This window comes from Macrotis lagotis, chromosome X, assembly GCF_037893015.1.
Source record: "Macrotis lagotis isolate mMagLag1 chromosome X, bilby.v1.9.chrom.fasta, whole genome shotgun sequence".
In the NCBI taxonomy this organism is placed as follows: Eukaryota; Metazoa; Chordata; class Mammalia; order Peramelemorphia; family Peramelidae; genus Macrotis; species Macrotis lagotis.
The window spans coordinates 268,123,787-268,245,682 of NC_133666.1; the positions used below are offsets into that span (position 1 = coordinate 268,123,787).

The 121,896-nt window shown below is 36.4% G+C and overlaps 1 protein-coding gene across 8 annotated transcripts; it reads right to left on the bottom strand.

Annotated features, from left to right (window-relative positions):
* Positions 1-12,384: 12,384 nt before the first annotated feature.
* On the bottom strand, positions 12,385-120,623 carry IL31RA (interleukin 31 receptor A). 8 transcript variants are annotated; one of them, XM_074208769.1, is made up of 19 exons: positions 119,924-119,980; positions 119,472-119,650; positions 89,546-89,639; positions 78,958-79,003; positions 71,136-71,214; positions 68,583-68,700; positions 56,780-56,937; positions 51,639-51,790; positions 42,288-42,459; positions 39,474-39,556; positions 37,356-37,572; positions 32,930-33,112; positions 30,679-30,780; positions 27,837-27,983; positions 26,690-26,830; positions 25,293-25,386; positions 22,837-22,915; positions 19,646-20,151; positions 12,385-18,078 (listed from the first exon to the last, which is right to left on the bottom strand). In XM_074208769.1, the coding sequence occupies exons 5-19, from the start codon at positions 71,182-71,184 to the stop codon at positions 18,072-18,074; spliced, it is 2,208 nt and encodes a 735-aa protein (XP_074064870.1). In that variant the 5' UTR covers positions 71,185-71,214; positions 78,958-79,003; positions 89,546-89,639; positions 119,472-119,650; positions 119,924-119,980; the 3' UTR covers positions 12,385-18,071. The 8 variants fall into 8 exon arrangements, with proteins under 8 accessions (XP_074064870.1, XP_074064869.1, XP_074064868.1 ...); XM_074208768.1 differs by lacking the exons at positions 78,958-79,003; positions 119,924-119,980 and adding an exon at positions 120,543-120,623; XM_074208767.1 differs by lacking the exon at positions 78,958-79,003.
* Between the last annotated feature and the right edge of the window lie 1,273 nt (positions 120,624-121,896).

A 121,896-nucleotide genomic window follows, 5' to 3' on the forward strand; every position in this document is an offset into this window, starting at 1 on the left:
GAAGCTGTAGGTTCTCCCCTCCTTTCAGTCTTTTCAATTATTGTTAAGGGTATTGTAAAAGACCATCAGTCTCTGAGGTCATTTACAATTCTAAATCTAAGAGTCTGTGGCACATGCAAATTTCTATAAGAAGCTGTTATTAGCCTTGATGATGTGCATAGGAACCAGAGGCTCAGTTTGACTCTGGGACTGATCACCAGATACAACCCTGGGGCTAAAACTACAGAATCAAGTGGGATCCAGAGGGATTTAAAAAAAATTCCTGAAACATAAGGCCATCTGAGGCCTTCTAGACATATGAATAATGATTACCTTCATTTAAAAATAAATCCTGTACCAAGGATATCTCACTGGGCATCACATTCTCATATTGCCCTCAAGTTTTCACCATTACCTCCTTCAGATGATTTCCATTTCAAGGAAAAACTTCATTTTATATTAATTTTGTCACATTTAGCCTTAGAGTCAACTTTCATACATCTCCAGAATATGAGTTATATCCCTAATCTGCAGAGATAGCCCCACATCTTGGGATGTATTATAATTATAAATTGCTAGCCAGTATTTCTGCCACTTGGTTGGGGATCCACAGTGAAATCTGAACTCTCTGCCCCTGCTGCCTTCTCCTCTCTCCCCTCACCTGTCTCACCACCCCCAATTGTTTCTGCCCTCTGAGGATCTACTGCTAGTTCAGATACCCACTACCCTGCTGGAACCCTGGGCTCTGGTCCACTTTCCAGATACTTAGGGAGCAACTGAAGGAAACTTCACCAGCTCAACCCTGAGCCAATATTTGTATTCATTCCTCCTTTGCCTCAGCATCCATCCAGTGTCTGTCTGTTGCATCTTTCAGCAGGTCTCTAAGTAGAGGAAAAAACTTTCCAATAACTGTTCTAGCTCATCAATGAATACTTTTCTGATCCTTCCATAAGAATATCACAGATATGAGCTAAACCTAAATTTTAAGGTGATTTTCCATGGGACTCCAGAGTGGGGATGTGTAGAGTCAGAAAGGGTAAGAATAGAGTCTGACCTCTCTCTTTAAAGGCCAGATTCCCTCATGACTGAGCCTGGACATGAGGCTCATGAGGAAAGGGGGTTAATGTGCCCCATACACCATGACTGGACTTAATTTAAAATGAGAGACGTGTGCTCTGCAAACCCTCCCATTTCTGTGACCCTGGAATAATGTGTGTGTGTGTGTGTGTGTGTGTGTGTGTGTGTGTGTGTTCAATTTTCTTCTTGTATACACTGAAAAGTCCCTTTTAGAAAATCCCAACCTTGTCTCAGTTGAAATGAAGAAGAGCAGTGTATACCAGGAGAGGTAGTAGGCTAGTAGGAAGATACCTGGACCTGGACATGGACACAAACCCAAGGGCCCACAGCACTAATACTAGCTGTGCAACCATGAGCAAGTCACTTCATGTCTCCTCCTCCTCCTCCTCTCATCTGGGGATGCACAGAGACCTAGGCTTAGAGTCAGGAAGACTTGGGTTCAAATGTGACTTTAGACACTTAGTAACTCTGTACCCTGGGTAAAGTCCCTTTACCTCTGTCTACCTTGACTGTAAAATAATCATAATAATAGTACCTACCTCTCAGGTTTGTGGTGAAGCTACTATTAGAGAATATGAGTAAAGTGCTTATCTGGATTTGGTTTTTTGTTTTTTGCAAGGTAATGCAGTTAAGTGACTTACTCAAGGTCACACAGATAAGTATTAAGTGTCTGATACTGGATTTGAACCCAGGTCCTCCTTTCTCCAGGACTGGTGCTCTATCCACTGCACAACCTAGCTGCTCCTGTTTATCTAGTATTAAATAAATGCATCCCTCCTTCTTTTCATCTTCATCTGCAAAATTAACACTTATCCTATCTCCTTCACAAGTGGTTTGTACTTACTCAGACCAAGAAAGTACAAATTAAAGTGTTGGAATCATCTCCATGTGGTGCTACCAACAAATATGAGCACCTGGAGCTTCTATAGAAAAATTAAAAATTCAGGATGGGAAGAATAAGGGTGATATTCTCTCACAGAAGCAACAAGAAAAATGAAAGAAACAGTCCTTTCTCTCTAAGAAAATACATTTTCCTGTTAATGACTTTCAACATGGACAGATTCCTTTCTAAAACTTAAATATTTCAATTCATCCATCCCCATCATTTATATGAATATTCCTTCCATTGGTGCCAATTACAACCCTTCAATATCTTCTCCTCTGGTATGATTTTTGTCCAATTTCCACCATAAATCCTACCTAATAGATGTTCTCATTTAAGAAGCCTTTCCTTCAGGCTTGTTATATTGTGTGGGTTGCATTCTGTCCATTGTGTTGTGTGTGACTCAGACTGCCCATCCATTAGCACTGACTTTCCTGAAATAAATGGCCCAACTTCTTTCCCAACCATACATTTTTTGAATGTTACCCTTTATACTAATGACTTTGGTTACAGAGGTCATCATTGGAAACATATTGCAGCCTGTATGCTCCCTGAATGTGACTAGCTCTCCACTGACTTTGGGGCAATCTCCAAGTTTCTTTCTTTGAATATTGTGGTACTATGTGACCACCATATAGCATCACTAAGGGAACCTTTGTGCTAAAATGATGGGCTTTTGTGCCAGAGAACAGGCTGGGATTATTAAAAAGGATGGTGCAGTCTCCCAAATGCCACTCAGCCCACATTTTCCCTCCTATTAAATCCAAAATCCTATTCTTCATCCATCACAAAGCCTATTTCAGATCCATGAATTACTCTATGACATCATAGTCTAGACAAGAGTACTTTTTTCCTCAACCATTTGGTTTTTCCTGAATGGATACATGAGCAAACCTCTTTAGATAAATCATGACTCTCAAGGAAAATGACCTCTAATGCTCTGGGGTACTTGGCCAACAGTTCATTATCACCTGTTTATGAGAGCACCTGGAGAATCTCACCACTGAGGCTGTGCAAGATTTTCTCCAGTACAATAGCAAACATCTTGGGTCTGAAGATATCTCTTTTGTTGCTGATGCTTGTCCTTTGTTTTCAAAGAGGACCAAGGACACCATGGGGTGATGTCTTGACTCATACATGAATTGGATTTAAGGGATGCAAAGTTTGTGCCTCTCTTGTAGCTCGTTCAGTTTTTTCACATTCTTATCTGCATCTGTGACCCCATTTGAAGTTTTCTTGGTAAAGAGACTGGAATGGTTTGCCATTTCCTTCTCCAATTCATTTTACAGATGAGGGAAGTGAGACAAAGAGGTTTAAGTGACTTACCTAGAGTCACACAGGTAGACAGTGTCTGAAATGTGAACTCAGGTCTTATTGATTCCAGACCTGGCATCCTATATACTGAGCTATCTAGCTGCCCTTTCTTGATATTAGGTAATGTTGAAAAAGTTTTCTAATGGTGGAGAAGGGTTGAGTTGGAGTTGGAGAAGTACAGAAGGACAGAAGGACAGAAGGACAGAAGGACAGAAAGAAATAAGCACTCATTAAGACTCATGTCTGCCTCTAAGACTTAAGAGAACAAATCTAATCTTTTTTCTCTTGTAATGTCTTGACTTAAAGATGATGGGCTTTCCATCATGGACAGTCTATTGGGTAGGCTAACCTTGGTTTTTGTTGTTTTTGGGGTGTGGGAGGAATTTGCAGTCAGAAAGTAGAATCTTGAACTCTGTACTTTTCAGTCAAATCTGAAATTGTAGAATGTGATTTTCTATAGATAATAATTTGTAAAAGCCTTGCAGTTTCCTTCCCACATTTTCATCAAGGATATTCTATTTGTCTGTAGATCACTCTCATAAAGAATTTATGAAAATGAGAAATATATGAGGTACATACAGGCACATGAGGAATTTATGCCCTCTTGATTGTTTTTGTTTCAGTGGTAACATCATTTTTGGATTTTGCTATCTCCCCTCCAGAAGATGACTTATAAAATGACCACCTAATATTTTCAAGATTTTACTGCCTTCAGAAAGACCATCCTTGGTGTAGATTTAAATTGGTTCAGACATTTTTCCTCGCCTTGTCTTCGTAAGTGTCATTTCTAGTTTCTCATATTATACATAGAAAAGTGAGGTGTTATGATGCTAATGTGAGCCTAAAATCAGAAAGACTTGAATTCAAATACAATTTAAAGACATTTACTAGCTGTGTGACCCTGAAAAAGTCACTTAATTTCTGTTTGATTCATTTTCCTCAACCATAAAATGGAAATTATAACACCTGCCTCATAGGTGGGTGAAGATCTTGTGAAGATCAAATGAGATAGTCTATAAAACAGAGTGTCTTATACATTAGCTTCTGTATATCTGCTTATTTACTTCCCTTCTCCTTTACTGATTATGAAAATGCACCAATTTAGAAGTGTTGGTACATTCATTTTGTTTTCACTCTATTTGTTATTCTCCTGTCAGCTTCATTTATGAATACTCTTGAGATGATATGACTTACTTGGATTCCACTCATTTTTGCTATTTTAAGAAGCAATCCTGCTCATAAATCCCAATCTCTATTGTGTTTTATAAATAAATTTGTGTTAAAAACCAGGGTTGCTCCCTAGTTGCCTTGCCTTGCTGCTTGGTAAAAAAAAGTAGGTGTCATTGTTCTTTCTGGGCCTTTTTGGCACTCTTGTGGAAACTGCTTTATAACTGTTAATTTTCTTCAGGATGTTGTGATAATCATCCTCTTGTGAAGATCAGCTTCTAGTTATCATTTTCTACATATTCATATCCGGATTTTTGAATCATACATTATCCATTGTTATTATTGTTTAGTCCCATTTGGAGTTTTCTTGGCAAAGATACAGGAGCAGGTTGCCATTTTATTCTCCTGCTCATTTTACAGATGAGGGAACTAATACAAACAGGGTTGAGTGACTTGCCCAGCATCACATCACTAGGGAGTGTCTGAGGTCAAATATGCAGTCCAAAAGTACTTGTCAGCTTTGTACTGGTTTTATACCTCCTTTCAATGTTATTATTTATTATTCAGAGTCTATTCCTATAATAAAAAATTCCTCTTCATATTTCAATATCATTATTTTCCTTACATCAACAATTCTCAGAGAGTGATCTGGGTAGTCCTTAGGGGTCCCTGAAAGTCCATGAGGTCAAAGCTATTTTCATAATATTGCTAAGATATTTCATGTTCTAGTATGATAAACATCAAAAAACCACATAACTCACATAAGGGAAAAGGTCTCCTCACAAGGAGTCCTGAAAATTTAAAAGTTTGAGAACTACTACTCTATCTGACTTTTCTAGTTTCAGCTTCAAACTCATATTCAAGTTAAAAATTGTTTGACAACACTATGTCAATGAAAACAAAAACTTGATAAACAATTTGTGTTGTTGTTCATCCTGCATACTCAAAGATGATCAATGACATCATGATGCTGGGGTCCAGGTAGAGTGTGTTCAACCGTGACTGATCAGCAAGTTCAGAATGCTCTACTACCGGCCTGGCACAAATATTCCATTGAATACTTGGGATGTAGATAATAAGAAATAAAGAATGTAACACATACACAAATAATTAAACTTAAAATAACATAAGTAATAACAATGAAAAATCAAACCTTACTTAAATACAGTCAATAATATGGTCAATAAAACAGTATATACAATTAGCTACAAGTAGCAATGATTACCATCAATGCAATATGACTTTAGCAATAGATGTCATACATTATTACCAGTTGCACCAACATCTTGGCAGTCAAAAAGCACCATGCATTTGAAAGTCTGTAGCCTATAGTGGGTTAATCATGACAACAAAGGAAAATCCCAGGGTGATTTTCAGAGGGCATCATCAGAATCCATAATGAAAAGAAATAATTTTAATGAAGAAAAATTTTAAATGAATTAATTATGTAAATATATACATAAATGGAAATAATTAATAAAAATTTCTAAATGGGGATTGTTTAAAAATGAAATGAAAATTAGAAGAAAAATTTCATTTTTCAGGGCTCTTCTATTTTTCTAATCGGCTGGAATGGAAGTATATTTTGTTCAAATTTTCAGAAACTTCAAAAATAAATTATCCTAGTATGAGTATCCTGACTCACTTAACTCTCACTTAAATCTTTTAGTGTATAAATAGTGTATAATGAAAACTCAAAATGTTCTTTGAAATTTGGAATAACTCATTATGCAATATTTCTTCTGGCCACCAGATGGAGAGCAGAAAAAAGTTGCAAATTACTTGTCAGCTATCAACTTTTTTATACTATTCTCTACAGAAGAAATTTATATGAGCACAGTACTGCCCTCTTCTGGTGGAGAAATAGGGGGATCTCTTTTTCACTGATCTTTTGGTTTGGGCCCCTGGGAGAGTCAAAAGGAAGAAACAGAGAAGTAAAATTCTCCCCAAGTCACAGAAATTTACAGGTCAATATCTCCCTTTTAAAAAAAATTTCTCCTTTTGGCATTGTTGAACAAATCATATTTGGAATTAAATCAATTGAATGAAGTGTCCTTTATTTATCATTATCCTTCTTTCTTAATTGGATTAAGACTTTGACTTTTTCTCTCATTAGTTAGTATTACATAAACCCCTATTTGAATTCCCACAGCACCAGTAAAATTGGGACTCCCCCAAGCCTTAAAATTATCCATTTAGGTCAAAGGATGTGCAAAGGCAATTGTCAGATGAAGAAATCAAAATTATCTATGGTCAAATGAAAAACTTCTCTAAATCATTACAGATTAGAGAAATGCAAATTAAAGCATTTTTGAGGAACCACCTCACTTCTCTCAGACTGGCCAATATGACCAGAAAGGACAATGATCAATATTGGAAGGGATGTGAGAAATCTGGGTCACTAATACATTGTTGATGGAGATGTAAGCTCATACAAACTTTCTAGAGAGCAATTTGGAATTATGCCCAAAGGGCAACAAAAAAGAAATGACACTTACTGGATCTATACCCTGAAGGGATCATGAAAAAGGGGTAAAAACATCAATTGTACAAAAATATTCATAGCATCCCTGTTTGTGGTAGCAAAAACTTGGAAAATGGGTGAAAGTCCATCAACTGAGGAATGGCTGAACAAACTGTGGTATATGTATGTGATGGAACACTATTGTTCTATTAGAAATCAGGAACCTGGAAGGATTTGCATGAACTGATGCTGAGCAAGATGAGCAGAACCAGAAGAACACTGTACACCCCAATGGGGGTGATCAACCTTGATAAACTTGTTCATTTCAGCAGTACAACAAAGACAATTTTACAAGACTTGTGATGGAAAATACCATCCGTATCCAGAGAAGAAACTGCAGTTTAAATGAAAACCAAAGTTTATTGTCTTAAATCTTTTAAAGTTTTCTTATATATTATGTCATTTTTTTCTTTCCAATATTTTCTTCGATTTGGAATTTATATTTAGCATGGTTATAAATATAGAGCTTATATCAGATCATTTTCTGCCAGGGTGGGGAGAGGGAAGAGAGGGAGAGAGAAAAATTATAAAGCTCAAAACCCAGAAAAAAAAATGATTGGTAAAAACTATTGTTGCATGTAGTTGGAAAAACAAATAAATAAAATATTCAATTTTTAAAAAAACAAACAAAAAACTCATCACTTAAAGAAATTATCAGGATGGCTGGGTGGTGCAGTGGATAGTGCACCAACCCTGAAATCAGGAGAACCTGAGTTCAAATGTGAACTCACACACTTAGTGATTACCTAGCTGTGTAACCTTGGACAAAAGTTTCTTAACTCTATTGCTTTGCAAAAACCAAAAAAAAAAATTTAATTTTTTTAAGTATCCAAAATATAGAGTCTTGAGGCTTCTGATTAATCTAGAAAGACTTTGGCCCCTTTCTCAATCCCAAATCATATTTTCCACTGTTTTTCTCTGGCTTTCTCTATACCTACCTTCACAATGAAATCACTGACAATAAAAAAATATACATTTGGGCAGGTAGGTGTTACACAAACCAGTCATGAGGACCTGAGTTCAAATCCAACCTCAGACATTTAATACTTAACTGTGTGACCTTGGGCAAGTCACTTAACCCCATTGCCTTGCAACTCCCCCCCCCAAAAAAAAATATATATATATACATGTGAAAAATCTCCACCTTTTCAATCTTTGTAGTAGATATTAGTACATAAATTGCATCTTTTGCTTATATTCATCATGACCTCTGCAATGCAAGGTAACAAAAAACATAAAATAATGTTTCATTTTACCTTTGGGCATAAGCTATGCTAGGTCAGTCCAGTGACTCAGATTTGAAATCTAAATATAATGAAATATTTGAGGACAACAAAATTTAATAAAAATTTTATTGACTTACAAGTTTTAATTACTCATTGGCAATTCAAATGAACCATGCATGCCTTTGCAAAGTGGGAGAGAGAAGCAAGAAAGAGGAGAGATCTGCTCACCAATCCCTTCCTTGACCCAAGTTGGATTCTAAAAACAACCTACAGTACAGTACAAATTTCATTAAACCTTCACGGCATCATCTCTCCAGATTTTGGATTTTTTTTATGTCTCAGGCAACAAAGACAAGTCCATGGTTCAATCTCTGGTCCTCAGGACCAACTGAATACCAAGAATGACGCCTTACCTAGCCTAGATGAAACAGATGTTGTTCCTATGGAAGAGCTCACAACAAACCACTCTGCTCAGTCTTCTGTTTGTCTCTCCCAGGAGAACCTATGAGCCAACCTGGCACTAAGCTTTGAATTCCTCTTGTCTTCTGATTTCATTTACTGCAAGAATGTCCCTGTTGCTGTAGTTCCATTCTTCTGATTGATCTCTCAGGGTCCTTCTGCAAAGCTACCCCAGGTTTAAGGCATATTTTCAGTCAGCTTCCACTAAGCCCAGAACTCATGACTAACCATCGATATTTATTTTATCAGAAAAACGAATCAGTGGACTTTATTGTTCAATACTTCAGTCATTCAACTCTGGGACCCCATTTAGAGTTTTCTTGGCAAAAAATACTAAAGTGATTTGCCATTCCCTTCTTCAGCTCATTTTACACATAAGGAAACTGAAATAAACAGGTTTAAGTGACTTGCCCAGGGTCACACCACTAGTAAGTGTCTGAGGTCACATTTGAACTTAGGTCTTCCTGACTCCAGACTCAGCACTCTACTATGGCGCACCTAGCTGCCAGGGCATCCAGTTGGTCAGAGTCAACAACATAGGCTTACATAAGACAGGTACATTTCCAGCACCCATTGCCTAAATAGCTGGTTTCTCCCCACTCAAGTCCCCTGGGAATGGATGCATTGGTCTTGGCCAATGCCTCACTTCCAATTGAGAGCATCATATATATATATAATATATCACTCCTCAGTTCAGGATCATAGAAAAGAATCTATAGCAGCATCATTGTAGGTTTCAGATAGATTATCCTGGATTTCTTTTGTTACCTTCATACACAAATGCACACAAATCAAGAGAGAAGTGCAAAGAGTTAACTCTTGTTTTTTTTAGGTTTTTGCAAGGTAAATGGGGTTAAGTGGCTTGCCCAATGCCACACAGCTAGGTAATTATTAAGTGTCTGAGGCCGGATTTGAACTCAGGTACTCCTGACTCCAGGGCCAGTGCTCTATCCACTGTGCACCTAGCCACCCCAAAGAGTTAATTCTTGAATGGATGTTGCATCTTCAATCGCCCAGCTACACCTGGTCTATAAGAGACTTTTACAACATTATATGGCAGTACTACCCTGAGAGAGCTTGATTGGCTACTTAAAGAGTTGATATAATATCCATTTCCCCCATCCTTTTCTACATATTTACATAGTCTTAATCTCATCATCCTAATATGTTATATGTTATCTCCCCTTTCTTTTCTTTCCTTCCCCATTATATTTCTCCTTTCTCTTATTTCCTTCTTTGCCTAAAACCATAAAAGGGGGAGGGGGGAACCAGGGACAAGGAGGGGTATTTAAGCCCTTGTTTCCTGTGAAATAAAGAGAGAACTTGCCATCTTTGTCTCTCCACTCTTCAGTGTTTGCCTGAATGAAATAATAGGTAAGGAGTAAAGTATAATTTAGCCAGCAGGCACCTAACATTGGTCTAGTCCCTTACTCACCCTCCCTGGCTGAAGGTATAAATAGAATTGTTGCCATGGCCTGAGCATCCAAGTTGCTTTCTCTGTACACATCAAACCTCCTAGTTCTGACTACCAGTTTCAGTCCCTGAAATCATGATCCAACTTGAATCTCACAGGAGAATTCTTGAGATTGACTGAGAAGATAAAAATCTCACTTCTAGACCTATGTATAAAACCAGTTCAATCAAGAGGGAATCTCTGGCAGTAGGTGAGTTTCTCCCTTTTCTCCTTTTTCCACTCTTCTAGAGAATTATGTGAGTTCAGGAAATTTTGTAGCTCTGGAGATCCCATCAGTTTATTCCCCATTAACAATCAAAAATCCTCCCTAACTTTTAGGATAGGTAAAGCAAAAACACTTGATACAACATTCTACTACTGTGTCATCTTTCTACTAATTCTCCCCCTATCTACCTAGATGCCAAAGAAAGGGAAGATTCCAACTGTCTCCCAGCTGCCATGTGGGCTTCCTCTTCAAGCTCAATTACCATTTCTCTGCTACCTCCCTACAACTGCTCCAGATTTTGTAATATTTATGAAGACATTGCTGAGAAATGTCCATCCCAACTTTGCAACCTATAGCACTTCTAACCAGGACCTCTGGCTCTCCTGAATTCACAAGGTTTAGGAGACAAACTTATTTTGGAATATCTGTTTATTTAATATCAGGAAAAAATGAACACAACTCAAGACACATGCTAAGAGAAACAAACCAACTCCATTTTGTATCATTGTGTGCAGTTAGCTGGAGCTAAATTTCAGTTTCCAGAGGTAAGCTTAGTTTTACTGTAAGTCACATGAATTCAGGAAAATCATTCATTATTGTGCCACTGTGTATTTCAGAATGTAGGTGGACACAACCTATTTGAAGGGAAAAAAATCTCTAACTCTAAAAATATTAATGCTAAAAATAGTAACTGTTATTATTTTTATTAAATTCCACTTTTGAAACGAAATATATGTATTTTCTCTCCCTTCCATTTTGCCTCCTCATTGGGAAAAAACAAAACCAATGAAACAAATAAAAATAGTAAAACAAAATAAATCATCACATTGGTAATGCTCAAAAATATGTCTTATTCTAGTACTTAATACGTGTCTTTGCTGTCATGAGGTGCCTAGCATTCATCATCATCACTTCTCTAAAACTGAATGGCCATTAGGTTAGAATTCATAAATCTTTCAAAATTATTCATTTTTACAATATTATTATTATAGTCTAATTTGTTCTCTTGATTCTGCCTATTTTATTCTATATCAGTTAATATATGCCTCACTTATTCCATAATTTTTTGATATGCTCTCATTTTCTTTATTGAAATTCTATATTCTTTCTTTGAATTGTTCTTATATCCACCAATTCCTTAGAATTATTTTGTCCCAATTAATTCTTATTATATCACTGTCAGCAAAGTATATATTTTGTATTTCTTTATTTTCTTCCTTTGTTTTTAATGTTCTAATACATAACTAATTTTGATAATGATTGCATATTTGAGCAATATTTCTGTTCCCACTCAATAATTACCAGAGATCTATCATCTTTGGATGGATGGAACCTTAACTCCTTAACTTCTTTGTGCTTTATATTTTTCTTTTTTTAGTTTTGGGTAGTCCTAAAAGTTTGAGATCTCTTATAATTACAATTTTATTGTCTAATTTCTCCCTGTAGTTTGATGAACTACCAGAGTATGTATGTATATTAAGTACTGAAGCTAGCTCCTTATCTATTGGAGCCTTTATGCCTAATGTGGTTCCCTTCTTAACTCTTTTATTTAGACTGTGTGTATTCTTTTTTTTTTAGGTTTTTTGCAAGGCAAACGGGGTTAAGTGGCTTGCCCAAGGCCACACAGCTAGGTCATTATTAAGTATCTGAGACCGGATTTGAACCCAGGTACTCCTGACTCCAGGGCTGGTGCTTTATCCACTGCGCCACCTAGCTGCCCCCGACTATGTGTATTCTTATTGTTTTCTTATCTGAAATAATTGTTGTTGCTCCTCTAGACTTGTAAACAAGTTTATAGATTCTTCTTTCTGTCATCCTTTTTCATTTTATGAGTGAGTTCACTCCATTTTCATTGTTATGATTATTAATTATTCATCTAGCTTGTCTTCTTTTACTTTTTCCTCACTTTACCTTTCACTTTGCAAAGAAAGTAGTGTTAAGATAAGGCATATGCTTAATACTACTGAACACTTCTGATCAATAATTGAAGCCATCCGTTTCCATTCTTTTGTTCTTTTCTCTTGTTTTGTTTATGACTACTATCCACCCTATCCTATCATTCCTCTTAAATGTCCTCCCCTTTCCCTATCCTGACCTATTTCCCTATGAGATTATTGTATTTCTACAACAGTCTCTTTGAATATATGTGTATATGTAAGTGTGTATACAACCTTCTTTTATCTGGTTCAGATGAACCTTAAGGTCTTGGGATAACCATTTCCCCCATCCTTTTCTACATATTTACATAGTCTTAATCTCATCATCCTATTATGTTATATGTTATCTCCCCTTTCTTTTCTTTCCTTCCCCATTATATTTCTCTTTTATTTCCTTCTTTGCCTAAGATCATAAAAAAATAGAAGAGAATCTCCCCAGGCCCTCTGCTTCCCTTGTTTAATTCTCTCTATAACCCTTGAAAACAATAAGCTTCTGAAAAAATACTTGGTTTCCTCCTAATATTATTATATTGTTGTATAATCTGTAGCTAGTTCTGATTTATCTATAATATGGTAGCCATTGTCTTGTATTCTGGAGGTAGTTCTATTCTATATTACTGAAAAACGCCAACCTGAGAAATTGTCCTGAGAAGCCAAGAATCCAGGCATTATACCATACCATGGTCAAATTTATCTGCAATCTTGTATTGAATTCTTATTACCACCTTTAAGGAAGGACACTAATAAGCTAGAGAGCACTCAGTAGATGCTTTGAAACCATATCATATAAAAAATGATTGATGGAACTAGGTATAATTACAAAAGAATAGACTTGGAGAAGGACATGATAGTGGTCTAGATAGGCATTTTGTTCCTGCTGTTTGGCTCCAAAGGACAGAATTAGTTGAAATATGACAGTTAAAATTTAGACTTGATGGATGGCAAGACTTTCTGCCATTTAGTTATTATTTAGTTATTTAGTGTGACAGGATGCCATGGAGATGGGGGTTCCCCTTCAATGGATACATTCAAGGAAAAATTGAATGACTCCTTGTATGGTCTGTATATTGTCTTTATTTCCCCATTAGAGTGTAAGCTTCTTGTGGTTAGGGATTGCTTCATTCTTGATATTTGTATCCCAAGATGCAAGGACAGTTCTTGATACATAATAGGTGCTTTGATGAATTGATATTGGAGAAGGACTGTTTATTGAAGTCCCTTCCAACTTTAAAATTCTAGAATTCTAGGATTCCCCACTATTCATTAAAGGACTTAAATACTCAATTTCTTTAGCATCACTTTGAACATCCAAATGTTGTTTTTGTTTTTCATTCTTCAGTCATTTCTGACTCTCTGTGATTCCACTTGAGATTTTCTTTGAAGAGATACTGGAGTGGTTTACCATTCCTTCTCCAGATCATTTTGGGATAAATGGTTAAGTGGCTTGCCCAGGATCACACAGCTATTAAGTGTCTGAATTCAGATTTGAACTAATGAAGATGAGTCTTCCTAACCTCAGGCACAGAACTCTATCCACTGTGCTACCTGACTGCCCCATTTTTTAGGTGTTGAAAATAATAAAAAGAAAACAGTCATCTTTTAAAGTCTATAATAATTTTATTTAAAAAGCCATAAGGCAAAGACTAAATAAATGTCTTTCATGAATACTAATATTACAATAGCAGAATACCTGATATAGTATGTATATGTATTTACCTGAAAGACTTACAAAGAGAAAAGTACTCTCACTAAAATGTTCGGACTTCTAGATTATTAATCAAATCATTAATTCTGTCCATATTTGTTGTAGTTAATATATCACAATTATGGTTCCATTAGGCTTTATCCAATAACATTACAGGAGGAATCCTGAACAAAGGTGACAATTACTCCATAATTAATTATGAATCTGCAACAAGCAATGACCCCAAATGTTTGAAAACACTAATTTGATCTTACTTGAATGACCATCTTCCTTTGTTGAATTCTATCTAGGGCTGATTTTAGTTCTACTCACTGTCTATCCCTTTCTTCCCTGCTTTTCTTTATGTGATCTAGATTCCTGGAACAAAGAATTAATGAGATAGAGAGCAAGAATTTCATTCACTGTTTACTTGTTCCTAAGCCCAAACTTAAAACTTCAACTTAGGGGAGTGACTTTATGATTTCCAGTGCAAATCAAAGGCCTTAGCAAAATTCTAATAGACACAAAATAGTGACTAGGTAATTGATTCTACTTTATAACACTTTGTCTTTGAACTCCTAGAAACTAAAGAGTAAATATACCAGTAAAATAAACTAATTTGGAATCATAAAACTGTTAGAGAAGGGAATTTAGAAATGTAAGCCTTTGGTGGGTAGGGATCATCTCTACAGATAAAGTTGGTATGACCTAGATTTAACATGCCCCTTGCCAAGGACACATATAATGAATTGGGCAGAATCAGGTCTAAAACTCAAATATTATCTCTCCAAGTCCAATACTCTTTCTACTATGCCAGAAGCTTCTCCTCTCTTATAGGATATCACTCTGTTCTGGAAATCTTTTTTCCTCTGTCACTTGGTCAACTTAATCAACTTCCATAGGTTCAATTAGCATTTTCATGGAGTTTTTTCATATTCATCACTAGTATCTCTCTTGAGTTCCAGGACCATATCACCAACTGCCTATTGAACATTTCTAACTAGAAGTCCCATTGGCATCTTACAAACTCATTATTTCCAAAACACAATTCATTATCTTTCCCCATAATTCACACTTCTCCCAAAATTGCTCATTCCTGTTGAGGATACTACCATCATTCCAGTCACTCATGTTCACAATCTCAGTATTATTCTAACTTTTCACTTTTCTTCATCCTACATATCTAAAATGCCAAATCTTGGTATGTCTATTTCCCACAACACCTTTCATCCCCTCTTTTCTACTCTCTACTCTACTGTAATCTCTACTTGCCATAATTCAAGTTCTCATCACTTCTTGTCTAGATTACTCCACTGGCCTAATTGGTTTCCCTGTCTACTTTCTATGTCTCACACTTAATACTCCATCTCTCCTTTTTGGGTCTTTGCACCTCCTCCTTGGTTTCTCTGCCTCAATTCCAAAACTACTTTCTATTTCACACAAAAAAATCAGATCTAAATAACTGGACAAATGTCAACTGCTCATGGTTAGGCCAAGCCAATATAATAAAAATGACAATTCTACCTAAATTAAATTACTTATTTAGTGCCATTCCAATCAAAATTCCAAAAATTTACTTTAGTGAATTAGAAAATATAGTAACTAAATTCATATGGAGGAACAAAAGGTCAAGAATATCAAGAAAATTAATGAAAAATGCAAAAGAAAGCAACCTAGCCATACCAGATCTAAAATTATATTATAAAGCATCAGCTATCAAAACTGGCTAATATTAGCTAAGAAGTAGAGTAGTGGATCAGTGGAATAGATTAGGTGCAAAAGAAACAGCAGGAAATGATTCTAGTAATCTACTGTTTGATAAACCCAGAGTCCATCTTCTGGGTTAAGAACTCACTATGATAAAAATTGCTGGGGAAAACTGGAAGATAGTATGGCAGAAGCTAGAATTAGACCAACATCTCATACCCTATACCAAGATAAGGTCAAAATGGGTGCAGGATTTGGACATAAAAGACAATATTATAAGCAAATAAGGAGAATAAGGAAATAGTTAAACTTGTCAGATCTATGAAAAGGGAAACAGTTCATGACTAAAGAAGAGATAGAGAATAATATAAAAAACAAACTAGATAAATTTGATTACACTAAATTTAAAAAGTTTTGTACAAACAAAACCACTGTAGCCAAGATCAAAAGGAATGTAGTAAATTGAGAGGCAATTTTTATAACTAATGTTTCTAACAAAGGACTCATTTCTAAAATATACAGAGAACTGAGTCAAATTTATTTTAAAAGAAGCCATTTGACAAGTGGTCAAAGGATATGCAAAGGCAATTCTCAGATGAGGAAATCAAAGCGATTTATAGTCATATAAAAGTTGCTCTAAATCATTACTGATTAGAGAAATGCAGACTAAAGCATCTCTGAGATACCATCTTACACCTCTCAGATAGGCTAATATGACCAGAGAGGATAGGATAATGATCAATGTTGGAAGGAATGTGGGGAATCTGGGACACTAATACATTGTTAGTGGAGCTGTGAACTGATCCAATCTTTCTGAAGAGAAATTTGGAATTATGCCAAAGGTCAATAAAAATGTGCATACCTTTTGATCCAGAAATACCACTACTGGGTCTACTGAAGAGATCATGAAAAAGGGAAAAACCACACAGGTACAAAAATATTCATAGCAACTTTTTTTTGTAATAGTAAAGAATTGGAAATTAAGGGGATGCCCATTAATTGGGGAATGACTGAATAAATTGTGGTATGTGTAGGTGATAGAACACTATTGTTCTATTAGAAATCAGGAGGGATGGGATTTCAGAAAAGCCTTGAAAGACTTGCATGAACTGACACTGAGCAAGATGAGCAGAACCAGAAGAATATTGTACACACTAAACAACAACACGGGATGATGATTAAACCTAATGGGCTTGCTCATTCCTTCAGTGCAATAATCAGAGATAATTTTAGGGGATCTGTGATAGAGAATCCCATCTGTATCCAGAGAAGGAACTGTGAAGTTTCAACAAAGATCAAAGCTTATTATGTTCAATTTTTAAACGTTATCTTATACATATAATAATTTTTCTGTCTCTAATATTTTCTATCTTCTTTTGGATCTGATTCTTCTCTTATAACATGTTCAATTTCAATCTATGTTTAGCATGGTTACAAATGTAAAGCCTATATCAGATTGCCTTCTGTTGGGGGAGAAAGGAAGAAAGGGAGGGAAGGAGAAAAACTGTAAAACTCAAAAGAATGCAAAAAAAATGATTGGTGGAACAACATTGTATTTAATTGAAAAACAAAACATTTATATAATTTTTAAAAAATTACTTTCTACAGGAGACCTTTCCTCTTCTCCCAGAACTTAGTCTAACCTAAGGACAATATACTTTCATGTATTTTATTTTGTATTTCATATATATATAGATAGATAGATAGATAGATAGATATTAATATATATAGATAGATGTTGACATAGCAATGTGTTTATATACACATATGTATGTGTGTATATACATTTGTATATCCACAGATGGTAGCTCTAGAGATAGTTGTAGAGAGATGTTGGGCACATATTGCCTCCCTTATTAGAATATGAAAGCAAAAATTACCAAAGAATTTATTACATAATGATAGTTTGATACATGCTTATCAATTAACTGCTATTTATGTTAATAAACAATACATGTACTCATGAATCATGTGTTAAAAATTATTTATGTCAGCTTTTAAATAATAGCCTATGAGTAATAACTCTGTTTTAAAAACCAAACTGAGAAAATTCACTGAAGAATCAACTCTGATTCCACTGAGTCTCTTACTCTCTTGTCACTCAAAAGTCTGCAGCTCCTAGAAAGCCAGTGATTTTGCACTTTGAGATGTCCAATACAAAGAAAACACCAGTAACATAAGGTTGAGCCTTAAGCTCTAGATGGCCATTTGAAAGTGAGACCATTGTCAGCATGGCAACAGGCAGTCTGTAGATCTCCTGGCTCGCTAACCCAGGTCTCCTCCTGGCTGATGGGCATTTCTTTTCATTCAAGGACACATGAGAATCCCAAAGCCTAGAAACAAGGTTTTCCTATAGGAAGGAAACTGTCACTCCAAAGACACTGTCTTGGACCATCATCCAGGGCAAATATGAGGATGGACTCCTGAGTCTTCTATCAAGTTCTTTTTTAAAAAGAAAGGAAAAAAAAAGTTAATGCTATAAAAAAATTAAAAGATAGAAAAAGAGTATGCGAAGGAAGAGGAAGACAGAAATAAGAAGAGAGAGACAAGGAAGAATAAACAAAAACTCAGGAAGGAAAGGGAATAGGCATTTATTAGGCCACTATTCTATGTTATCGGACAGCTAGGTGATGCACTGACAGAGAACTGACCTTGAAGTCAGGAGGATGGGAGTTCAGATCTGGCCTCAGATATTTATCTCTTAATAGCTGTGTGACCTTGCGCAAATCACTTAACCCTGATTGCCTTGGATCTAGGGCCATCTCCAGTTATCCTGATTCATATTTGGCCACTGGACCCAGTTGGTTCTGGAGGAAAAAGTGAGGCTGGTGACTTAGCACAGCTCCCCCGCCCCAATTCAATTCTTATGTTTGTCATGGCATTGCCTCCCTGATGTGGTCTTCTTCAAAAAAAGGACAAACATTATTCTATGTCAGAATTGTGCTAAGTATTTTATATTTATTATTTTGTTTGATCCTTACAACAACCTAGTTAAGGAAGATGCTATTCTTATTCTCATTTTACAGCTGAAGAAACTGAGGCAAATAGAAGTTATATTACTTGCCCAGAATCATAAAGTTAGCAAGTGTCTGAGACTGAATTTGAACTCAGGTCTTTCTGATTCCAGACCCAAACCCACTGGCCACCTAGCTGCTTCTTTGTAGAGTATTAGTATACTTCTCAATTGAAATAAATTGATTGCTTAATGGTTTAAAAAAGTTACTATTCCAAACGTTGGAAGGGAGATTCCAAACCACCACCCCATTCCTTTCTGTCTCCAATTAAAAAGTACCAAATCTGAAATCCAGAGAAATTTCTCATAATCCCTACTCTCTTATTAACATCAGGATTGAGTTTGCAAAGATTTCTTAGAAGAGAAACCATCTGCCTTTCTGACTCCCCATTCCCTGATACAGAACAGAGAGTTTTCATGAGACAACTTCCTGAGTGTCTCCTGGGTCAACTTATGCCACCTCCCCCCCCCCCAAATTTGTATCCAAGCCCACGAGTAAGCTCAACACTGGACAATCCCTTATAGGGGGTTCTTAATGATCTGTTTTGGGGGATTTTCACAAACAAATTTAGAGCAGGGCTGACTCATCTCCCTCTTCTGTAGGAGCAAGGGAAGGTAGTATTATCCAGCAATGTTAAATAAATGCATCTCTTTCTCAGTATGTTCCAAAGATGATATGAGCTGCGAGGCTACTCCTGAGAAAGCAGGCTCTGAATCAGGATAAGGGATCAGATTGCCCAAAAGGAAAGTCCCTAAACTATTTTTTTCCTTTATATCAACAGGGGATAGGCAGCTAGGTGGCACAGTAGATAGAGTGCTGAGTCTGGTGTCAGGAAGACCTGAGCTTAAATCCAACCTCAGATGCTTACTAGTTGTGTGACCCTGGGCAAGTCACTAGATGTCCATTCAAACACATTCATTCTAAAGGATCATTCTACTCTGTTACTTCCCCCACAAAAACAAACAAAAATGAAAATAAATCCAGACTATAGTTACATTTCATTCTTTTTCTTGTTTGGATCAGAAAATTTCTCAGAGGTGAGGAATTCTCTTGTTGTCACTGAATTTTTCAAATAAGGATTCAATTCAGCTTCTTCCCAGGGAGGCTGCTCTGGTTCCAGAATTCCAATAGCATTTGGCCTCTGGAAGAGTCTATCCTTGGCGTCCTCATGCGGCCTTTCTGAAGATTGCTCTTGTGTTCCTTTAAGTGGAGTCAAGTCTGAAGATGAAACTTCTTGGAAACCCTTTTCTGAAAAACTGTAAAAATTATAAGAAGAATTATATGGAGAACTCACATGATTCTCCTCTTTTTCATTCAAAATGTTTCCTTGCATCTTCATCAGTTCTATTCTGTGCACCTCGGTTTTGTCCAGGAAGTTCTCAAAGTCTACCACTAACTTGTCAATCAAGTCACCAGAGGAAGACAAGTAGGGCTTTGGAATCTTCTCATCAACTGCCTTCATCTTGTCATGGAATTGGACCTCTCCTAGATGCAACTTGGACTGTCAAAAAAAAAAAGAGCAACACCCCCAACCCCACCACCAAGAGTCACTTGGATGCCACAATGGACAAAGAGCTCAGTTAATGGTAAGTTCTAAAATACTCTTACATAAGAAGATCCCAGGTTCCTTTCTCATCCCACCCTCCCTTGATCCCAATTCTTCCTGATTCATTCTAAAGATTTCTACTATGGTAAACAAGTAGGTGTCATGTGATTACATATTATACCACTAAGTTTGCCAAAAGCAATGCATTGTACATTTATAGGTAATTTTTTCTAGAAAACTCACAAAGATTCTGGGAATCTTCACAAAATTCCTCCAGCCCATCTTATTGGAGAGAAAAATGAAAATGCAGAGCACTAAAGTTACTTTCAGATCATAGGATCATAGATTTAGCTTGGATGGGTCCTTGGAAACCATCCAGTTCAACACTTTCATTTTACAGATGGGAAATGAGATCCAGAGAAATGAAGTGATTTGTGTAAGGTCTCTCTCAACTACTAAATAGAATAGTCAGAATTTGATCTCAGGTCCTCTGATTTTTAAATCTAGCAAACTTTTCACTGAACTAAGAAACACAATTGTTTCTATTTTGGTCAGAAACCTTGAGGGTTTCCCCCCTCCCAGATTTTTTTTTTAGGACAATGCAAAAAAAGATTTTTCTTGACTCTTTTCTGATTCTCATCTGCCTTAGTCACTGAGATATCCTGAGAGTTTTACCCTCCCAACAATTTTTTTCTTTTGTTCTTTTTTGGGTTTTTTTTTCTTTTTCTCTGGAGGAGAAAGTGAGACTGAAAGCATTACCCTCACTCAAATACAAACCATTTGCATGTCCTGGCATCACCTCCCTAATGTCATGGTCTTCTTCCAGAACAAAGGACAAAAAACAAGAACTAAACAACAATTATGTAAACTTCTTTTTTTTTTTTTTTTAGTTTTTGCAAGGCAAGGGGGTCAAGTGGCTTGCCCAAGGCCACACAACTAGGTAATTATTAAGTGTCTGAGGCTGGATTCGAACTCAGGTATTCCTGACTCCAAGGCCAGTGCTCTATCCACTACGCCACCTAGCCGCCCCCTTATGTAAACTTCTTTTTATCAATTATTTCCCTGGAAGTGGATGGTATCTTCCTTCATATGTCCTTTGAAGTTTATTTGAGTATTTAAAATTCTCAAAATAACTTAATCATTTCCCACATTGTCTTTTGATATTTAAAAGATATAAACTAAAAGGGAACTTAGGAAAAGGGATAGCAGGCAATAGAGTTCAGCTTCTTATGATAAAGAGTATCTCCTTAATCAGAGGAGAGACAACAGCAATAAGGATGCCTTCAAATCAACTTCTTAGGATAAATTCAGTGAAAGACCAATCTCAGGCAGGAGAACACAAGGCTCCAAAGACTCTAGGTCATTCCAAGGCACTCCTGACTAGACCACCATTGGCAAAGGGTGGGGTGGGGGGGGCGGGCAAGGTTTTTCCCCTTAGTTGTTGGAAGGAACTTGGGGAAAGATCAGTGAGGGGAGGAAGCACATTTGTTAGTTTCCTAATGTTAACTAATTATTCTTCCAAACAAAGTACAAAGGTTAGTTGTTTCTACTAAACTGGAAGTGCTCTGGATACCCTGTGTTCACTTGGCAAGAAACTGGACTAATAAATATTTGAAAATTTTCAATAATAGTCTTGAAACATAATGAGTTTTTTATATGGTATTTAAACAGAAAGTTCCATTCCTACTTAATTGAGATTTTACCTAAACCTGCCCAAGAAGAAAAAAAAATTCCAGCCAACTATATGATAGAGTGCTAGATTTGAAATCAAGAAGATTGGAGTTCAAATCCTGTTTCAATGCTTTTTATTTGTGTAACCTGGGCATTCACTTAGCCTCATAGCCTCCGTTTCTTCATCTATAAAATCCTTATCTCAAATGTTTGTTGTAAGGCTCAAATGACATGATACACATAAAGCAAACCTTAATTTGTTGTTGTTCAGTTGTAGATGACTCCTGGTGAACCCATTTGGGGGGTTTTCTTAGCAAAGATACTGAGTGGTTTACCATTTCCTTCTCTAACTCCTTTTACAGAGGAGGAAACCAAGGCAAAAACAGTTAAGTGATTTTCCCAGGGTCACAGAGCTAGTAAGTGTCTGAGGCCAGGCTGTGCTATCTAAGTGCCCCAGAACATTAACTATTTTTACTCTAAAATCTTAAGACTAGAAATGATGTCAGTGGTAATCTAGTCCAGTTTTTTCACCCAGTACAGGAACTCTATTTAAAGTATCCCCTACCCAGAGGTCATCCAGCCTCTGACTTGAACAATGAGAACCCATGTTCAAATACAATTTCTCCTTATTATGTAACCTTTTGAGCCTTAACTGCCTCATCTTCAAAATGAGGAAGATGGACCACATGCTCTTTGAAGTTTGGGGGTTTTTTTCCCAATTTTTACTCCTTTAAGAAGTCATAAACCTCAGTAAAGGTCTAGCCACAAAAACCCATGCCTTCACTGAGCAATCTGGTTATCAGGAGGCTAAATGTATTTAAAATTGATTCTACTCTTCTCACTTTGATCCTCATATAAACTCTGCTCTAATCTCAACTCATTATCCCAACCTGCCTTTGCTTAGCCTCTCCTTCCCTGAAACCCAGATTACTGGAATGATTTTAGGAATAAAAATATGATCTCTCTTACTTTAAAATTGTCTCCATGCCACAGGACTACATTGCTCTTTGCAGGATTGGGGATTTCTGGACAAACTAGTCGTTTCAATCTGTCATTAAGAAAGAAAAGTTGGTAAGGTTTTGTAATTTCCCCCCTAACCATGCCAAGTTTAGGATATGTCTTGTGTTGAGATCTAGAACAAAAGGTACAAATATTTTTGTTATTACATAATTCTAAATTGCTTTCACCAAATAATTCAATCAGTTTATAGTTTCACCAGAAGTATATTATTACACCAGTTTCCCTACAATTATGTCAGAAATGAATTTATCATCCTTTTCTATTTTTGCCAATGTGATAGCTATAAGATAGTTTCAGAGTTGCTGTAATTTTCATTTATCTGATAATTAAATAATCTGAACTGTTTTTTAAAGTATCTGTTAATAATTTCTTCTTGTAATAACTGTCTATTTCCTTTACCAGTAATCATGGGCAATGGTTCCTATAAATATATCTCAATTCATTAAATTATAGATATTAGATTTTTATCAGAAATATTTAAGGCAGAGGTGACTAGGTGGCACACTGATAGAGCACCAACCCTGGAGTCAGGAGTACCTGAGTTCAAATCCGGCCTCAGACACTTTAATAATTACCTAGCTGTGTGGGCTTGGGCAAGCCATTTAACCCCCATTGCCTTGTAAAAACTAAAAACTAAAAAAAAAAAATTTAAGGCAAAGATATTCTCACCCAATCTGTATTCCCTTATTATTATTCTAGATGCATCATATTTTCTTCACAAGATTTATTTTTTCTCTAATAATTTCCTCTAGGTAATAATGATTGAGCATTTTTCTCCCACCCCCACAACTATGAAAGGCACAACTTTTTATTATCTTCATTTTTTTAAATCATGAGCTTTTAAAAACTTATTTTATTGATCATTTGTAATTTGTTATGGTTTAAGATGCTGACCAACATACAATTTTCAACGAAGTGCATCTATTTCCCTTAAATTCTTGATCTAAAGGTAAATCTTGCCAGTTGGGAGGTCCTTAGATATGACTGATTATCTGAGGTAAAAATTACTGTAGCCATTGTAGACAGGAAAACAAGAAATGGAAAATTAGAAACTTGTTCACTCAAACAAAGCAGCCAGTGTGTCTATAACTAAAGATGAGAAATCTCCTTAATTAGTATGTCATCATTCATTGTACTGGGTTAAGTACTATATGCATCCATCTAAGCAGAACTGGGCCCTCAGAACAGCAATATAGAGCAGCTGCATCAACTTTCCCATAATGGAATCTAAGGTAGGTCACGCATTAATTCTGCAATCTGAAACTATGAATACTTTTCATGTAAACAAGTTTTTCAAGTCTCAAATTGGACTTCTCATTACCCTTCATCATCCTTGAAAATATCCTCCTCTTTCTTGTTATACCCCACTCTAACTGACATTTGTATGCTAAGAAAGTGGGTCAATGCTTTCATGGAACCTTGGTATCATGAAACACTCATCGCTAGAGATTCATGGATACTCCTGGCCTTTTCTGCATGATCAGAGCAACAGATAGTGGGCTATCAAGGGTTTCCATGTTGAATTTGTTATGTCCTTCAAAAACATCCAAGCTATATACAATAAAATTTTGCCATTCATTTCATTTACAATTTTCTTTTTTTTTTTTTTAGGTTTTTGCAAGGCAAATGGGGTTAAGTGGCTTGCCTAAGGCCACACAGCTAGGCAATTACTAAGTGTCTGAGACCAGATTTGAACCCAGGTACTCCTGACTCCAAGGCCAGTGCTTTATCCACTATGCCACCTAGCCACCTCCATTTACAATTTTCTTTCTGTTCTTCTTTGTATATGGAAAAGTTCATGTTCCATTACATTATTATACTATAATTTGTTCAGTCAGTTTCCCTGGGTATTCCTAAATTTCTTTGTCACTACCAAAAGAATAACGATAAATAGTTTTGTATCTATTAGTCATTTCCCACTTTCTTTGATCTCTCTGGGGTATAGACATAAGAGTGGTACCTCTGATTCTGAGGATATGCACAGTTTAATAATTTTAATGATGAAGTTTACTATCCACCTCCTGACAGAGGGATGAGGAACTTGAAATGCAGAATGAGACATTGATATTTTGACCTAGCCAATGAAGTCATTTGTTTGGTTTTACCATATATATATGTTTAAAATTTTAGTTTTATTATGCATATTTGCTCTTTTTTAATGGAGGAGGAAGAGGAGAGAAAATAAATGCTTATTAACTGAAATATTCATGGAAGATTCATGCTTTTCAAGTACAAAATAGTAAAAATTAGAAATTATTAAAACATACCAAAAAAAAAGAAAGAAAAGAAAAAGGACTGTGGCTAAACCAATTTATCTAGTTAAGCATCTGGTGAAATTTTCAAATTGAAATAGTGACAAATTACTTATTCACACCATTCCCTCTTCTCCACACATAAATTCTTACTTGGGTTTGATGAGACCACACAGCATTATGAGGATACCAAGGAATAAAAGACCACCTCCAGTGATAGGGGCTAAAATCACAGTCTTAATGATACCTGTAAGAAAAGGAGAACAACAATGGACCAAAAGAAGGTTTCCTTGCTTCTTCAGTAAAACCAGTGCTCCCAAAAGGATTGTTTCATTGGGGATAATCCATTAATTTAATTAACATATGTTCCTTGTCAACCATCCTTCATAACATGTAACATATTATGTAACAAGTCTAACAAGTCTATCTAAGTTAAGCATAACCCCAAATCTAGGCCTAATCTGGATTGTTCTTCAATTTAATTTCATCAGGCACTCAGGACAAACACCAAAAAGGATTGCAGTTTCGCCTACATTTGAGCAAATACAAAAGAACTGGAAAAGTTTTTAACAAACCAACAAGTAGGACAATATTAAATGTATTTTTTGTTTATGGAAATGATTACATATGGTGTTTTTATGTAAAAAAATGAATTTTAATTCTTTATAGCTGGCTTTTTTAAAAAAAAGAATGTAATACATTTAATATTCTCCTACTTGTCCCTTTGCGAAACACTTTTACAATTCTTTTGTATTTGCTCAGTGTGCTCAAAAATGGAATCCTTTTCGGATTTAGATGTTCAGAATTCAAGACCTGCCTCCATTATTACTTCCTAAATATAATTGTAGGCAAATAATTTTTCCCCTTTCCAGACTTGTTATCTCATTTATAAAAAGAGAGTCAAATTAGATGATTCTAAGGTCCTTTCCAGCTCTTGATTCTATGATAAGCCAAAGTTTCTCATCTCTCCTAATGTTAGAATCTGTGTTTGTGACTTGGTGATAATGTTAAGGTTTGTTTTGGTATAGAGATTGATTTTTAGAATGGCCATTCTTGCTCAATTTATTTGTAGCAGAGTTTAGCCTTTGAGCCCATGAAACAGGAGAATGACTGTTAACTCTCAACTCAATTCTAAAATTTCCATTTCTCCTAAGTAATAATTGTTTCCACAGTAGCATGTCATTTTTCTGCACCCCATTCTGGAATATCATAATATGGGATGCAATAGAGATCATTCCATATTTTAAAAAACCAAAACCCTCATCCTTTATTTTCTTTTGGACTTTTTCTTTTATCTTTTTTTTTGAAGTTTTTGCAAGGCAATGGGGTTAAGTGGTTTGCCCAAGGCCACACAGCTGAGTAATTATTAAGTGTCTGAGGTCAGATCTGAACTCAGGTACTCCTGACTCCACCTAGCCACCTTTTTTCTTATTTTTTTTCAAAGGTAATCATCAGAGTATAAACTTAAAGAAATCTCAAGGTAAGCAGATAGAGTTGAGAAGAAATGCAATGTCCATAAAGAAAAATCACTCCCTTTGACAGTTACTCACTAATGTATAATGTCTTGAATTTGGAACTTGTTCCATTCTTGCCTCCAGCCAAGGTATTCGCCATGATGTAGACAGTGTATAGAGTGTTGCTTTCCAGGGAATCCAGTTCATATTTCAAGACACTAGAATTGACTGTCCTAGCTGTAAGAAAAGGTTTGATGAATTTTTAAAAGACAGGCTGGAGTAATTTAAAATACCATCTGGCACTCTTCCAGGGATCCTGATAATGGAACATTTTGGTGGCCAAATAAATCAGAAGCATCTGAATTCTATTCCCTACAACAGCAAATTCACAAGTCACAAAACCCCACTAGTTACTAGTTACTAGTTGGTTTTAAACCAACCTTCAGTATTGTGTGCTTCTTTCCATTACACACACACATAGGTAAGGAGAAAACAATCAATATTCTGCTCCACATACCCAAGGATCACTCTTCTCAACCAATTCACCTTTAGTTCTGTTCATCAAAAGCAAATATTTCCTTCTTAGTTCTCTTCAAAGGCACCTATAGAATCTTATATTCGGTCTCGGATTTTACTTAATCTTGTCTATGTCACAGACTGTCTACTCTAAGATGAGGTCCTTAAGGGCAAGATCCAGGCCAGTTTTCACCTTTGTATTCCCTAGAAAGTCTACCACAGCACTGGGGACATGGTTTGATATTCACCAAGCCTAAATTGAAATTAATTAGCTAAAGGAGGAGGTTTGTACATCATTTAGGACATAGACTTCCACTAAGAAAGTCCATTGCCTATCAGCTTAGGTCAATGCAATTACCATGGTCTTACCCAGCCAACAACATTTTTCTTCATTTTGAAAATGGTCCCTCTTAGCCTCTTTGCCTCATCTCTTTCTTACCTAACCTTAATGAGCATTGCCTTAGTCAAACTGCTTTAAGAGCTTTAAAAGTCCAAGGTCTCCCACTGCATTCAGGATCATCTCCAGTTATCCTGATCCATATCTGGTCACTGGACCCAGATGGCTCCAGAAGAGAAAGTGAGACTGTTGACTTTGCTCACTTGCTTTTAATGGCATCACCTCCTTGATGTCTTTTTCAAGAACAAAGACAAATAACAACCACAACAATGACAACACCTTGATTAGAATAAAAAGATTTTTTTTCAGTCAATACATATGTACACTTACCAAATTCTTTTCCATGTTCAGATTTATAAAACACCGTGTAGTTACTGATGAAGCCCCTTCTCTTCATCTTGGGAATCTCTTTCCATTTTATTATAGCTGTCTGGGCACTGATATTTTGAACCGTAACTTGTGGGCCATCTAATGGGACTTTTAAAATAAGACAGGAAGTCAGACAGTGAGTACTCATGCACCATCAGCCTGACTTTCTACTACATTTGTCACCTCCAACTTCAAGGAAAAGAAAGGTTTCTGATGAACACAACTCAGATTGGATTAAAGCTGGATGATGGTGCCAGAGGGGGTAGTCAGGAAGACTGGTTCCATCACTCAGGTTCTAGTTCCAACAGATAGCTACGAGCCATGAGGCAATCACCTACCTTCTCTTAGCTCTGTTAGATCTCTATATTTTAATTTTTATTCCTGGCAGCTTAGTTAGAGATTATGAGTATGCAGCAAGGCAACATCTATTTAAAATATTGCTAAATTTTATGGATCAAAAATACATCTGGATAATTGTAGGTAACAGCTCTGTATGTGATAAAAGTCCAGGGCTGAGTTGTCCAGGATATTTTAAGATATATGTTTTCAGGATGGCAAACCATGATAAATAGTAAGCTTCTGTAATTCTAGCCACTGGATCACATTTTTCTAGCTATCTGTAAGTGCTCTTTTTATGGAAAAATTTTCTGAAGTTTCTGGTGGCAATGACCCAGTCTTCAATTAAGCAGATAAACTTGATTTCCAAATAAATCTTTATGATTAATTCATTTTTCTGATATCTATCAATATTTTAACTGGCTAAGTTCATAAAGATATTGCCCAAGTGGAGGTTTTAGAGTCTACTCTTGAATCTTATTGAACCTAAATGACATTTCAACGGTTTTGGAGAAAAATTCCACCAGATGTGTAAGGTGTTCAATGTGTTCTTTGGTAGAATTATATTAACTTAATATCATTCATAATCAACTTGGTGTTTTTATTTGATTCATTCTTTAATCAGGAAGCCATATGATAATGGATTTAAAGTTAGGCAGGTCAGTAACAAACTTAAACTGTTTCCCTGAAAATTCTATGTTTTATATCAATTGTTCTTAACATGGTTGTGTTATTAATATGTTTTATGAAAATAATTTTCTATATGACCATCAAAAATTCTAGCATCCTTGATATATTTTGTTCTATTTTACATATTTTCAGAACATAAATAAACCATGAATGTGGGACTTATGTAAATCCTAGGGTCCTACTATTGTTATTTTATATTTAATGTTCAGCAGATTATTGTGTAGATAGCTACAATAATAGCTTTGCTTTTTAAAAAACTGAATAAATTTGTTGGGATATAGGCTCACTCAAAGCATCTTGTAGGAGATAGATGAGATGGATGATATTATATTTTATCCTTTTATCACATGATTTACACAGACATTACCCAATGAGTAATTCTGAGTTTCTAACAAAAATATAATCTTTAGGTAATTTTAGTATCAATGGCCCGGACAATGCTACTTCTGAAAACAGACCTGCAAGACTTAGCCATTTTTTAGTTGTTTTTTTTTTTTTGCAAGGCACTGGGGCTAAGAGACTTGCCCAAGATCACACAACTAGGTAATTAAATGTCTGAGGCTAGATTTGAACTCAGGTCCTCCTGACTCCAGGGCCAATGCTCTATTCACTGCACCACCTAGCTTCCCCTTGGTCATTTATGTATATATTGTCATTTGAGTTCATGTAAATGTTCCCCCTGAAGACCTTTGAATCCACTTTTGGACCTTGATCATTTCAAAGATCCAGAGGTAAAACAAGAATGGTTTCATTCAATAAGTCTAGTGGCACCTACTTCATGTCAGTTTTTAATAATTAGCAGCCGTGGGAGTAATCACCATCACCTCATTCTTCTCAGACAGTTAATGGATCACTGATAGAAATGGTCTAGAAACAAGTTATTATCCTATTACTCTTTCATGTTTAATCATATGTAAACAATTGTACAGATGGATATAATGAATACTTTTTGTATTTAAGTAAAAGTTTAGTGATGCAAATTCATTTTCTGTAGAATCAAAGAAACCCCTGGAGCAGATGAGATGATAGGAATAGCTAGTACTTCTTGAATCTGTGTGATTTTGATTTCTTCTTTTTGAGTCTTTATATTTTAATAGTTTTTCATTCTATGACATTTGGAGGTTGTTTAGGATAGCTATAGCTATTTTAAAAAGACTATTCTTAAATTCATACAGATCAGTATTATATTTGGATGTTTATAATAATGCTCTGGTTCCAGAACAAATAATTTTTAAATTTTAACTTTAAAAAGTTGGATTAATCATGTCATTACCTTACTCAAAAAGTTTCAATGGTTTATCTTTATGTACTAAAATGCAAATCCAATCTGATATTCAAGATCTTCCATAATATAGTCAGTCCCATTCACTCCTCCTCTTCCACAAATAGGCTTAGCTATACTAGACCAATTACATCTCTAGGTTTTTCTTACTTCTGATCCTTGTCTCACTCTTTTCCTTCTACCTCTAAGAGCACCACCCCTTTCAAAATCCATTCCCATACTATCTCTCTCATCTCCAACCCATCATCCACAGTCCAAATTAATCATCCTTAAACATCACACTTTTCTGTCTGACATTGAATGTTCAATCCAAGCTCATAAAGTGCAAAGCTAGGCAACAATAGAGGTGGTGAATGAGCTATGGAGGGTGCCATCCTTATGCCCTTATTGAAAGAGTCTCAGATAAAAAATAGAAAAAAATTTTAAAAAGAAAGAAAAAAGGGCTTCAGATGCCCATTGACCCCTAAAAATGCTAGATGCTGTACTGTTACATACTCCCTTCTTCAGAATAAGCCTGGATAGAATGTGGAACGCCAACTTCAGCTCCCACCACTGGATACACTGAGATGTTATAACACTGGAATGGCTTAAAGATGTCTGCAGAAAGAAAACCACATATGTTAAGCCCATAGTGACTGAATGGAGACAATACTTTCCCAGGAACTAGGATACAAAGTAGTTACCCCACTGACTGCCTTACCTTGGGCAAATCACTGAAAACGTCTTAGTCTTCATTTTCCTCCTCTGCTAACTATGGGGATTGGACTTGATGTATTTAAGGGTAGTAGTAACAGTAACGATAATAATAACAATAATAATAATAAGTTTTAAATGATTATTAAGTAGAATTACTTTTATTATTATTATTATTATTATTATTATTATTATTATTATATAGCAGCTCCTATCTTCATCTTCATCCATACTAGACAAGATCAATTATTTCACTGACTTTAGCTGGACGATCAGGTTAAATGAAGATGTCTGATGAGCACCAGATTGGCAGTAATATTCCCAGTAAAATGTTATCCTAGAAGCTAGAGGCTCTTCTCTCCCCATTGGCTGGGAGGCACAATGGAGAGAATACCAAGCCTGAATATATTATTTTGTATATAATAATATATTATTATAGTATATGTCATATATATATATATATATATATATATAAGCCATATATGAACACATTTATATACAGGTTTACAGAGCACTTTACAGATATTATCTCATTTTACACTCACAACAGTCCTGGAGGTAGTTGCTATTATTTACAATTACAGAGGAAACTGAAGCTGACCAGAGTTTAAGCAAAAGTATCTGAGGCAGGTTTGAACTTAGAACATCATGACTCCAGATTCAACATGCTACATGTACCACATGGCTGCCTAGGGAATGGATCTTCAGACTGACCCTGAAGCATCTATTGCTTCATTGTTGTTAATTAATTCATTTGATTATACTCCCAGTAAATTATAAGATCTCACTTCTTATTTTTTGTTCATTTGACTATTTGTTTTTGGAAAGGAAACATGGTCTTGGAGATAGAGAGACCACCTTGAAATTAAGAAGCAATGAATTTTGCTTCTGAAGTATATACAACATGAAGAGATCACAAATCTCTTAGTAGGAAACCAGGCAACTCTTTAACATTACCAATTACAGAGAAAATGGTAACCTGTATTGGTAATTATCTAGAGGTTCCTTATACCAATTAAATCACAAGTCTAGTCTCTATCCCTTATTATACATGAATTCATATATATATATATATACACATATATATCTAACTATATACCCATATAAACACACATAACACACTCACACATATACACAGTTTGTTTACTTTAGTGATGAGCTCTGAGGTTTTCCAGCTTGTTCCAGAAATATTTTGCCCCATTGCTGATTTTCTAATGAATTATTTTACTAATGGAAATGGGTGAAACCTTGTACCCTAGCAAAGAGGCTTCTTATTTCTTTAGTAATTTAAGGAGAGCTAAGATTTCTCAGAACAAAAGCACCCCATTCAGAACAAGAATGACCTTAAAGAGCACAGTCACATAGTAGTAGTTTTAGGAGCTCCTATCTTTGTCTTCCTCCATCCCAGACAAGATTAATTATTTCATTGACTTTAGCTGGATTATAAAGTTCAATGAAGATGTCTGATGAGCCCCAGATTAGCAGTACTATTCCCAGAAAATATTGTCCTGGAAGCTGGAGGCTCTTCTCTCCCCACTGGCAGCTAGGAGGCACAATGGAGAGAATACCAAGCCTGGAGTCAGGAAGATATAGATTCAAATCTGGTCTCAAATATTCACAAGCTGTGTGACCACTAAAAAAAAAAAAACAAAACACTGTTTGCCTTAGTTTCCCCAATTGTAAAATGCAGCTAATAATAGCACCCATCATGCAGAATTGTGATAATATTTGTAAAAATGATTAGTACATAGCAGATGTTCCTTTTCTCTCATTTCTGGTTAAGAGAGGACAGAACCTCCAAGTGAAGAGGAAATAAAATTTACTTCAAACTCTTTTCATCAGCAATCAACCAGGCAAATGAACTATCCCCAGTTTCCTAACAGCCTCAACCTTCAAGGATTAAAAAGAGGCAGCATTCACAATTATTTGTTGCTGCAGAAACTCAGTTGAAGGCAACTAAAAATGCCTTTAAACTATTTTTTGCAGACAAAATTGAAGATTATTTATAGTTATAACTATGCTCAAGGAACTGTAAAGTGAGGCTTTGATTTACCTGCCCTTACGGTCCAGTTCCTGGTCTGTGAGACAAATTCCCAGGATCTCTCCAAATTCTCCATCTCTGAATCTGGGTACCACTCTATTAGCCATCTGTCAACTTCTTCAGCTAGGGTTTGCCACTCCACCTCCAGGCAGTCCCGAGATTTGTACACTTGTATAGCTTCAATGCACTGGAGAGCTTAAACACAAGAAACCCCAAACAGTGTCAGCCCCGTGAAGCATCACTTGCTCAGCAACTAGCAGAGACACGAGACTTGAGACATAAAACAGGGAGGAAAGCCCAAATTCAGGCAACGAAACCATTAAATAGTTCAAATAGGTATTCAGTTCTCCTAATCTCTTATTTTTGTTTCCTCTTTACACACTCAAATGTATCACTTATACTCCCCATCCCTCTTTTCATTCCTTCTTCCCATCCCCTTGGTAGAACTAGGTCTTAGGAAAGTATCTAAGGATTCACACTAAGTAGAAGGGACATAAAGTTTAATGTGGGAGGGTAAATGGGTATGAAGATGTTTGGAATGAAAGTCCTTTGTAGTCTCCCTACCCTTGCTGTACTTTAATGGATAAATCAGGGGAAGCCTTAAGTTAAAGGATTAAATTTCTAATGACAGAATTCCAGGCATGAGGAGGAGGAGGAGGAGGAGGAGGAGGAGGAGGAGGAGGAGGAGGAGGAAAAATGAAATCCAAAGAGAATTTCCAGATAATGCTAAAATCATACTGGTAGATTTATGGGTAGCCACCTAACTAAGCCCTAAGGCCAGCCTTACATAAAGAATATATGGTTTCCTATCCTCAGAGAAGTTGAGACCTTATTTAGATAAGGCAGAGGCATGGCTAGACCAACCAGCAACTAGCCATCTAAGCCACATATCCATTGTGTACCTTCATAAGTTGTCTGCAGGTTCAGGAGTAGCCCCATCTCAAGAGCCAAATCGTATGTGCCTCTTTAGGAGGAAATTTGGAGCTTAAATAGTAAGGATGATTTTCTACTGAAAATATTCCAAATCCACAAGGACAGAAAAAAAAATCAGAAGTACTGAATGAAATCAGAGCCCCCCCCCCCATCACCCTGTCCCCACCATGGACTCTGAGGATCTCCCACTGGACAACATCCAGCTTGGATCTCCTACTAAAGCTGCACTTATAATCCGGGACCATGTTCCACCAACCACGACCAGGGGAAGTTTATATTCATTCTATAAAAGAAAGAGGGATTGAAATGAGAATACAAAAGCTCTTTCAGCATGGTAAACACAGTCTGCTATAGGGAAGCCTCATGTTGCCACAGCTGAGAGCCCCATTCACAGAATGTAGAACAGCCCCCTCTGCTGGCTCCTAAATGTGCTCCTGTCTCGTTGCTCCTGCTGGTCCTACCCTCACCCACTCAGTTGCCAGCACATGTACTGGAGATGAATCTCCATAAATGAGATGGAAGATCTACAGGGCCAAGATCCACATAAGGGCCACAGGATGGTAGAAAGAGGGCCCTACATCCATAAATCATGTGGAAAGAACCTCATGAATTGAGTGTGTAGATTGTACATGGTTCACCCAATTAGAGGTAGTCAGAGCTCTAGAGTTTCAGGGAACCTGATCGTTACTTTAATGATTTAGGGAATTCTTACTCATTTAGGTTTTGACCAAACCCCATGTCAGTTCCAAAGGTATAACACTGATTATTCAGCAATGATTCTAGTTGAAATGATGAAATGCATGAAGTCGCAAGCATATGATCCTACAGTTTCTGAGAAGGATAAAGGAATACTGGAGATAACCAGGATTTTGTGAACTTTGATATTTGATATCTATCAGAAGTCTATACTAGAGTTTGACAACCTCATCACCTCAAGGAGTGACCTACATGACCCAGGTCAGAAATGAATTGGGCCAAGCTACTGATATATCATTATCTAAAGGGATTTCATCCATCACCTGTGCCACACAATCAGGAAGGAAATCATGAAAGTGGAGTAAATGCTTTATAGTAAACACTAAGATTGAGGCCAGATATCAAGAGGGTATAGAGGAATGACCTCGTCTGAGAAAGGAGCATGTTCTTCTATTCCTGTTTTGACATCTCAGTAAAATCCCTTGGTAAAATTAATGTGATTTGATTGGTTAGAAGATACCTCCATAGTTTCCTTTAAGTCCCAACTAAAATCCTTTCTTTTTACTGGAGCCCTTTTAAATTCTTGTGCCTTCCTCTATTAATTATTTCCTATATCCTGTATGTAATTTGCTTTGTACATATCTATATGCATTTGTCTCCCTTATTAGATTGTAAGCTCCTTGAGGGGAAGAACTATTTTGTGCCTCCTTTTGTATCTCCAGTGTCTAACACAGTGTCTGGCACATAGCAGAAGCTTAATCAATGTTTACTTATTGATTGATAGGGGTATTAATCGCTGAAGAATATTGATGATTTCCTTTAGGAAATGTTAACTTGTTATTGACACTAGATAAAGAAATCAAGTATCCAGAAAATGGCAGAGGGACCAGGAGATCCTGAAAATAAGAGAATCCAAAAAAGAGAGTACTTGTGAAGAATCTCTCCAATGGGTTCTTGTCTGAATGAATCATCATTTCTAGCTCATTTACTGTCTGAGGAAACTTATCCTAAATTCCACTCATCCCGACAAGTCAGGTATCTTCAATATTTCTTCTCAGCAATAGTAGGGTCATATTTTTGCAGCTTCATATCATTTCTAAGTGAGAGGGGGTCATACAGAGTTCCCTCTATCTCTTGAAGGTTGGTATTAGCTCATACTATAAAAACACAACCAGGAAAATAGAGAAAGCAATTTTAAAAAAAGAAAGCCATTTGAAAAGCCCTTCCTCCATTTTTGGTAAGTGGATTAGAAACAGTTATGCAAAACCTATCATGCTCCAAAGTCCACGTAGGGGACAGCATTAAGTCAAACATAATGCTCACTCTCATAAGGAATGGGCTCTCATTGACCAGTCCCCCATTACATTAATATATTTTGATTATATTTCTTCCACTTCATTGGTTATGAATTTAAAAAAAAACTTCACAGTTAAGTCAAGTCAGGATAACAGTCATCTCCAATGTACCATGTTCATATATTAGAGGTCTGTTGGATGACAATATGTAAGGAAGGGAAGAAAGTAGGTTTTCCCAGTATATAGGAGCTTGAGTCAAGATTCTCACTGAATAAACATCACCCCACAGATCAATAGCTACTATCTCCAAAAGGAAAGACCTGGGGAATACAAGTAACAACTCTTTGAGAATCCATTGTCCCATTACACTCCCTGGTATTGAAAGAATAACACATCAAACAGAGAGAGGATGGGATTGCCAGTAACTGTACCCTTATCATTGAAAGGCATGTACCTCAGATTGCTACTAGTTATGTGACCTTGAGCAAGTTAATTAATCTCTGTTTGTCTCAGTTTTCTCACCTGTAAAAAAGGGGATAATCATAGTAGTTATCTCCCAGGGTGGTTGTGAGAATAAAATGAGATAATAATTGAAAAATGCTTAGCATAATGCTTAATATTTAGCACTATGTAAATGTTAGCTATCATTACTATTAATATTATAATATAATATATACAATATATATATATAATATCATATTATATTTTAATATAAATTTTGCTAAAATGTGTCTTCATTCCAAATGGATTCATTCAAGTCTAAAAGAAATCAATCTATTAGATTCCTAGTTCATAAACCATCTCTAGAGGCTTAAATTCTGTTTTGTTGTTATTCAGGAAGTCTGACTTTTCCTAACCCCATTTGAAGTTTTCTTGGCAAAGATACTGTAGTGGTTTGTCATTTCCTTCTCCAGCTCATTTTACAGATGAGAAAACTTGAGGCCAACAGGCTTGAGTGATTTACCCAGGGTCACACAGTTATTAAGTGTCCAAGGTCAAATTTGAACTCAGATCTTCCTAACTCCAGATATAGGTTTTTGTCCACAGTACATACTTAACTCTCCCTCTAAATCCTATATTTACTTATAAACCTTTAGGATAGCAGGCTTGTACTATTTTTTTCTAGGTTCCTACACTGAGTGGCCCCCTAAACACCACCTCCCCATCTCACTTTACTTTAGAGATAAATTCCTAAAATAAGCTCTACTGTTTAATTTTTCTGTTTCTCAGAAACACGTTTTCCTGTTTTCTAACCTTTGTGGCAGATGCCCTATGTGAGGTCATTATTGTTGCCAAGAAAACCCTAAATGGGTTCACAAAGAATAAGACATGACTAAATGACTGAACATCAACAATTATAACTCTTTGCCAACCATCCCCACCTTAATGCCTACAAATCCTTTCATTTCCATTTGTTTGAGAAAGACATTTCCCCTTTAAGCATAAATTCCCTCCATTGTGATTATTTTGGTGGTTTAAGAATTGAAATATTTTCTATTCTATGTATAACATACGTTTTTCATGAACAGCTGGTATTCTGAGTGTCGCTTCTGGAGACACACCATCGGATGTATTGTACGCCACAGACACCAGGTAGGCACCACTTCCTAGATGAAATTTAAACTGTTGACTGGTCGTGGTAATTGCTTCTTTAACAGTTGTCTCATTTTCTGGAAAGTACCAGATGTTGTAGTCACGTGTTTTCCTTACATTTGGGTCCTCTCTTGTGACCTACACACAAAAAATGCTGACATTACTAACAGAAATCCACTAAATACCATTGAAAACAGTGACAAAGAGGCACTTTGTGAAAGAGGAAATGAGAATGAAAATGAAAAATGTTTGGGACCAGTCCTATAATCAAAACATTACCCTCTGAGTCTAATCAACACAAGGTGACTAAAATATTAAAACTCCTTTTAGCATTATAAAACCCTTTGAGAATATCCTATTCATGTGAATGCTGTAACGGGTCTTGAAGGTACCCACTATGAAACCAAAAATAACTAAGAAATCTTAAGTCAGTGTTAGCAAGGCCTTCTCTCTAGCCTCCTTTCACATATCCCTCTATTCCCATCAATGGTTGATTGATTCCAAAAAAGACTGATATCACCACAAGGGTATGGGAATGAATGCTGTAAATGACCTGGGCTATCTCATTCTTGGTTAGCCTAGTCCTGCCATATTGCATAAGAGCCCATGCATAGACTGATTTCTGAGATAATGTGGGCATTCACATCCACTCTAGGGCAGGCACCAGAAGTCATTGATTAAACCAAACCCTTGAAAGATTAACTAGACTTTGTTCTAGGGAGATAGAACAAGCATTTGCTTAAAATTGAAAAGCCAATAAAAAAATGACATAAGGAATGACATCAGAGAAACTTGAGAAGATTTGTACGAATAGATGTAAAGTAAGGGTGCAGAGCCAGGAAAACAATTTATATAATAACAGCATTATATAAATAAGCAACTTACAAAAACTTAGGAACTCTAATCAATGAAATGACCAACTATAACTTCAGAGGATCAATAATGAAGCAAACTACCTCTAGAAAGATAATTAGCCCAGAGTATAGAGTCAGACATGCATTTTTTTCATATGTCCAAAATGTAGATGTGTTTGGCTTAACAATGTTTATTTATTTCAAGGATATCGCTTTTCTTTTTTTTTCAGTGTATGGGGGGGAGAAAATAAGGAGGAGGAGAGATACTAGGAGTACTACCAAAAAAAAAAATAAGGAGAGGCCCTAAAACATTTAAAAGAAAAAAGCATAGAAAAGAACAGAAGGAAGTTCAGAACACAACACAGATAAGCAGGAGTGTTTTGAAATTATAAGTTGAATTTATTCTATGCTTTTTAAAAGAATCAAACTATTATGCATAATAGAAATTCATGGTTTCATATACAATCTTTTTTTCTACTCTACTTTGCAATTGGAGGCATTTGTTAGTGCATATTTTTTTAAATTTGTAAACAATTTAGTCTCCACCATGGCCTTTTTCCTCTTTATTTTACTCCATCATTCACTAACATTACATTTTTCTGGGGCGGCTAGGTGGCGTAGATAAAGCATGGGCCCTGGAGTCAGGAGTACCTGGGTTCAAATCCAGTCTCAGACACTTAATAATTACCTAGCTGTGTGGCCTTGGGCAAGCCACTTAACCCCATTTGCCTTGCAAAAAAAAAAAACTAACATTACATTTTTCTTCACTCTTGTCCCATGGACTTTCTCTAGAAAAATGACTCACTTTGAATGCTGTTCCTTTTGGAGAGAGAGCGGACTGATATTTCCAATACCTCCAATGATCAACCAATTCACCTGTTCCTTAACCAGAGCTTCTAAACTGAAAGGTAGAGGGAGGTGACAAGTGAGCAGCGAAAGCTCTAATAAGGATGTTGCTTGAGGCAGGTGAATTGTGAGCTACACTGTTGAATGAAATGAAGTGGCTTCTTCAACATCATGGGTACTACCCTTGAAGATGACTTAAGTAGAAGTAGATAGAATTCCTTCTGGTTAGAATGACGTTTGTGAGCCTTGGTGGATTTCAGGAGCCTTTTAGGTAAGGGAATATGAAAAAGATTATCCAATAGGCTGGGGAAACCTAATATGGGACATAAACATCATTACCTTCCATAACAGCTGCACTGTCCTCCCTCCATTGGGCTGGACTGGCCCAAGAACTCTCCACAAGTCCAAGCTGGAATTTGGAGCTGTGGAAAATGAACCAAGTGTGAGAAGAAAGGCTTTCCCAAATACACCCTTGCTTTCCCAACCTACTTACTGAACAGTAAATTAATGAACAGAAAAGCTAGAAAGAACCACCAGGTTGCTTCTAGGAGGATACCATTTGGAAACTTTTGTTGTGTCTGTGCATTCAAAGAAGTGTGACCATGCATGTGAACAAGATTGCTACAAAATAGGATTCCCCCATAAAGGAGAAAGAGTTCATTCCATTTTTTGACAGCACTATCTTAAAGGAATATTTTCCCTTCCATCAAGCTTAATTTGCAACTTCTATCCTTTGTGGTCAAACCTTCTTTCATGTAATAATTCTTCAAATCCCTACTACATTCTCCATAAGCTTTCCCTCAGACCAAAATGCTTCATTTCCTTCAACTAGTGTTCATAATGGCATGAACTCAAGGGCCATGAAGATCTTGACTATCCTCCACTGATTGTACTACAAGATATCATTGTCCCTCCTTCAATGTGATGCCCAGCTTGTGGTAAGAAGATTAATGTCTGAGGTTATGGTTTTGGATAGGATCCTGTCAGTTGTGTGGTTATTCAGTGGTTAGGGAGGGCTGAGGGCCTGTTGATTTTCTGCCCAGGCTCTTAAAAATTGAAGGAAAATGAGGCAGTTAGGTGGTACAGTGCATAGAGTACTGACCCTGGATTCAGGAGGACCTGAGTTCAAATACAGCCACTTGACAATTACCTGTGTGATCTTGGGAAAGTTACTTAACCCCCCCCATTGCCTTGTTAAAAACAATGAAGGAAGACCTAGGTCTCCTGAACATATATATACACAAACACACATAAACAAGGAAAGCATGAACTTGTAATTTCATCCAGATAGCATATTATTTGAGAAACTGACTCATATTCACAGTATTAGTATTAATGAAGCCAGAAAGTTTAAGGAAGACACAATTAAAACAAAGAAATGCTCTTCTATTTAGAGAGGATTCTACTTAGAAAGAGAAAAAATAAAGAATTTATACCTTTTTTTTCATTATTATAGATAGAGTGAATATTTTTCCTTTTGAAAATTGCCTACTTATATCCTTGGACCATTTATCAATTAGGGAATAACTCATTTATAGATTTGAATCAGTTCTTACTATAGTTTGTAGGTCCATTATTAGAGAAATTTTCTTTAAAGATTTTTTCCTAGCTAATTGTTTCTTTTTTTTAATTAATTCTATTGGATTTATTTTTGTAAAAATTTTTAAATTTTGCTTTATTAAAATTATCCATTTTATCTAAAAAGATGTGGTGCCCAAAATAGAACAAAATATTACTGATTTGATCTGGATAGCAAAATAGAACTTAACATTTCCTTTATTCCTACAAAATAATAAATGATCATACCTTGCTAAGAAAAAAAAATGGTGGTTTAGGGTATAAACAAGTCCTTCTGTCCTGAAGCATCTCTTTTGAAAGTTTGAGACTAGTAACCTTAATCCCAGGATCTTTGGGTTTGGTAACCTTTGGATTAAAGGTCTTGATTAGGTTTGGGGGCAGCAGGTTGAGAAGCCTTGGATTCATGGGGCTTTGTAATCTTAGGATCTTGCAAGCCCTGGGATCAGACTTGGTGATCTTTGCTTCAGACTTGGATGCCTTGGGACTAAATTTGACCTTGGTGTCAGACTTAGTGACCTTGGGGATTATTTTGGAAGCTTTGAGACCAGGGGTTCTGGCAACTTTTAGAATTGGGCTTCATGATCCAGGGACCTGTACCTAGGGCCATCTTGGGACCAGTACACCAGGCATTGGTGTTGGGGTCTTTGGTCTGAGGAGCTTGGCCTTGGAGGTCTTGGTGCTCAAGGCCTAGGCAGCTTCTGCTTGGGCCTTGATGGCTTTAGCATTATTGGTCTTCATCTTCCTACATCCCTTCTTGTATTTCTTGGCAAAGCACAAGTTTCTCAGAAAACTGGGTTCAATTCCTTTCAGAAAGACTCATATCTCTGTGACCTAGATTTCTTAATGTTATTTTTGTGCCATTTTCATGATTGATTATGGATGATTTAGTTCTTAGTCATCTTTACACCACCCCACCTATACTAATACGCACTTCATGAATTTGAAGAGGCCAAGGGCAAAAGAGAAAAAGAGGGAAAAGGCTACAGCACCTCTTATAATAAAGTCTAAGACTTTATTCTTGACATATGGAGCTTTCAGAACATTCAGAAATTTTCCAGATGAATTGCAGTTTAGCCATGCTTTCACCATCTAATTTAAGACCATCAAATCATAGGATCATGGACTCAAAGGTGAAAGATACCTTAGCAATAACTATGTGTTACTGAGGAAACTGAGGCCCAGGAAAGTTGTGACTTATTTCACACACACAGAAGACAAACAAAGCTAGATTTGAAGCCAGGTCTGACACAAAACTTATCATACCAAGTTTTTATGTAAAACTAATTAAAAATTTTATATGCAAATATAAAATCTCAGTGCTGACTAAATTTCATCTTATTAAATGAGTCTTTCAAAACCTTCATACAGATGCACATAGCCAAATCTCATGTCCCCACCAACCTAACAACCAAATACAGTAAGTCTGATCAAAGTTCCCTGAAGTCAGCATTAAAGCATCAGAGAAAGGAAGTGACATCAAAGATTACCAAGGTAAGTGACAGAGCTAGGATCCAGAGCCTGGTCTTCAGATGCTTAAACTCATGTTCTTATCACTAAAACACAGGATCAGTTTACCTAGTCCTTCTGTTGTCCCCATTCTCTCTTCACTCCAGCTGCTCCAGAACTCTGAGGTGCTCACATGGCATTGCATGGAGACAGCATATTGCCGTAGAGGCAGCAGTCCAGTGACATTGTAAGGTCTTGGTGACCTTCCAGGATGAACTTCCATTTTTTGGCTGGCTAACCTCTAAAGTAAAAGACAGAAATAACAATTTGGAAAAGAACTAGAGATATGCCCCCAGTTTCTCCAATTTGTGAACTCTTCACCTTCCTGACTTTCCCTTACTAATTGCAGAACTGGGAAGTCTTCTTTATGCTTCCATAAAATATGAAAATTCAGGATAGTAAATATCATGTGTACTGAGGAATATTAAACATATATGTAGCTCCATAATCCAAATAAGCAATCTGTTCAAAATTATTCTGGTTTTATTCATCTATTTCTCATGCCTCATCATGGGCAAAGGATCACAGATGGTAGAACTAGAATGAACCTTAAAGGTCATCTAATCCAATAACCTCATTTTAAAGAGAAGTACACTGAGACCTAGAGATGCCAAGTGTTGGCTCAAAGTCATATAGCTAATAAGTGGCAGATCTGGAATTTAAATCCATGGCATTGGGGATCTAGAGCCCGAGGAGTTCAAACCCTTGATAATCTTTGCCAAGGTTATCTTGTTTTGTTTTGGTTTTCTTGGTTTTTGCAAGGCAATGTGGTTAAGTGACTTGCCCAAGATCACAATGCCAGCTAATTATCAAGTATCTGAAGCTGGATTTGAATTCAGGTCTTCCTGACTCCAGGGCCAGTGCTCTATCCATTGACCCACCTAGCTGTCTCCAAGGTTATCAATTGAAGTGAAAATGTGCCATCTTAGAATGAAAGCATATGTATTGGGGACAAGAGGGAACAGTCAGAGTAGAGGTGGTTTGGGGATGAGAAAATATGAAAAAAGTTTTACACTTCTGTGGGCTGTGAATGAGTTACCATTATTGGTCAGGAAGACACTGAGAAGATTGCTTCCTTGCTTCCTTCATTGTGTACCTCCACAGTCAAACAAATTATACTCAGAAGAGATTTTTGTTCATTGGTTTTCCTTAACCAAGAATTGGTTTTGACTTTTTTTTTATGTACTCAGTGCCTAATACATAGTTGTTATTAATAAATACTTATGGATTGATTTAAGAGATTTTTTGTATATTACTATTCTCCCCACAAAAATGAGGTCACAGAATTGGACACTGCTGAACAAAATATCATATCCTGAAAATATTGAGTAAAAAAAGGATACAATAGATAATATTCATTCACATTGATATATCAGTTGAAGGTTTACAAAGCCTTTTTCTCCCACTAGCCCTACTTCAGATGAAGTAAAGCGACTTGATTCACACAGGTCACATAGCTGAGACTTGTAAGAGCCAGAATTCAAACCCAGGTAATCTGACTCCAATTCCAGCATTCTATCTTTAGTTGTTGTTTTTTTTACATTAAATTCATATAAGCAGTTATGAAAAAAATGCTTAATAATGAAAGGGATAGATTTGGAGAACTTTTAGAAGATATATTGGTTGACACAAAGTGAAGTAAATAGAACTTGGAATACTATTTATACCATACCTATAACAATCATAGGACAAAAGCTTCAAAGAACTTAAGAATTTAGGGAAAAGGAAGGAAAGGGAAGAAAGGAAATATACTCTTTTTCCTAATGAACTATCTCTACCAGAAATGATTTCCTCTTGACTACTAGAACTCTTGTCAGTCTAGACAATCCTGAATATTTTTGATTTAGACTTTTCTTTTTAAAAAACTTGGTTGTAGTAGTGTCTATCACCAAGCATTTATTTTTTCTCCTTCTTGCTCCCTCTCCTGAAATAACTAATTCAAAGGAAAAAACCCTCATAATAAATATGCAGTCAAAACAAATTCCTAGATTGACTACATTCAGAAATGTTTGTCTCATTCTGTATTATATCTATCATCACCCTAGCAAGAGATGGGTGGTAGCCCATCCACTGGGGAATGACTGAAGCTGGAGTATATGAATGTAATGGAATACTATTGAGCAATAAGAAATAATGAGCAGGTAAATTTCAGAAAAAAACTAGAAAGACTTGTACCAACTGATGCAACATGAAATGAGCAGAACCAGGAGCTATTACCAGAGTAATAGCAACACTATGTGCTGATCAACTATGAACAACTTAGTTTATCTCAGTGACATAATGATCAAGACAAGAACAAAGGATTCAAGAAGGAAAATGTTATCTGCATCCAGAAAAAAGAACTGATAGACTCTGAAGGTAGATCAGAGTATACTTTTTTTTCAATTACTTTATATTTGTGTTTTTTTTCATTTTGGTCTATTTCCATTTTCACAGCTGTGACTAATATAGAAATACATTTTATATGATTGTAGATATATAATGTATATCAAATTGCTTGCCATTTTAGAAATTGAGGAGGGAAAGAAGGGAGAAATATTTGGAACACAAAATCTTGTTTAAAAAAAAAGAATGCTGGGGCAGCTAAGTGGTGCAATGGTTAGGGCATCAGTCCTGGGGTCAGGAGAACCTGAGTTCAAATTCAGCCTTAGACACTTAATAATTGCCTACCTGTGTGACCTTGGGCAAGCCACTTTTAACCCCATTGCCTTAAATAAAAATAAAATAAAATAAAAATGAATGCTAAAAGTTGTCTTTACATATAATTGGGGGAAAAAATTCTGTTTTAAAAATGAAATGGTCTTTGGTCCCCTGGAATTATAGTCTGTCATAGTTGATCAGAAAGAAGAACAAATAAAGACAATAAACACATATAACTTTATTAAGTGCTTGACTGAGATTTTAAACTGATTATTGATTAGAAATAAGGATGACAACTTGAAGTTATCCAGTGGGGGGGGTTAAAAGAGGGGGAAAGGGGGAATAGGTTTATCTGCAGGTAGAAGGGAAGAAACCAGTCAATAAGAATAGATTGAAAATTAGTGAAATAAGAGGGATGATAATAGGGACAATCTGCTGTAATTAAAAGACACATGATAAAAGCTTCAGGTAGAGGGGTTGACCTGGACAAAAAGAAGGGTCTTCTTTTCATCAGATTAAAATGAAAGAGGAGAAGAGGGGTATGATGTTCAGGAGTGTTAATGTGTAAAGAAGCTCAGGGAGAATGGCCTTCAATTTTTTTTGGTAAAGACAAGTTCTTCAACTGAGATGAGGAGGAGGAAGTGCTGTGGGAGACTTGAGAAGAAAAGAAGTCTGGAATAGCCCAGTTAGTGAATAGAAAAGAGAATCAATTAGGTAGGAATAAATGAATTGCACACAAATACATATATGTATATAGATAGATATGCATATATAGAGAGAAAGAGAGGTGGAGGTAGGGTTCTGTTGAGGGTAAGATAACATAATTATGTAACAAATGATTCACAGACACATGCAGAGCTAATTTTGAATTATGTTGCAAATACTTCATAACCCAACACATTTAGTAAATGGATAGTCAAATCTCCTGGGCTGTAATGCAGACCCTACTGTGCGTACCCACACTTACATTCCTGTAGCATTACAGATAGTGGCTGTCTGACCTCCAAGTTTATCACATCTCTTCTTTTATCTTTTCTCATCTTTCTTAACCTCCTCACCTCTTTCTTTTCTTAACATTGGTGTAGGGGCAGCTATGTAATGCTGTGGATAGAACACCAGCCCTGGAGTCAGGAGGACCTGAGTTCAAATCCAGCCACAGATAGTTAATAATTACCTAACTTGGGCAAGTCACTTAACCCCACTACCTTGCAAAAAAAAAAATTGGTGTAGGCACCTAATATCTAGACTTCTAACAGATCTCCCTGCCTCAAATCTCTCTCCATTCCAATCCAACCTCCATTTGGATGGTAGAGTAATTTTACTGAAATGTACATCTGATCATGTCACCCTCTCCTCTCCTATCCAGTAAACTCCAATTATTCCCTGTTACTCCCAGGATCAAATATAATTAATGGGGGCAGCTAGGTGACACAGTAGATAGAGCACTGACCCTACAGTCAGGAGGACTTGAGTTCAAATCCAGCCTCAGACACTTAATAATTACCTAGCTGTGTGGCCTTGGGCAAGTCATATATATATATATATATATATATATATATATATATATATAAACACACACACACACACACACACACACACACACATATATAATTAATGATGATGATGATGATGATGATGATAACATATAGCACTTACCCTGAGGCAGATACTATATGTGCTTTATGATTATTATCTTGTTTGATCTTCACAATAACCCTGGGAGGAAGGTGCTATAATTAGTCCCTTTTACAGATGAGGAAACTTAGGCAAATACAAGTTAAGAGAATTGCTCATGGTCATAAAAATCTTCTTGCCATGGAAAACCTTTTACAACCTGTTCCCATCCTACCTTTCCAGGCTTCTTAAACTTTGCTCTCCTCTACATACTCTATGATCTAGGCACAGTGACCTTCTTGCTGCTCTTCAAACATAGATAGGTATTCTATCTCTGGACTTGAAGTCTTTTCAATGGAAGTTCCTCAAGTCTAGCATGCTCTCCCACATCATCCCTGTTTCCTGACCCTCCCTGAATTTCTTTAAGAATCAACTTAAATGAAGGGAGGGGGCAGAGCCAAGATGGCATTGTGGAGGAATTCCTAGAAGCCCTCTTCCAAAACCCTCTAAATACCTAAAATGTATGACTTCAACCAAATTCTGGAGTTACAGAACCCACAGAGAGACCAAGTGAAACAATTTTCCAGTTCCAAGATACTTGGAAGATCCGCAGGAAGGATCTGTTTCACTGGGGTCAAAGGGGCTGCAGCATAGCCAGGACCACACTACACTGGAGCAAACAAGCTCCAACCTTCCAGAAACAGTACTCAGGGTGTCTGGGTTCCTGGGAGTGCCTGGATTTGTGGCAGCAGGAGTAGTTTCCAGATCTCCCAACCCAGGGATCACAAGAACAATTTGGAAGGTCAGCAGGAAAACTGCCACACCAGAGTAAGCAAGGAGCCCAGGCTAGTGTGGTCTTCAGCACAGCTGTGGCCCTTGGCGCATCCTGGCCCCAGGAACCTGAAGCAGACCTGCAGAGTCACCCAGCAAGTAGCCACTCAGCAGTTGCTTCCAGAGCACTCAGCCCATGGACGATTGGAGGTTGGGGGAGACTGTTGAGGTGGGACTGGACTCTGCTGCTTTGCCCAAACTCAGATCCAGGTCACAGTATGGGGTCCCATAAAGGACTCACTTGTGTTCAGCCATGGACCAGAGCACAGGCAGGAGAGCAGTCAGAGCCTCTCATAAGACCTTGAAGGAATTGAGGTCCTTGTGGGGGGGGGGGGAATATCCCCAAAACACTCAAAAGCTTGGGAAGCATGTTAAAACCAGGTCATAGATTGGGGAAATGAGCAAATAGAAAAAAAAGAATTTGACTGTAGACAATTACTTTGATCCCACAGAGGATCAAAACACACACTCAGAAGATGACAAAGTCCAACTTTCTGTATCCAAAGCCTCCAAGAATAATAGAAATTGGTCTTAGACTATGGAAGAGCTCAAAAAAGATTTTGAAAATCAATCAAGGGAATAGAGGAAAAACTGGGAAGAGAAATGAAAGTGAAACAGGAAAATCATGAAAACCAAGTGAGCAGCATTAAAAAAAATCAAAGAAAAATGTTAAAAACCAGTTTAGATCAAATGGAAAAAAGTCCAAAAGATCAATGAGGAGAAGAATGCCATAAAAAGAGAATTGATCAGATGGAAAAGGAGATGGGAAAACTCTCTGAAGAAAACAACTCCTTCAAATGTAGAATGGAGCCAAGGGAAGCTGATGACTTTGTGAGGAATCAAGAAACAATAAAAGAAAACCAGAAGAATGAAAAACTAGAAGAAAATGTGAAATATCTCACTGGAAAAACAACTGACCTCAAAAACTGATCCAAAAGAGACAATTTTAAAATTATTAGGCTACCTGAAAGTCATGACCTTGACTTCATTTTTGAAGAATTTCTCTAGGAAAACTGCCCTGATATCCTAGAAGCGGAGGGCAAAATAGTAATTGGGGGAATCCACCAATCTCCTCCTGAAAAAGATTCCCAAATGAAAGCTCCCAGGAATGTTATAGCCAAATTCCAGAACTCCCAAGTCAAGGAGAAATTGCAAACAATCAGAAAGAAACAATTCAAATATTATGACACTACAGTCAGGATTATCCAGGATTTAGCAGCATCTATTTTAAGGGCTCATAGTACTTGGAATATGATATTCCAGAAGGCAAAAGAACTTGGATTACAACTGAGAATCAGCTACCCAACAAAACTGAATATCCTCTTTCAGGGGAAAAGATGGATAGTCAATTAAATAAGAGAATTTCAAACTTTCCTGTTCAATCAGAACTGAACAAAAAGTTTGATCTCCAAGTTTAGGACTAGAATAGAGAGGGTAGACAGGAAGGGCAAATTATGGAGGATTTAATGATGTTGAATTGCTTGTATTCCCACATGGGAAGATGATGCTGATAACTCATATGAACCTCCTCATTTATCACAGCAGTTAGGAGACAAGGCACAGGAGAGAGCTGAATATGAAAGTATATATAAAGATGGAGTAAATGGGTGAAAAAAGAATGGGATAAGTTATTTCATAGAAAAGAGTCAAGAAAAAGTTTTTGCAATGGAGTGGAAGGGGGATGACTGAGCCTTCATTGTCATTGAAAATGACTCAAAGAGGGAACAACATACACACTCAAAAAGGTATCAAAATCTATCTTACCCCAGAGAAAAAGGAGAGGAATGAGATGGGAAGAAGGGGACAGGGGTGATGAGGGGGTGTAGGTGATAGAGGAGAGGGAGGATTGTGGGAAAGAGTAGCTAGATTCAACACACTTTTTTTTTGGAAAGTGGTGGGGTTGGGTGGCTTGCCCGGGGTGGCATAGTTGGGTGGTTGTTGGGTGTCTGGGACAGGATTTGGGCTCGGGTCCTCCTGGCTCCAGGTCCAATGCTCTATCTGCTGTGCCACTTGGCTGCCCCACAACACATTTTTGAGGAGGGACAAAGTGAAAGTAGAAAGAGAATAGAATAAATGCTAATGGGAAGGAATACATTGAGGGAAATACAGTTAATAACAACTGTGGGAAAAAAATGTTGAAGCAATTACTCTGATGGACTTATGCTAAAGAATGCAATCTATCCCAGAGACAGAGCTGATGGTATCTGAATACAAACTGAAGTACATTTTTTTCTTCTTTCACTTTATTTTTTGTGAGATTTCTCTGTTCTTGGGGTGGGGGATGGGGATTATATTTACTTTTTTTCAACTAGACTATTGTGTGTAAATAAATGAATTAAATAAACATCAAAAAAAGGATCAACTTAAATCTCATGTGTTCAAAAATATTTATAGTAGCAATTTCTATAGTGGCAAAGAATTGTAATTAAGGTGATGCCCATCATTTGGGGAATGGCTGAACAAGTAATGGAATATAGATGTTATAGAGTACTATTGTTCTGAAAGAAACCAAGAAAGATCAGATTTCAGAAAAGCCTAGAAAAACTTGCACAATCTGATGCTGAGTAAAGTGACATGAACAAGAGAACATTGTACACATTAACAGCAACATTGTAAGATGATCAACAATGACAGATACAATCCTCTCAGCAATTCAATGATCAAGGACAATCCTGGGGCACCTGTTACAGAAAATGCCATCCACACCCAGAGAAAAAAACAATGAAGTCAGAATGCAGAGCAAAGCATATTAGATTCACTTTTTAAAGTTTCTTTCATATTTTTTCTTTCTTTCTCGTAGTTTTTCTCCCTTTAGTTATAATTCCTCTTTCACAACATGACTAATATGGAAATATGTTAAACCCTATTGTACATGTAACATTTTTTTACTTTTAGAAAGATTTTATTTATTTTGAATTTTACAATTTTCCCCCAATCTTGCTTCCCTCCCCCCACCCCACCCCTACCCTACAGAAGGCAGTCTGTTAGTCTTTACATTGTTTCTGTGGTATACATTGATCTAAGTTGAATATGATGAGAGAGAAATCATATCCTTAAGGAAGAAAAATAAAGTATAAGAGATAGCAAAATTACATAATTACATAACATTGGGTCTTTTTAATTAAAGGTAATAGTCTTTGATCTTTTTTCAAACTCCACAATTCTTTCTCTGGATACAGATGGTATTCTCCATTGCAGATACCCCAAAATTGTACCTGATTATTGCACTGATCAAATGAGCAAATCCATTAAGGTTGATCATCACCCCCATGTTGCTGTAAGGGTTGTACATGTAACTTCTTCAAAATTTTTTTTGTTTTGTTTTTGCAAGGCAATGATGATAAGTGACTTGCCCAAGGTCACACAGCTGTAGTCAGATTTGAACTCAAGTCCTCCTGACTTGGGGGCCAGTGTTCTATCCACTGTGCCATCTAGCTGCCCCATATGTACAACTTTTATGAGATTATTTTCCACTATGGGGAGAGGGGAGAAAAGCAAGAGTGGTAGAAAAATGTAGAACTCATAAACTTGCAAATGGATGAATATTGAAAACTACCTTTGCATGTAATTGGAAAAAATAAATTTAATTTAAAAAAAAAAAAAGAATCACCTTAGATCTCACCTTCTGCAAGAATATTGAAGATTTACGCACACTTATCCCTTCATCCAACCCTTCTATTATTGGTGACTTCCCTCTAACATGATCTTTCATTTGCATTTATACATGGTTATGGTTATATATGATATATGGTTTTATTTATAAATATATATATATATATATATATATATATATATATATATATATATATATATATATATAGTTGTATGTACACTTATTTGAGTGTTGTCCCCTTCATTCACCTTTAAGGTACTCAATGTTACAGGGACTATGGTTTTGTCTTTCTTTGCATTACCTCACACTTAGCTTAATATCTGGTCCATGGTAAGTATAATCACTTCCTAATTATCATTGACTGCTATTGTTTGTAATTGACCTATATTATTCTCCTGCTTACAACTGTCTTCATCACTTTTTGGTTTGACACTGTTTTTCCAGAATCAAATGTTGTGACTAAACTAAGAATCCCTGTCCTAACTTATACAAGATCTCCTGTGCACATTTCACAAAAAGCAACATTACATTTTCCCAATGGAAAAAGCCTAAATGGAAAAATGGGGTAGGGGACTGGGGGTGGAAAAGGGAATTCAACATTCTCTGCTAACTTCTTTCCATGAAAACAGTCTTAAAGTCATCATTGTCGACATCACTTGCTTGTACCCAAGCTGCCTTTCATTTGACCACTCTGAAAAGGAGTTTCATAAGATAGAACTTACCCAATCAGTACTATTCACTTTCCTATATCTCAGCTGGCATATATATGAATCTGAATGAGGTACCCCATTAGGTTTTGTCCACGCTACTTGAAGCATATATTTAACGCCTCGTATTGGTTCCACAGTTAGTATGGTAGGTGGCTCTATTTTCACTGAAAATAAGAACAAGAACAAAAAAAAAAATCATATGTACAAAAGGATAGGAAGGCACAATCAAAGATAATGTGATTCAAGTTCAAAAATATTAAGTCTGAAAATTTTTAGATCTTAGGTGTTTTAGAGACACTATCAGTATATAATCTAAAGTATAAGCAAAAGGGTTCAGGGAGGAGAGGAAGATGGGATGTCTACTTTCCCATTGGAGCAACCCCTTCTATTCTAAATGATAGGAGACCCTATATCTTGTGTAAGAGGGGAAAAAGGAGGCAAAATTCAAGCTCCTCAATAAGGGACTATTTCCTTAATCTCCCTCCAATTTTATCCTCATTTCTTGAGATAGATGACATTTCCAGGGAACTTATTTAAGCTTCTTAATCTACATTATAATAAATAAAATTCCTTGATAAATGTAATCAGTCTGCTAGAGGTAACTGTATTATTACCAGTTCCTAAAGTAAAAATGCTCTGGAGGTCAGTGTTTAAACTACGTATTCTTTTCAGTTTGTCATTCAGTTTGTCAGTTAATCTTTTAAGATTGACATTAGAGTTCATGATTTGGTAGAGATGAACTCAATGACCTTTTAAGTTTCTATCAATGCTAGACAGGACACCAGTCCCTCTCAGAGGGACAGATGATTACACTGTAAAACTGAAAAAGGTCATCAATTCTTTCTGACATCAGAAGCCTTCCCATATGGGAAGCCTCTCAGGTATGATGGTAGAAATTGGTCAATTAAAAATATTAATTGTCTGACAATATATGAAATATTCTATATCTACAGTTCCCCCACTGCTGCAAAATATGGTATGTAAATGCATTTTCTCATCTCATCTTTAGGCACCAATTTGACCATTTCATATATGTATGTATATATATATATATATATATATATATATATATACAGATATATGCATATGTAAATATGCATATATAAAATTAGTTCTGCTTCCTTAGATTTATACTTTTCATTTTAATTGTTGAAGTGATATGTGTGCATGCATACACACATATACATATATGTATATGTATATGCATATATTAAATTTTCTTGGTTCTTCTTCCTTCACTGAGCATCAATTCATTTAAATTTTCCCATGTTTTCCCAAATTTTTCCTATTCATCTTTTTTTAAAGGTATGATAACATTCCATTACATGCTTGTACCAAATTTATTTAGTCACCCCTTAATTACTAGTCATTCATTTTGTTTCAAATTTTTTGATATCACAAAAATGTTTCCATGAATATTTTGACATATATATTTTTGATGTTTATTTTATATATATATATACACATATATACATATGTATATGTATATATGTGAACCTTTCTTTCTTTGATCTCCTTGGGTTATAATAGTAGCAGTGGATTATTTGGGTTAAAGGCCAGTGATATTTTAATTATTTTCTTAGCATAATTTCATATTACTTTCCAGAATGGTTATACTATATACGTCAATTACTATACTATAGGTATCATTTTTCAAATCAATAGCATTCTGATACATTATTCTTATACATTCTAATACAATCCAAGAAAAATTAGTAGCCTAACAATAATATAAATAATATTATGTATTGTATTTCCAAACATAACATAAAACTTTTTTCCCCAGTCAAATAAAATCAGTTCATTTGAATGTACTTCTCAATCCTCTTATATAGAAAATGATTTCATCCATCTATCAATTTGGCATTCTAAACTAATCAAATTCAAAAATCAGTATATTAGATATAAAAACAGTAATATTAGCAAATATTTATATAGTGCTTACCATGTCCCAGGCAAATGTGCCACACACTTTGCAATTATTATCTCAATTATTCCTCATACTACCCTGGAAGATAGGAGCTATTATTTTACAGATGAGGAAACTGAAGAAATTTTCCTATGGTATATACAATACTGCTCTGTCATTTTACAGATGAGGAATCTATTTTAACCTTTCATGATCACCTCTTTGGAGCTGTAAATGATATATATCATATCTCATATTCTCATATCCTTTTTATCTAATGAAATCAAAAACCTTTCCAAACTTCACTTTCTATGGTATATACAATAATGCCATTTTACAGATGAGGAAACAAGCAAACAAGTGAAATGATTTGCTTCAGGTCACTACTAGTAAGCATCTAAGACCAGATCTGAACTCAAGTCCTCCTGATCCATACAGTTTCAAAGAATATAACCTTAATACCAAATATCAAGTGTATTTTGCATTAAGTTCTGATCTACCAAAATTATCCCAATAGGAGATGATATCTTCTATTATAATTTGATTCAGGACAAACAACCAAATCAAATCTGGATTTATAATCATCAGTGGTATATTCAAGGGTCATTAGCTGCCAGTATCTCAAATAATAGAACTTACTGCTGTTAGTTATCACATGACCAAAGATTCCTGATGGTAGTTTTACATTTCCACTCCCTTTCTCAGAAACCTTGAAGCTCCAAAGAGAGGAATACATCCTTCTAATGGTCCTTCATAGACAGAATTTTATTATGCTATAGGCAAATAATTCCATGCTGCAAATTTATTTCTGTTTTCAATATGACAAAAGTTGTAATTTGATAGTATATTATCTAAATGAAATTGCTAACAAGCATTTCTTTTTTTTTTTTTTAGGTTTTTTGCAAGGCAAACAGGGTTAAGTGGCTTGCCCAAGGCCACACAGCTAGGTAATTATTAAGTGTCTGAGGCCGGATTTGAACCCAAGTACTCCTGTCTCCAGGGCCAGTGCTTTATCCACTACGCCACCTAGCCGCCCCTGCTAAAAAGCATTTCTCCCCAATATTTCTCATATCCTTTTTATCTAATGAAATCAAAAACCTTTCCAAACTTTACTTTCTGAACTTCCAGCCTTCACATTACCCTCTCTTCACATGTCAGTGCAAAAGGATTCTACCTTTCTGTAATATTCCACCCAGTCTCCTCTTATTTCTACTTGCTTAAACCCATTTTTTTTTTAATGTTAATGGGTGATTTTCTTTTCTTTTTAAGTTTTATTTTATTTTTCCCAGGTTACATGTAAAAACAAGTTTCAACATTCATTCTGAGGAGCAGTTAGGTGTTGCAGTGGATAGAGCACTGCCCTGGAGTCAGGAGGATCTGAGTTCAAATATGACCTCAAACACTTAAATTATTGCCTAGCTGTGTGACCTTAGGCAAGTCACTTAACCCATTGCCTTAAATAAATCTTTAAAAAAAATATTTTTTTTAATTCATTTTCAGTTCCAAACATCTGAGTTCCAACATTATACTTTGAATTCCAAATTCTCTCCCTTCTTCCCACTCCTCATCATTGATAAAGCAAGTAATTTGATATAGATTAAAACTCATTATTATTTAAACCAGTTTTTAAACCAAAGCAATCTTTCACATAGTTGCTAACAATTTGCTAGTCTTCTAAGAAATGTTGTTCTTATCTCATGACCATTTATCTTTTGGGGAAAGTCTTTTGATCTTACATATTTGTGCTAATTCCTTGGATGTTTTGAATCTTCAGACCTTTATCAGAGACATTTGATCCAAAAATACTTTCCCTTTCATCCATTTGCCTTGATTTTGTTACTGCAAAAGTTTTTCAACATCATGAAACAAAATTTCTCAATTTTAACCTTTCATGATCACCTCCTTTCCTTCTTTGGAGCTACAATTTGTCATTGAACTGGCCCTTTGCTAATTTTCTTATGTTATGTCTTAATTTTAAGGTTATATAAGCTTTCTGAGCTTATTGAAGTAATATAGCATAAATTGATAGTCTTAATCTAATTTCTGCCAAACTGATTTCCAGTTATTATGACAGTTCTTCTCATATAGAAAGTTCTTTCTTGAGTAATTTACCCTATAAAAATACAAGTTAGTATTATAAAACTAGGCTATATTCAAGCTTCCTTAAAACTTGAAACAACTCATTGGCACACAAAGGGCAAATTCACTGGCATATAAGTAAGTAAAATAAATAAGACAAAGGAGTCTGCAATTTAGCAAGACCTCTGCCAGTGACAGTTAATTAACCCTTCAGTAACAAAACTTTTTAATTGAATTTCTTCTTTAAAGATATTCCAGGGGGGGCGGCTAGGTGACACAGTAGATAAAGCACTGGCCCTGGAGTCAGGAGTACCTGGGTTCAAATCTGGTCTCAGACACTTAATAATTACCTAGCTGTGTGGCCTTGGGCAAGCCACTTAACCCCATTTGCCTTGCAAAAACCTAAAAAAAAAAAAGAGATTCCATAATTCAGAATTTGCACTAATTCTAATTGTCCTTCTTATAATAAGTTAAACCATAGTACAAAATACAAAACTAAAAATGTCATGGACATTTTGTGAATGAAATTATTTGTTCCACTGATGTGTTAGAAGTTAAGAAACACAAAGTATATGAATTTGGTACATTCATTTTTAGACACTTTTTAAAAATGTTAGTTCATATTTAAAATATTATAGTGAAGATTAATTCTCTCAAGGCACTGAGAAAGGCAAGAAAATAAGAATTTTTTAAAATTTGTGACACAGGATGCTTCATTATGAAGGAAGGGAGGAATGTTTGGAAATGAAGGTGCTGTAAAAATATAAAATACAATAAATTTAAAGAAAAAAATTTGAAAGAACAAATGGGATACATGAGAAAAAATGGAGAGTTTTGCTATCTTCTCCCTTCAGTATAATCAAGGAAGAATTCTAGTTCTTGATTACTTTAAGCAAAATTAATTCTAGAGTGAAGAGTCAAGCAAAATTAATTCTAGAGTGAAGAGATGGGAATAACTGAGGATTGAGTTTATTTTTTTATTTTAGGTTCTCTTTCCCCACAGCTGTTATCATAAGCCTTTGGTTGGAGTTCTTTGTTTTGCTTTACTGACAAGTCAGTTTTCCTGTAATATATACAATACTGCTGTGCAGGAGTCTATTTACTATATAAGCATGCAGACAAACACTTTAAATTAAAGGTTTCTATATTACCATATGATACTCACCTATGTTTTCCAAGTCCCATTTTGTTACTTTAGACTGCTTTCCAAAACCATTTTTAGCTTCCACCTCAATAGTGTAACAATCAGGATATGTCAGTTTTGGATAGAAGAAAGAACATGATGTACGATTCCCATTTGAGCAAGAGTCTGTTCCATGAGAACTTCAAGCACAAATATAATTAGACATGAATTTCATTACTTAAAAGGGTAATGTTGACTATATTAATTACAAAAATAAACACATCATAATTATATCCATAGACAGAGAAAGAGTTTTGGACAAAATACAACACACATTCCTGTTTTAAAAAAAATGCTAAAAAAACAGAGAAACAAATGGATCTTTCATTAACATAATAAATAGTATCTATCTAAAACCATGAGTTAGAATTATATGTACTGGTGATAAATTACAGTTATTACAAATAAGATAAGTAGTAAAGCAAGGATGGTCTTTGTCACTGCTTTTATCTAATGGCAACAGAAATTGAGGGAATAAGCATAGGTAAAGAAGAAATGAAATTATCCCTTTTTACAAATAATTTGATGATTTATATAAAGAATTCTAGAATTGAAGCAATAAATTATTTTAAAAATATTAATAAATAAAATTTCAACAAAATCCTATTGAGGTATATAAAAATAAATCTACATAAATCACCAGCATTTCCGCATGTTTCCAACTATATAAAGGAGGAAGAGTTAGAATGGAAAATTCCACTCAAAATAACAACAGAAAGTATAAAATATTTGGGAATCTCTCTACCAAGTTATACACAGAAATTTAAAGAATACAACTGAGGCAGCTAGGTAGTGCAGTGCATAAAGCACCGGCCCTGGAGTCAGGAGTACCTGATTCAAATCTGGTCTCAGACACTTAATAATTACCTAGCTGTGTGGCATTGGGTAAGCTACTTAACCCCATTTGCCTTGCAAAAAAACTTAAAAAAAAAAGAATACAACTATAAAACATTGATTATAGACATGAAGACAGATCTAATAACTAAAAAATAATAAATGTTCAAGAGTAAAACAAGCCAATAAAAAAATAAAAATATTTATTCTATGACACAAATAAGATTATTAATGGATCACTAGGAGAATAGAAAAACAAATTGTGCTCTATGAATGTGATAGTACTTTAGTATGCTATAAAAAATTGTGAAAGGGACAATTTCAGAAAACTTGAAGACTTGAAGGAATTAATGCAGTGAAATGAATCTGAGCAAAGCAGAGAGAAGAGAAAAAGGAATGGACCAGAAATGCTGCATTAGACTGAAAAAACTCAGCAATTATTGTCTAAGTTAAGGGAGAAAAGGGAAGAATTGAGAATAACAAGATTGAAAACCTGGGTGACCAGACTGCTTGGTGGCACAATGGATAGAGCACCTGCCTTGGAGTCAGGAAGACCTGAGTTCAAATATGGCCTCAAACACTTAATAATTACCTAGTCATGTGACCTTGGGCAAGTTACTTAACCCCATTGCAAAAAAAAAAAAAGAAAGAAAACTTGGATGACCATAACATAACTTAAAATAAATTAGAAAGGATAGAGGGCTGAGGAAAAAAACAATTAAGTTTTACTTTAGACAAATTAAGTGTGATATAACAATGGGATGTCCAAGTGGACATGACCAGAAGTAGACTGTTTCAATATAGGAAAAATATAAGTCTACTATATCACATTAATAACTAAATTTATTTTAAAGTAATTATATCAATAGATGCTTAAAAAAAACTTTTGACAACACCCATTATTATCATTTTTTTAAAAAAAGGAACAGATATAAATGAATCTTTCCATAATATAATATAATATAATTACTATAATATAATTAATATAATATAATTAATATAATATAATATAATTAATATAATATAATATAATTAATATAATATAATTAATATAATATAAACAGTATGTTTCTAAAACCAAAACCCAACATTATTTGTAATGGAGAAAAGCTATAGACCTTTCGAATAAAAGAAGAAAACTAAGTTTTTAAAGAGCCATACAAAGAGATGTTCTAAATCAATAATAATTATAAAAATGTAAATTAAATCAACTCTTCATTGTAAAGATGACCAAAAAAAGAAAATAATTATTATTTTAGATCACATGAATTTACTATTGGTAGAATTGTAAATTGATCCAGACATTCTGGAAAATAATTTGGAACTAAATACACAAAGTCACCAATTATGTGTGCTCATTTATTCATCAATATTCCTGCTAGGCCTATGCACCAAAAAAAAAAGATCAAAGAAACAGGAAAAGAACATATATATATACATACATATACATATATATATATATATATATATATATATGGAATATCAATGTAAACAGCTAAGTAGATAACATGCTGAACTTGGAATCAAGAAAACCCGAGTTTGAATGAGTTTTTTTTTCAGACAGTTATTAGCAATGTGACACTGGAAAAGTCACTTAACCAAGACTCTCTCATCCTTATTTTCCTCATCTTTAAAATGGGGATAAGAATATCACCTCCTTATGCATATCAAATGAGATTAAAATGTTATATAAAGACTAGCTATCAATAAAAAATTAAAAATTAAAAAAGACTAGTTATCATATCATTATTATGCTGTAAGAAATTATGAAAGAGATGGTTTCAGAGAAATCTGGGAAGAACTGTATGAACTGATGCAGAGGAAAAATGAAGAGAACCAAGAAAATATGCACAATAGCAACACTATAAAGAAAAACAACTTTGAAAGACTTAAGAATTCTGACCAATGCAATGAACAACTACAATAATGAAGCATGTTGTACATCTCCTGAAGGAATAAAAGTGCAGAATAAAGCATACATTTTTAGACAGAGATACTGGGGGAATTTGTCTTGCTTGACTATGTATATTTGTTGCAAAGGTTTTGGGGTTTTTGCTTGTTTTTGTTTATCATTTTGTTTTGTTTTGTAATCAGGAATAGAGGAGTTGATAAGGAAAAGGAAACTAATAATAGTGTTGCTCAAAAAGAAAAAATTAATAGTCATTGATGCAATCAAAAAATGCACAGAAAAGAGTATACCAAAAAAAAAAAAATAGCCAGAAGACAGTTTTGAAAATTACACATTGAACTTATTACATTCATAAAAGGAAAAGTAAGCTGTACATAACAGAAATTCATGGTTTCATGTCCACTCTTTTTATTCTGTCCTACTTTGTATATGGAAATTGCTCATTTTATTTGGTATCTGTTAAGTTCAGGGTTTTTTTTTTAATTTAATTATGGAAAAAAGGAAATGTCCAGAAGACAGTTGAAGACGAGAGACTGGAATCAAAATAAGCAGATTGTGTTTGGATAGGTAGATTTGAGAGTCATCTGCATAAAGATAATAATTGAATTCAGAAGTGTTCACTCTCTGTAACCATGAAGAAATCATTTAACCTCTAGGTAAGAGAAGGTATTGTCTGAATGGTCAGAGCAAAAATCACCCCTTTAAAGAATCTCCCAAACACACATGTAAGGCCTTGACCACTGGCAAAAGATGAGACTTCATAACCACACAAAAGTCACAGAATGGAAAATCTTACTCCTTTACAAAACAATGGTTTTGCGAATGATAAAAAGTTCTGTCATATATCATTATACTTGCATACAATATGCTTTCTAATCCTTCAAATGGAAAAAAAAAACTTCAATGAGGTCAATGTTCTGACATGTTTTCCATTCCTTATCCAAGACACTGCATGTATAACTCTACCTCAATGGCACCATGCCTAATATGAGGTTTGCTATGCAAATGTTCCAAATGAATAAGAACATTTATCAGAATCCAATTGTCCCCTGCAGCCATCAGAACAATCCACTTTGCCAGGCCTGCTTCATGATCCATAGGGAATCCCTAGAGTAAGTGGCATGCTAGTTTCCTATAATTTCCTATAGCTTCCAATCGTTTCCAATAATTAATTCCAAATGAATCATCATCATATGTAGTTTTGTTTCTTGTATGAATCATTGGAGGCAGCTAGGTGGTACAGTGAAAATAGTATGGCCCTAGAGTCAGGAGGATCTGAGTTCAAATGCAGCCTCATATACTAAATATTCACTTAACTGTGTGACCTTGAGCAAGTCACTTAACCCCAGGGCCGTGCAAAAATAAAAAAGATTAACTATATTTCATAAAAAAACAAGAATAATCTTTTGGGTTTTTTTTTCATCAAATGCAGCCTACATAAATAGGTTCCTCTTTACCACATTAGTGGTTGAAATTCTCCCAAAATTATTTGGGACCTTGCCACAAAAGGAGGGACATATTGAAAGTGGAACCTGTTTTCTATAGACTGGGGTAGTATCCCTTTAAGGAAGCAAATAGTCAAAGGTTTGACTTCCCTGTCCCATAAAGAAATAAAGTTAATTTGAGAAGTTAAAGCAAAATTGCCACTGACCTGTTTGTGATCTAACTTGGTCAGTTACTGTAATGAATTTAGAGACAAAAAAAGTTTTTTATCCATTAGTATCTTTTTTTAACTACATGAAATTTTCCTTTTATTAATCTTAAGTAAAATTGTTTTTATTGAATTAATCCATGAGTCTTATTTCATTCAAACCCTTGAGTCTGAGTCACAGTCTATTGCCTTTATATAATTTATAGTAATATCTCATCATCTAATTCATCATTGAAACAATACTTTGAATATACTCTGAGATTTATTTTCCTTTTCTTTTCTAGGTTATTAGACATTTAGCTGTGTCCTGATGGCTTAGTGTCAGATATTAGATCTTGAATCAAAAAAAAGTTGCAAATCAATAGCACTACCCTATACTTGTTGAAATCCAATATACCCTGGGACAATCTACAAAGCCTTTTCCACTCTATCCACCCAAAATTAGCATACTAATTTATAGTCCTTGCCTTGGATCTAGATTAGAAGATGATACATTTACTGCAATTCTTTCAGAACTGATTACAGAAACAGAAAGAACAGTCAAATGTTTTAGAGTGATTGAACTTCTAAGGGAAGTTTAGTCCAGGAAGAAGTATGTAGTTATCTTATTTTTAAAATCTAAGAGAACCAGTAACAAAAGTCTAACTGACTCCTTTTGGAGTGGTCTAAAATGAATAGAGAAGTTGCTCCTGATGCTGCCCTCTTGTAAAGTCAGTTTGAAAAATGTATGATGATTGGTTAAAAAGGTATCTGTAGAGGCGGCTAGGTGGTGCAATGGATAGAGCACTGGCCCTGGAGTCTGGAGTACCTGGGTTCAAATCCGACCTCAGACACTTAATAATTACCTAGCCATGTGGCCTTGGGCAAGCTACTTAACCCCATTTGCCTTGCAAAAACCTAAAAACAAATAAAGAGGTATCTGTATTAATTACCTTATCAATTTAAGATAAATGCCAATAGTGCCTTGGAATAGACCAAGTAGTTCCAAAAATGTGGTCCAGGGGCTCCTGGGGATTCCCAAAGCTCTATCAGGAAGTATACGAAGTCAAAACTATTTTTACAATAATGCTAAAACATTTTAATTTCTAGCATGGTAAATATTGGTAAATAACCCACATAAACAAAAAATTGGGGCAACCTCAAAAATTTTTAAGAATTTAAAAAGTATGAGTTGAAAAAGATAAATCTACACCAAATGACACTCCAGTTATAGCGGTGGCCAAAAAGAAATCCACAGAATTGTCTGCATGCTGGAGTCTAATAGTACGCATCTAAAACAAGATCATGTGTCTTCTTTTATTTTTGTCAAGAATTATTTATCAATTTAATTAAAAATGTATTTAGCAAATTTAAAATCTAAATTTAATTAAAAACAGAAATAATCGGGTGGCTAGGTGGCTTAATGGATAAAGCACCGGCCCTGGAGTCAGAAGTACCTGGGTTCAAATCCGGTCTCAGACACTTAATAATTACCTAGCTGTGTGGCCTTGGGCAAGCCACTTAACCCTGTTTGCCTTGCAAAAAAAAAAAACCCTAAAAAAAAAACAGAAATAATCTCCTGGCTTGCTTTCCAATAAAATCATTGCCAAAATTTCTATGGATTTAAAAGAAGGTTTTGGTGTTTTTTACATCGTTTCAAGTTAGGAAGATGGTGCAATAGATAGAACACCAGCTCAGGAGTCAGAAGAACCCAAATTCAAATACAGTTTTAGATACAATATGAGTCAGGGCAAATCCTTTAACCCTGCTTATCTCAGTTTCCTCATCTGTAAAATAAAGCAGAAAAGGCAACAAACCACTATAGGATCTTTGACAAAAAATAAAATAAAGTGAGATCACAGAGAGTCAAACACAACTGAAACAATTCAATAATAAAATAAGAACAAGAGGAAAAGAGTGGAATTGGAGGTCTCTCCCCCTGCCAGAGTGGCATTCCTTTAGCTCCAGAAAGCTTGGGAACCATTGGTTTCTGTGCCCCAGCAGTTTTCTCTTTCATATAATGACAATATCAGTGACCTGATAATAAATGTTGTCAGGACACTTGGTGAAGCAACAAACTCCCCAGGGGCTTGAAGCAGTTTTGACCCAAGTTGCATGGTCATAGCCAACATAGCATAACATAGTCACATTATCCTTCAGGGCAGTAGAACTGGAAGAGATCTGAGATACCGACTATGCTAATTTCCTCCTATTACAAATGAGGAAATTTAAGTCCAATGAACCAATTTGCCCAAAGTCATAGAAACCAGACTCAAATCCAGATCTTCTGACACAATAACTTTTGTGCCTCTTCTATAGCACAGCTCCCTCTCTGAGCCTCAGTTTCCTAATTTGTCAAAACAGAATAACAGCTATCTCACACAGGGAGGAAAAGTAGGGGAAATGTTTTCTATTTTTTTTAAGCACCATAGAAATGTGAGATGATCAATAAGGCCTCTTCCAGCTTAAAATCCCTACCATAATAGTGCAACATGGGAATGTCAGCATTAGAATTTAAAAATCTGAGGTGTTCCCACTGCAGTTCTTATCACTTTTGCATGGCTACCTATGGAAAAAAAGATGAGGACCAAAACCTGGAAAAAGCAAACAAGCAAAGTTTCTGAAGACTTCCCATGTTAGCTCCAGGCTTCTAAGGAAGGGCAAGGACAGATGAGGGACAGGAATGAGTCTGTTTCACTTAAAGAACTGGAAAGAAGTGGGAGAACAGCAAACCAAGCAATCATTGGGAAATCCAAAGAGAAAACAAAGTGGTTATGTTTCCTGCTCATGATCACAAATTAAATCTTTACACAAATGACCAGGGCAAGAACCATGGGACAGCAATGGTCCAAGATCATGAACTCCATGCCCTAGTGGTTTCTTTCATATCCTCTCCAATACAAAAACCCAAGCCAAATTAGGAAGGCACTGAGTTATATCTGGAGAAGAAAAGATTTAGAAAGCATGTGGAAAATGTGAGTATATGAATATATCCCAAGATGTAAGATAATGCAGTAATAACTTCCTCACGATTCTTTCTCCCTCTTTTTATATTTGTGTTATCATTAACTCCAATCTTTATACTTTTACATATCAAAGTATAGTACTTGATTTAACTCACATCAAGTTGTCTTTTTTTTGATTTTTTTAAAACTATTCCCTGATGTATATAAGGTGCCTGTGGAGTACTAAAGAGCAACTAGTATTCATCCGATTCTAAAAAGACTCATGGCTAGTATAGTGGATAGAGCACTGGCCTTGAATTCAGCAGGAGGGGAGTCTGAATCTGACCTCAGACCAGACCCTTGACTCTTAGTAGCTGTGTGACCTTGGACAAGTCACTTAACCCTGATTGCCTGGCATCCAGGGTCATCTCCAGATTCATATCTGACTACTGTACCCAGAGAGCTCTGGAGGAAAAAGTGAGGCTGGTGTCTTAGCACAGCTCCCCTCACTTAAATCCAGTTCATGTGCTTGTCGCGGCATCACTTCCTGATGTCATGGTCTTCTTTGAAAATGAAGGACAAAAATTATTAGACTCCATATCCAGAACCTGAGCAAGTCACTCAGCCCTGTTTGCCTCTGTTTCTCTTTTGTAAAATGAACTGGAGAAGGAAATGGTAAGCCACTCCATTTTCTTTGCCAAAAAATCCCCAAATTGGCCAAGAGTTGGACTCAACTGAAACAATTGAATAGGAATATGGATAGATATATAGATGGATAACAGCAATGCTTTATTAACATGGTATCCTAAACATAACATAATTCAAAACTGCCAATATGTTACTGTTTTAAAAGCCACTTCAACAGGAAATTCAAGAGTACTTGGGACTGCTATAAAAAATATGAACACTTCAGTTTCTATTTTCATATTATTTGCAAAAACCAACTCTTTCATCTAAAATATTTTCATTTCCTACTGTAATCAATGACAAAGTTCAGTATGAGAAAGAGTACTACTACCATGGTAGAATTTATGGAAGGAAAAAAGTTGATTTTTCTAAGCTCAAGTAATGGAGAAAATGTTAATAATGTAAATTAAATTTAAAAGTATCAGCACTTTTTTTTTTCAAAGAACCAGTTACTTAACATCTACCAGAATACCTCTCCCAGAGGTGTTCACAAAGTCTGTCCCCAGCTCATGACAGCAGCTTGGGTCTAGAGCACCTGTAACATAAGGGTGGAATCACCCAATGCAGACTGTAGAATCTATCCTCCCCTCTATCCAGGAAAGCAGTGTAGTGGAGAGGGAGAGAATTTTTCCAAATGGGTCAAAATTTCAAACTCAACCCCTAATACTCCCAGTTGGGCCTATAGCAGAGTTGCTCAAAACAGATAATTAACTTAACAAAACAAAAAGGTAAAAAGCTATTATAAGACCAAGGGGGATGCCCAAGATACAAACCAGAAGAGGAGAATAACTCCAAAATATTTACAAACAAAGTCTCATAGGAAAGCATAATTTACTCACAGGATCTATTTGATTTTATATACACATATATACTATATACATGTGTCTGTGTGTGTGTGTGTGTGTGTGTTAAATGAGAATGAAAGAGAAAGTAGAAAAAATGAGCTACTGAAGAAAGACTTGGAAAGAGATTCAAAAGGTTAGCACAAAATCTATGAATCCTTACCCAAGTATTAGATTTCTTGAAAATTAGTATAGGCCAAATAGAAGCAAGTGATTTAATGAGAGAGAAGAAATATTAAAACAAAGTAAAAAGACTGATAAAATAGAAAAAAATAATAAAAATATAATCTCATATTAAAAAAAACACCTAAAAACCAGAGCAAGGAGAGATAAATTAAGAATCACTGGACTATTTCAAAACCATGACCAAAAACGAACATGGAGAGAATATTTCAAGGAATTATGACAGAAAAAAACTACCACTTACAACCAGATGGCAGGGTGAAACCAGAAAAAATTAATCAGTCAACCCTGAAAGAAATTCCAAAATGAAAACTCCAAGGAATATCACAGACAAAAATCTAAAACTTTCAGGTCAAAGAAAGAGTTTAAGTACTGAGAAAACAAAAATAGATAAGTAGAATTAAAAAGAGCAGTAGCTAGATAAAAATAGAGATAAGTAGAGATTAAAAAGAGGTAGAGATAAATAGATAATAAATGGTAAGATAGAGATGATAGATGTCTAAATAGATGGGTGATATAGAAAGATAAGATCAATAACAGAAAGACTGACATGAAGTAGGGGAAATGTTAAGAGAAATATGTTCTATAACTAAACTACTCCCTCTGCACCAACCATGTACTTTACATTAACACTGATACCCCCCTCCCCCCTCCCATTGTTCAAACTATGAGATGAGATCATTAAATTTTAGTAAAGTACCTTGTTCCTCCTAGGCAAGGACTTCTGGCCAATCCCTGACCGGAGGCACAAAACTAGCCCCTAATCAACAAAATAACAGGTTCCTCAGCAAACCCCCATCATCTAGGTATCCCTAATTATCTCATCTCTGAGTACTAACCCCATCAACATATATCTAATTACCTCATCTCACCTCATCTTCCTCCCCCTTTAAAAGCTGTCTCTCTCTCTCTCTCTCTCTCTCTCTCTCTCTCTCTCTCTCTCTCTCTCTCTCTCTCTCTCTCTGCCTCTCCCCCCTCCCCCCCATGCAGGGAACCATGGGCATAGGGAGTGTTGAGGTCAGTTGGAGACTTCCTTCTTCCTTTATCATCTAATTTAGGCCATAGCCTGAGGACCTGTCCTTCAATCTGATCTGGATTGCATTCATTTTGGGCCCAGTAGATAAGAGACCCCTCCCCAAAAGGCAAAATCTCCAGGTCACTTCCTATGGACCCTAAAGAAGAATTTAAGGATAAATTAAAAAAAAGAAGAAGAAGAATTTAAGGAGATTTGGGGAAGGGGTTCTCTCTTTTTCACCTTTCCAGACTCCTGTAGAGCCTTTGGGGAGGGGGGTGTCTGCCAAATTCAATTAGCAATCCACAAGGCTTTTTCTTTAATCTGTACTTAACCTTCCTATCACTTTCTTTTGTGTTGTAACTTTTTTTTTAATCCTTGTTTTAGGTTTTTGCAAGGCAAATGGAGTTAAGTGGCTTGCCCAAGGCCACACAGCTAGGCAATCATTAAGTGTGTGAGGTCACATTTGAACTCAGGTACTGCTGACTCCAGGGCCGGTGCTTATCCACTGAGCCACCTAGCCACCCCTGTTGTAAATTCTTTTAATAAATCTCTGTTTTCCACACCTGCACTGGGTCCCAGTGATTCTTCAAAGGTGATAATCACACTCAAGCAGCAATACCCCACTTAACTTCTGCTAACCATAGCAATATGAAAATACACCTTTTTTGTCCCTAAAATTTCTTCTTTGCCAGAGTCAGTCTTTTACATGAATTTTTTCATGTTCCACCTGAACCTTTAATCAGCTACAGACACACACAGACAGATAGATTATTAGACTGGGAACTTTACAAAGACACCTTATGTGACTTTCCTGGCATCCTTCAAAACCACTCAAATTCCACATGGGACAGGCCTTTTCCTGGTCCCTCCTGCTGCTAGTATCTTCCTTTGGTGATAATTTTCCATTCACTCTGTATATATCTTTTATCCTCAACGTTATTAACATATCATCTTCCCTATTCAAATGTAAGCATCTGGAGGACAGGGAACATTTTTTTTGCCTCTCTTTGTATGCACAGTATCACATAAAATTGAATAATAGAATATAGGAGGACTCAGTCCAACCCTCCCACCCTTTTATAGTTGAGAACACCAAAGTTAAAGAGCTAATTGGTCTCAGAACTGGTCCTGAAACCCAAGTGATCTTTCCATGCTTAGCATTTTCCATTTCATGGTCTAGTAGTCTCATCATACTTGGATTGCTATCTTAGCCAGTCTGGCTTCTCTATGGGAAGGCATCCTATCTCTCAATCCCTCCCCTCTTTGGGTGTTCATCCTATCAAGGAAACCACAAAATTCCTGATATTCTAGCTCCTGACCACAGGACAAGCAGTAGCATGGCATAGTGAATGAGACACCAAGAAGTCTCTTAAATTTAATCTGCATTATTAACATTAAAACATTATTAACATTAACATTAAAACAAGAAATCAAGACCCAGTTTTTATCATTTCATATGTGTAAATGCTCACACAGAAAATTTGACAGTAAGTTCTTAAGATCTGGTTCAAAGCTGGCTCCAGCTGTGGCTACCTCTTGTTATGGTGAGGCTCTGATGAGGGAATATATATGAAATGCTATATAAATCACCAAATAAGACACTTATTCTTATCATGTGGTATTTGGCACACCAAACAAATATAAGAGAAAAAATATTTTACATCTCAACTGAATTTTACCCAGAATGAATTAAGAACTAGTAGCCTTTTCTCCCATCTTGCAAGCCCACCTCATACTTACAAAGTTCTATTGACAGTGTAGACTGTAGAAGAGTCGTCTTCTTCTGAATTCCAAGTACAAGTGAAATTCTTTGAAAAATAGAAAGTGCAGGAAATGTTTTCTGGTTGCTTTGGCAGATCTATAAATCACAAAAAAATAAAGGTAATAAGAAAAGACATATTGTCCCTCGTCAAAAGAGAATTATGATTTTCATATTGATCAACATGATATGTGTAATGAATTTAATAATAATAATTTAGATTTGAGAGATTCTTTCCACAAGTAGACTCTGGTCTGGGAACAAGTAGAAACAAGCAGCTGGAACAATTTGTTTTATTCCAGACAGGCCTAGTCTTTGTCTATGAAGTGAATCAGAGAACTGTGTTACCTGTCTTTACCCAAGGAAGTACTCCCAAGACTAAATAATCAATTCCCACAGAACTTGAGGATACCTGTGTTGTCTCAAAACTTGTTATAATTTCTGTATTGTCCTGCAATGGTGGGCTTATCCTGAGAAAATCACTCAGGTTCCAAATTGATTGTTCTGTGATCCACCTTCCCCCTATCTTCTCAATCATTATATATATAGTAAGATGGAAAAATTCTGATTTGCAAATCTGTCCCTAGCCAAGGAAGTAATTAATTAAATTGCTTGCTACTTGACTACAGGCACTCTGATTCCAGCCTGCTCTGTGACAGCAGGTTAGAGATTGGCTCAGTAAAAATTCTGTTAACATATCTTTGCCTGAAAACATGAGCTTGTGCATTTCTTCCTGAAGCAAGTGATGCATATGGTGATGAGTGGAAACTCAAAAAAATTAATATTAAAAAAGGAAGAGAGCTCCAGATACGAGGCTGATGGCCACTAGGATGAAGGTGTACACTGTGGAAACTACCCCAAAATTAGAGAATGCCAAAGGATCATTAACCCCCTCACATGAAGGGTTTGAGAATCCATTGGGCAGTGTGAGAAATTCCTCAGTGTTTGGTTTCTGCAGGATGTAAGAGGAGAATGTTAATTAAAGATCTCACAGGGATCCACCAGAACAAAGGCAAGAGTCTCTAGTTATTGATTAGGCTGAAAGACACATGCCTGCAGGCAGGAATGTGGAGGTAAAACAAAGGGAAGGGTGATCAAAGAAGTGATCTCCCCAGTCACTGAAGTGGAAGAAGTTCCCTAACCTGACTTGAAGGTTGCCTTGGCCAGAGGGAGGTCAAAACCAGCTCAAGCTGGTCAGGAGTTGACCTTTTGCAAGTGCACTTGTTCAATATGAGCCATGCATATTAATCTACATTCCCCAGTGATGATTGAGGCTCATCAGCAGAACATGCATCATATGATCAGAGAAGGGGAAACATGTTTAGGTGTGTCATGAGGTGGGGTGTATCTTTTAAATTGGGCCCCTAATGTTGAGGGTCTATCGGGACTCAAAGGGGAGGACAAAGCCTGTCAAATTGTATATAAGAATTTAGATCAAGTGAATTCTTTCACTTTCTCAATGCCCTGAAACCTTTAAATGAATACATTTTTCCCTAGCATCAGGAGCACTGAACCAAGACAGGAGCATTTATATTTGGGAGTCCTAGTTATCTTCATAACTAAGAATTCCTTATTTTTTTTCCACCTTCTTCTACTAAAACTTTCTTTGGTAAAATTATGAATGATTTACTGGCAACTGGAGAGTTTATTCCAGGAAACCAATGGCATCATATTTTCATGTTCCCAAGTTTACTGGCAGGGAGGGTGGTGTATGTGTGTGTGTGTGTGTGTGTGTGTGTGTGTGTGTGTGTGTGTGTGTGTGTGTATGTGTGTGTGTAGGTGGGGAGGAAGAGGGACTATGAAACAAGAGAGGAAGAAATTCTCCCAAAGTGTACTTAAGTTCTTGTGATGATTCTCTCTAGGGTTTACAGAAAAGTCTCAGCTTCCACACTTCCTAGAAGTCCTGGAGACTTTCTGCTAAAGCAAATGATGATTTATAAGTTAGTTGTTTGTCCTTTGTTCTCAAAAAGGACCATTACATCAGGGAGGAGTGCTGTGCAAAGTCATCAGTCTCAACTTTCCCCTCTAAGAGGCTTCTGGGTTCAGTGGCCAGATATGAATCAAATGATTGGAGATGGCCCTGGATGTGAGGCAGTCAGGATTAAGTGATTTGCCCAATGTCACACAGCTAGACTGAGACCAGATTTGAACTTAGATCCTGTTGACTTCAGCACTGCACCACCTAACTGCCCAGGTGTATAATTTTATTAAAAGCTTAAAAAAGACAATGATCTAACTCACACACACACACACACACACACACACACACACACACACACGTACCTAGATATTTGCTTCTCATTCAATCTCTGTTTATAATTCTGAAAACATTTTTAAGACTAAATAAATTTATAAGAATTTTTCCCTCTTCCCCTTTCTGCTCATTGCCAAAGACCTTCTTCCACAAATCCATCCACTCTTCAAAGGAGGGGTGTATTAAATGGACAAATGAAGTGATCATAAAAATAACACTCATTTATAGAAAGGAATAATGAAAATCTATTGATTCACAAAAGAACAAATGGCCAACCTACCAGCTAGGCAGAAATTACCAAGTAAGAGGAACAATGTAGAGAACAGCATCTTCTCCAATATTCAGGGACTGATAAAATGCTGAAAGGTAACAAAGCAAGAATTAATGCACTATTTTCAAAACATTGCTATCACTCTATTCAATAGAATATAAGCTCCTTGAGGACAAGGACTGTTTTATTTGTCTTTGCATCTGGAGCATTTAGTATAATGCCTAACATATAGTTGGAGATTAATGAATACTGTTGTATGAATAAGTCAATCATTTATTAAGTTACTTATTTGGGACTTAAAGGAAGTTTCAGAAAAGTCAAGGTCACCCACTGTTTCCTGACTTCTCCCTGTCTTTGAGCCCTGATATCTCTCTGGAGGAGAGAGTGAAGCTGATGACTATTCATCTCTGCCTCACTTAAATTCAATTCACAAGCAAGTCAAGGCATCATCCTCCTGATAGCATTAGTCCTTTTTTGAGAACTAAATATGAAAAACAACTATGTACAGGACCCATTGCTAAGCACTAGGGAATATAAACACAAGAAGTGAAACAGTTCCTACTTAGGAGAAGCATACATTCTAAGAGGAGGTACAACTTAAGCATATATAAATTGTTATTTAGTCATTTTGATGCAGAGAACCGTGGACATGGGAAATATTGAAATCAAATTTTGTAAATCTTCTGTTTGCATTGTTAAAAAAAACTTCCTTCTTCCTTTATCCTTCTGTTAAAATACTCCATCCTGACCTTCAGTTTAATCTAGGCCAAGTTCTCTTGGTAAGTAGCAGCTAGATTGCAAAGGCACTAGAAACAACACCTGAGATCACCCAGACCAGAAGCCAAGATCCTTCAAACCCTTCCCCAAAAGGCAAACTCTCTAACGTGGGACTTGAGCTACTCCCAGATCACACCTCTTCCCATGGACCCTGAAGGGGAATTTAAGGAGATTTTGGTCTCTCATTTTTCCAGACTTCTGCTGAATCTGGAAGCTAGCCTGCCAAGATTAATTGGCAATCCACTCAGCTTTTTCTTTAATCTCTTATTAAACTTCCTATTACTTTCTTTTGTGCTGTAACTTCTTTTAATAAATCTTTTTTACACCTGCATTCCAGGGTCAAAGAGTGATTCTTCCTAGGTGGACAATTGAACAGACTGCAACAATTTCAATCCTGTCTGACTCCATGTGATTCTATTTGGTCTTTTCTTGGCAAAGATATTTTAGTGGTTTATCATTTGCTTCTCTAGCTCATTGCATGGATGAGGAAATTGAAGCAAATAGGGTTAGGTGACCAGCCCAGGGTCTCAAAGCTAGCTAGTAAGGGACTAAGGCCAGATTTGAACTCATGAAGATTCTTTTCTGACCCCAAGTCCAGTGCTCTAGACCACCTAGCTGTCCCCTATAAGTATATAGCTAACATTTATTTAGCATTTATATAATGCTTAAATCATCGTCAAGCACATTACAAATAAAGGTGTCCCAAAAGTCTTGGAGGCATTTTAAGCCAAGTTTTAAACTTCATACATTTTCAGTTTTAAAACAGCACTAAGACTTTTGAGATACCCCATATTTATCAACTTATCTGATTCTCATAACAATCCTATGAGATAGGTAATAGTTTTATTATTCCCATTTTATAAGTGAGGAAGCTAAGTGTAAATAGATTAAATATAAAGTGATAAATATAATATAAATAATAAATATACAAATGAATATAAGATAGCTTGGAAGAGAGGGTACCAGTAGTGAATGGGATCTGGAAAAACACCACACAGAAGGTACAGCTTAAACAAAGAAAGGGATTTTCTGAGGCAGAGACAGACAAAGAGCAAAGCCAGTGATGATGCAGAGATCTGAGATGGGGCTTATGGATGACAGAGAGAAAGTCAATTTGGCTGAATTATGGAGTGGAAAATGGGCAGGGATTGAGTTCAGGTGACTGTTGTAATTATGTACAAGAAGGTCCAAAATATCCATGGAAGTGGTTGTGGGGCTTTAAAAGTAGAACAGAAAATATTGATTCTAGAGGCAATAGGAAGCCACTAGAGTTTATTGAGTAGAGAAGCACTTAAGGAAAATCATTTTGGCAATTAAGTATTGATGCTGTTAAGTCCTTTTTAGTCACGTCTGACTCTTTGTGATCCCATGTGGGATCATTTATAGATGAAGAAACTGAAGTCCAGAAGAACAATGACTGGCTCATGGTCAAAACAGCTGGTAAACTAAGTAGTAAAATCATGCTGTTTATTTTTCCTCTGCTATGGTTTTTGTTGTTGTTGTTGAATCATTTCAGTTGTGTCCAAGTCTTCCTGGACTCATTTGGGGTTTTCTTGGCAAAGACACTGGAGTAATTTGCTATTTCCTACTCTAATTCATTTTACTGATGAAGAAACTAAAGCAAACAGGGATAAGTCACTTTCCAAGGTAATATAGCTAAAAAGTGTCTTGAGACTGGATTTGAACTCAGGTCTTTCAGAATCCAGGTCCAATGCTCTATCCCATTGCAAAAAAAAAAATTGATCAGGGATACCAATTAGGAGTTAATCCAATAAGATCAGCAAGCAGTGAGGAGTGCTTATACTAAATAAGTAGTTTGTGAATAGAGCAGCTAGGTGACCCAGTGAGTAGAGTGCCAAATCTAGAGTCAAGAAGGCTCCACTTCCTGAGTTCAGATATGATCTCAGACACTTACTGATGTGTATGACCCTGGGTAAGTCATTTAACCCTGTTTGCTCAGTTTCCTCATCTATAAATTGAGCTGGAGAAGTAAATGGAAAAACACTCTGGCATCTTTGTCAAGAAGACCCCAGATGGGATCACAAAGAGTCAGACATGACCAAAACTACTAAACAACAACAAAAGTTGAGTGAAACTCGGAGCACATTACAATCAGCTAACCAGATAGCTTAGTTCTGAGTCTTCTTTCACAACATGACTAATGTGAAAATATATCAAATATGATTGTACATTTATAACCTACATAGGTTATAAATGTACAATATAAAACCTATAAAAGATTGCTCACTGTCATGGGGAAAGGGGGTAGGGAGGAAGGTAGAAAAATGTGGAACTCAAAAAATCTTAAAGAAAGATGAATGTTAAAAACTATCTTTTCATGTAATTGGAGAAAATAAAATAACATTTTTTTAAAAAAAAAAAGAAAGATGACATCAGGAAATAAAATGTGTTAGTACTTACTCAACTGAACATCACAAATCATTGGGTCTAATTCAGTGATATACTGGACCACCCATTGCCTAAGAAGCATCACGGCGCAGTGGACAGGATCCTATCAATGACTCAATAAAAAAGAGTGAGTCTGAAGACTTTGTGCATCTCTTCCTCACTTAAATCCAAGTCACACATAAATCAAGATATCATCTGTGACATCATTGGTCCTCTGCAAATGAAGGACAAATGACAATAGCAACAACAAACAATATCATATAAACAACATATTGATTTCAGAAGGAGAAATCCAAATAATCAAAATATCAAATTGATGTCAGAGGGTTATTTTTTTTCCAACTTTCTAGCCAATCTGAAGACAGATCTATGAGATTTTTGCTGTCATTCTATTATAAAAGATTGTACCTTCCTAATATGGGATTTTTGACCACTGAGAAATCATTGGCCCCATTAATTAGCTACCTCTGGACCCAAATGACTTTGGAGGAGAAAATAAGGCAGATGACTTTGCACAGTTCCCCCCCATACTTAAATCTATTTCACTTGCATACCATGGCATCACATGCTTGAGGTCGTGGTCCTCTTTGAGAACAAAGGGACAAATAATAACAACAGCTAGAATAGCTAAAAATGGATCATGCTCATATCTTTGCAGCCTCAGTCTAACTTTATTTCAATGGTGATAAATGACCTGTATCTTCTCTCCACTTCAACCACACACTGATCTGTTCATACAATTGATTTCATTGACACCCATAAATGTTGACCTGCATGAACCAGAAGTCTGATATTCCTCTCAGCTTTTATACTCCTTTCTCTCACTACTTCATTCCACTTAAACCTTTTCTTCTTCCTTGTTGTGACCTCTATTCACTCTACCCTTTCCTGTTTTCCAAGTCCATCACTCCAACTTCTAGCCTCACTTTCCTTACTTCCCAATCTTGACCTTATAATTAATCAGTTCAACTTTATCATTGAATCTCTGATCCTCTTGTTCTATTAACATTCTTGCCTTTCCCAAACTCCAACCTTTGGCTACCCTCACCATCTACCTTTTCCATTCCTCACACGCTGTTAAAGAGAAGTCACATAACAATACTTGATGGGACCAATACAGATTTATTAAATCTCTTCTCCATTTCACTAATGAATCCTCACAATGAATGTTAAAATGCTTACTGTTCTCTAATCAACTTTATATCTCACTTTCCAATAGCAGTCATTTCAAAATTTCTTAAACCTGCTTATACCATCATATTTCTTTGCAAAAGACTGTCTTATACTTTAGAGAACACAGAGGTTATCTGGCATGGCTCTCTCTTCTTCCCAAATGTATACCTCTAATCCCATCAACATCATTCCCACCTTTCTACCTGTATTCTTTTCTCCTTTGCTCCAGATTTGGATGAAGATGACTCTTCTCACTCAATGCTAACCCCTCTACCTGCTCCATTGATCTCCTCCATTTCCTCTAGGACCTTACCCTTGGAAAGAAAAGAGAAGAGGATCTGGAACAGAGCCTTCACAGTCAAACCCATAGAAAAGTCATTTGTACCCATACTTCATCTTCCACTCACTTTCAAAATCTTATAATCTGTCTTTACTTCACAAAAACTTCTCTTTGAAGTTTCCAGTGATCTCTTAATTACAAAATCCATGTTATATTGTTTACCAAACCCTCCCCTGGACACTCTCTCCTCCTTGGAGTTTTCATGACATTGAACTCCCCAATTCACTACCAATCTATCTGCTCACTTTTGCTTGGATTCCTATGTGGAATCACTCTCTATGCCTATCTCCTAAGTTTGAGCATACCTCAGGCTCTGTCTGGCCCTATTCTCTTTTCTTTCTATATTTTCCCATTTGGCAACCTCATCAGCTCCCATAATTTCAATTTATATATGTGTGTGTGTGTGTGTGTGTGTGTGTGTGTGTGTGTATGTATATGAGATTTCCAGATCTAAATATCCAAACCTAGTCTCCTGAGTTCTAGGTCCCAATTTCTCCTAAATTTATCCTTCTTCCAAACTTACCTATTTTTCCTAAGGAACACTACTATACTTTTAGTTATACAAATTCAAAACCTCAAAAGTTATTCTCTACTTTTCCCTTTTCCTCACTCCAATCTCTTGCCATCAGTTGCCAAGTTTTGTCAATTCTAACTCTAAACATCTTTCGCTTCTGACTCTTTTACTCCATTTACATGGTTACCAACCTTGGTCAGACCCTCATGGTATTTGGCTTCAACTATATCAATAGTTTTCCAAGTGGTTTTCTTTCTTGTATTCTCTATTTTTTCTATATAACTGCTATATGGATATTCCTAAAGGACATGTAACCAATGCATTATTTGGTGGAACTATGAATTTGTCCAGTTATTCTAAAAACCAGTTTGGAATTATGCCCCAAAAGTTACTAGACTTGTCATTGACTTGGTTGTGCTAGGTCTATAACCAGAAGAGATCAAAGAGAGAAAAGACCCATAAGTATAAAATATTTATAACAGCTCTTTGTTTTGATGGCAAAGAAAAGCAAACTAAGGGGATGTCCATCAATTGGCTAAATGAATGATTTATGAATGGAAATAGAATACTATTGTGCTATGAGAAAGAATTAAAAGGATCCTTCAAAGAAACATAAAAAGGCCTATATGAATTGGTAAAATAATTCCTCAACATAAACACCAAAATTACTGGTTATACAATTCACTAACAATGTTAGAAATTATAAAGTAAGGCAAAGTATTTAAAGTGTATTAAAAAATTTAAAAAGAGTCCCCACTATCAATTTAATTTTTCACTTTGGAAACACAGTCCTATTATTTAGTTCATCTCTTCTCAAGAATTCTCTTCATCCTCTTTGAAAGACAAGGGGTCAAACAGTTCTTTCCATAAAAAGTTTTATCATGAGTTCTCTGGAATTGTGGTTAATCCCTATGTTTATCAGAGTTCTTAAAACTTTCAAAATTGCTTGCCTTTACTAAATTTTTGATTATATGAATTGTTTTCCTGGTTCTGTTAACTCTGCATCTAGCACAGTGTCTTGAATGTAATAGGTGTTAATTCAAAACTACCAAAGTGGAAAGGAATGCACCATTACTAAAAATAAAACTACTGGATGATTTTACTTGTATTCAGAGAAATATACTTTTCAGAGGACTTTGGGATGTTTTGTTTTGTTTTGGAGGGGAGATGGTAATTAACATATTAAAACAAAATGCATCAGTATTTTTTTTTCTAATAAATTACTGAATTTTTGTCCTAAACCCCAATTAATTCATTAAAATCCCAAATAAATTAAAAATGCTTAGGGGACAGCTAGGACCTGGGCTCAAATCTGACTTCAAACATTTAATAATTGCCTAATTGTGTGACACTGGGCCAGTCAATCTTAACCCTTAAATAAATTTTAAAAAAATTTTAAAATAATAAAAAAAAAATGCTCTCAGTGAAGCACATTGGGATGTCCCTGAAGTCACTTCTTAGAAAGGTCCAGTCTATGGATTGGGTCTTTTAAACAAAAGTAAACTACTCTTAAATCCTTCTCTTAAAAATATCTTTAGACCTGGCCAAGATGGCAGAGAGAAGACAGGCACATTGCTAATCTCCTGATCTTCCCCTTATAAATAATATGAAACAAACCTCTTAACAGAAATCCAATTGACAAAATCCAGAAAGAAAAGCCAGGAGAAGAGCATCCACCTCAGGATCTGTCTTCTGACATCTTGGGTGAGTCCTGGCACAGAGGTGGACTCTGCTGGGAGCACAGGAAGACTTTGGCAGCCTGGATCAGCCGGGGTTTAGCCTGATTTGCTGCTCTGGTGCCTGATGGCTTGAGAACCTGACCAGCTTGATCAGTGGTGGGGCTAGAGCCTGGTCAACCACCGGGCCTGGGGTCAACTAGGGAGCAAAGGCATTGGTGTTGGCACTGACCCTCAGGAGCTTGCTGGCAGGGCTAGAGGGAGAGTTCCAGTGTGAGAGAGCTGCAGACATCAATCCCTGGGCTCCTCTGGTCAGGAGGAACTCAAGAGTCCACACCTCCATTTCAACTGAAGCCTCTTCCCAGAACAAACACAATTACAGACTATCTCTGCCCCAGGCTAAGGCCTAACAGCAGAACCACTTCAGCTGACAATAGGGAGAGTGATCACCTCACCCCAGGGTATAGACCACTATTGATCAAAAACTTAAGTATTTTAACAGCTTCAACCACACCCTCTAGGCCAAGGGAAAGGGCCTCAATCAAGGTCACAGCCACTCCAGAGAAAGGAACCAGCAACCCCTACTGGCCAGCTGGAGATATTACACTCAGTGAATAAAGACTATAGGGATCCCAACACCAAACCCCTGTGAACCAGCCCCTCCCCGACACAAGTTTTCAGAATAATGAATAAAGACCAGCACAAAGGAAGGTTTATAGCAAAATTCTTGGAAGGAAAAGACACTAATTCAGAGCAACCTAGAACCACTGAGGAGAATATGACCAGCTCTCCAGCACAGAAAGACTTCCTTGAATAAATAAGGAGTTTAAAAATCAATTGGAAAATTTGGGAGAGAAAATTAATACCTTGCAACAAGAAAACAATTCACAATGGAAAAAAATAGAAGAAAATGTAAAATACCTCATCAGCAAAACCACTCACCTTGAGAATAGGTCAAGAAGGGACACCCTGAGAATTATAGCTCTTCCTGAAAACATTGAAGAGAAAAATGCCTGGACTTAATATCACATGATTTAGTAATGGAAAATTGTACTGATATCATGGAACAAGAGGACAAAATAGTTATTGAAAACATCGATCCCCCCCCCAGAAAGAGATCCTAAAATGAAAACACCAAGGAATGTTGTGGCTAAATTCCAGAACTATCGGATAAAAGAGAAAATCCTGCAAGCAGCTGGAAAGAAACAATTTAAATACCAAGGAGTCACAGTAGGGATTACACAGGACCTGGCTGCATCAACATTAAGGGATAAAAGAGCCTGGAGCAAGATATTCTGAAGAGCAAGGGAGCTTAGAATGCAGCCAAGAATCCACTATGGGGCAAAATTGAGCTTTCTCTTTCAGGGGAAAAAGATGGACATTTAACAAAATGGAAGAATTCCAACAATTCCTGATGAAAAAACCATATCTAAATAGAAAATTTGGACATCAAACAGGAGGTACAAGAGACACATAAAAAGGTTAAAAAAAAGAGGGGGTAAAGAAAAGAAAACTGCTATCCAATAAGATGAAACTGGCTATATCCCAGCATGGGAAAAAAATTTTCATAACTCTTGAGAATTGTAACTCTATCAGACAGAAAAATATACTCAGCCAGAAGTGATGGGCACTCATGACTTAGCCATGAGTCTGCTACCCAATGGGATGAAACTGGCTATAACCCTACTTGGGAGAAACTCTATTAATTCTCAAGAATTGTAACTCTATTAGATAGAATATACTTAGTTAGAAGTGATGGATACTCAGAACTTTCTATGACTCAGATAGAATGATTTAAAAACACTTCCTTCTTTAAAAGGATAGGAAGGAGACAGGAGGAGGGAGGGGATTGAATGGGGTAAATCTCATTACATTAAGAGGTACAAAATACCTATGGTAATAGAGGGGAAGAAGGGAGGAGATGAGAAACACCTGAAACTTCTTCTCATCAGACTTGGCTTAAAATTAACTTATTCACACACACACACACACACACACGCACACACATGCACACACACGCACGCACACACACACACACACACACACTCAGTTAATTTAAAAAATCTTATCTTTCAAGTTTTAAAGGGGGGAGGGGAGAAGGGGACAGAGACAGGGAGGGGGAGAAAAAGAGAACTAACAGAAGGAAGGGAAGGGAAAAGGGAAAAAGGGAAAGAGGAAAGAAAGGGGAGGGGTGGATATAGGAGGGCAAACACACTGAAGGTGATGATATTCAGAAACAAAATACTGGGGAATACAAATAAGGAGAGGGAAGGGTAAAAATACAAACAAGGAGAACATAGCATGGAGGGCAATAAAGAGTTAGCAATTATAACTTTGAATGTGAATAGGATAAACTCTCCCTTAAAACATAAGCGAATAGCAGACTGGATTAAAAACCAGAATCCTACAATATGCTGCTTACAAGAAACTCATTTGAAGCAGAGAGATACATGTAGAGAAAACGTAAAAGGTTGTGGCAAAATATATTTTGCTTCAGCCAAAGTGAAAAAAGCAGGGGTAGCAATCCTTATCCCAGACAAAGCAGCTGCAAAAATAGATAGCATTAAAACAGATAAGGAAGGAAACTATATCCTCCTAAAAGGTACCATAGACAATAAAATGATTTCAATACTGAATATGTATGCACCCAATGGGATAGCATCCAAATTCCTAGAGGAGAAGTTGAAGGAGTTACAGGAAGACATAGACAGCAAAACTCTACTAGTGGGAGACCTCAACCTCCCACTCTCAGATTTATATAAATATAAAAAAAAGGAAATTAAGGAGGTAAACAGAGCTTTTAAAAAACCTAGGCATGATAGACCTATGAAGGAAATTGAATGGGGATAGAAAAGGAATATACCTTTTTTTCTATAGCACATGGCACTTACACAAAAATTGACCATGTACTAGGGCATAAAAACCTAATAATCAATCATAGAAAGGTAGAAATGGTGAATACATCTTTCTCAAATCATAATGATATAAAAATCATATGCAATATTGGGCCACGGAGATAAAGATCCAAAACTAATTGGAAACTGAATAATCTCATTTTAAAGAATGAGTAGATCAAACAACAACATATAGAAAGAATTAAATATTTTATCCTAGATAATGACAATAATGAAACAACATACCAAAATCTATGGGATTCACTCAAAGAGGCTGTCAGGGGATATATTATAACTTTAAATGCTTACATGAATAAATTAGAGAAAGAGGAAATCAATGAACTAAATATGCAACTAAGAAAATTAGAGAAAGAACAAATTTAAAAAACCCCAATTAAATACCAAATTAGAAATTCTAAAAATTAAATGAGAAATTAATAAAATTGAAAGCAAAAAAAAATGATTGAATTAATAAATAAAACCAAGAGTTGGTTTTATGAAAAAAACAATTAAATTGATAAATCTCTGGTCAATTTGATTTAAAAAAAGAAAGAAGAAAACCAAATTGCTGGTATCATAAATGAAAAAGGTGAACTCACTACCAATGAGAAGGAAATTAAAGTAATAATTCAGAATTATTTCACCCAACTCTATGCCAATAAATTTGATAATCTAAGTGAAATGGATGAATATTTACAAAAATATAAGTTGTCCAGGTTAAATGAAGAGGACATTAAATACCTAAACAGTCCTATCTTAGAAAAAGAAATTCAACAAGCCATCACTGAACTCCCTAAGAAAAAATCTCCAGTGTGGGGATTCTACCAAAAGTGAATTCTACCAAACATTTAAGGAACAATTGGTTCCAATGCTATATAAACTCTTTGGAAAAATAAGTAAAGATGGAACTCTGCCTAACTCTTTCTATGACACTAAAATGGTGCTGATACCTCAAACCAGGAAGAGTTAAAACAGAGAAAGAAAATTATAGACTGATCTCCCTGATGAATATAGATGCAAAAATCTTAAATAAAATCTTAGCAAAACAATTACAAGTTATCACTAGGATAATACATTATGACTAAGTAGGATTCATCCCAGGAATGCAGGGTTGGTTCAATATTAGGAAAACTGTTAGTATAATTAATTATATCAACAAAAAAACCCTATCAGAAATTATATGATTATATCAATAGATGCTGAAAAAGCTTTCGACAAAATACAGCACCTATTCCTACTAAAAACACTAGAAAGTGTAGGAATAAATGGACTGTTCCTTAGAATAATAGCAGTATCTATCTGAAACCAACAACAAGTATTATATTTAACAGGGAGAGGCTAAAGACATTCCCAATAAGATCAGGGGTGAAACAAGGATGTCCATTATCACCACTACTATTCAATATCATATTAGAAATGTTAAACTTCAGCAATAAGAGAAAAAAAAGAAATTGAAGGAATTAGAATTGGGAAGGAAGAGACAAAACTCTCACTCTTTGCAGGTGACATGATGGTAATACCTAGAGAATCCCAAGAAATCATCCAAAAAAGTACTTTAGCAATTAGCAATTAGCAGTTTTAGCAAAGTTGCAAGATATAAAATAAACCCTCATAAATCCTCAATTTTGCTATATATAACTAGCAAGATACAGCAGGAAGAGCTAGAAAGAGAAATACCATTCAAAGTAACCTCAGACAATATAAAATACCTGGGATTCTGTTTGCCATGGCAGACTCAGAAAGTCTTTGAAAACAATTACAAAACACTTCTCACACAAATAAAATCAGATTTAAATAACTGAGCAAACATCAACTGCTCATGGATAGGTAGAGCTAATATAATAAAAATGACAATTCTACCAAAACTAAACTACCTGTTTAATGCTGTACCAATAAAATTCAAAAACTTGCTTTAATGAGTTAGAAAAGGTGCTAAGTAAATTCATATGGAGAAATAAAAAGTCAAGAATTTCCAGGGATTCAATGAAAAAAGTACAAAAGAAGGTGGCTTAGCCCTACCAGATCTAAAATTATATTTTAAAGCATTAGTCATCAAAACTGTCTGGTATTGGCTAAGAAATAGAGTGGTGGACCAGTGGAATAGACTAGATGCAATAACAGGAGACGATTATAGTAATCTGTTGTTTAATAAACTCAAAGAGTCCAGCTAGTGGGATAAAAACTCTCTCTTCAATAAAAACTACTGGGAAAATTGGAAGTTAGTATGGAAGAAACTTAGATTAAACCAACACCTCACACTCTATACCAAGATGAGATCAAAATGGATACAGGATTTAGACATAAAAAAAACAATATTATAAGCAAACTAGAAGATCAAGGAGTACCTGTCAGATCTATGGAAAAGGAAGCTGTTTATGACTAAGGAAGAGATGGAGAACATCACTAAAAACAAACTAGATAATTCTGATTACATTAAATTAAAAAGCTTTTGTATAGACAAAACCATTGTAACCAAGATCAAAAGAAATGTAGTAAACTGGGAAACAATCTTGACAACTAGTATTTCTGACAAAGGATTCCTTTCTAAAATATACAGAGAACTCAACTAAATTAAAAAAAACATTCTCCAACTGACAAATGGTCAAAGGATATGCAAAGGCATTTTACAGATGAGATCAAAGCAATCCATAGTCATATGAAAAAATGCTCTAAATCATTACTTATTAGAGAAATGCAAATTAAAACATCTCTGAGATACCACCTCACACCTCTCAGACTGGTCAATATGACCAGAAAGGACAATGATCATTGTTGGAAGGGTTGTGGGAAATCTGGGACACTAATGCATTGTTGGTGGAGCTGTAAAATCACCCAACCTTTCTGGAGAGCAGTCTGAGACTATGCCCAAAGGGCAACAAAAATGTGCATACCCTTTGATCCAGCAATATCACTACTGGGTCTATACCCTGAAGAAATGATAAAAAAAAAAAAAGGGGGGGGTAAAAACATCATTTGTACAAAAATATTTATAGCAGCCCTGTTTGTGGTGGCAAAGAATTGGAAATCAAGTAAATGTCCTTCAATTGGGGAATGGCTTAACAAACTGTGGTATGTGTATGTCATGGAACACTATTGTTCTATTAGAAACCAGGAGAGACAGGAATTCAGGGAAGCCTGGAGGGATTTGCATGAACTGATTCTGAGTGAGATGAGCAGAACCAGAAAAACACTGTACACCCTAACAGCAACATGGGGGAGATGATCAACCTTGATGGACTTGCTTGTTCCATCAGTGCAACAATCAGGGACAATTTAGGGTTGTCTGTGATGGAGAGTACCATCTGTATCCAGAGAAAGAACTGTGGAGTTTGAACAAAGATCAAGGACTATTATCTTTCATTTAGGAAAAAAAACTGATATCTTATTGTCTGATCTTGCTATCTCTTATACTTTATGTTTCTTCCTTAAGGATATGATTTCTCTCTCATCACATTCAATTTGGATCAATGTATACCATGGAAACAATGTAAAGACTGGCAAATTGCCTTCTGTGAGGGGTGGGGGAAGGGAAGTTAAGATTAGGGGGGGGGAATTGTAAAACTCAAAATAAATAAAATCTGTTTTAAAAAAGTACCTTTAAGGATATCAAGCCTTATTCTAATCAATACAATGATCCAAGACAAGTTCAACAGACTCAAAATGAAAAATGCTATTCACCTGAAGAAAGAGAATCGATGAACTCTGTTTGAAAATTGAAATATAACTTTCTCACATGTGCTTTTTTCTTTTTTTAAATGTCTAATATGAAAATATGATTTTGCATGATTTCATATGTATAATTGATATCATTTTGGTTGATTTCTGAGTGGGTGAGGGAGGAACTAAAAAGAGGGAGATAATTTGGAGTACAAAATTTTAAAAGACTGAAACTAATTAATTTTTTAAAAGGAAGAAAAAGATCCAGTCCCTAGGGTGGAAGTCATTCTGTAGTTACTATTGCTTTTGTTCATCCTTCCTTCTCAAAGAGAACCAATGCCATCATGAGAATGATGTCTTGACTCAGTATGAATTAGATTTAAATAAAGGCAAATTTGCCTAATCCGCTCTTCCTGAATCATCCAAGTCCAGGAGCAAAACAAAAGTCAAGACAACTGGAAATGGTCCCAGGATACAGTAGATGACCTTGACCTTTCTAAATGAAGGTCTTTCTCAAGTCTCCATTTTTTTGAGGCAAAGCCCATTCAATGACTAAGGGCTAGATAAGAAATGAGACAAAAGATGGCCTAATTTACCAAAGCAAAATATCAGTCTGGATGATCTGGAATAGAAAACAATTGCTATTAGCTCATTCTAAGCCATAAGAATCTAAAATAATGAGGCTCAGACTGGAAGCTATTATTGGCCATTCAATAAAAGCCAGAATGATTTGAGTATTAAAGACATAGTTAAGTAGTTTCATTTGAAACATAATGGGCTTTTTTAAAGCTTATTTTTTCTAGATCTGTGTTGTTGTTGTGTTGTTTCAGTCATGACCACAATGGGTTTTCTTAGCAGAGATATTAAAGTGGTTTGCTATTTCCTTCTCTAACTCATTTTTCAGATGAAGGAAACTGGACAAATAGGGTTAAATGACTTACCCAAAATCACACAACTAGTAAATATCTGAGACTAAATTTGAACTCAGGAAGATGAATCTTCCTAACTCCAGGCCTAGCACTCTATTCATTGAACCACCTTATTGCTCAAGAGATGTATTTCAAGAAATTGTAAATGAAAACTGCACAGGACAAAAAAGTAAATTACTCCAGTTTTTAGAAGGATAGATAGATAGATAGATAGATAGAAAAATAATAAGGTCAAAAGAGAGAATAAGTCCAGGGGCATTCTGGACATAAATTTCTGAGACCCTTTCTGAAGTAAAACACCTGAAGGCAGTTACTCTTTTTTTTTCCTCCTAATCTGACACTGGGATCATAGGTTTTAAGAATCATCCCTTGGATTCAGGAGGGCTGGAGTTTGAATCTAGCCTCGGACACTTGATACTAGCTGTGTGCCCTTGAGTCACTTAAACCTGATTGCCTCACATGCAGGGTAATCTTCAGTCATCCTGATTCATAACTGGCCACTGGACCAAATGGTTCTGGAGGAGAAAGTAAGGCTGGTTTCTTAGCACAGCCCCTCACTCAAATCCAATTCATGTGCTTCTCATGGCTTCACACCCCCCACCACCATGTCTTGGTCTTTTTCAAGAATGGACAAGCATCATCAGTCGTGATGAGGTTAATAAATTTCAGTGAAGAAACTTGCCCCTTGGCAAGGATTTTAAAAATTCCTGTGCCCAAGCACAAGACAAGCTCCTATCAACAAAACAATATATCCTTGTCCTAGCCTGGAAAAAATTAAGTCTTTGAGGGACTGCACCTACTTCCATCCCATTACCTCCCTTATAAAAATGATGTTTGTACGACCAGGACTTCAGGGAGGTGATGCCATGACAAGTAAGTGAATCGGATTTCAGGGAGGGGGGGGCTGTGCTAAGTTCTCAGCCTCACTTTCTCTTCCAGAGTCTTCTGGGTCCAGTAGCCAGATATGGATCAGGATGACTGGAAATGTCTCTGTATGCAAGGCAATAAAGGTTGATTGACTTGCCCAAGATCACATAGCTAGCAAGTATCTGAGGCTGGATTTGAACTCCTGTCCTCCTGATTCTAAAACCAGTGCTCTATCCTCTGCACCACCTAATTTGCCCTTGGGAGACAAGAATTATCTACCTTATTACCTCTTGAAGACCCTAAATTGACCCCTCAGGACTTCCCCAGACTGTGTTACAACTGTCTTCATCCCTCTCTAGCTTCCCTAACTCCTCCCTTACCCTTTTCCTGCATATGGGTTATATATGTATATGTATATACATATATAACCCAGGTCTCAGCCTCTGTTTGCTGCTAATTGAGTCCAGTTTCAATGCCCTCACAACTGTCCTTAATTTCTCTTAGCTTTGCTGCTTTCTTAAGGAACTCTAATGATTTCCCTAAGAAATATAAAAGTGTTCCTGCTCAATTTCCTTGTTACTTTAATATCCACGTTATGTGAAAAAACTTTCTTTGTCCCTAAATTCCTCTAGATTGAACAGTGGGTGAGTTTTAAGTGAATTCCTTCACTTTTCCTGAATCCCTGAAGTCTTTTAGCAAACAAAAATTGTTTTTTTGGTTTTTTGTCTTTTTATGAATGAGGAATTGAAGGTCCAGAGGGATTAAGAAATTTGCCTAAAACTATATAGATTGTTAGTGGTTAATGGTTAGTCTTTTGATCCCAATTCATGTTCTTTTCACCCCCCATATTAGTGCAGGAAATTATAGGCATAGAGGAATATTGTAACCGGAAACAAATTTTGTAATCTTTTTCTGCATTTTGACCCTGGCCATGCACTCACCAGTGGGTCAAGTTAGAGGCTAGATTAAACAGTTCGATAGTGATGTCGCATTAAATCAAGTAGGGGCTCACCCTATGGTCACACCTACTGATACAGAGAACCATGGGTGTGGGAAATATTAAAATCAATCAAAAACAAATTTGATAAATCTTTTGTTTGCACTGTTAAAAAAAACTTCCTTTTTCCTTTATACCTATGTTAAAATACTCCATCCTGACCTTCAGTTTAACCTAGGTCAGTTTAACCTTTGGTAAGAGGCAACTAGGTAGCACAGGTAAATATGAGACCACCCAAACCAGAATCCAAGACCCTTCAACCCCCTCCCCAAAAGGCAAACTCTCTAATGAGGGACTTGGGCCACTCCCAGGTCACCACCTCTTCCCATAGACCCTGCAGGGGAATTTAAGGAGATTTTGGGAGGGCCTTGGTCACTCTTTTTTCCAGACTTCTGCTGAGCCAGGCAACTGACCTGCCAAGATTAATTAGCAATCTCTGTTGTTTTTTCTATAATCTCTTCTTATTTTCTTTTCTATTTCTTTCTCTGTTTTCTTTTTACACCTGCATTCTTCAGTTGAGTGATTCATCACAGGTGGATAATCGGACATTCGATAGCACTAACACTAGAGCAATCTCTCTCATATGTGACCAGGGACCATCCTCAAAAGGCAAACTCTCCAATACAATACTAGGACCACTCCCAAAATGCTTCCCCTCCATGAATCCTGAGGGGGACATTTAAGGAGAAACTGGAGCATTTCTCACTCACTTACCACACTTACCTCTCTGACTTCTAATGCTCAAGTTAATCAGCTGCTAGCTTGCCTGGTTAAACAGCTGTGCCCAAGACCTCATTGCCTTTAAAGAACTCTATCCTTTACTTTTTTTCTTTTGTGTTGCATTAATATTTTAATAAACATGTGTTTTATTTTTACACCTTCACTCCGAGGTCAAGACTCATGAGTTCTTCAAGATCAAGACTCATGAGTTCTTCACGGGGAAACTAGAAAATTCTCTAACAACAACAGGACAATACTCTTGTGGTTTATAATTGCTTTTTTTTTTTAGGTTTTTACAAGGCAAATGGGGTTAAGTGGCTTGCCCAAGGCCACACAGCTAGGTAATTATTAAGTGTCTGAGGCTGGATTTGAACTCAGGTACTCCTCACTCCAGGGCAGGTGCTCTATCCACTGCACCACCTAGCTGCCCCATGGTTCATAATTTCTGAAAAGCTAGAAAAGTCCCATTGCCTCACCAAAAAAAAAAAAAAAAAACTGTAAATGAAATAATTCAGTGGATAAAGCAGTGCCTAGGGTCAGAAAGACATATACCTGAAAAAGTCATTTAACTTTGCCTCAGTTTCCTCATCTATAAAATGAGTTGGAGAAGGAAATGACAAACCACTCCAGGATCTTTGACAAGAAAACTCCAAATGATGTCACAAATAGACACAACTGAACAACAGCAATATAAAACAAATGCCAGAAAAATTAGTGTTTTTCAAGCACATAGGGAATTTCCTTCACTGCCAGAGAAAATCTGGCAGCCCACTGGCAATACAAGAAGGTAGATTATAACAGTTGGGGTTGGTTTTCTTTAAAGTAGATTTGAGTAGCCTCTCTGACCTCTCTTTTATCTAAAGATAGTAGCTATACCTTTGTGAAGGAGAGATCCTCAATGAGCTTTGACCTGTGACAATAAATATATGTTAACCTTCCCAGAGTTTTTCCTAAACAGTGACAAAAGGGTATTCTACCCCCCCCACTAAGGATGGAGGACCAAGCATTAAACATTCCAGGAAAAAGAGTACCTTTTCATTAGGCTTAAGTCCTTCAAAGCCTAGATATTGCTGAAGGAGCTAACTTGATGGAAATAAGAAGGCAAGTCTTTGTTCTGTTTACAACTGAGACTTTTTCTAAACATACTTTACAATTGCAAAATTGATCTGATTACCAGGAAGCTTCTTTAGTATCCATGTGAAAGATGATTTCACCCTCTTACTCTTCTCTTGAAGACCCAGAAAAATAATTTATATATACATGAAATATATAGATATAGCTATATAAAACAAAAATCCACTGTTCATACCTCTTAAAGATATTACTCCTCTCTTCTTAAATCCAATGTGACTAATGCCCCCTATTTCAGATCACAGGATCAGAGTTATAGAATTGAAAGAAAACTCAAAGGACTAATACCATTCACTTTTTTTTATAGGTAGGGAAATTGAGTTTCAAAGACTTACCTTAGTTTCTCACAAATTATCAGCAGCATCGGAAGAAGGCTTCTGAATCTTTTTCTTTAAACTCCAAGGTCAATATTCTGTCCATTACACCAAGCTATTGAGAAGAGTATGAGTCTTAGTGATGAGAAGTGAGTTCAAATATGGACTCAAGCATTCAATACCCTCTGGACAAGTTCCTTTATCTCTCAATAATATTTATACTCTAGAAAGTAAGTTTGGTGACTTTGCACAGCCCTTCCTCACTGAAATCTAATTCACATGCAAGTCATGGCATCAGCAATGTTTATCAGAAAGAGACTTGCAAAGCCTCCAAGTATCAGAGAAATAGGATCAGTCTTTATTAATATCACATAGTAGCCATCATCTTATTTCAAACCACTTCCCTTAAAATAAATCAGCAATTTCATCATCTCCTTTGGCTTTTGACAGACTCAAATGAACAGTCCCAGAATCTCAGAGACCTTTTTTGCTGATTCCTGAATGATCCAAAATTACATTTCTAACAGAATAGAAATAGAAATATTTGTCAAATAGAAAATTTGTCCTAGGAGAAAGATGACTGATAAAATTCTACAATTCTTAAGCTTACGGAGTTTCTGTCCTGAATGACAAAGAAAGACCCTTCAGTAACTCAACAAAAGACAATTAGTAATGATTTGATCCATAGGGTCAATTGATTAATTTAGCATTTAGATGAAGCACTAACCTCAAGCAGTGTCCCTCCAGTGATTACAGATGAGGAGCTATCTTCCAACTCTTTGTCTTCAAGCACAAATCAAGACCAAAAAAAGCTTTTTGGGCTTTAACTTAACCACTTTTAAGAAACACACAAATTCCCCTGGGAAAGTTCCTCTGTAGCTTTCTGGAAAACAGCACTTTGCTTTTAGAGGTCCATCCCAGGCTATCACAGTTATTATCAATTTAAAGTAGAAAGTAGAATACATCATGTAATTTTAAACAATTATCTCATTTTAAGTTTCACTGACTAATCTTAATCAGAATTGGAATTCTGGAATAAGGAATCTTTTAAACTAACTATTATTCTCAGTAAGCATTCTTGCTACAGAAAGCTTCTGCAGTTGAATTTTGGCAAATTTCTAATACTCCCTCAAAAAAAAAAAAAGAGAAACTCTGTAGCATCCTCAATTTTTCAAAATACCAAGTAGAAAATGAGAAGAAAAATAAAGTCAGAGTATAAATGACCCTGGAAAGAGCTTAATAAATCTATCTAGAGTCAGATAATTAAATATTTATGGATAAGGACTAAAGTATTATATACTAAGAGGTTTAAGGTGAGGGGGTGAAGAATTTGAAAACCTAAACTCAAATACTATCTCAATATTTAACACCTGTGTGACAATGCTGTTATGAAAATTTTGATTTCATTTTATTAATTTTTATAACTTGAGGCTCAAGGGTGTTTCTCCTGGATGTTTGGCTGATACCTATCATCTATTAAAAATTAACCTCACCTGGCTAAAACCTGACTCATGAAATGATAGTGTTAAGGAAAGCTTTATGACTTGACTTGACAGAAAAGAAACCAAAAGAAAGGAAAAAGGGAATATAGCATATACACATTTTTACTTAAACTGTCTCAAGGGGATTTAACTAACTTTATTTGAGGAAGAACTCTCCTGACTCTGATCCTGTGACCATCTGTAGGACAAGTAAATCTTCCCTCTCAATTAAACCACTGTAAATTCTAAACCTTGAAAACAATTTTTAACAAGTAACTAAATCTATTTGGCTAGATCCAATAAGAGGATATAAGGTTGCTTTATGACTGATTTTATTTCTCTGTCTATTCTGACAATTTTTTTCTATAAAAGCTTTATCTGAAACCTCTTATTTTTCTGAATCCTGAAAATACGCTTAAGTATAATAAAACCTAGGTTTTAACCTGTGAAATTTCTGCCTTTTGTTAGAGTTTTTTGGCACCAATTACCTCTCACATGAACTCAGAATAAAATCTTTTCCCTGTAATAAAATCAAGTTACTTTGCATCCTCTCAGTCCCTCAGTTTCCTCATATGTAAAATACAGGTATCACCAATACTTATATTTCTTGCTTCTCAGAATTCTTGTGAGGAAAGTACATAAAATTTTATCCATGCTGCATATATATTTATATGTTCTTCTTACCTTTCCCCTAGCATATAGAATGCATTAAATAAAAATTTATTGATTGATTGAATATAGAACTTAAAAGTGAATTATTATTTTAGGTGGTTTCAAAATGATGCAGGCCAGAAGTCATTCACATTTTACAGAATTTTGTAAAGTAGGAATGAGAAACTAGTAAAAATCATATTTTTGATTCATGTATGAATTCATTTCTTAGTAAGATCTTTTTAAAGTTCTCTATGTGTCTGTTCAAATTCATATTATCTTACTTCAAAAGGATCTTCTCTCAAGGACTAGTTGACCTGTTAGACCTATGGAAAGGGGAGCAGTTTATGACTAAGGAAGAGATGGAGAACATTACCAAAAACCAACTAGATGATTTCGATTACATTAAATTAAAAATTTTTTGCACAGATAAAACCACTGTAACCATGATCAAAAGAAATGTAGTAAATTGGGAAACAATCTTCACAACTAATGATTCTGACAAAGTACTCATTTCTAAAATATACAGAGAACTGTGTCATATTTTTCTTTTTGCAGTTTCCAGCAGAAGTTAAATTACTACACAATTTTTTTATATGCCCTGGCATGGGACTAGATGCTGAAATCTTTTTTTTTTTTATTGGCAAGACAATGGGGTAAAGTGGCTTGCCCAAGGCCACACAGCTACATAATTATTAAGTGTCTGAGGTCAGATTTGAACTCAGGTACTCCTAACTCCAGGGCCAGTGCTCTATCCACTACACCACCTAGCTGTCCCTGTGTCATATTAAAAAAAAAAAAGGCCATTCCCCAATTGACAAATGATCAAGGGATATGCAAAGGCAATTTACAGATGAGGAGATCAAAGCAATCCATAGCCATATGAAAAATTGCTCTAAATCATTATTAGAGAAGTGCAAATTAAAGCTTCTCTGAGGTACCACCTCATACCTCTCAGACTGGCCAATATGACCAGAAAGGATAATCTTCATTGTTGGAAGGGTTGTGGGAAATCTGGGACACTAATGCATTGTTGGTGGAGCTGTAAAATCATCCAACCTTTCTGGACAGAAATTTGGAACTACTTCCAAAGGGCAATAAAAATGTACATACCCTTTGATCCAGCAATATCACTACTAGGTCTATACCCTGAAGAGATGATGGAAAAGGGTAAAAAATCACTTGTACAAAAAGATTCATAGCAGCCCTGTTTGTGGTGGCAAAGAAGTGGAAATTAAGTAAATGTCCTTCAATTGGGGAATGGCTTAGCAAACTGTGGTATATGTATGTCATGGAACACTATTGTTCTATTAGAAACCAGGAGGGATGAGAATTCAGGGAAGCCTGGAGGGATTTGCATGAACTGATGCTGAGTGAGATGAGCAGAACCAGAAAAACACTGTACACCCTAACAGCAACATGAGAGTGATGTTCAGCCTTGATGGATTTGCTCATTCCATTGGTGCAACAATCAGGGACAATTCTGGGCTGTCTGCAATGGAGAATACCATCTGTATCCAGAGAAAGAGCCGTGGAGCTTGAACAAAGTTCAAGAAATGTTCCCTTTAATTTAGAAAAAAAAAAAAAAACGATATCTTATTGTCTGATCCTGTTATCTCATATACTTTTTGTTTCTTCCTTGAGGGTGTGATATCTCTCTCATCACACTCAATTTAGATCAATGTACAGCATGGAAACAAGGTAGAGACTGACAGATTGCTTTGTTGGGGGTGGGGAAGGGAAGTAAGTTTAGGGAAAAATTGTAAAACTCAAATCAAATCTTTAATAAAAAATTTTTTTTTAAAAAAAAGGATCTTCTCTGTGGAACAGCTATAACTATTCCTCTCACTTCTCTATCCTACTCCTAATACCTTATGATATCCCCAAATCCATTTCTTTCTCTGTTTCAGTATATTATTTATCCTCCTACTTTACTGTGCAAATCAAAATCATATAACAAGTTCCTTCAACTTTCATCCATCTTACCTCAAAACTTCCTTTTATCTTCATTCAACATCTCCGTCTTCCCTCTATCCTCAGACTTAGAGGTGACTGTCATTTTTGCCATCCTCTCCTCTTGAGCCCTATCCTCTCCTCTCCCATGGTCTTGTTCTAACAATCATTCAATAATAAATAAATATTTAAGCTTCTACTATATGCCAGTCACTGATGATCACACCTCTAATCTTGTATCTGTCTCTATCCTGCCTCCTTTTATCTACAAACACATTTAGATCCCTCCTATGTTCCCTATAAACCACTTAAAATCCCTTCCATTGTCCCTCGGAGACCTAATTCAGAACTCCAGTCTTGCACCTTCCCCTTCAAACTAGTCTCATACCTCCAATCATTCTCTTTTCTAATCCATCCCTTAATCCATTTAATCCATGCCTAGTCTTACTTTATCATTCCTCTGCTCTCCATTGAAATAAAATTCAAGGTAACCCTACATTCCGGGGCCTCCCTCTGCAGTCTACCTGCAGCCTATCTGTTCAGTCTTCTTTTATATTATTCTGCTCCACAAATTCTACACTCTAGCCAAACTGCATACTTCACTGTTGCATGATCTCATCCTGCCTTTTCCTGTCTCCTCTCCTTGGCACAGGCTCTCTCCATGTTTAGTAAAAATGGGAACATTTTTCCACATCTTGGCATATTGATACTCTGCTTTGTATGTCTAGCCCAAGTGCTTTCTCAGTCATGATACTGTCTCTCTTCCCCCACACTTCTACCAAGAAATGATTGCTTCCTCCATGAATTTCTAAGTTACTTTGGCCTCTTCTATGCACTAATTTTTGTTATTCAGTCATTTCAGTCATGTCTGACTCTTTGTAAGTCCATTTGGGGTTTTCTTGGCAGAAGTAGAAGTGGTTTGCTATTTCCTTCTCCAGTTAATTTTCAGATTAGGAAACTGAGGCAAACAGGGTGAAGTGACTGGCTCAGGATCACAGTGAATTTCTAAGGCCACATTTGAACTCAGGTCTTCTACCCCAGTCTTGTGCTTTATTCACTAAGCCACCTAATTGCCAACTCTGATGTATTTAGTAATTTTCTAAGTTATATCTATTTGTATAACTATACACTACTACATTGCAAGCTCCTCGTGGACTGAGAGTTATGTCATTTCTCATATTTGTATCCTTGGCACCTAACAGTTCTTTTTATATAATAGTCATTTAATTGGGCAGCTAGTGGGTACAGTAGAGTATCAGCCAAATCATCTTCTGTTAGACATTTAGCATTATCTGAGGCAGTTTTTGTGTTGGGAACACAGGGATTCATCAATGGTTATAATAATAGACAGTGAGTCTTTATATGAGGATGGGTTGGGATGTGACTGAAAGCAAGAATATGTAAAATTCTGAGTCTAAAACTTCTCCCATATGGAATATACACCAGCATGGAAAGCAAAAAGGTCTATCAAATCTGAACCAAATCTTATTGAGTTTTTTTTTTTTTATCAGTTGTCTAGGGAAGTAAGTGAACACTAGATTATAGGTTCTGGAAGGCAATAAGAGGGAACCAGAGATCAGCATCTGTGGGATGGCTTCATGTCACCCTTGCCTGAGCCAGCAAAGTTAACATGCCCTATTTTGGTAGCAAGGAAAACATACTTGCCTTGCCTAGTAAGGTGGAGCTAGAATTTAAGAATGAAACCCATGAGATTAAGTCACCAATGGGTTTTGTTACAGGGGGAAATGACAGGAGTTATTCTCATTCCTTCTGATGGAGGGGGAAAAAAATTGATTGTTATTATTTCTAGCATTTTATGAAGAGCTTCTAACAGGTTTGCCACTCCTGAGTGAATACCTTACCGTCTGGTCTGACAGCTTTGTCAAGTCAGAAACTTCCAATTAAAGGCTGATTGGGAAAAGTCAGGAATTTTCATTCAGGGTAATATCAAAAGTCAAGATAAAAATAGGAAAAAATTCATTGAAAAACATTCATTGAAGTCTTAGGCCTCCAGGGTAGGCAGGCCTGAGTAATGACTAATTCTGAAAAATCAAACATTTAATTTTATGGTTCATGGCCTCAACTGTGCCTCACTTGTACTATTTTTAAAAATCCTTCTATATAATTCTTATCCCTATCTTATTATATATAGTAACTATCTATTGTAAAGACACTTTATTTTATTTCCCCTAATAAATAACAAGTTTTAAGATTCATTAAGTTCCAAATTCTTTCCCTTCTTCCCACCCCACTTCCCCTTATTGAAAAAGCAAGTTATTTGATTCAGGTTATAAATGTGTGGTCGTGGCCATAACATAGCCCCTCCAAAAAAAAAGAAACCTCAAAAGAAAAGTTTAAAAACTATACAAAAACTAAATAGCACCTCAAAATTTATAGCACATGACTTAGGTTCTTATTTTACTAACAAGATTAAGGTCATCTAAAAGAAACTGCCTCAGTTCCACTTCTCAACTACCCAAAACCCAGCATTCTTCCCACTGACTTTTCTATCTACCTAAAACATCTTAATATCATCTAATCCAAGAAAATTTTTTAAAAATTTAATCTTCAGGGGTGGTTAGGTAGCACAGTAGATAGAGAACCGGCCCTGGAGTCAGGAGTACCTGAGTTCAAATCCAAACTCAGACACTTAATAACTACCTAGCTGTGTGAACTTGGGCAAGCCACTTAACCCCATTGTCTTGCAAAAGGTCAAAAAAAAATTTAATCCTCTTCACCATTCTGTCTCATTTCATCTTTCAACTTATCATCACTGCCAAATTTCTTGAAAAAGTTACCATCTCTAATGCCTCTTAAAACTTCCCTACCATTCCCTAATTGCTTAATCTCTGGCAATGTGGCTACTATCTTTCCAACCCATTTACCCATCCCTTACTATGACTGCTCTTTCAAAAGTCATCAATGACTTCCAAATCATCCAGTTGACTTTTCTCAGTTCCCATCCTTGATCTCTGCAACATTTCACACTGGCAAACATCTTCTCTTTCTGAATACCCTCTCCTCTCTTGCTCTCTGGTTGCTTTTTTTTACTTCATAAAACTTTTATTCTACTTTTATCAACTTAAAATACATGTCCTAACAATTATGCTTGTATTATTCATGAAAATTTTATAAAACATTAAACAAGGCTAAGCATCAGCTCAAATTATGTCCCTGTTCATATCATCATATCATCTTAGGCAAATATCCAAAAAAAATAAATAAAAGTGGGAAAAAAACTTAGAAATTTAAATACATTTGCTTATTTTATGGATGTGATTGACCTAGTCATTTTATGAAAATCTAGCAATTCATTTTTAAATATGTTTTTACTTATACATTTTTTTAGATTGCCTAAACCACTAAATAAAGAAAATTTGTGTTTCAAAAATAATAAAAATGCCTGACCAAGGTAAAACAAGCCTATAATCCCTGCTTCCAGAGAAACTGAAGCTGATGAATCACTTGATCTACAATGAACTAAGCCAATTGGAAGTCCACATTAAGTCTAATACCTTTGGGGTAAGTCCCCATGAACCAGATCCAATAGGCTGCTCAAGGAGGGAGCAACCAGGTCAGAACCAGTCTAGACCAGAACTAGAACAAATCGAAGTTCTTGTTTTATTATGAAGGAGCCCATTTGTGGCTGCTACATTTCCAATTTGAGTGAGACCGGGAGACTCTATCTCAATAGCAACAATAACAATAACCATAATGAAAACAAATAGTACATAACTCCACAAATAATGGAATGTAAACCATTTCTACCCTTCTCCAGAACAAATTGACTGAGTCAGTATTTTGTCTTAAAAGATTCTTTTTTTTTTCTTTTTTAGGTTTTTGCAAGGCAAATGGGATTAAGTGGCTTGCCCAAGGCCACACAGCTAGGTAATTATTAAGTGTCTGAGACCGGATTTGAACCCAGGTACTCCTGACTTCAAGGCCAGTGCTTTATCCACTATGCCACCTAGCCGCCCAAAAGATACTTTCTTAACTATAATCATACAAGTGTGTATCCTGAGATGCACATGGTAGAGCAAGTAATAGAAATATGGGACATAAATGGACTCTAATGAACCCAAAATAACTAAACTTACGCTACAACCAATCATCTCCCTCCCCCACCATAACACCATAAATGGTTTTCTTTGCTTAGATATGGAAACTGGCCTTATGAAAGCACAATGTACCAAAAGTACATTGGGAGTTACCTGTTTTCATCTAAGGTGGTCCATATTGACCACCTTAGATGAAAACAGGTAACTCCCACAAATGTTAACTGACTCTAATTTCTTAACATTTGTAATAAAAAATACAAGGAAAATATGGAAATCCACATAGAAATAAAAATAAACCTGTTTTAATCATAAAAACTACCTGTGGGGTTCATGGTGTCCATTTCTGAACAAGGCAGGCAAAGTTGAAAGGCTGCTTTCTTTCTCCTTGTGTATCCACAATGTCAAGGTATCTCTGTGTGCATTGTTAGTGGGTTGCCTTTGTATCATTCTTCATTTAACAAAGCAATTTTTAGCAACAGTTTTGTCAATAGCTATCTGCAAGGGAGTAGCTTTTTCTTTAGAGTTCAGAATTTCATAGTAGAACAAAGAGAAGTTTGGAGTCAGACTCAATCTTACAAGATGTATTGATCTCTTTTTGCTCTTTTTCTTTCCTTTTTGTTCTCTTTTGCTCTTTTTGAATACTTCTTGAAATATTTGTTCTCATAAATCCACTATTTCCTTATTGTTATCAATAGCAGTCAAATAAATCAATAATCTTCACTTTCAAATGGAAAATGATGCTTTCATTTATAAATATTTTTATTGCAGATACCTTGTATCAATTTTCTTTCCATGGTCTCAGATCATCTTTTTCTTAGCACCTAAGTTCTAAAAATCACCTACCAAAATTATATCAACAACAAGCCTATCAGAAATCATACGATCATATCAATAGATGCTGAAAAAGCTTTTGACAAAATACAGCATCCATTCCTATTAAAAACACTAGAGAGTGTAGGAATAAATGGACTGTTCCTTAAAATAATTAGCAGTATCTATCTGAAACCATTAACAAGCATTATATTCAATGGGGAGAGGCTAGAGGTATTCCCAGATGCCCACTATCACCACTACTATTCAATATTGTATCAGAAATGTTAGCATCAGCAATTAGAAAAGAAAAAGAAATTGAAGGAATTAGAATTGGGAAGGAAGAGACAAAACTCTCACTCTTTGCAGATGACATGATGGTCTACCTAGAGAATCCCAAGAAATCATCCAAAAAACTACTGGAAACAATTAGCAATTTTAGCAAAGTTGCAGGTTATAAAATAAAGCCTCATAAATCCTCAACTTTTTTATATATGTCTAGCAAAATACAGCAGGAAGAGTTAGAAAGAGAAATTCCATTCAAAGTAACCTCAGACAATATAAAATACTTGGGAGTCTATTTGCCAAGATAGACTCAGAATCTTTTTTTTAAAGAATTTCAAACTGTTTTATATATTTTCCACTTAATAGTATTTTATTTGCCAATTACATGTAAAGATAGTTTTCAACACTTATTTATTTGCTTGTTTATTTATTTATTTTTTAGGTTTTAGCAAGGAAAAATGGGGTTAAGTGGCTTGCCCAAGGCCACACAGCTAGGTCATTATTAAGTGTCTGAGACCGGATTTGAACCCAGGGACTCCTGACTACAGGGCCGGTGCTTGATCCACTGGGCCACCTAGCCTCCCCTAGACTCAGAATCTTTTTGAAAATAATTATAAAACACTTCTCACATAAATTAAATCAGATTTAAATAACTGGGCAAATATCAACTGCTCATGGATAGGTAGAGCTAATATAATAAAAATGACAATTCTACCAAAACTAAACTACCTGTTTAGTGCCCTACCAATCAAAATTCCAAAAAATTACTTTGTTAGAAAAGCTTGTAAGTAAATTCATATGGAGAAATAAAAAGTCAAGAATTGCCAGCAGCTTAATGAAAAAAAAAGTGCAAAAGAAGGTGGCTTAGCCCTACCTGATCTAAAATTATATTATAAAGCATCAGTTATCAAAACTGTTTGGTGTTGGCTAAGAAATAGAGTGGTGGACCAGTGGAATAGACTAGGTGTAAAAGCAGGAGATGATTATAGTAATCTTCTGTTTGATAAACCTAAAGAGTCCAGCCATTGGGATAAAAACTCCCTCTTTGATAAAAACTGCTGGGCTAATTGGAAGTTAGTATGGAAGAAACTTAGATTAGACCAACACCTAACACCCTTTACCAAGATAAGATCCAAATGGTTACAGAACTTAGACATAAAAAACAATACTATAAGCAAATTAGAAGATCAAGGACTAGTTTACCTGTCAGATCTATGGAAGGGGGAGCAGTTTATGACTAAGGAAGAGTTAGAGAACATCACCAAAAACCAATTAGATGATTTTGATTACATTAAATTAAAAAGCTTTTGCACAGATACAACCAATGTAACCAAGATCAAAAAAAATGTAGTAAAGTGGGAAATAATTTTTACAACTAATGATTCTGACAAAGGACTCATTTCTAAAATATACAGAGAACTGAGTCATATTTTTAAAACAAAAAGCCATTCCCCAATTGACAAATGGTCAAAGGATATGCAAAGGCAATTTACAGATGAGGAGATCAAAGTAATCCATAGCCATATGAAAAAATGCTCTAAATCATTAATTATTAGAGAAATACAAATTAAAGATTCTCTGAGGTACCACCTCACACCTCTCAGATTGGCCAGTATGGCCAGGAAGGATAATGATCATTGTTGGAAGGGTTGTGGGAAATCTGGAACACTATTACACTGTTGGTGGAGCTGTGAACTCATCCAACCCTTCTGGAGAGCTATTTGGAACTATGCCCAAAGGGCAACAAAAATGTGCATACCCTGGACCCAGCAATACCACTACTGGGTCTATACCCTGAAGAGATGATGAAAAAGGTTAAAAACATTACTTGTACAAAAATATTTATAGCAGCTCTCTTTGTGGTGGCAAAGAATTGGAAATCAAGTAAATGTCCTTCAATTGGAGAATGACTTAGCAAACTGTGGTATATGTATGTGATGGAACACTATTGTTCTATTAGAAACCAGGAGGGATGGGATTTCAGGGAAGCCTGGAGGGATTTGCATGAACTGATGCTGAGTGAGATGAGCAGAACCAGACAAACACTGTATATCCTAACAGCAACATGGGGGTGATGTTCAACCTTGAAGGACTCACTCATTCCATCAGTGCAACAATTGGGAACAATTTTGGGCTGTCTGCAAGGGAGAGAGCCATCTGTATCCAGATAAGGAGATGTGGAGTTTGAACAAAGTTCAAGGACTATTACCTTCAATTTAGAAAAACACAGATATCTTATTGTCTGATCTTGTTACGTCTTAGACTTCTCTTTTCATTAAGGATATGATTTCTCTCTCATCACACCCAATTTGGATCAAGGTACAACATGGAAACAAAGTAAAGACTGACAGATTGCTTTCCGTGGAGGGTGGGGGGGGAGGGGAAGTAAGATTCGGGGGAAAATTGTAAAACTCAAATAATATCTTTAATAAAAAATTAATTTAAAGATGATCCCAGGGTTCCAAAGTGATCCCAGGGTAACTAACTACATTTGTGGGGGAGGGGAAGAAGAAAAAATTTCTCTTCTCTTTGGATAATTCAGTTCCTTGATCAGTTAAAGACTTCATGAAGATACTATGTCATCCTATCCCTCAGTCTGCAAAGTCAATTTACATTTCTGCACCAGCTCTTTTTTTTTTTATCCATGGCTAAGAATTCTGTTCTCAGGATTGGCGACAATAGCATATAAACCAATTTAATCTTATTGGATAACAGTTTTTTTTTTCTTTTCCCTGTTTATCTTTTCATATATCTCTGTTTGAAGGTCAAATTTTCTGTTTAGTTCTGGTCTTTTCATCAGGGAAGTTTGAAAGTCATCTATTTTGTTAAATGTTCATCTTTTCCTCAGAAAGAGAAGGCTCAGATTTGCTGGATTTGGTGTTGTAATCCAAGCCCCCTTGCTCTCCAGAATATATTTCAGGTCCTTAAATCCCTTAATGCTGATGAAGTCAGGTCCTGTGTAATCCTGACTATGACTCCTTGGTATTTGAATTCTTTCAGTCACTTCTGGTCACTTGCAGGATTTTCTCCTTGATCTGATAATTCTTGAGTTTGGTCACATTATTCCTTGATGTTTTCATTTTGAGATCCTTTTCAGGAGGGGATCAATGAACTCTTTCAATAATTATTCTGCCCTGTGATTCCAGGATTTCAGAGCAGCTCTCCTTGAGTATAGAGTCAGACTTTTTTTGATCAAGGTTTTCAAGTAGTCCTATGATTCATAAATTGTCTTTCCTGAATCTATTTTCCAGGTCAGTTGCTTTACAAATAAGGCATTTTACATTTTCTATTTTTCTCATTTTTTAAAAATTTTGGGGGTGGCTAGGTGACGCAGTGGATAAACCACCAGCCCTGGAGTCAGGAATACCTGGGTCCAAATCCAGTCTCAGACATTTAATAATTACCTAGCTGTGTGGCCTTGGGCAAGCCACTTAACCCAATTTGCCTTGCAAAACCTAAAAAAAAAATTTTGTTTAACAGATTCTTAGAAGCTCATGAAATCAAGAGCTTCCACAGATTCCAATCTATTTTTCAAATTTAACTTTTGCATCTCCTTTTCCATTTGGTCAATTCTAGTTTTGAAGAAGTTATCCTTTTCCATTTGCTCAATTTGGGGGGGGGGATGATTATTTTCTTTTTGCATTTGTCCAATTGCATTTTTAAAGGATTTGTTTTCTTCTGTCATTTTTTGTTGTAAGATGTTAATTTTCTCTTGCATATGCATTAATTTTTTCTTGCATTTCTTTTCCCAATTTTTTCATTTGATTCATTCAGTGCTGGGGAAATTCTGCTGGCTACATCTAGGCCTTGGGTAAAGATGCAAATACCTGGAGCTGTTGCAGTGTTTGCACTGAAGAAAGCCAGGTCCTCGCCCATGAATGCTGGGGTCCACTGAGAAGGGGGAGCAGGATGGGCTTTCCAGACCAGCCAAGCTGACCAGATGGGTGTCCTGGGCAGCCCCACTGGAGCTCTCCTAGTCTGCCCACCACACATACCACAAAGAATTCCACTCCCACTGCAGCAGGTTAGGCCCCCACCTCACCCTGCCACCCAAGCACTGGGTCTTTGCTCTTTACCCTGGGCATGTTCACATTCCCCCCATGACAGACCTAGAAGATGTTCCCCTCTGCTCTTTTGTGAGTTCTGTGGATCCAAAATCCCAACATCTTAAGGTGGGTCTTCCCAGGATTCTATCTTCAGTCTTCTCCTCTTATATCTAAATTTTCTCTTTTAACTTCAATTATCACTTCTATATAGATTCCTCCCAAATCCCTAACCAGAGTCCCAGACCCACATGTAGACAGAGACATAAAACATCTCTACTTACATTTTCTACATTCATCTCTAATCAATATATCTGAAATCCATTGCTTGCCTCCCAAACTTTACTTACTTAATCTTCTGATTTCATTATGCATCAATATTTACCAAGCCTTCATAAGTTTGAAATTTTTATGTCATATTTTACTCTTTATTCATCTTCATCTTACTTAGGTACCTAATCAAAAATTCCTATTGATTCTACTTCAACAGTATCTCTCCTAATAGGCAGCTTGATGTAGGGGGAAGAATTCCAAAAGAGAATTAGAATTATGCCTGAAGATTTTGAATGGCAAAGACAGTGTTCGTATGGGGGATTTAGAGAGCACAAATGGATACAGAATAGAAGGGTATGAAAATGGGGGAAGAGGAGTAAGTTGAGTCTTATTCAAGAAAAATGTGTCAGAGTGTGGATCCTGACCTTCTCAAGCAGTGTGTGTACCAGAATGTTCAACAAAGATAATTACCATATCTGTATGGAGCCTTATCTGAATCAGACATTTGAGACCTTCACAACTTGTCTGGAGAAGACACAGATAGCAGAATGTCAGTTCAGATCTCAGATTACTAGCTGTGTGAAAAAAGAAAATACTTTGTAATCTTTAGTGCCATATAAATATGAGTTCTTATAATTTTCCTTATTTATATGTTCCCAGTGCAATCTACATACTAAAGACCCTCATTACAAATGTCCTCTCTCCAGAATATGATGGCCAGGGTGGTCTTGCAATAATAGTGTAATAGGGTCTCCTATTTCTACTCTCTTCCTACTCCAAACCATTCTTCACATTACTACAAGCCTTACATCCTAGAGATATTGCCATGTTACTCCAGTGATCAAAGTCACTCTATTTACTGACTGGTTTACACTTTTGTCTAGTATTCAATTGTCATATACTTGGGTTCAAAAAGTCAACAGTATAAGGTACTGTAGGAAAAGCTCTTAATGATGTAAATGAAAAGAACAATACTAAGAGGATACTAAACTCTGGGTAACTGTCATATCCATTCATGGTCCCAGAGAACAGATAATAGAATTTGTCTCCATTCTCCTAGCAAAATGGGGATGGCATGGCTAGACAATAGTTCATGTAAAAAAGACCTGAACTCATAATGAAGAATGTTTATTCTCCTCCAGAAAGAAAGGTGCTGAACCTGAGTGCAGATTGAAGCATAATTTTTTTTAGACATAGATATTGTGAGATTTTATTTTCCTTGACAATAAATGTTTTCAGTTTTGTGCTTTCTCAGTGAAGGGGGGAGGAAAGAATGCAGACATGGCAATTAAAAACTGAATTAATAAAAAATATAAGACATAAGGGTTTTAATGTACTGAAAGCTCTCAGAATAAGCAATTTCTACCACTGGATACATATTCCACAAAAAAGTTAAATTCAGAAAAGAAACAATATATATGAAAATATTGATCATGGCATTTTTGGTGATAGCAAATTACTGGAAACAAAATGAATCTCCATCAACTGGGGAGTGGATGAATAAATTGTGTTATATGAATATAATGGAATATAATTGTGCTGTGAGAAATTTCAAATATGAGAATTTCAGAGAAATGTCTTTATTTCATGGGTTTCTTGGAAAACTGGTTATGTAGCAGGAATAACAGGAGCAAAGGATGACAAGGAAATAGTGTGCTACTAATACATTCCCAATATTTGGAGAAATTGAGGATAAAAATAGATAGGTCATTTCAGTCAGAATGGAAAATTTTCAACTGTTTTTAAGGCTTCTTGTTATTAGATTGAACATAGCTCAGAATATGCTATGTATTGACTATGCTAGGCACTTGGGCATCCAAATACAAAAGAAGGCATTACTAACTTTCAAAGGGCTTACTTACATTTCTCATGACAGAGGTAGTACCGGTACTGAGACATGTTCAAAGATCACAAAATACAACAGTGGTAACCAGAGGAATTAGGAAAGACCCCTTCAAGAAAATGGCATTTAAGACTGAAATTCTGAAGATATAAAGGGAAATAATTTCAATGGGTTGCCCAAGAGGGAGGCAAAGGCAGAAGAACACCAATTTGGAAGAGGCAGATATTGATGCTCAGGGAACTCACTCACCAAATTATATTTTTAAAAAGTTACAGATGAAGGGCAGATAACAAGATGACTACAGATGTATAGCATATTCCCATAAGAATGGTATCAGGACAAGCACAACATATTTGAAAGTTACATGTTGACTCTATTATACTTAAAAGGGAAAGCAAAATGCATGTAACAGGAATCCAAATTTCATGTATAATCTTTTCCATTTACTTTATATATAGAAATGCTCATTTTACTTCTTATATCACAATAAAAATTTTAATGTCATTTCTAAAGATCAGAGTGAATTAAGTTTAATAAAAAATGTGAGGACAGCAAAAAGTATTTTGCTTTTTCATCTAAATGGGGGGGGGGGGAGACTGCAACTGAGATAAAGGAAGGAGAAAAACATGGCCAGACTTAGTCAAATTGATGGAAAGTGAAATGAGAAGAACAGAGAGAACATTATGCACAATAATAGCAATGTTGTAATGATATGAAAGACTTGGATACTTCAATCAATTTAACGATTCAAGAAAATTCCAAAAGATTCATAATTTTTCTCACTTTCATCATTTTTTTCTTACTTGCCTTCTCAGTGAGTTGGAGAGCTAGTAAGAGGCAGGAAGAGGATATGGAACTCAAAATTTAAAAATATAAATAAAAAGTTTGAAGAAGAAACCAAAACATATATCAGCAAATGATATAAAAAATGACTTGTGTTCTAGAAAAAGATGATCAGTGTTTTGGGAAGATAAATCAAGAATTATATGTCCTTGGGGTGGCTATGTGGCACAATGGACAGAGCACCAGCCCTGGAGTCAGGAGTACCTGAGTTCAAATCTGGCCTCAGACACTTAAAAATCACCTAGCTGTGTGGCCTTGGGCAAGCCACTTAACCCCATTGCCTTACAAAAACCTAAAAAAAAAAAAAAGAATTATATGTCCTTAATGGAGAGGAGCAAGCCCAAGAAGACCATGAAGAAGGACAGTGAAAGGGTAGGGCATGAAGAGCCAAATTCATAAAGATTCAGAAGAAAGTGATCCTCAGATAGTCACTTAAACCTTGACTTTCTGCAATCTTGACCAGTATGGACAGTAAGAAAGAAGACATTGTACATGAGAATCAAAACAAAAAAACAAGCCTACCTTCTGACAACCAGTCCCACTGGTGTGCATGAGTCAAATACTAGGTGTTCTGTCATGTAACTCCAAGACATTGTTAAAGGACTTTTTGTGCACTGCTTATTCCTAGAATTTCAATCTTTGTCCCAGAGATTTGTACCTGAACTTGTTAGCTTCTTGTTGGGATACTTTTTGGGGGAGATACTTCACTTAGCAACTCCCAATAAAGGCACTCAAGGTTATGCATCCTTTTAAACCTCTAAGAACGAATTCAGAACTATTCCTGGTTTCTGATGAGGAAGATATGGGAACTTGGGCAAAGAAAAACTTCCACCCCTACCCCAGTAAAGCAAATGAATTAAAAGAAAGTAGTAAAACAGAAACAAATCATATCAGACTGTTGTGCATTTCTGTATATCTAAACCTCATTAAATAATGTTTAACTAGGTTCAGAAGTGTATGACCACCACTTCCTGAAAATGAAACCCAAGTTCTCCTTCCAGAGTACATTCTAGAGTGTGGTTATTGCAAGGAACAAAAGCACAAAGCAAAAATAACTTTTCAGTAGCCTGGTTATCCAGAAAAGTGAATAGAAGACCTTGAAAAGGAAAAAGTTTTAAAAAAATGTTATTTTATGAATAGAAAAGGATATATTTTATATCTGTACTAAGCCAAGACTGCTTTGATTTCACAGTGAATTTCGTATCAGACTTCTCCAGATAAAGCTATACCTCTCCACTCATTTTGCAAAAACTGGCTCTAATCTACGCATTGGGGGTATTGCTGTAATCAAGATTATTACTTTACTGTCAAAACATAAATGACTTTTGGTTTATTTTTATATTTTAATAAAATACTTCAACCTGGTAGAGGAAAATTAATTAGTATATATATATGTATATACATACATATATATATATATATATATATATATATATATATATATATACATATCTGAGTTGGTGGAGGGGCTAAGTGAAGGTTATTCAGCGAGTCTGTTTCACTTCAGTCTTCCCAGGCATATCCAGTCCCTTTGTGTACTTAGAAAATCCAGAATGTACAGTGCAGTTCTTATCAGGCAGCTCACGATCTTGCAATGCCTCAGAGTCATAATGTAAAACAGTGATTCTAGGGGCGGCTAGGTGGTGTAGTGGATAAAGCACCGGCCTTGGAGTCAGGAGTACCTGGGTTCAAATCTGGTCTCAGACACTTAATAATTACCTAGCTGTGTGGCCTTGGGCAAGCCACTTTACCCCATTTGCCTTGCAAAAACCTAAAAAAAAAAATAAAAAAAAAAAACAGTGATTCTCAGAGTAGAACACTCAGTTTGAAAAGTATAGGAGTTTTAATTAAGGTGAGCTGAACTTAGAACTACATAAAAGTTATTTTTGAAAGTAAACTCCTGTATCCAAAAAATAATTATTTGCAACCCATAAAGTCCAATATAATGCTACAACTACTATTTTTTGTTAGCTATTATCAAACCACACTTAGGCAAAGTACTGTCCCTTAGCACAAAAATAATCACTTGAGGGATTATTTGGCTAGAATCTTATAGTTTAATATCAAATATGACATGTCCTGTAGGTCATCATGCCCTCTTTCCTTGACAGATTTGCTGAAGGTTTCCAGTGATGTCAACACTGAGGATTTCCTATGAGCATCCAGGACCTAATGCATTCCATCTGCTATGGCAGAATACACTGAAATCAATGGGGTAGCCCTGAGGAGAAAATAGTGAAATTCGCTTCCTGCATAGGCTGCATTGTCATAATTTCTGCTGAGATTCTGCTTAGACATCTGAACTATCTGCTTTGAGTCATTATGTTACTCTAATTTCCCAGCACTCTGAAATAGAACAAAAGACCCATCCAGGGGAATTCTCAAGCCTTCCCCAGGAAGCAACTTAGTGACTCTCAATTTCTTCTTCTATAAAATAATGAGATTGTCCCAGAGAAGTTCCATCAGTTTCCATCTAGCTCTTTCTGAGCTGAGAAGAATCATGTGCAAAAAGGACAAAATATTGTATTTTAAGGACCCACACAACAGGTCCCTATGGCCTCAAATAAAGGATGAGAACAATTCCTAGTTATGTACATAAATATGAAGAGAACCAAAGGAGGGCTCATTGGAAAGATAGTGGAAGGCACAGCCCACAATTCTGCATTGGTAAGGGGCAGGTCTACTCCAATGAGATTAATTGCAAAGCTACAAGTACTAATTAGGAACAACTGAGTTTCAGGGTCAGGAGTTAACAATGGAAATCAGAAAATGAATATTACTAGAGATTTAGAACTGAAAGGAACTTTAGAGTTCATCATCTAACTCTTCTCACATTGTCCAAATCACATCCTCCCAACATCATTTCCAACTACCTATCTCTTCCTTTCCTCCAGTCTCTGATAAAGGATGGCCCTTCTCTCCAAGGCCAACTCTTCTGTAAGAACAAACACTTGGTTCCAACCCCTCCCACTTTATTCTACAGTTGACCTTCATAATTATCCTCCTTCTTCAAATCGTCAATCTCTTCCCATGGATTGATTTCTTCCCTGCTGCTTACAAACATACCTAAGTCCCCCTTGGCTAAAACAACACAACAACAACAACAACAAAAACAAGCAAACAAATCCATCTTCATTAGACGCTAACCATCTCTATGGCTATTGTCCTATATCTCTCTTCCTTTACTTAGCTAATTTCCTTTAAAAAAAAGTCTTCCTTCCATGCCTTCACTTCTCATTTTCTTCCTTTCATCTGGTAGTTGTTGGTCCTTGTTCTTTAGAGAACCAATGATGACATCATGGGACAATATGTTGGCTTGAATATGAATTGAATTTAAGAGGCAGAGTTGCCCCAAATCCTCAGTCTCACTCTCTCTTCCAGTCAATGAAATCCAGTGGCAAGACAAAAATCAAGATGACTAGCAATAGCCAGGGATATAATAGATGATCTTGGCATCTTCAGTGTCCGACAAAGCTCTAAGTCCTACACTTTTATGTCCATTGAAACAAATTGTTCTCATCCACCCAATTTTGCCAGGGGACATTTTCTGCTGAGATACTTTCCTGGGGTGTGGTCACTGCCCACGCTACAGCTTCTTGGAGCCACAGGTGAGAAATGGATGAAAGGTGAGCAGCTGAGAAGGACTCAGTAAACTCTCATACAAGAGGGGTTCCCTAAACACCCCTTTCTTTCACCTAAACCTTTTGCAATGTGAATTCCAATTTTATCACTCCAGAGTTACCAATGAACTCTAATTTGCCAAATCTAATGACCTTTTCCCTCTCCTGGATCTTTTTTTTACTTCTTTGAAGCCTTTCACATTATTGGTCATCCTATTCTCCTGGATATTTTCTCCTCTCTTGGGTTTTTGTGGCTCTAAGGTTCTTCTCCAATCTGTCTAACTATTCCAGATTTTCATCCATGACACATCCAGTAACTGTAAGAGTACCCTAAGACTCAGTTCTGGATTCTGCTTGTGGTGACCCCATCAGCTCCCATGGCTTAATTATCTTTGCAGAATACTTCCTAATTAATATGTTTAAGTCTCTCCCTGAGCTCCAGTCCAAAATTATCAACTACCAGTCAGACATTTAGCACTTAGATGTTCCTGTGTAGGCATCTCAAATTTAACATCCTCAAAAGAGAATTCATTAACTTTTCTCTAAAACCTACTTCTCCTTAACACTTTCCCAAGACTTTTGAGGGCATCAGTTCAGCAATTACTCAACAAGATAATAAATCTTTACTAGTTTCAGACACTGTGCTAAGCACTAGAAATACAAAAAAAGGGGGGTAGGAAATAAACTTTACCATCCACATATTAACATTATCAATGTTCTGTTGCATTTTAATTTGGTTTGAGTCTCACTGGGGAGTGTAGCCAGTTTGACCTCTGCTCCATACAAACATCAAAGTAATTTTTTTAAAAAAGTTCAAATTCAGCCATGCCCATTGTTATTGTGCCATTACATGTCCAAATTCTTTGTAACCCCACTTGGCAATGATAGTGGAGTGGTTTGCTAATTCTTTCTTTAGCTTATTTTACAGATGAGAAGACTGAGGCAAACAGGATTACATGACTTGTCCAGGGTCACACAGCTAGGAAGTGTCTGAGGCAGGAATTGATGTCTTCTTGAATCCAAGTCCTGTGTTCTAACCATTGTGCAACTTATCATGCCCAGAACCTCCTTCTCTGCAAGACGAAATATAAAGTCCTTTTGGGTTGCATAAAGTTTTTAACAAGCTTGTCCCTCGCTATAGTCTAGTCTTCTTAGCCATTATTCCTCTCCATTCACTCTATGGTTCAGTTACATGGGCCTTCATGCTGCTACTCACATACAACATGCCATCTCCCACCTGTCTTTGCCCAGTGGTTGGTGGAATGCCCTCCATTATCACCTCTTCACCTTGAAATCTATGGTGTTCTTTACAACTTAGCATGAGCAGAGTCTTCCATAGGACTTCCCTGATTCCCTCGGCTGCATTGTCCTGCTACTTGGTAGGCATCTTAAGTGCATTGCCTCCTCAGTGAGAATATAAGATTCTCCAGAGCCCCATCAGTCCCTCACACAGAGTAGGTGCTTAATGTCCAACCCATGATGCTTGATCTCGTTTCACAGAAGACAGAGAAATCCAAAGGATGAAATGAATTGTCTACATTCACACAAAAAAGTAAGCAGAATCTCAGAGTTGAAATGGACCTCAAAAGACACCCTATATCTGAACAAGAATCCCCTCTATGGCATGCTTAATGAGAATGCCAGGTGAAAATCGGACCCAAATTCTCAGACTCCAAATCCTGTACATTTTTCAATGACCACATTGCCACCTCCCCCATCTCCAAGCTGCTTTCCCTCTAGGAGTTCAATTAAATTCAGTAAAGATTTATAGAAGCCTAAAATGATGAATTTAAATATTTATGAATTGGACTGAGCACAACTTGTCAAAGAAAGTTGTAAACCAGATATGTCCCTGAGGCCACTGGTGGAGTTTGGACTAATCAGTATTGTTTATAAAGCACAAGAAACCGGAGAAGTAGGTGGCAAAAACAGTGTGATCTCCAGTTTGATAGAGAAGGAAACAGGTTAAACAGAATTTAACTAATCTGGTCAAAATCACTAACAAATGTCAGAATCAGAACTCAAGACCAGAGACCTGGGATTCTTAACTATTTATCCTTCTACTTCACTTAGGTCCTTCCAGCATCAGCATCCTGGGACACAAGCAGGAATGTGCTGGTAGCCTCCACCACTCTCCCCCATTGTCTGTGTGTGTGTGTGTGTGTAGGTATAGGAATAACTATGTTATGTGTATGCATACACCTAGTATATTACACTATGTGTTTGTGTGTTTATTGTTTATGTATAGATCTAGGGGTCTATATGTATATTGTACATATGTGTGTTTATTATATGTGGGTGTTTATTATATGAATGTGTATAGGTGTAGGCATGAATGTATATTATATATCTTTACATTAACTATGCATTGGCGGGCATTTAATGAATGCTTGTTGACTTACTAACCTATTCCCTCTTTTTTCCTGTTCTTCCTCTTTCCCCTGTTCTTTTCAGAATCTTATTTCTCTCCTTTTCCTATCCCTCTTTCCTTTTCTGCTTCTCTTTAGCCAACAGAATCCATGAGCAGTTTGTAGTCTTCGTAGTTCCCTAGATCAAGAGAATTCATTGTAAATTTTACTTTTTTCCCTTCCTACTGATTTATTTTAATTACAGAAGAGAAGTAAAATGACTATCATTCCAAGGGAGTGTCAAGGAAGATGAATTCTTTTTTCCGTAAGCATCAATTCAGAAGTGAATTTCTTGGCAATGGCAAATAAAGCACTAAAAACAGGAAAATCAGATTTCAAACTGTGAAATGACTCTGCAAAACAGAAGAGAGTAATGCACTCAGGGCTTTGTAATCTGTAAGTGACAAAAAGCCATTAATTTGAATTCTGAATGTCTGATTATAAAGTGAGGAAAATTAGAGGGTGGCTCTCACATAAAACTTTAAACTATTAAGAAATAGGTTTATGCAGTATTTATAACTCTCCCTTTAGTCATGGGGTCAGCTTCAAGAGCTCAGCCAGAATGGACTAGAGAAAAGAGGGATGAAGAAGCCATATTATTCCAACTTGACCTAACCTATTCAGTACAATAGAAAGGATTCTAGTCTTAAAGCTTGGAGTCTTGGGTTCCTTCCCTGGTCCTGACAAATATTACTTATGGGACCCTTGATGAGTCTCTTAAATTTCCCAAATCCAGAAAAATTATTCTAGTAGTCAATTAGCATTTATTAAGAATTTATTATATTTCAGGCATTATTCTAAATATACTCAAAACACAAAGAAAAGACAAAAAAAGAAAAAAGTTCCTTAACCTTAAAGGGGGTGCGGCTAGGTGGCACAGTGAATAGAGTACCGGCCTTGCAGTCAGGAGTACCTTGGTTCAAATCCATCCTCAGACACTAATTACCTAGCTGTGTGCCCTTGAGCAAGCCACTTAACCTCATTGCCTTGAAAAATATAAAAAAAAAACCTTAAAGGGGCTTATATTCTAATGCTTGAGATAACATAAATATATTGAATCAGTGCGGTGACTGTGTGAGAGGAGAGAAGGGAATCATTTATTAGGAGACATTGTGTGCAGGTAGAATCTACAAGCACAGACAACTAACTGGTCAGAGACATGGGGTGAACAAGAATAAGGTCTTGAGAATTGTGGTACAGAAATGGAAAAGTTCAGAAAAGGCTAGGGCTCAGAAAGGAATAAAGATAATCAGTTCTGTTTTAGACAGAGTTTGGAACATCCAGTTCAAAATGTCCAACAGGCATTTGGTGATTTGGTACTGGAGTTCAGGAGAGTCTAGAGATAGATATATTAACATTAGCTCAACCTATTTCAAGGATTGTTAGAGATCAGGAAAGACCATTGTGATTCTTAAAGCACTATGTAAATATGAGTTGTTGCTGGTGATGATGGTATTATTATTATTATTATTATTATTATTATTATTATTTATCTAAGTCCTCCTCCCACTTATCATTTAGTCTGAACCTAAGGTGTTGTTGGCAAAGTCCTACCTAAGTCCAAAATCCTGCCCAGTTATGAGGATAGAAACCACAGAGGTTTCTCAGCCTCTGTTCCCAGTTCCCAGGGACAGCCTAAGGCAACATCATAATAGAAGGTCGAATCTTCTGAAGCTATGTCTAAAGTATTGCCCTTCTTGATTGTGTCTTGGAACTGTGGTTGACTGATCCTTCTCCCTGACAAATACCCCAAAACCTCATTTGATGATAACATAGGTGTCCATGGCAAAAGGCTTCACTGTTCATTCCTTAACCCTCCCCCTCATCAGCTTTGTTATCCCTAGAATTTGTTCCCATCTAGAATGTTCCACAATGCTGTTATCTGTCTCAGACCACAAACTCAGAAGCTTGAGCCCTGGTACAACCACAGGGAGCCTCAGAACTATCAAATATCAAGTGGGGCAAAGAAGCTCTCCAGAAAATTTTATTTATATTCACAGAAGCACAAAGAACTAGAAATAAAGAGGGTGTCCTTAAGTTGGAGAATTGCTGAAAAAATTATGAAGATCATAGAATATTATTAAATGCTAAGAACATTTAGGAGACATTTAGGAATTTAGAGAAAGATGAGATCTGTATGAACTGATAACAGAGCAAAACAGAACCAAAAGAATACTATATAGGACAACAATGAAAATAAAAAGAACATTAAAAGGAAGTTGAACCCTGAGTAATGAAAAAAAAACCCAACTATTAATGAAGGTCTTGGAAAAGAGACAATTAAATCAACTTCCTGCCACACAGTGATGCAACTAATTGACAATGGATAGAGTGTCATACCTGAACAGGAAAACCTAAGTTCAAATACAATTCAGACACTTACTGTGTGACCCTGGAAAAGTCACTTAACAGTGTTAAGTTTGACTCTTTGACTCCTAAAATAAATTGGAGAAAGAAATGGCAAATCCCTCCAGTATCTTTGCCAAGAAAACCCCAAAAGGAGTCACAAAGAGTTCAAATCTGACCTCAAACACTTAATAATTACCTAGCTGTGTGGCCTTGGGCAAGCCACTTAACCCCATTGTCTTGCAAAAACTAAAAAAAAAAAAAAAAAAGAGTTGGACATAACTGACAATAATAGTGACCACTTCTCTCATAGCTGAATTATAGCCATCACCAGATAAAGTTTGTGTCAGAAATTTTCTCTGTCATAAGGGGGTATTTTCTATTGGAAGTGGAAGGAAATGATAACTACAGAAAGATCAAAGATATCAATTAGAGTATTTTTTTTAATCCTGAGGCTTCTCTAATTAGTCAGAGTAGATTATGAATTTAAAAATTAAAAAGAATATTAGAAATCATTGAATCCAACACCCCCATTTAACAGAGAGAAGGAAACTTAAATCTAGAGAAGTAAAGGAGGATCACCTAGGAAATTAGTAGCAGAACAAGAATTTGAACTCAAGTCCTTTGACTCAAAATTCAGGTCATTTCATTCTATCAAATTATCTTTGAAATTCTGGTATCAGGAAAAAAATGCTGATTTAAAAAAAACTAGGATTGATAATTAGATATTATTTAACAAAACAGATACCACACTTGACCCATTCTACAAAATGCACACAATTTGATAATGCTATACTACAAAGTCTATTTCAAATAAGTGCCAACTGTAACACCAAAAATTTCCCCACTTTTTCAATAGCCACTAATTCTAGTTCTTAACACTGATAATCTTACTGACAATTTTTTTTGCCATCCCAAAGTATTGCTTAAAGTAAAAAGCTGAAAAATTGTCAGGACATGCCACATTTCACTAGCAGGCTCATGCTTAGATAATGTTTTGTTTTCCTTGGCAAAAGGTAGAAGAGCAATTAAGTCAAATTGGTGGAGAAGGCATGGTGATGATAGTTTTGTTGATTCAAATAATAATTATTTAGACACTACAATTGTAGGATAATCCAGTGGGAAAATTTATAACAAAGGTTCATTCACCAGCTTGGGAATGCAGTCCCTGACATTTCCCAGAAATCCACAGACTTATTTGGTTAATCAAAACAACGATTATTCCAACAACATATGAACATTTTTATCAACATAAATAGTATAGGGGGTAGCTAGGTGGCTCAGTGGATAAAGCACCAGACCTGAAGTCTGGAGGACCTGAGTTCAAACACAGCCTCAGATTTTTAATAATTGCCTAGCTGTGTGACCATAGGCAAGTCACTTAACCCCATTGCCTTAAATAAACAAAATTTTTAAAAAATACAATTTTTCATGTGCATACCCTTGACCCAGCAATACCACTACTGGGTCTAAACCCTGAAGAAATGATAAAAAAAAAAAGGGGGGGGATGACATTTGTACAAAATTATTTATAGCAGCTCTGTGTTGGCAAAAAAATGGAAATTAAGTGAATGTCCTTCAATTGGAGAATGGCTTAACAAACTGTGGTAGATGTTGTGATGGAACACTATTGTTCTATTAGAAACCAGGAGGAATGGGAATTTAGGGAAGCCTGGAGAGATTTGCATGAACTGATGCTGAGTAAGATGAGCAGACCCAGAAAAACACTGTACATCCTAATAGCAACATAGGGGTGATGATCAATCTGATGGATTTACTCATCCCTTCAGTGCAACAACCAGGGACAATTTTGAGCTATCTGCAATGGAGAATACCATCTGTATCCAGAGAAAGAATTATGGACTTTGAACAAAGACCAAAGAATATTACTGTCATATTAGAAAAAAAAGCATTATATTATAATGTAATTTTACTATTTCATACTTTATATTTCTTCCTTAAGGATATGATTTCTCTGTCATCACATTCAACTGAGATCAGTGTATAACATGGAACCAATGTAAACACCAAAAGAATGCCTTCTGTGGGGGATGGGGGAGGGAACAAGAATGGGGGAAATTGTAAAACTCAAAACAAATAAAATCTTTCTTTAAAAAAAATACAATTTTTCTCAGAAAAAGTCTTTTTTCAAATTAAGAGTCTTAATTTCATCTATCTCATTCCAAGATTTTCTTACATCCCCTTTTGATTCTAGGAAGCTATTTCATACCCCTCATATCCCATTAGCTTTTCCTCAGGACCAATATTTTGGGTTTCTGACCATGTATTTTAAGAATCAAATTAATGTTCTATAACTAGAACCAGAAACTTCTAGAGTCTGTGATCTTAAAATTTCATCCCATTTCCAACAACTCATGATTTTTAGTTGAAAGCTCTGGTTTTTTATCAAATGGCCAGAGAAGTCTGGTTCCTTGAGTTAGTGGTGATTTAAGTCTTGTGACCCTCATCATTTCTGGCTCCAAATGGCTCTTGCCTTATAGAAATTAGGTTCAAGAGTGGGACTGGATTCAATTGGGGAATGGCTTAGCAAGCTGTGGTATATGTATGTCATGGAACAGTATTGTTCAGGAATTCAGGGAAGCCTGGATGGATCTGCATGAACTGATGCTGAGTGAGATGAGCAGAACTAGAAAAACACTGTACACCCTAACAGCAACATGGGGGTGATGATCAACCTTGATGGACTTGCTCATTCCATCAGTGCAACAACCAGGGACAGTTTGGGGCTATCTGCAATGGAGAATACCATCTGTATCCAGAGAAACAACTGTGCAGTTTGAACAAAGACCAAGGACTATTACCTTAAATTTAGAAAAAAAAAAAACCTGTTATCTTATTGTCTGATCTTGTTATCTCTTATACTTTATGTTTCTTCCTTAAGGACATGATTTCTCTCTCATCACATTCAATTTGGATCAATGTATACCATGGAAACGATGTAAAGACTGGCAAATTGCCTTCTGTGGGGGGTGGGAAGAGGGAAGTAATTGTAAAAATTGTAATTGTAAAAATAAAAAAAAAGAATGGGATTGGAGATGAGTGTCAAGGTGCGAAAAATGCTTAGTATGGATAGTATGGCCAGAAAAGATTGGGATTACCCTCACCTATCACTTAGTCTGAACCTAAGGTGTTGTTGGCAAAGAGCCTGCCTAAGTCCAAAGTCCTGCCTAGTTATGAGGATAGAAACCACAGGGGTTTCTCAGCCTCTGTTCTCGGTTCCCAGGGGCACAGCCTAAGAAAACAGCACAGTAGAAGGTCCAGTTTTCTGTGGCTATGACTAATGTATTGCCCTTCTTGATTGTGTCTTGGAACTGTGTTTGACTGATCCTTCTCCCTGATAAATACCCTAAAACCTCCGTTGATGATAGGATAGGTGTCCATGGCAAAAGGCTTCACTGCTCCTTCCTTAGCCCTCCCCTCATCAGTTTTGTCACCCCTAGAATTTGTTCCCATCTAGAATGTTCCACCATGCAGGTGAACCAAGGCTGTTATCTGTCTCAGACCACAAACTCAGAAGCTTGAGCCCTGGTACAACCACAGGGAGCCTCAGAACTATTTGTTCAGGTCTCCTGTGAGATGTGAAAGTGCTAGTCTTTCCTCTGAGGATTTCAGTCACCACACCCATTTCAGAAAATGTCCAGCTAGCATTCCTTACCTCATAGATAGGCAAACCGAGGGAGAAACAAAAAAAGAAATCAGTTTATTTGACAAAAAGAACATGACAAGTCAATAAATGATGCTGGAATAATTAATAATACTTCTGATTGGTAATAGAATGTAAGTTCCTTGATAACAAAGATTGTCTTGTCTTTTTTCCTTTGTTTGTTTCTGTCTCCCAGCATTTTTCATAGTGGCTTTCACATAATTGAATTATGTATTGCATTTATTCCAAATTTCAAAATTCAAGCGGTTTCTTTTAAAAGTTGACACCAGTCTCACCTGTGCATAATGTAATACATTATTTATTTTTATTTATTATATGCCTATTGTGTACAAGATACTATGTTAGGTGCTAGGATATGAGAATGAAAATTTAAAATAAAATCTCCCTGCTTTCTAGAAGTTTTAGTGAACTGGGGAGGGGGAGGAAGAGGGGAAGGGAGAGGAAAAGTTAACATATGTGAGAGATGAGAGGAATGAAGACAGTGGAAAATAGAGAAAGTTTCATTGTACTTCAGCAGGTTTGAAAGAAAGAGAAAGATTTCTATATTATAGAGAAAAGGATGCATTTCTATATGAATATAAGTCAGGTGAGGGATGGCAAAGCCAAAAATCAGCAGAACCAGAATTCTTATTTGGTTATAATATAAAGGTAATGAAAGTGAGTGAAGTTAAAATAAGACAGATTAAAGCCAATCTGTGAATAGTCCTTAATGCTAAGGAATTTGTTAGAACAGGAAACCAATGAATATTTCTGAGCAGACACCTTTGAACTTTTGCAATAGAAAGATGACTTTCGCAACTATGTGATAAATGGACTGGACTGGAGGAAACTGAAGTCAGGGACATCAGTTTGAAAGGTTATCACAACCCTAAACTCAGCAATCCCAATCTTGAGGAAGGACAGTCTTAAATGACACAAGGCAAGTACACTATGTTCCACTTCATATTCTGACAAGACTTTTCTTCTGTGCTTGCAGAGAAAGCCTACTTGTTGAAGCCAGAATTTTGGAATAGATGGGGACCAAAAGTCGTAAGAGCTTTAATTTTCCTAAAGAAATTTAACTGTGCTATTTGTTTCAGTTATACAGCTTTCTCCTGTGATGAATAAGAACAAGGAGACTTTTTCTTTTGACACATGTTATAATCTAAAGCCAAGCAAACAATATACATGCTTTTTACAAACAGAAAACAAGAGGACAGAATTTAATTTTTCCTGAAGAGGAAAGGAAGGTAATCAAGTGTGTTATTGTTGGCTGTGATTCTGATGATGTGAAGTCTATAAGACATCTTCATAAGCACCTGCATCCCATGACAAACAAAATCAGTAGGGCTAAGATGGTTTGTTATTATACAAGAAACAGGGAACCCTCCAAAGATGCTGTTAGTAGCAGATCTTTATTAATCTGACAGTTACCAGAATTATGACCCTAATGAATTTTATTTTGTATGGGCTGTTTAAATTTTGAGAATCACTAAAAAGAGATCACCATAGCTGCTTTAGAAAACTCACTTTATTGTCTTTAAATGCTCACTACTTGTTAAGAGGAGGGAACTCAATTGAAAAATATTTGAAGAGAAAAAAGACCAAATTCAAGTCCATTAACTCCCTTTTTGTCCTTCCCCTGTGCGAATCAATAACTTGTACAAACCTCCAAATCCAGAGAGCAGTGTGATGGAGAGTGGAGGAAGGAGTGTCTTGGAAATCTCTCCAGTCACTGTGGAGAAGGATTGATACAATCAACACTTGGCGGGTCTGTAAATCACTTTCCAGGTATCAGCAAATGTATCCACGAGCCACTGGAATTCAAGATTTGCCCCATCTCGACTTCTAGAACAGCAGGGAATGTAGTAGAAATGATGCTGCAGGAAGTCACTTCCCTTCTCTGAGCCTCAGTTTCCTCATTTGGATTTGCCCTTAGTACATCCTAAAATGCCCGAAGTATCTAAATATCCGCCCCTTGAAACCTACATTTCTGAACACAACACTAATCTAAAACCTGATCTGAAAACCAGACCAGGAATTCCAGGAAACTGAACCCCCCCCCCCCAGCCCCGCCATCCCTTTAAAGCCGACACACAGGATGGCCCCGCGCTCACTCACCCCCTTCGCCCAGCCAGGCTTGCCATCGCTTCCACACTGGGCCGATGCTCATTTAGCTTCCCTCGCGTTCGCTCACCTCCCCCCTCCACCCCGACACGCCCCCCCCCCCCCCCCCCCCAGCACTTGAAACCCATCCCAGGAATACCTCGGCCCGGCCTAGCAAGTCGGGGCGCCTCCAACCCCTCCCTGCTTTTCCCTTCCAGAGGAAAGATCCTTCCTCCAGACCGCTGAGGAAAAAATGTTACCTAGTCCCATCCCGCGGAACACAAGTGGACCGGAGGCCCGGACTGGGTGCGAGCTGCCTGGGAAGCTGGCACCCTCGTAAGCCGGGGGGCTGCAGGGGGCCCCGGGGGCAACCCCGCAATCCTCAGCCAGGGCTTGCGAAGTGTCCAGGGGGCATCCACCGCATCACACAACACCCCCTTCCATCTCACCCCATCCCATCCCTCCCACCCATCTATCCCCTCCCATCCTACCCCCATCTATCCCTCCCTATCCCACCCCATCCCATCCCACCCCATCTGTCCCATCCCACCCCATCTATCCCCTCCCATCCCACCCCATCTGTCCCATCCCATCTCATCTCTCTGGTTTCTGTTACTGAATCCAGGGGACTCACCTTGGGTCTCAAACTGTGCTCTCTCCCTTTTGACAGATACCCTACACTAGACCCTTCCCTGCCTGCCACCACGGACAGGGAAACACACAATGTATTCTACAGCTCTCTAGACCTTGGGCTTCTCACTGCCCAAAGGATGGGGAAATAAAAGTAAACAAGTCACAAGATTTAGAGTTCATACACACAAAATGACTAATATGTAAACACGCTAAATATAAACGTACAACTTTTTACCAGACTGTTCGTCGCTGTGGGGTGGGTGGTGGGAAGGGTCTACATGCAAGTGGATGAACGATGAACAATTTTCATAACGTCATTGGAAAAATAACTTGTTTAAATAGATTTAGAGATAGAAGAGAACTTTGGCTAATCGGTCAAAACCCATTTTACAGAGAGTAGAACTTGTTTGGTATTCAACTCTTCATGACCCCATGACGCCAATACTGTGCATGGGGTTTTCTTGGTAGATACTGGAGTGGTTTGCCATTTCCTTCTCCAGCAGATAAAGGAAAACGATGACAAGCATTAGGTTCCAACAGATAGTATATAAGTCGAGAAGGTGGGATCTGAACTCTGGTGCTCTGTCTCCAAATGCCTCTTTTCACCACCTCACTACTGTTGTCCTTATGTTTCTTAGTTCTGAGTTTGGAGAAATCACATACACTGTTCAGAAAGTTGGCTTAAATCAACTTCCGTAGGAGAGGTTCAAAATGCTGACCTGTCAGCAAATTCTGAGATGCTAATGGGTCAGAAGATTTAAATTCCCTTTATTTCAGTTCTCTTTTGTAAAATGAATCTTTTAAGAAAAACCTTTTTGGGTTTTTTTTTTTTGCAGTTAAGTGACTCAACCAAGATCACACAACTAGGTAATTATTAAGTGTCTGAGACCACATTTGAACTCAGGTCCTCCTGACTCCAGGGCCAGTGCTCTATGCAGCCTTGCATCACCTAGCTGCCCCTGACAAAAGTTTTTTTTAAGAAAAATCTTTTTAACAATGAAAATAAGATGACATTTTTAATACAAAAGTGGGGTTTTTGGTTGACATTCTAAATACTTCTAAATAAATGCAATGTTTATTATTACTGTGATCCTTATAATACCTGCCTGTAAAAAGATCATAAATTTTTCTTTTTGAGGGGAGACATCTTTGTTTTTGTATCCCCATTTGGAATCATGTGAATTATTGAAATTTTCTCATATAGCTAACCAATAAAAAAAAAGCTTTAATACACAATGCTACATACCTGTGATGGAAACATATTAAATTGCATCGAAAAAATTTTGCATACAAAAAAGTTAGCAATTAATAAACTTAATTTTCAAATAGTATAATATGTCTAGATGCAATATTTA

Bases quoted from the DNA above. Each gene is read 5' to 3' on its own strand.
- IL31RA (XM_074208768.1), bottom strand. From the start codon at position 71,184: ATGCTGTTCTCTACATTGTTCCTCTTACTTGGTAATTTCTGCCTAGCT. The intron at 42,460-51,638 runs GTAAGTTCTATC...CTTTTACTTTAG, and splicing joins AAGTGAATAGTACTGATTGG to AGGTTAGCCAGCCAAAAAAT. The intron at 22,916-25,292 runs GTAAGAATTTAT...TCTTAATGACAG, and splicing joins TGTGGTCTCATCAAACCCAA to ATTGAAACGACTAGTTTGTC.